This window comes from Dendrobates tinctorius, unplaced genomic scaffold (genome assembly GCF_039654945.1).
Source record: "Dendrobates tinctorius isolate UK_male_01 unplaced genomic scaffold, ASM3965494v1 ptg000102l, whole genome shotgun sequence".
In the NCBI taxonomy this organism is placed as follows: domain Eukaryota; kingdom Metazoa; phylum Chordata; class Amphibia; order Anura; family Dendrobatidae; genus Dendrobates; species Dendrobates tinctorius.
This window is the reverse complement of record NW_027361770.1, coordinates 23,894,552-24,038,730: the sequence shown is the minus strand read 5'-3', so window position 1 is coordinate 24,038,730 and position 144,179 is coordinate 23,894,552.

The following is a 144,179-nucleotide window of genomic DNA, read 5'->3' as shown; positions in this document are numbered from 1 at the left end:
GGTGCCACCCACAGAGAGGGAAATGTCAGATTTAGGGAGGTTAGTAGATGGTGGGAGCAGAAGAAGTTCAGTTTTGGAGAGGTTGAGTTTCAGATAGAGAGCAGACATGATGTTGGAGACTGCAGACAGACAGTCAGTGGCGTTCTGTAGTACAGCGGAGGTAAGGTCAGGGGATGATGTGTACAGTTGTGTGTCATCAGCATAAAGATGGTACTGAAAGCCAAATCTGCTGATGGTCTGTCCAATTGGGGCTGTATAGAGAGAGAAGAGAAGGGGGCCAAGGACTGAGCCCTGAGGTACCCCAACAGTGAGAGGAAGAGGAAGAGGAGATGAAGTGGAGCCAGAAAACAGAACACTGAAGGAGCGGTCGGAAAGATAGGAGGAGAACCAGGAAAGAGCAGTGTCCTTAATGCCTAGTGACTGGAGCCTAGAGAGTAGGAGAGGATGGTCAACAGTGTCGAAAGCTGCAGAAAGGTCGAGAAGAATGAGCAGAGAATGGTCACCATTACGTTTTGCTGTCAGAAGGTCATTGGTCACTTTGATGAGTGCAGTTTCTGTCGAATGTAGGGGGCGGAAACCGGACTGTGAAGGGTCTAGGAGGGAGTGAGTGGAGAGGTAACGGGTAAGGCGTGAGTATATCAGGCGCTCCAAGAGTTTAGAGATGAAGGGGAGATTGGAGACTGGTCTGTAGTTGTTTGTGCAGGATGGGTCAAGGGTGGGTTTCTTTAGTAATGGAGTAATGATAGAGTGTTTGAAGGAGGAGGGGAAAATGCCAGAGGAGAGGGAGAGATTAAAGATTGTAGTTAGGTGAGTTGTGACGACTGGGGAGAGAGACTGGAGGAGATGTGAGGGAATGGGGTCGGTTGTGCATGTAGTTGGACGAGAAGAGGAGAGGAGCCTGGAGACTTCTTCTTCTGTGATGGGAGCAAATGTGGAGAGTGAGCCAGGGGAAATGCAGGGAGGGATGGGAGTCACTGAACTTGGTGATTGGGAGCGGATTTCCTGACGGATATTGTCTATTTTCTCTATAAAGTGGGAGGCCAGGTCATCAGCGCAAATGTCTGTGATAGGGGCTTGTGCTTTTGGCCTGAGGAGGGAGTGAAAGGTGTCAAAAAGTTTCTTGGGGTTGTTGGATAGTGAGGAGATCAGGGTGGTGTAGTAGGTCTGTTTGGCGAGGTGAAGGGCAGAGTTATATGTCCTTAACATAAATTTGAAGTGTATGAAGTCTTCTGGTGTGTGTGTTTTCCTCCATAAGCGTTCAGCACACCTAGAGCATCGCTGGAGAAATCGGGTTTGCGATGTGAGCCAGGGCTGTTTCACTCTGTGTTTGGAGGTTCTGAGGGTGAGGGGAGCTACTTGGTCAAGGGTGCTTCTAAGAGTGTCATTGAAGTGATGTACAGCCAGATCAGGACAGGACAAAGAAGAGATTGGGGACAATGATGAGTGTAGGGAGTCTGAAAGTGTATGAGGGTTAATGGCTTGTAGATTTCTGACTGAATGGTAGGTAGGAGGGTGCTGGGGTGAGCGAGGATTTGTGAGTGTAAAGGAGAGAATGTTGTGGTCAGAGAGGGGAAGCGGTGAGTTATCTAGGTAGGAGATTGAGCAGAGCCGGGCGAAAACCAGGTCCAGGGTGTTACCGTCTTTGTGTGTTTCAGAGGTTGAGAGCTGAGAGAAGCCTAGAGAAGTGGTTAGTGATAGAAGCTGGGATGCAGATGTGGAAGTGGGGCTGTTAATGGGGATGTTGAAGTCTCCCAGGATAAGGGTTGGTAGTTCTGAGGACATGAAGTGCGGCAGCCAGGCAGAGAAATGGTCCAGGAAGTGGGTGGGTGAGCCTGGGGGCCGGTATATGACCGCTACTCTGAGGGAGAGGGGACGAAAGAGCCTGATGGTGTGGATTTCAAAAGAAGGGAATGAGAGTGATGGAACTGAGGGGATGACCTGGAAAGTGCATTGTGGGGACAGGAGTATGCCGACTCCACCACCAGGTCTATTTGTCGGTCTCGGGGAATGGGAGAATTGTAAGCCACCATGGGAAATGGCAGCAGGAGAGACAGTGTCAGAATCCTGAATCCAGGTTTCCGTGAGGGCCAACAAATTCAGAGAGTTTGCGACTAGTTTATCCATAAAGGAAGTGTCTTGAAGCTATCATTACCAACAAAGGCTTTTGTATGAAGTATTAAAAAATTTTCAGTAAGCATATTCAATATTTTTTACTGTGTCATTTCTCATTAATACACATAATTTATGAACATCTATTGACTTCTCTGTGTGGATTAAATTAATTTTTTATTAACATCTGGTGAGAATTTCATGTCAATAGCACCTTTAGGAATATATTTACTTTGAAAATTAGTGAAATATTCAATATTTATTTAAATTGCTGTATATATAGCATCGGGACAGAAAGATAGTGTCATCTACATATTATTGATGTACACAGTGGGTTCGGAAAGTACTCAGACCCCTTTAAATTTTTTACTCTTTGTTTCATTGCAGCCATTTGGTAAATTCAAAAAAGTTAATTTTTTTCTCATTAATGTACACTCTGCACCCCATCTTGACTGAAAAAAACAGAAATGTAGAAATTTTTGCAAATTTATTAAAAAAAGAAAAGCTGAAATATCACATGGTCAAATGTATTCAGACCCTTTGCTCAGACACTCATATTTAAAGGGAATCTGTCACCTCATTTTGGCACAGTATTTAAATGACCTGGGTCCGGTACGATGGGCGGTGTTTCAGGTCCTTTCCTCCATCCTGCTGTCCACAATATTTCTGGGAATTTCCATACTTGGCCTCTATATTACACGCGTGTGCATTGCAATCTGAACTCGCGCACGTGCAGTATGTTTTGCCCAACTGCGGGCAAAACCAAAAAGCATTAATGCCCATGCACCAGTGAACTATGTCCTGGAACACAGCTAAATACTTCTGGGACATAGTTCATTGGCGCATGCGCACTAATGCTTTTCGGCTTTGCCCACAGTTTTGGCTTTCTGCAGTACTCAAGGTTCCTAAGAACAAAGGTGCCTCCAAAATCCTTAAATGGAAGAAGTTTGGGTCCACCAGAAGTCTTCCTAGACCAGGCCATCCAGCCAAACTAAGCAATCTTGGGAGAAGAGCCTTGGTGAGAGAGGTAAAGAAAAACCCCAAGATCACTGTGGCTGAGCTCCACAGATGCAGTAGGGAGATGGGAGAAAGTTCCACAAAGTCAACTCTCACTGCAGCCCTCCATCAGTCGGGCCTTTATGGCAGAGTGGCTGGACAGAAGCCTCTCGTCAGTGCAAGACATATGAAAGCCCGCATAGAGTTTACATGAAGGACTCCCAGAATATTAGAAATAAGATTCTCTGGTGTGATGAGATGAAGATAGAACTTTGTGGTGATAATTCTAGGCGGTATGTGTGGAGAAAACAAGGCACTGCTCATCACCTGCCCAATACAATCCCGACAGTGAATCATGGTGGTGGCAGCATCATGCTATGGGGTTGTTTTTCAGCTGCAGGAACAGTATTACTGGTTGCAATTGAAGGAAACATTATGTGGCCAGGTACAGAGATATCCTGGATGAAAACCTCTTCCAGAGTGCTCTGGACCTCAGACTTGGCTGAAGGTTCACCTTCCAACAAGACAATGACCCTAAGCACAGCAAAAATAACAAAGGGGTGGTTTCAGAACAACTATGTGACCATTCTTGACTGGCCCAGCTAGAGCCCTGACGTAAACCCAATTGAGCATCTCTGGATAGACCAGAAAATGGCTGTCCACCAACGTTCACCATCCAACCTGATGGAACTGGAGAGGATCTGCAAGGAAGAATAGCAGAGGATCCCCATATCCAGGTGTGAAAAACTTGTTGCATCATTCCCAAGAAGACTCATAGCTGTACTAGCTCAAAAGGGGGCTTCTCCTCAATACTGAGCAAACCATGTGATATTTCAGTTTTTCTTTTTTAATAAATTTGCAAACATTTCTACGTTTCTGTTTTTTTCAGTCAAGAAGGGGTTCAGAGTGTACATTAATGAGAAAAAAAGAACTTTTTTGAATTTATCAAATCACTGCAATGCCTTCAAAAATAAAAGGTTGAACAAGGAAATGACATAACATTTTTTTAAAAATAATATATCTTTATTTAGCTTACAAATTCGCATTTAAAAACCACATGGAAATCTGTGTCAAATCCTCATCAAAAACACATCAAATCTGCACGAATTTTCAACTGTTTTCTGCCCAGAAAGGCAGAAATCGCACAGAAATGTCCACAAGCAAATCCACAACATGTGCACATAGCCTTAGCGAAGTTATTGACACCAGTTTGCTGTTAAGGGTATGTTCACACTGGGTGTTTTGTCTGCGTTTTTTTCTGCAGCAATACCTGACTTCTTGGCATGAAAGAAGCTGCAGCAAAAACTCAGGTTTAGGTGCATTTTTGGTGCGTTTTTTCTGCTAAGTTGTGTCTCTTTGTGCATGCTAATAAAGGTGAGTTGCTGTCCATGACTTTTCTTCAACAAAATGCAGCAAATATTGATACCCGCATTTTTGCTGCTTTTTTAATGTTAATTTTCAGCTGCTTTTAACAGTACCAGCAAAGCCTATGAGATTTCAGAAATCTCATGAACACACATTGATTTTTTTTGTCATCAGGATTATGTACATTGCTGCTTTTTTTGTACATAGAACATGTCACTTCTTTCAGCAATTTTGCAGCATTTTTGCAGTGTTTTTTTACCCAATGGATTGAATGGGTGTTGAAAAAATGTTGCAAAAACGCAGAATAAAGGTTCTCAGGCTACTAATATCAACTCACAGATGTTTGCTTAGCCTTTACTGGCTATTTTACAGGGGAACCCCAGAAAAAAATTGACTTTAGGTGCCCTTTAAAATCAAACCAGCAAAGGCTAGGCAGACAGCTGAGGTCTGATTTTAATAGCCTGGGAAGGGACCATGGATATTGGCCCCCCAGGCTGAAAACCAGCTCTCAGACACCCCAGAAATTGCACATCTTATAGATTTGCCATTTATAGCACTTAGCCTCACTCTTCCCACTTGCCCTGTAGCCGTGTCAAGTGGGTAATATTTGTGGGGTTGATGTCACCTTTGTTTTGTCTAGTGACATCAAGCCCACGGATTACATAATAACATTGTAACATAGTTAGCAAGGCAAAAAAAGACATTTGTCCATCCAGTTCAGCATGTATTCCGTCAGAATAAATCCCCAGATAAACTTCCTTCTAAAGAACCTAATAACTGTAAGATACAATTTTGTTATGCTCCAGGAAGACAACCAGGCCTCTCTTGAATGCCTCAACTGAGTTTGTCATCACCACCTCCTCAGGCAAGGAATTCCAGATTATCACTTCCCTAACAGTAAAGAAGCCTCTTCTATGTTGTAGGAAAAACCTTCTCTCCTCCAGACTCAGAGAATTCCCCCTTGTGACCATCACCTTTCTTGGTATAAATAGATCCTTGGAGAGATATTTGTATTGTCCTCTTATATACTTTTACATGGTTATTAGATCGCCCCTCAGTCGTCTTTTTACTAGAGTAAATAATCCTTATTTTGCTAATCTGTCTGGTTATTGTAGTTTCCCCATCCCCTTTATTAATTTTGTTGCCCTCTTTTGTACTCGCTCCAGTTCGATTATATTCTTATTGAGTAATGGAGCCCAAAACTGTACACAGTACTCCATGTGCGGCCTAACCAGGGATTTGTACAGAGGCAGTATAATGCTCTCATCATGTGTATCCAGACCTCTTTTAATGCACCCCATGATCCTGTTTGCCTTGGCAGCCGCTGCCTGGCACTAGTTGCTCCAGGTAATTTTATCATTAACTTGGATCCCCAAGTCCTTATTCATGTCAGATTTACCCAGTGGTTTTCCATTCAGTGTGTAATGGTGATATTGATTCCTTCTTCCTATGTGTATAACCTTACATTTGTCATTGTTAAACCACATCTGCCACCTTTTGGCACAAGTTTCCAACTTATCCAGATCCATCTGTAGCAGAATACTATCTTCTCTTGTATTGACTGCTTTGCATAGTTTTGTATCATCTGCAAATATCAATATTTTACTGTGTCTACCTTCTACCAGACCATTAATAAATATGTTGAAGAGAAGAGGTCCCAAAACCGACCCCTGCTGTACCCCACTGGTTACAGCGACCCAGTTAGAGAATATACCATTTATAGCTACCCTCTGCTTTCTATCACCAAGCCATTTACTTACCCAATTACACACATTTTCCCCCAGACCCAGCATTCTCATTTTCTGCACCAAACTCTTGCGTGGCACGGTATCAAACACTTTGTAAAAATCAAGATATACCACGTCCAATGACTCACTTTGGTCCAGTTTATAGTTTACCTCTTAATAAAAACTGATTAGATTGGTTTGACAAGAGCGATTCCTCATAAACCCATGCTGGCATGGAGTTAAACAGTTATTCTCATTGAGATAATTCAGAATAACATCTCTCAGAAACCCTTCAAATATTTTACCAACAATAGATGTTAGACTTACTTCACTTTTAGAGCCCTTTTTGAATATTGGTACCACATTTGCTATGCACCAGTCCTGTGGAGCAAACCCCATTGCTATAGAGTCCCTAAATATAAGAAATAATGGATTGTCTATTACATTACTTCGTTCTCTTAGCACTCGTGGGTGTAAGCCATCTGGACGCAGAGATTTATCTATTTTAATCTTTAATCCTGGTCTTGGGTTAGATTGGTGACCCATAATATAGGCTTTTCTTTGGCTCTCGGCATTTCACCTACCATTTCATTTTCCACCATGAATACCGTGGAGAATAAGGTGTTTAATAAATTAGCTTTTTCCTCGTCATTTACAACCATTCTTTCATCACAATTTTTTAAGGGGCCTACACTTTCACTTTTGATTCTGTTACTATTGATATAGTTGAAGAACAGTTTGAGATTAGTGCTAATATCCTTAGCAATGTGCTTCTCTGTTTCTTTTTTGGCAGCTTTAACTAGTTTTTTACATAAAGTTTTTTTCTCCCTATAGTTTTTTAGGTTGGTTTCACACTTGCCTTTTTTAGTGTTGCGCCTCTTGCGCTATCGTGCGCATGCGCATGGCTCCCCTATATTTAACAAATGCGCGCATGGTCTAGCGCATGCACGCATTCGTATGTATTTTCGTGCACATGCATTTTTTGTAGTGTGCGCCTAGGCGCGCCGGACGCAACCTGTTGCATTTTTGGTCCGTCCGACCTGTCTCAAAAAAATGCATGCGCACGTTAGCGCACGGAATGCGCAAAAAACAGCATTACTGTCTATGGGAATATTTTGTTAACATGGGGATAAACTGGTTAAATCGCATGCGCAAAAAAACAGCAAACGCATGCAAAACGCATGATGCGTTTTTTGCATGCGTTTGGTATGCGCACGAGGCGCAGCGCAAAAAAGCGCGGAGCTTCAATGGTGCCATCCTACTTTAGTAGTTTAAATGCTTTCTTTTTACTGTTAATTGCCCCTCTTACTTCTTTGTTTAGCCACATTGGGTTTTTCCTATTTCTTGTCCTTTTATTCCCACAAGGTATAAACTGCTTACAATGCCTATTTAGGACATTCTTCAACATTTACCATTTATATTATCTGTATGCTTATTTCTGATGACATTGTCCCAGTCAACCAGCTTAAGGGCATCTCTAAACTGGTCAAACTTTGCCTTCCTAAAGTTCAGTATTTTTGGGACTCCCTGACAAGTCCCCTTAGCAAAAGACAATTGAAACTGTACAATATTGTGGTTGCTATTTCCTAGATGCCCAATGACCTGCAGATTTGTTATTCTGTCAGGTCTATAAGACTCCTAACCATTACTAATCCTGTAGCTATATGGTAATTAAAGACACAGCAAGAATAAAGTCCTTTATTTGAAATAATCACACAGATTCCTTTAATAATCTTAATTAAACCAAAATCCCTAACTCCCTCGATCTCCTGCAACAAAAATAAAATAATAAACCAACATAGAATGCTCCCTGTCCGCTGTAGTCCATTTACTGAGTGTCCCACGATGATCTCATGTGTAGAACAGTCACATCAGGACTCCCATAGTGTATGACTGCACTGCCATGAGAGTTCGCCAGAGTTCATGAGTTCTCACTTAGAGCAGTTCCACTGTGTGAGAACTTACCCATGCAGTGGTGCCGTAAGTGACAGCACCTGAGCTGATCAGCTGATACACTGCAGGGGGCAATTATCTCCTGTCACTGTATCGCCGGAGACCAGGGTTGAGCGGTCACACCTCCTAAAGTGACTGTTATACATGTGAGTTTGCCATGCGACAATCTGCATTACCTTGGACTATGTTGGACAGGGACTATATGTTGGTTTATTATTTTATGTTATTTCTAGGAGACGAGGGCATTGGGGATTTGGTTTGCGGTGAGTGTAATGTTTTTTTATTTTTATGTGACTATGTATGTATTATAGTAAATCAACATGAAATCCAACTAATAATTTCTAGTGCCACAATATATATCTAAACCCGTCTGTTCCACCAGTAGTGCAAATTACCCAGAAACAGAAAAAGCACTATACATATGAAAATTAAAACACATATTTTATTAAGACAATTTAAAATAACAAACTGATGAAAACCTCTGTTGTCAGACACAAAACGCTGAATTCATCCAAATTTATAGACAGTTTTAAAGAGTCAAGATAATGCTAAGAGAATAATTAAATAAGTGATATCGAGCATAAGGTAACCATCAAATAAGCCAACCTAACTATTTTATACATATAGCCTGAAAAAATCATGGCAAAAAAATAAAAAGAAGAAAGGCTTCTCTTGAAACTATTGCATGAATAGCTCTCACTTACTCACTATGCAATTATCAGTGACCACTGGGTAGTGATCATTGCAACCAAATTTGTGGTGAATGCCCTGTCTAAATCCATAATCTATAAGCACTGCTTAATTAAAGCATACTGTATATGTGCCATAAGTATGAAAACCAGCGATCAAACAACCAATCACTCTTATGACTCACATGGATGTGTACAGCTACGTGTCTCACTCCCCGACGCGCGTTTTGTCTTCTTCCTCAGGGGGATCAGCATCAAGGGATGATCATGAGGGAGATTATATGTGTATGGTCATAATCAATATTATCCAGCATTTTTAAGGTGCTGTGCCTGGCTTCTCTCCCTGGGACAAAACCAACCTGATTTGAGTAGATCAGGTTGGGGAAATGAGTTTTTTTCTGTTGCAAAAAAATGTTGTCATAAATTTTTAGATCCACATTCAGAAGGGAAATTGGGTGAAAACTCTTTCAAGATGGAGGGTCTTTTCCTAACTTAGATATAACCACTAAATGAGCAATTGAGGACTGTCTATGAAAAGGGGAATCGTTAGATACAGAATTGAAGGCTTTTTGTTTTATGGGAGATAGTTGTTCAGCAAAGGATTTTTTAGAATTTAGTTGTAAGGCTATCTGGGCCAGGGCATTTATTGCTTGGAAGACAACCTATTGTTTCTAAAATCTCTGTTTGAGAGAAGGGGGCTTCCAGGTTGGCTATTATGTCCGAGCTCAACTTTTTAAAAAGGGAGGGTATTGATGAGGATTTTTCTGCTGGAGTCAGGAAGTTATACAATTTAGAGTAATAATATCTTAAAAATATCAGCTATTTCTGGGGTGGTGTTCACCAAAATTTTACAAGGGCCTTTAATACAAAGGATTTGATTTTGAGACAGCTTGGATTTTCAAGCCCTAGCAATAGTGATGAGTGAACATGTTCGCCACCACTTGATACTCGCCCGAGTATCACTGTACTCAGCGAGCACCGAGCATTTCTGGGATTACTCAGTGGGAATTCGGGCCTCCACCCAGCCTTTTTGGCAGACTTTACAGAACCAATCACGATGCAGGGATTGTCTGCCAGGCAATGAAACACCACAGCCATATTTATTGTGGCTGTGCAGTGATTGGCTTGTCCGTGCAGCATCATCAGGGGTATAAGAGACTGGATGCCACCCTGCTTGCTGCATTCAGCTGTGGATTAATATAGTGTAGGTAGAGCTGAGGGTAGGGTCAGAATTGGGGATTTATTAGTGAGTATGGGGTCTACCATCCTAAACAACTCAAATCCTGCTAAACCAACAGTCCTTCTAAGGATTAATTCTGGAGTATATAGGTTCCAGTGTTAGGCAGGCAGGGTAGTGTACGTCGCTGTATACACATCAGTGCAAGGCCTGCAGGCAATCTATGTGTGTATATACATATCATTGCATATATCAAGCGAATCTTGTGTTCTGGTGCTGCTGCGACCTGTGGGATATATTGGCTGTATATACCTAGCCCCAAGTGTAATTGGCTTTGAAAATTTTTTTTGGGCCAGGGCTAATAGAGCTTTTTTATTGCAAAGCAATCCAGAGTCATTTTTTTTCCTCCATTTGCTTTTTGACAGTGCACAATACAGCCAGATCCTTTTCCTAGCACAGCGTGAAAATCCAGGATTTTAAAGGGGTCCCAAACATCCCGTTTGAGTGTGCACAGAAATATTTATTTTTTATGTGGTATGGTTGAGTATTTTTTTTGAGTGTCTTACACAATTTCTTAACACTATTTTTTTGAAACCCCCCAAAAATACAGACAGGCCACATATTTTACAGTGTGGTGTATCTGTGACATGCCTCATCCATCCGTCTGCTAAAAATTTTGGTCTTTTTAGCCCTAAATTTCTTTTTTTTGCTGTCTGGCACTGTACTTATATACAGCACTATTTAGCCAAAAATTTTTTAAAAAACAGGCCACACATTTTTTGGTGTGGTATCTGCGTGCCAGCTCATATCGGTGTGTGCTCAAAGTTTGGCCAGTTTACGGCTGTTTTCTTTTTTTGTCTGGGGTGTCACTAGAGTTATATACAGCAGTATTTACCCCAAAAACAATGTAAAAAATAAAAAATTGTCATAGTGGTCTCAGAGCCAGCTCATATCTGTGCATGCTCAAAGTTTGGCCAGTTTTACAACTGATTTCTTTTTTGGTCCTGAGTGTCACTGGACTTATATAGATACAGCAGTATTTAGCCAAAAAAATTATGAAAATACAGGCCACACACGTTTCAGTGTGGCATCTGCATGCCAGCTCATATCTGTGTGTGCTCAAAGTTTGGCCAGTTTACGTCTCTTTTCTTTTTTCGTCCTGGATGTCACTGGACTTATATACAGCAGTATTTAGCCCAAAAAGTTTATAAAAAATACAGGCTAGCAATTTTTAGTTGTGGTATCTCCCTAACAGGCCTCATTTATCCTTGCCAAAAATTTGGCCATTTTAGGCCCATACATTGTATTTTATTTGCAGTCTGTTATAGTACTTGTTAAATCCGATAAGGCAAAACACATTTTAACCTAAAGTGCAGATAGGTAAAATTGAGGTTTTCCAGCACACCTATCACATACAAGTTTCCTCCCAAATCACCCTTTTGTATTGAACGTGTCTAATATTCTAGTCCAGTGTTTCTCAACTCCAGTCCTCAAGACCCACCAACAGGTCATGTTTTCAGGATTTCCTTAGTATTGCACAGGTGATGGAATTAATGCTTGAGCAGGTGTTGAAATCACCTGTGCAATGCTAAGGATATCCTGAAAACTTGACCTGTTGGTGGGTCTTGAGGGCTGGAGTTGAGAAACACTGTTCTAGTCCATTTACAATGGGCAAGGTTTGCGGCAAGGGATGGTGAAGTGGACGTGATGGTGCAGGCCAAGGCCAAGGACGTGGGCAAGCTGAAATTGGGCCACCAAAAACACCCACATCTTCAAGCTGGACCTTAGTGTCCGAAGTCCTAGGGGACCGTGGCAAGACAGCACTATTGAAGCCAGAGCAGTGTGAAAATGTTGTTAGTTGGATAGCGGATAATGCTTCCAGTTACTTATCCACCACCACCAGCAACCTGTCTTCAACACGGTCAAGTCACAGTTGCTGTGAATCAGGACCGCATATTCCTTACCCTGATCCTCTTTCCTCCCACCATGCTGAGCGCTCTGAGACAACTGATCACACACTCGGACACTCCAAAGAGCTGTTCAGGTTTCCATTTGGAGATTCTTGTCTCTCGCCCAGTCCACTTGAAGTGGGGCAAGGTGATATTCCATGTAGCGATGCACAAATCTTTGAGCAGCCACGGTAACAAGAAGTGGATGATGATGAGACACAATTGCCGGAAAGTCAGGAGGAGGCCCAGGGTGGGGAAGTGGAAGATGAAGTGGTGGATGATGTAGTAACAGACCCAACCTGGCAGGAGTACATGCACAGCAAGGACAGCAGCAAACAGGGGGAGGTAGGCATCACACCACTTCAGGCAGGAAGAAGCAGTGTGGTGGCTGCAGACAGAAGCCGTACAACCGTTCCCCGTAACACCAACCTGATAGAAGTTTCCAGTTCAACTGTTAGGTCTTCCCGAGTCTGGTTATTTTTTAAAGACTCTACCGATAACACCAAATAGACCATTTGTAACACCTGTCATGCCAGCATCAGCAGGGGTAGCAAAACTACCAGCCTTACCACCACCAGCATCATCAGGCACATGGCAGCAAAGCACTCAACTTTGTGAGCCCAACCACAGGCTCCCGGAACAGTGTCTGCAGGTGACACCATTGCTTCTTCCACTGTTGTGTGTGCAAGCCAATCCCCTGTCCACAGTGCATACGAAGATTCCTCCTGCCCTGCACCTGCTGTTGCTCACAGTCAAATACCAGCATCATCTAGCACGTCCACGTCCTTGTCCCAGTGCAGCCTTCAGTTTTCCATGCCCCAGTCATTGGAAAGTAAGCGTAAAAATGCAGCCAACGCCCCACAGGCTACAGTACTCAATTCTCATCTGCTTGCTGTTAAAATCTTGCCTTTTAGGCTTGTGGAGATGGAAGCTTTCTGCAACCTGATGGCAGCGGCCATCCCAAGGTACTCAGTCCCCAGCCGCCACTATTTCTCCCGCTGTGCCGTCCCGGCATTACCCAAGCTAGTGTTCCACATTACCCGTGCCCTCAACAATGCAGTTACTGGGAAAGTACACCTGACCACGGACACGTGGACAAGTGCTTGTGGCCAGTGATGTTACATCTCGCTGATGGCACATTGGGTTAACATAGTGGAAGCCAGGACCCAGCCGGTCCTTTGATGGAACACGTCCTCCCAACGCCAAGGATTACGGCCCTATGTCAATCAGGGTTGCCCCCCACTTTGTACCACTCCTGCACCTCCTCCTCCTCCCCTCTTCAGCCTCCATATCTGAAAGGAGCACATCAGTCACAAGCTGGAAGCACTGCAGCACTGCCAAAGCAAAGCATCAACAGGCTGTGCTGAAGCTAATTTGCTTAGGTGACAAACCGCACAATGCTAAAGAGTTGTTGACAGCTCTGAAAGAGCAGGCAGATGTGTGGCTGACACCGCTGAATCTCCAGCCAGGCATGGTTGTGTGTGACAATGGCAGGAACCTGGTGGCGGCTCTGAGGCGAGGCACACTGACACACGTACCATGCCTGGTCCATATGCTGAACCTCGTTCATTAATGTTTTCTAAAAAGCTATCCAGAGCTGCCGGATCTGCTGGTTAAAGTACGCCGCCTGTGTGCACATTTTAGAAAGTCAGCTACAGCTTCAGCTGCCCTTGCCGTGCTTCAGCAGCGATTGCAGATTCTGGCTCACTGACTGGTTTGTGATGTCCCCACATGTTGGAACTCTAGACTCCATATTTTGGAAAGGATTTGTGAGCAGAAGCGGGCAGTTGTTGAATACCAGCATCAACAAGGACGTCGTGTTTCAGGTTTGACACCACACATAAGACGTCAGGAGTGGACATGGATGTCATACATATGTAGCATCCTCCAAAACTTTGAGGAGTCCACCAAGATGTGAACAGCGATGACGCCATAATTAGCGTCACTATCCAGCTCTGCATTCTGAAAAACTCTCTGCCCACAATGAAAGATGCATTGCAGTTGGAGCGCGAGGACATAGATCAAGGAACCATACAGGGTGATTATACACAGCCCAGCCTCATGTCATCCCAACATGATTGGTTGACAATGAGGAAGAGGAGGAGGAAGAAATGGAGCAACTTTCATGCGCTATAGATGGGACTACAACCACAACTGTCATACCGTCTGTTCAATGTGGATGGCCTGAGGACAGAGAAGAAGAGGAAGAGGAGGAAAACACCTTGGTCAGTCATCCTGTTGGTGAGGACACCGAAGGCTTGCCTGTTACCAGTCTGGCACGCATGGCTGACTTTATGTTGCGCTGCCTTTCCCGTGACCCTCGTATTGTCAAAATATTTGGTAACAGTCATTACTGGCTAGTGACACTTTTAGACCAAAGCTACAAGGATAACTTTGTATCTCTTGTTTCGGAGGCAGACAGGTGTACCAAAATGGTGCAGTGCCACAGGGCCACCGTTGCAGAGTTATTAAAAAAACTCCCTTCTCAAAACGTTGGCGGCAGAGATAACATTTCGTTGGCCAACCAAGCAGGACAGGTGACGCAGACACAAGTCCACTCCAGCAGAGGCAGAGGAACACTGGCAAAGTTCTGGGACAGTTTTCTAATACCCTCCCATTGCCCATACACTGAGGCACGGGGTAATCTCACAAGGAATGCAATCTTTTCTAAGATGCTGAGGGAGTACCTTTCTGACTGTACCAACATCCTCCATGATTCCTCTGTGCCTTTTAATTATTGGGTATCCAAGCTGGACACGTGGCATGAGCTGGCTCTCTACGCCTTGGAGGTCCTGGCCTGCCCTGCCACTAGTGTTTTGTCCGAGCAGGTTTTTTGTGCTGCTGGTGGCATTATCGCAGGTAAGCGCATTCGCCTTTCTGCGGAAAATGCAGACAGGCTGACTCTCATAAAAATCAACAAGGGATGGATTGGGCCTGACTTCGCAACACCACCAAATGATGACAGCGAAGCATAAATTCCAATGTAGTGTTTTTTTGTGAGGTGTGTTCACATGCACCTCTTCACAACCAAACATGGATATGCGCTTTGTGTTTTTTGCTATTTGGTGTCCTCCTCCTCCTTCTCCTCATCCTCACCGTCCACCACCACTTGAACTCCAGGGTGAACGTATTCAATCATGCTCTGGCCACTCTATGTTTTTGCAAGGGTGTTATGATGGCTGTCACCAAAATGTATAAAATATTTATATCCCCATGGGGAAATGTTTGCCAGCCCATACACTAAGTGTATGGGCATTGCAAGTCTAGGAGACCCGCTCCTAGAAATTTGGCCTATTTTTTAATCAGGCCTTCCTCTAGGTCTCATCATCCACCGCCACTAGATCAAAAGGGTTTACGTTTTCCGTGCAGCTACAGCCAGTGTCGAAATTTGTAACAAGGGTGGGTGTTTAGGCTGTGCGTCAAATACTTGTTCTGCCAAAGGTTGAGGTGTACCCCACAGGGGAAATGTTTGTCAGGCCATACACTAAGTGTATGGGCATTCCAAGTGTGGGAGACTGGCTACTTTAAGTTGGGCCTATTTTTTAATCAGGCCTTCCTCCAAGTCTCATCATCCACCACCACTAGATCAAAAGGGTTTATGTGTTTCGTGCTGCTCCAGCCAGTGTTGAATTTGTAACAAGGATGGGTGTTTAGGCTGTGCTTGAAATACTTGTTCTGCCAAAGGTTGAGGTGTACCCCACAGGGGAAATGTTTGTAAGTGTATGGGCATTCCAAGTGTAGGAGACCCACTCATTTAATTTGGGCATAGTTTTAAATAAGCCCTTCCTCCACGTCTCATCATCCGCCATCACTAGATCACCAGCGTTAACGTGTTCCTTGCTACTACAGCCAGGGTCGAATTCCAAACAAGGGTGGGTGGTTTTGCAGGGCGTAAAATACTTGTTATGGAAAAGGTTGTGGTGTACCCACAGGGGAAAATGTTTGACAGCCAACAAACATTCCAAGTCTAAAGCGGGAGTCACACATAGCAATCTCACTAGCGATATCGCTGCTGAGTCACAACTTTTGTGAAGTAACAGCGATCTCACCAGCGAGATCGCTGTGTGTAACAGCGATCAACAAGCGGCCCCCCAGCCGGTATCGCTGATCGCTGTAAGAAACCTCTGGACATTTTTTTGGTCGCTCGTCTCCCACTGGCCAGCACGCATCGCTGCGTGTGACAGGCGGAAGACCAGCGATCAGCTGTAAAAAATAGAATTAAAATAAAAAATATTGTTATTCTCACCTTCCGACGTCCCACGCAGCCTTCCTCTCTCCACGCTCCGGTCCCAGTGATCCTTTGCACGAATGACTGCGAGACTTTGCGCTCCCGTGAGACCATGACGTCTCGTGGTCATTCTCGCAAAGGATTACTGGGACCGGAGTGTGGAGAGAGGCAGGATGGCTGCGCGGGACGTCGGAAGGTGAGAATAACAATATTTTTTGTTTTAATTCTATTTTTTACAGGGATGGCAAGCGATGCTGGGCGCTCGGCATCGCTGTGGTGATCGCTGGTGAAGCTGTCTGTGTGACAGCTCACCAGCGATCACATAGCGACTTACCAGCGATCCTGACACCTTGATATCGGTGTCGGTATCACTGGTAAGTCGCTATGTGTGACTCCAGCTTAAGAGACACACTCCTTTTTAATGGGACATTTTTTTGTTAATAGGCCCTCCAACATGTTTCTTCCAAGGTGGATTGGGGCTATTGGGGTGCATATGACTTGGTAGCAGGGCAGGCCTTGCAGTCTATGCATAGGAAAACAGAATTGGAGTACAAAATGAATAATGTGAAGTGGGTATTCCTGTGCCATCCAGTATGTGGCTTCCAATGCATATTGGGGTGCAGATAACTTTGCAGCATGGTAGGCCTTGCAGACAATGCATAATAGTTTGGGATTACGAAATGAATGTGAGGTGGATTTTCCGGTGGACATCTAGCACGTGGCTTGAAAAGCTTTTTGGGGTGCATGTAACTTTGGGGCAGGCCAGGCGTTGCATTCAATGCAACGTTTTTTCAGTTAGCCCTCCTGTACCTCTCATGAAAGGGGTATTGTGGTGCATCATAATTCTTGGCAGCCCATCCTCTCACTGCATAGGCAATAACAGTTTAGGAGACCCACTGATTAATAATAGCACTTTAAGATGATTAATGCCACCTGATGCCCCTGTAAAAATAGGCTATATGACTTTAAGAGTCCCTCCTTCATAAATGAAACAAGATGTGTCTGATCATGTGCCACACGCCACATGGCCAGCTAGGGTTGGTAAATGTTACAATGACATTTCCCAGTGAATGCATTTGCATTGGTTGAAAGCAATGTTAAAGATGAAAAACGCTTCAATAACGCTGCATCTGAACATAGCTCAAGTGGGGGAGGAAAATTTTGGTCTGGTGTTAATTATTTTGCTTTATATGCAAGTCATTAACCTGAAAAGGATGTACCTTAACATATTTCCCAGCAAAATCCGTTTTGGTATGCTTTTTGGTGCACCGGTAAAAATGGCATGAAACTCTGAAAAAATTATTTAAAGCTGTGAACTAGGAGTCAGGAATACTTCCAGGGTCGATCCCCATGATGTCCCCATGTCACTTGAGCCGTGTTTCCATCATTTTCAGATGTTTTTAGACCTTTAAAGGACCCCCGGGGGGATTGCGGCAAAAACGCTGGGGTCTCCCATAGACTTACATTGGGTTTGTTGTTCTGTCTGAGTACTCGAGCATTCCAATTTGCTCGACCCGAGCAACGAGTACCCGAGCATTTCAATGCTCTCTCATCACTACCTAGCAAGTATCTTCCCCGGCATATTCCTGAATTCATAAAACTTACTGAGACTGATTTGGAATATCCTGCTATGGAAGGTATCCAACATACATTTAACTTCCAGTCTAGCTTTGAGAAGGTTTCTGAGAGTTTCTGTAGAGAGGACTTGTTAATGAGCTAGTTCAAGCTAAGACATTGTATGGAGAGCATCTTTAATAGCCTGGGCCTTATACTTTTTAATTCTAGTACCATGTCTAATAAACACAGCCCTAAGGACATACTAGGGGGCTTCCCATTTAAGTGAGATGGCAGTCTTATCAGACACATGGTCCAAAATTAAATTGGTTCTAGAAGTACATATCTCAAATGATCAAAGTGTGTCTAATAATAAAGATTTGTTAAGCTGCCAGAACCATCTTTTTAATAAATGGGGGTGTTTTAAGGGAGCAACCTACAGGAGCATGGTCCTATCATAGAATATTACCCACATTGGACAAGACCAGCCACGGCAGTGCACTATGCTGGATAAGGATGTAGTCGAGTCTTCTGTTTGAGTCATAGGGAATATAATATAGAAGCTATCATCTCTATTTGCAGGGTGTTGGATTTTTCAGGAGACACAAAGTTGTAGACTATGAAGAACTCTTTTGTTGCATTTGATTACTGTATATGAGAGATGAGATTTCTTTTTAGAATTATCAAGCACTGAGTTCACAGTAGCATTAAGAACACCACAAAGTATCACAATACCTATGTCAAGAGGAATAGCTGTGTCAATAAGATTGGTAATAAGGGATGGTTGATCGTGATTAGGGGAATAAGCATTAATGATTGGGAAAAGTTTCTCATCTACTGACAAGGAGAGAATAATGTACCTGGCATCACTATCTATAGCCGATTCTATGATTTTTTTGATTGAGAGATTTATGTATGGCTATTGTTACACCTTTAAAGCAGGCAAATGGGTTGTGAGCAAAATGCCATGTAATTTAATTTTTCTGGTTGATCAAAGGTGGGTTACTGGCTTTGAAGTGTATTTCTTGAAAACAATCTGTACCTTAGGTCAATGGAAGTGTTGGAGAATACGAGCTCACTTTTATGGAGTATTGAGTCCTTTTGCATTAAAGGAGGGAATGTTTAGATCTGCCATTTATGTTTGTTTGGATGTTCATTACAGAGAGATGGCGTCAAGTCCCTAGGTCCGGGAGTTGCGAAAAAAGGAAGTAGAGTTAGAAAGAGAGTAAAACACATAGAACTAGGAAAAAATAATAGAAGGTGGAGAGCCCCTGCAGGAGGAACTACAATATTACTATCCAGTAGTAATAGGAGCATACATAACCACACAAGGAAAGGTAGAGGCTCCCAGCCTAAAGGGGAGAAAGTAAGGTAGGCATGCTATGAGTTGCCTCCTAATTAAATTAGAGGAGTAAGATGCATTAAACTATCGGGAATTAGACAATAATGACATAGGGTATACAGGGCATGTTATAAAACAATAATTAGTTCCAAGATCAGATACATAAATGACATAATATTACATAATGTGAGCAAACTATTGGTATAATTCTGCAAGTCCTACAAAAGTGTAAAGCAACATGTGAAAAAAATGGATGACCCTGGAATGCAATCTTCTGGGGCTTTCAAGGAGCTGGACTGATACAAAACGGATAATGACATTATTCTGTATAAAGAGAATGAACATACAGATTGACAGGCCTAGAGTCAAGGGTGATCCTTCCTATGTATGTGTCTAGTTTGGTGGCTTCTTTTGTCATTCTGTTGAATCTCTCTAGGTGGAGATCCTTATGGTGTACGGTTGAGATGGTAGCAGGAGAGCATCTGTTTTGGTCCCTTGAGCTTGTGGCTCTGGATGACATTGCAGTCCAATCAGGAAAAGACAAATCAGTCCAGTCCAGATTGGAAAGTTTGCAAATTTTCAAGTGATTGTAGGATAAATATTCTAGTGCCCCTTAGGGAAAAGGGAAAGCCCCAGAGGAAGAGAATCTTCTTATCATGTAGGATATCCAGCAGAGGCTTGAGAGCAGATTTTTGAACCAGGGTAAAATGAGAGAGATCTAGCATAACGCAAATTGAATGGTTATTATAGGTCAGGTTTTGTTTCTTCTGTGCTGCTTTCAATATGGATTCTTTCAACATGAAAAAATTAACAAGACCGATTATATCTCTAGGACTGAGGTCATCTGAATGCGTTGGGCGTAGAGCCCTGTGAGCTCTGTTCAGTTCCATGTGTGCCCTAGGTGGACATCCCAGGGGACCATTAAAAACAGATGTAAGGACAAAGGATATATCCATTGCACTGATTGATTACAGTAATCCGTGGATACGGAGATTGTTCCTCCTGTTTCTATTTTCAAGATTGCCCAGTTTTTGTTGAAGAGCACAAAGTTCGACTTAGTAATGAGCTACTGTGTCCTGTAAGGTCAATAGGGCAGAGGAGCAGGATTTTTGTGTTTTCCACTTGTTCATAATTAATGAGATGCTTTCACCTGATGTTTGGTGGGTGGGACAAGGGCAATGGTTGCTTTTAAATATGTTGTGAGCTTTGTCCTACATATGACATGTTGAAGCACAATGTAAGTGCGAAACAATCGTCGTCTGTATTTTCCCCATCATTTTATCTGCCTGCTGTTAGTAATATGATGCCACAATAAAGGATATTTTTTGCACGGGACGGATTGTGCCTATCCGCTTTCTTCTCTATGGGTATACAGATTTTTTTTCCTTGGAAGTGGCACCCATATTCCCTGATGTGTGTGGAGCTTTATTAACCCGAGGTCATACAGCTATGCCTTTGTCCTGCTTTTCTTCTATGGTATGTGATTAAGCTTATGATTAGCCGGGCTGGTGTGCCGGCACATGTGCGCCGCACAGATGATTTTATGCCATTCTGGTAAATCAAATGCCATGCTGGGAAACCCAGAAGCTCAGGAAATTCCAGCTCCTGTCCACGTCTAGAGACCATTGATCCTGATGATGGACTGGTTACGCCAAGCCATCCACTCATCTATAGTTCAAATTAAATTAGCCTCTCGTTTACAGTCGATTATCATTTTTATCTTGACACTTTTCCCTCCCCTTCTTCCAAAAGCCATACCTTTTGATTTGCGTCAGCATTGCCATATGAGAGCTTGTTTTTGGCAGGGTGAGGTGTAGTGTTGAATGACTCTATTCATTTTATCATACAAATAACTGAAAATATGAAAAACAAATCACGCAAAATGAAATGGTTAAAAAATGAAAATCCGCCTGGAAACATGACTACAGTAATAATACACTTGCAATTTTATAAGCAAGTAGATTCTGCAGTTTTTTATTTTTATTTAGGCTCGTTATTTTCCGAGACACATAACATTTTTACTTATACATCAGTAGATCGTATTAACTGCTTCATTTAGCATTCACTGTTTGTGCTATTTAATTTATTAATATGATACACTAGACTTTTGTGAACACAGTGACACCAAATATGCTTTTTTATTTCCTTATTTTTAATTTGGGAATAGGGTTGTGATGTGAATTTTTATATATATTTTTAATAAATATATATTTAAAACCTTTATTTTAAGTATTTTTCTTTTTTGGTCTCTTTAAGGGAATTGAACTTGTAATAGTCTGATCACTTTTAGTATATGGCTATGTGCACACGTTGCGGATTTTGCTGCGGATCCGCAGCGTTTCTGGCCCTGCGGGTTCGCAGCAGAATATGCTGCGTTGTACAGTATCATTTTACCCTATATAAAATGGAAACCTCTGTGCACACGCTGTGGAATTTTCCGTGCGGTTTTGCTGCGGTTTCAAATCCGCAGAAAGAAATGATATGTCACTTCTTTTCTGCGGATTCTGCTGCGGTTTACCATCTCCTCCATTGTAGAGGTGATAAACCGCAGGGCAAAACTGCAGCCTAATCCACAGGTAAACCGCAGGTCTTTTGACCTGAAATTTACCTGCGGATTTCTACAAATCCGCAGGGGGAAAATCCGCAGCACCAAAAAATATGTGTGCACATAGCCTTAGTACATAGCCTTAGTATTACAATATGTAGTGTAAATCATGGTCGTCTTTAAATCTCATCCTGTGTCTGTGTGTGGTAGGAGTATCAAAAAACCACTAGCTGCCATGCTAAACCATTTCAACGTACTAGATTCTTGCTGCCCCTGGTGACACAAGCACTCCATTTAAATGCCATTGTCATGGTTTAAGGCTATGAACCCACATATGCAGAAAAAAACGGACTCCTTCCCAGGAAAAACGCACATTTTTTGCCCTGTTTTTTATGCGTTTTTTTACAGGAACATCCTCCTGCTCATAGAATACAGTTAGAAATGCGGATTTTTCTGCGAAATTAATGAGCATGCAGCGTTTTTTACCGCAATGCGTTTTTTTCATGGAAAAAAAAACACATCAATATGCACAAAAAGTGCGGAATTCATTAAAATGAATGGGATGCTTCTTGTAAGCGTTTTTTAAGCATTTTTACTGGTAAAAAAGCTTAAAAATGCTTACGTGGGTACACAGCCTGACAGTGGAATCTAAATGGTTAGCTCAGTTCCATCCCATCTTCTGATATTAGAGACAGATGGCAGTTATGTGGCTTAGCTGTCATCTTACACATGTGGAGGTACCTGTGACCCTAGTTTTTGCCCATCAAGATTAATAATATCAGAGTATAACTGTTTAACATATGAAGATGATTGCAACACGTAGCAATAAAACATGAATAGCCCTCAGTACAGCTCGTTTATAAGCAGAGATTTGCTTTAATGAAAAGAAAATATATATCCAGTATGTTCATCCACACCTATATACATTCCTAGATAGATACAAAGGTATGATTGTTTCACGTGAAGTATTGTTCTTTATGGAAAGTATGTATGCTGGCTGAAAGAGAGATGACATAGTTTGCTTTAACAACTAAGAAATACAAATGAGTGTCTAACTTTACCAACACCTGGATTAGTATGGGGAAAATCCCTGCCACAGGGAATAGTGCCCACTCACTTTAATTACAGATCTATGTTTTGCTGTAAAGTGAAGCCATTCAACTTACATGCCTTAAGAGAATGTTCAGTTAAATGGCATCAAAAACTGTTTCTGAGGGCATTCGGGCTTGGTTGTCTCAATTTATGTTGGAGTATTTTATTGTTTAAAATGATTCCACACGTTACTTCTCAGACAGTACAACATTGGAATGGACTTGTTGTTAGTTATCTTTGATAGCTGTTGCACAACTTAAACAATATAACTACTGTGCACATTCGTTCATAATTATCCCTGCAATGTTTTGGGCGCCCAGGAAACAAAACATCATCTGAACAGAATAAAATATTTGTTTCCTTTGTTAATGACATCAAAGATTAATAGAAATTAGACATAGAACTAAAAAAAAGGGTTTGACATTGTTTAGATTATACACAACAATATTTCTATTGGTAAATGATATTTATATTGTGCACATTGGAAAGTCAGCTGGTATTAAAGTAGCTGTCCTTTTCTTAGATGGATCCCCTGTCCTCGAAAGATCACTGCATTTCTCACTAAGATCCAAGTGAGAAATTATTAATGGGGATCACAACAGTCAATGCTCACATATGTATGTTGCTACAAAAAATCTTATGTCTAACATAAGAAAAACCATTATTAATTCTTAAATTACTCATTTAGAACTAGACTGAACATCTAGACCAAACAAAAGATATAGACATAAGTCAATTTTTCCTGAGACCAGTTCTTAAAAACTGGATCCCATAGTAGAATATGTGATATTGCTGAGACTGATTTCTATTAATACTGGTGGGAAACTTTTCAATAAAGAATGCTTGCCAGCTAGAGCCATGGCTTCACTTTCATCCTTTAGAAGCAACGTGCACTGAAAACCTGAGACCCTGTAAGTTAGTCTGGAACTAGTGCATACATGTTGCAAGGTCGTGGTGCCCCTTTCTGACATCACAATGTCATAGCCTTATGATGAGTCTCAGATGTCCTGGCCCTGGTCATGGATGGAAGTCCTGACTTGGAGTTCCAGCGCTTGGTGGTGGTAATGAGAGGTGCAAAGGACCGTTTGTGGGACAGTGAGCAGTGGAGGTGACCGGAGAGATGAGCTTGAGGTGTGCATTTATTTATTTTATATGTTTTTAACATTTTGCTGGCCCCTATGGTTCAACAAATGGTAACCAGCTAGTTGCAATTTTGCTGAATTTACTGTAAAAAAAATCTGTATTCAAGATAATATGGATTTTTGTCCAGCTCAAGTAGAATACCATTAGAAAAAATTGACCAATCTCTAACAGCCAACACTAAAATCTGGGTAAATTTGAATAAATGCTATGTACTGATAAAAGGGCATTGCAGTCTGTACCATAAGGCATTAAGTTATTAGGCTTTTGTGTCTGAAAAAATGTTTAGGCCAGCCATACAGTTTGTCTCAGTGTTAAAATGTTCATAATTATGATGATCTGCTTGGCCATAGAAGGTTGTTGCAACTCGCAGCCGTGACATCATTATGAAAAATGCAATCCATGAGGGGCTGATATAATACCTTCCATATGAACAATTGGTAAAGTGGAATCTCTAGCTGGTTGGGTGTTCCCTTTCCCTGACTTAAGATAAATCTAATTGTAGCATGAATTTTGTTTACATCTACCCCACTATTATCTGATGTTTGAAAAGAAAGAATAGCATCGCCAATGAATTTCTAGAGCTAATAATCTTAGGAAATCAAGCAAATTACATATTTCACAAAACAACCAGTTAAATTATTGAGGTAAAGTTACTATAGCCAAGGATTTAATTTTGTATTACTGCTATTGAATTATCAACAGAAATAAATATATAATTCAATAGAGTCGAGAAAAACATTTTACATTGCTTTGTTTATTAAAAATGACTCTTAAAAGTTTATACAAGGTTTTGACTATACGGTTGATCACTAACCAATCTGTTTTTTGTACATGTCTAAATAAATCAGATTTCATATAATTCTGCAAAAATATACATAGTATGAAAAAATTGGATTTAATTTGAAAATTGTTTAGTTAGGGTTTTAAAAGTTGATTTAACCCAGGATTCACTCAATAGTGAAAAATGATAAATCTGATTAGATTGCAATAGTATATGTTTTAATATGGTTTTAAATGGACATGGCTGTTGCTCTTAAGTATCATAGTAAATAGCAAAATGAGAATGAGTTTATTACGTAAAAAAATGGCAAAGTTAATGGAACATTATGTTCTTGATGATTGAGATAAAACAGAGGCCCTTGTGTTATAGCCATGCTGAAATGCTGTAAAGCTCAAAAGCTTTTTTGAGAATGTGGAAAAAAATAATTCTTTTAGTGACTACTATCATTATTGGCCAAAATGGAGGATACAATGCTTGTTTTCTCTGTGGATGCCTCAGCTGAATCATACTGAAAGATGTAAAGAGAGTTTTACATTTGGCAGGGGAACAAGATTAGGAAATTAACTGAGTATCATCAATCATATTATGTCATTGAAATGGAATTTTTTTTCTTTGCTTCTTTACATATATTGAATACTTAGTCAACTCAGTGTACAATGCCTAATGTACTTTAAGGTAAATTGACACTGAATGTGTAATTTTCGCAGAAAGTATCATAAGTGAAGTTTTTTACATAGTATTTTATAAACAAAAATTCAATTTATAAAGCCACTCCCTAGTCATTACATGTATTGTAATTGGAGGAAATGTTACAAAGGCCCGTACTGGAAGATGAATAGTGGAACAGACAGATAGAGGATATTAAATATCAAATTATTTCATAAGTAGAGAAATATTTACTAGACAGTAGATTATCATAAATGTCTATTTTAGATGTGGGTGCATGATGTCTTAAGGGAAAACAATTCTTTGGGGAAAAAGTTACTTCAGCAATTATTGCATTAAATTTTATATTTCTATGAAAACATCACAGACATAAACTCAAAACATTAAATGCATTCATAAACTATAACTTATTGTTGAAAACTGTGGATGAGAATGAAGATAAGAAGGGTTTCCTGACGAGATGTATCATTTTTCTGCTAAGAGATTCTAAGCAGATTTTCCTTGCCTCTTTATTGTAGGGATCAAAGGAAATATCAGAGGATGGACTCCTAGCATCATGAACTGGCATATCTTAGCAAAATTTCATCGCTTCTTAAGATTGGATTATCTCTTGCAGAACTGGATCCTAGGGAACAAATATAATATGAAAGCATATTACCTTTTAATTTATTATGGATCAAGTAAAAAATCATAATTTAAATATTAAAACAGATTTTGTTCGGTTGTCATCTTTGGCTGGTATTTGTAATGCTGTGGTGAGTTTTCTAGAGGACTTGAGTGCATTCTTTTGAAGAGTTTTTGTTGTAACATATTCATGTGTACTGCTCTCTAGCTTCTTTGTGTCAAACACATTTTGCTGAACACATCAGATAGTGATTTGGCCTGCAGGAAACTGTAAAACCCAATAAATGTAGCTCTCATTTATGTTGTGTTAATAGAGTACTACAATCAAAACCAATAAGGGGAAAAATACAAATTACTTTGTAAAGTGAATAATACGTAATGTTTAATGATCTTCTATTGACCACCATTCTTCAAGTACTGAAGATATAGATTTATAAAGTCTTTATATATCTGCTATAGAACAATGACCTGTATTGTCAATGACAATGAAATGAAGAGATGTTGACAAACCCTACAGTATCTGTAGGGTTAAAGAATGAATCAATTGCACTCTTAACCTGCTGAATTAGGCAATAAATCTTCATGTTATTTCCAAATTAATTTACAACAGCATATGTACAATAAATGCAAAACCAATGACCAATTTATTAGTGAATATTTTATAGTAAAATAATATTGTTCACATGTATAGCATTTCAACCACTTAGTGATGGAGCTAATTTTACGTTAATGAACAGGCTAAATTTTATAATTCTGACCAGTGTTAGTTTATAAGTAATAACTCTAGAACACTTCAACTGATCCCACTGGTTCTGAGACTGTTTATTCCTGACATATTGTACTTAATATTAGTGGTTAATTTTGATTGATATGATTTACATATATTTATGAAAATGTCAAAAATTTTACATAAAATTCGAAAATTTTCAAACTTTAATTTCTTTTGCCCTTAAATCAAATAGTTACACCACATACAATAGTCAATAAATAACATTTTCCACATGTCTACTTTATGTCATCACAATTTTTGAAACATAATTTTTTTGGGTTAAAAGTTGACCAGCAAGTTTTGAATTTTGCAACAAAATTTACAAAACCATTTTTTGAGGGATCACATCTAGTGTTGAGCATTCCGATACCGCAAGTATCGGGTATCGGCCGATACTTGCTGTATCGGAATTCCGATACCGACTTCCGATATTTTTTCAATATCGGAATTCGGCATCGGAATCGGAAGTTCAGTTGATTGACGGCCTGACGTCATCATGATGCGCGGTGTGTGCGCATCATGATGCGCCGTCATTTCGGGCCTTCCGGGGGTCTCTGCCGGCCTGCCGGGGGGCTGTGCCGGCCTGCCGGGGGGCTGTGTGGACTGCCCGGGGTCTCTGCCGGCCTGCCGGGGGGCTGTGCCGGCCTGCCGGTGGTCTGTGCACCCTGTGGGGGTCTGTACCGGCCTGCCGGGGGGCTGTGCCGGCCTGCCGGGGGGCTGTGCTGATGTCCGGGGGTCTGTGCAAGCATCGTCCGATGGGACTACAAGTCCCATCGGTCGATGCCTGCTACCATGACAGTGATTGACACATTAGCCAATGATGGGACAGTAGTAGTCCCATCATCCGGCTAATGTGTTAAATGTTAAAAAAAAAAAAAAAAAAAAAAATACTACATACATACTACATGCATGCTACATACATACTACATGCTACATACATACTACATATATACTACATACATACTACATACATGCTACATACATACTACATGCATGCTACATACATACTACATGCTACATACATACTACATGCATGCTACATACATACTACATATATACTACATACATGCTACATACATACTACATACATACTACATGCATGCTACATGCATACTACATATATACTACATGCATGCTACATACATACTACATGCTACATACATACTACATGCTACATACATACTACATATATACTACATACATACTACATACATGCTACATACATACTGCATGCTACATACATACTACATACATACTACATGCATGCTACATACATACTACATACATACTACATGCATGCTACATGCATGCTACATACATACTACATGCATGCTACATGCATGCTACATACATACTACATGCTACATACATACCACATACATACTACATACATGCTACATATATACTACATGCATGCTACATACATACTACATATATACTACATGCATGCTACATACATACTACTTACATACCACATATATACTACATACATACAATACATACATAGACATACAGTACATATAACATAGAGTAACATACTTACCAATACTTGTCACATTGTTCCCCGAAGCCATTGTCTTTCCGGAATAAATATTAACATAACAAACCACAAAAATACTCACCCACGATCCGAAGCAGTCCACGAGTGTGTCCCACGACGATCTTGGGTAGAGAACGGCAGCATCAGATGATGCTGCCGTTCTCTACGGGCTGCAGGAATCCAATGACGGAAGGTAGGTATCCTTCCGCACTGAATTCCTCCGCCACTTAAAAAAAAAAAAGTCCCTAGTCTCACTTTATGCCATTGCTGCGTGGGAATTTCCCACACAGCAATGGCATAAAGTGAGACTAGGGACTTTTTTTTTTTTTAAGTGGCGGAGGAATACAGTGCGGAAGGATACCTACCTTCCGTCATTGGATTCCTGCAGCCCGTAGAGAACGGCAGCATCATCTGATGCTGCCGTTCTCTACCCAAGATCGTCGTGGGACACACTCATGGACTGCTTCGGATCGTGGGTGAGTATTTTTGTGGTTTGTTATGTTAATATTTATTCCGGAAAGACAATGGCTTCGGGGAACAATGTGACAAGTATTGGTAAGTATGTTACTCTATGTTATATGTACTGTATGTCTATGTATGTATTGTATGAATGTATTGTATGTATGTAGTATATATGTGGTATGTATGTAGCATGTAGTAATAATAATAATAATAATTTTTTATTTATATAGCGCCAACATATTCCGCAGCACTTTACAATTAAGCGGGGACATGTACAGACAATAAATTCAATACAAGTTAAGACAATTCAAACAATGACATTAGGAGTGAGGTCCCTGCTCGCAAGCTTACAATCTACAAGGAAATGGGGGGACACAGTAGGTGAGAAATGCTTGTTAATTCAGGTCTGGCAATTATAATAGGGATTTTCATATAAAGCTGCATGATCCGGTCATCAGCCCGTGTGTTTAAGTGCAATAGACAAGTATCAAGTGCAGTTATGTGCATGAAGGGTGTGGAGACAGATGAATAGTAGGGTGCAGATTCAGAATAATATTTGGAAGGAGGGAACAGGGCAAAGTTAGCTTGCTGAGTAGTTGATGTGATAGGCTTCTTTGAAGAGATGGGTTTTCAAAGCGCGCTTGAATAGGTCAGGGCTAGGTATCAGTCTGATCGTCTGGGGAAGTGCATTCCAGAGAGCTGGAGCAGCACGAGAGAAGTCTTGGAGACGGAGGTGCGAGGTTCGGATTACGGGGGATGTTAGTCTTAGGTCATTTGTAGAACGGAGGGCACGTGTAGGGCGATAGACAGAGATGAGAGAGGAGATATAAGGCGGTGCAGAACAGTGGAGAGCTTTATGGGTGAGAGAGATGAGTTTATACTGGACCCTGTAGCGAATAGGTAGCCAGTGTAATGACTGACATAAGATGGAGGCATCGGTGAAGCGGCTGGACAGAAATATGACCCTGGCTGCCGCATTCAAGATGGATTGGAGAGGAGAAAGTTTGGTAAGAGGGAGACCAATCAGAAGAGAGTTGCAGTAGTCCAGACGAGAATGAATAAGAGCGACAGTAAGAGTCTTAGCAGTTTCAAAGGTGAGAAAAGGTCGGATTCTGGAGATGTTTTTAAGATGCAGGTGACAAGAGCGACTGAGTGATCGGATGTACGGAGTAAAGGAAAGTTCAGTGTCGAATATGACCCCAAGACAGCGGGCATGCTGCTTGGGAGTTATGGTTGAACCCTCCAGGGTTATTTCGATGTTAGGTAGAGTGAGGTTAGTAGAGGGGAGAAACACAAGAAGTTCAGTTTTAGAGAGATTTAGTTTCAGATAGAGGGAGGACATGATGCTAGAGACAGCAGACAGACAATCCTTGGTATTTTGAATTAGGGTAGGGGTGATGTCAGGGGAAGAAGTGTATAATTGGGTGTCATCAGCATAGAGATGATACTGGAACCCAAATCTGTTGATTGTTTGTCCAATAGGGGCAGTGTATAAAGAGAAGAGGAGAGGGCCTAGGACTGAGCCCTGCGGGACCCCGATAGTAAGGGGACGAGAAGAGGAAGAGGAGCCGGAAAAAGATACAGTGAAGGAGCGGTCAGAGAGGTAGGAGGAGAACCAGGAGAGGGCTGTGTCCTTGAGGCCTATAGAGCGGAGCATAGTGAGGAGGAGCTGGTGATCCACAGTGTCAAATGCGGCAGAGAGATCCAGGAGAATCAGCAGGGAGCAATGACCTTTCGATTTAGCTGTTATTAAATCATTAGAGACTTTAGTGAGGGCAGTTTCAGTAGAGTGTAAAGAGCGGAAACCAGATTGTAAGAGGTCGAGAAGAGAGTTATCTGAGAGATAGCGGATTAGACGGGAGTGGACCAGGCGTTCCAGGAGTTTAGAGATGAAGGGAAGGTTAGAGACAGGTCTGTAGTTAGCAGTGCAGTTCTGGTCCAGGGATGGCTTTTTAAGTAAAGGGGTTATGATGGCATGTTTAAATGAGGAGGGAAATATACCTGAAGAAAGAGAGAGGTTAAATATTTTAGTCAGGTGAGTGGTGACCACTGGTGAGAGAGACTGCAGGAGCTGTGAAGGAATAGGGTCACTGTTGCAGGTTGTAGGCCGAGCAGAAGCGAGGAGCTTGGAAACTTCTTCTTCTGAAACAGGCTCAAAGATGTCTAGTGAGCTTGAGGTGCGGCAGAGAAGGGGATCCAGGCACTGAGGAGATAGGGCTGAGATATCCTGATGGATGTGGTTGATTTTTTCTAGGAAATAAGTGGCCAGATCCTCACCGCTGAGGTTGGTGATGGGGGCCTGTACTTTAGGTTTCAGGAGGGAGTTTAAGGTTTCAAAAAGTCGTCTTGGGTTGTTGGATAGTGAGGTGATGAGGGTGGTGAAGTAGGATTGTTTGGCCAGATGAAGGGCAAAGTTATAGGTTTTGAGCATGAACTTATAGTGGATGAAGTCTTCTGCTAAGAGAGATTTTCTCCACTGCCGCTCTGCACACCTCGAGCAGCGCTGAAGAGAGCGTGTTTGCGTTGTGTGCCAGGGCTGCCTTTGTCTGTGTCGGGTCTTTCTGCGTATAGAAGGTGCTGCTTCATCTAGGGCATTCTTCAGTGTATTATTGAAGTGTGACAATGCTATGTCTGGACAGGAGAGGGTGGAGATGGGGGCTAAAGATGTGTGGAGATTGTCCCTAAGCTGTTGGGTATTAATGGTACGTGTATTCCGATAAGTGTGGTAAGTGGGGGTGTCCCGGGTGAGGAGACAATTCTTGACAGAGAAGGAAAGAAGGTTGTGGTCCGAGAGCGGGAGAGGTGAATTAGTAAAGTCGTGCAGCGAGCCGGGGCGGGAGAAAACCAGGTCCAGAGTATTCCCGTCCTCATGTGTAGGAGAATAAGTAAACTGTGAGAGGCCGAATGAAGAAGTTAGAGAAAGAAGATGAGAGGCAGACTGGGAGAGCGGATCATTGATGGGGATGTTAAAGTCTCCCATGATGAGGGTGGGGATGTCACAGGACAGAAAGTGAGTAAGCCAGGTGGTGAAGTGGTCTAGAAACTGGCGGGAGGAGCCTGGAGGGCGATAAACGACCGCCACTCGTAAGGAGAAGGGCTTAAAGAGTCTGATGGCGTGGACTTCAAAGGAAGGAAATGTAAGTGATGGAACCGGGGGGATGACCTGGAAAGCACATTGTGATGAAAGGAGCAAACCAACACCTCCACCCTGTCTGTTCTCAGGTCTGGGGGTATGTGAAAATTTCAGCCCACCAAACGAGAGAGAGGCAGCAGCGGTGGTGTCTGAATGCTGGATCCAGGTTTCTGTAATAGCCAGAAGGTTAAGGGAATTAGAGAGAAAAAGATCGTGAATGTAAGTCAGTTTGTTACACACAGACCGTGCATTCCAGAGAGCACATTGGAAAGTGAGAGGAGAAGGCATGCACTGAATGTTAATAAGATTAGCAGGGTTTCTATATGCAGCTGGAGGAGAGTAATGTATGCTGGTGGAGGGAGGCCCAGGGTTGGGGGAGATGTCACCTGCAACTATTAAAAGGAGAAAAAACAGAAAAAGCAGGTGGTGGGATGATTTGTATGAACGTTTTGAGTGCTGCATGGAGGTTTTGGATGGTTTGGTGTGGGTAAGAAATGTCAATAGAGCCTCAGAGTTAAACATGGGAGAGGGGAAAAGGGAGGGGTGGATATGCAGAGAGTGCTCAGAATGTGTAAAAGGGCAGGCGAGTTGTTAAAAAGCAGAAGTGAAGACAAATAAGCAGCAGGTTAATATGATCAATGCATACGTAGTACGACTGACCAAGAAGCAAGCGTGCATGAAAAACTTATGCACCTAACCTGTCTCCTGCCCTGTCCAACTGCATTGTCTAACTGCAAAACACTTTATCCTGTTGCACTTAATCTGTTGCACGCGTAAGCCCGCACGCGTGCTATCCCAGCCAGAGCTAAATATATATGAAATGAAATGTCTGCTAGCTTCAGCCACCAAAAGGCCACAATCAGTAATTAACCAATTAGCACAAGGCCAGAGCAGGCATTACTATGCAGGGTAAATAACTAACGCTGGACAAGGCCATCAAACTGAGAAAGGGAGAAAAAAAAAAAAAAAAAAAAAACCTTTCTACACTTCAAAGCAGAAACCAAATAGATAAAAAATAAAGACCCACCACAGGAGTGATGGAATGAAATACCATAAAAATATCTGGCACTATATGATGCAGTTCACACTTGTCAGACAGCATACATGGATGATGGAATGAAATACCATAAAAATATCTGGCACTATATGATGCAGTTCACACTTGTCAGACAGCATACATGGATGATGGAATGAAATACCATAAAAATATCTGGCACTATATGATGCAGTTCACACTTGTCAGACAGCATACATGGATGATGGAATGAAATACCATAAAAATATCTGGCACTATATGATGCAGTTCACACTTGTCAGACAGCATACATGGATGATGGAATGAAATACCATAAAAATATCTGGCACTATATGATGCAGTTCACACTTGTCAGACAGCATACATGGATGATGGAATGAAATACCATAAAAATATCTGGCACTATATGATGCAGTTCACACTTGTCAGACAGCATACATGGATGATGGAATGAAATACCATAAAAATATCTGGCACTATATGATGCAGTTCACACTTGTCAGACAGCATACATGGATGATGGAATGAAATACCTGTGTGAAGAAGAGAAGAGAGGAACATCAGCTTCAATGCATTGTCTAACTGCAAAACACTTTATCCTGTTGCACTTAATCTGTTGCACGCGTAAGCCCGCAGAGTATGTATGTAGTATGTATGTAGCATGCATGTAGCATGCAGTATGTATGTAGCATGCATGTAGTATATATGTAGTATGTATGTAGCATGTAGTATGTATGTAGCATGCATGTAGTATATATGTAGTATGTATGTAGCATGTAGTATGTATGTAGCATGCATGTAGTATATATGTAGCATGCATGTAGTATGTATGTAGCATGCATGTAGTATGTATATGGTATGTATGTAGCATGTAGTATGTATGTAGCATGCATGTAGTATATATGTGTTATGTATGTGGTATGTATGTAGCATGCATGTAGCATGCATGTAGTATGTATGTAGTATATATGTAGTATGTATGTAGCATGTAGTATGTATGTAGTATGTATGTAGCATGCATGTAGCATGCAGTATGTATGTAGCATGCATGTAGTATATATGTAGTATGTATGTAGCATGTAGTATGTAGCATGCATGTAGTATATATGTAGTATGTAGCATGTAGTATGTATGTAGCATGCATGTAGTATATATGTGTTATGTATGTAGCATGTAGCATGCATGTAGCATGCATGTAGTATGTATGTAGTATATATGTGGTATGTATGTAGCATGCAGTATGTATGTAGCATGCATGTAGTATATATGTAGTATGTATGTTGCATGTAGTATGAATGTAGCATGTATGTAGTATGCATGTTGTATGTATGTAGCATGTAATTTTTTTTTTTTTTTTTTTTTTTACATTTAACACATTAGCCGGATGATGGGACTACTACTGTCCCATCATTGGCTAATGTGTCAATCACTGTCATGGTAGCAGTCATCGCCCGATGGGACTTGTAGTCCCATCGGACGATGCCTGCACAGACCCCCGGAGCCTGCACAGACCACCGGCAGGCCGGCACAGACCCCCGGCAGGCCGGCACAGCCCCCCGGCAGGCCGGCACAGCCCCCCGGAGCCTGCACAGCCCCCCGGCAGGCCGGCACAGCCCCCCGGCAGGCCGGCACAGCCCCCCGGCAGGCCGGCACAGCCCCCCGGAGCCTGCACAGACCACAGGCAGGCCGGCACAGACCACCAGAGCCTGCACAGACCCCCTGGCAGGCCGGCACAGCCCCCCGAAAGGCCCGTACAGACCCCAGAGAGGCTGTACAAGGGCAGGAAAGGGTTTTTCTTATTCCGATACCGGAAGTCCCATAGACTTGAATGGGACTTCCGGTATCGGAATCGGCGATACCGATACTTTTTTTAAAGATCGGCCGATACCATCCGATACGATACTTTGAAGTATCGGACGGTATCGCTCAACTCTAATCACATCACATTTGAAATTACTTTCAGGGGTTTATATGACAAACAATACCCCAAAGTGACAACATTCTAAAAACTGTACCCTTCAAGGTGCTTAAAGCAATATTCAAGAAATTAACCCTTCAGGAACTTCACAGGAAGTAATGGAATGTGGAAGGAATAAAAAGAATATTTAACTTTTTCCACATAAATTTTGCTTTAGCCCCATTTTTTAGCTTTCACAAGGATAACAGGAGAAAATAGACCTCAAAGTTTGTTGTGCAATTTCTCCTATGTGGGAGAAAACTACTTTTTAGGCACACGGCAAAAAACGGAAAGGAAGCATGAAAAATGTCTGGAATCAATAGCGAATGCCATTTAGTACTTGGGGAACCTCTGATGTTCCTAAGTAAGCGAAACACCCCACAATTGAACCCGTTTTGGAAATTATACCCTTCAAGTATTTTATCCTGGGGTATAGTGAGGATTTTTAACAAAAAAAGTACTAAGAATCTAATAATATTAGGTCGTCATATTGAATATGTTCTCATTAGTGTTGAGCACAAGTGCTCACTACTCAAGTTTGCATCTGGGTGCTACAGTATGCAAGGTTTGGAAAAAACTTAACCTCAATGCTAACCCTAACTCTAGCCCACCCCTAGTCCAGCCCTAACCCTAGCACAACCCTAACCATAAGCCCAATCTTACCCCTAGGCCCAACCCTAACCCTAAGATTAACCCTAACCCCAGCCTGACCACAATGGCAATCCTAAATCAACCATAATGGCAAAGAAAGAAAGAAATAAAAATTATAAAATAAAAAAAGTATTCTGATTAAGGGGATGACACAAGGTGTGGATGACATACTAATTATTGGATTTTGATCACTGTCATAGGGTCTATCACAATGATCAAAATGAACTAATAGAAAAAATCCCTGCTGTTGCCAGGTGCCAGCCGGCAGATTATTTTTCAGGAAAAGGAGGCAGAGCACCAGAGAATGAACTTAGAAGGACTGGTGAATGGCAGAAATACCAGGGGGAGTGGAAAAACCAATCCTGATCATGTTCTCCAGGGTCTCAGCTACCACCTGTTGATGAAGCACTGGAGATTTTCTGAAGCTGGAGGAGCTATAACCTTATTCACAATAACCATTTAAAAATGGCAATGAGGGAATAGGGTCCATTAACAGCCGCCGTTTTAATGTATATTGCAAGTCTTTAAGGTGTTAAGTATCTTAGTATCTCAATCCTACATTGACACTTTTGCCAACTTTTTTCTTGGCAATGTCTTCAATGTGTGTACCTTTGAGCTTCCATGCAGCTTGTAGAGAAGATTAAGAACAAGTAGCAGTCATCTACAGTGGATATAAAAAGTGTACACACACCAAATAAAATGCCAGGTTTTTGTCATGTAAAAAAATCATACCAAGAAAAATAATTTCAGAACTTTTTCTACCTTTAAATTCACCCATAATCTGTAGTAATGCAAGAAACATTGGATTCCAATAGGGACAATTTTACATGTATGGAACTAGGAGTAGATGAGAGAGAGGAAACCAGATTAAAGTCAAAGAAAAGCTTTGGTGGACACAAAAAAATTGCAGTTTCTCACTCTCCAACTGTCAACAAACTTTCACAAAGCCACAAGAGTATGGGAAGTACCTGTATGCATAATGTGCAAATTCTGACAAAACAGTAATCATTAGGTTTGGCTATTACCTTTTATATTTTAATTATTTTTTAACACTGGGGGCAATATAGCCAGCTAAATGGGCCATGATGTAGCACAATTTGAACAAAAAAAGTGTCTTTCGTGATGTCTTGGTCTAATGGAGTTGTGCTCAAAAGTTTACATACCCCGGCAGAATTTTTGCTTTCATGGTCTTTTTTCGGCGAGTATGAATAATAACACTAAGACTTTTCTCCACTCAAGGTTAGTGGTTGGTGAAGCCATTTATTGTCAAACTACTGTGTTTTCTCTTTTTAAATCATAATAACAAATCAAAAAACATCCTAATGACCCTGATCAAAAGTTTACATGCCCTGGGGATTTTGACCTGATAACATGCATAGAAGTTGACAAAAATAGGTTTGAATGGCTACTAAAGGTAACATTCTCTCCTGTGACCTGTGACAAATGACAGGAAAATTGTTCAGGATGTAAAGAAAAACCCACAAATAACATCAGCTGAAATATTGGACTCTCTGAAAACTAGTGCTGTGGCTGCTTCAAGATGCACAATAAGGAGACACTTGAAGAAAAATATGCTGCATGGTCAAATCGGCAGAAGAAAGCCATTACTGCTCAAAAATGCCACAAAATATCTGGCCTAAAATATGCAAAACAGCACAGACACAAGCCTCAAAACCTCTGGAACAAGATAATTTGGAGTGATTAGATCAAAATGTAACTTTTTAGCCAGAACCATAAAAGTTACATTTGGATAGAGGTAAACAAGGCCTATGATTAAAGGAACACCATTCCTACTGAAAAGCATGGAGATGGTTTGCTGATGTTTTGGGATGCGTAAACTACGAAAGCACATGAAACTTGGTCAAAGTTGAAGGAAAGATGAATGCAGCACATTATTTGCATATACTGGAGGCAAATTTGCAATCATCAGCCTGGAAGCTGCGCATTTGACGTACTTGGATGTTCCAACATGACAACGATCCAAAACACAAGGCCAAGTTGACCTGTCATTGGCTACAGCAGAACACAGTGAAGGTTCTGGAGTGGCCATCTCAGTCTCCTGACCTCAATATCATTGAGCCACTCTGGGGAGAGTTTATGCTAGACAACCCAGGAATTTACAGGGACTTGAGGCGTTTTGCCAAGGAAAGTGGGCAGCTTTACCATCTGAGAAAATAAAAAACTTAATCCACAACTACCACAAAAGACTTCAAGCTGTCACTGATGTTAGAGGGGGCAATAAATAGTATTAAGAAATGGGGTATGTGAACTTTTGATCAGGGTCATTTGGCTTTTTTCTGGCGACTCGACCATGCAGCCCATTTTTCATCAAGTGCCTCCTTATTGTGCATCTTGAAACAGCCACACCACTAGTTTTCAGAGAGTCCAGTATTTTAGCTGATGTTATTTGTGGGTTTTTCATTGCGTCTCAAACAATTTTCCTGACAATTGTCACAGGGTACAGTTGAGGATGTTACCTTTAGTAGCCATTCAAACCCATTTTTGTCAACTTCTGTGCACGTTATCAGGCCAAAATCACCAAGGTATGTAAACTTTTGATCAGGGTCATTTGGATGTTTTGGATTGTCATTGATTTAAATTGAGAAAACACAGTAGTTTGACAATAAATGGTTTCACCCAACCACTAACCATGAGTGCATAAAATGATTTGGTGCTATCATTCATATTCTCTGAAAAAGGCCAAGAAAGCAAAAGTTTTGGCAGGGTATATAAACTTTTGAGCATAACTGTATATGTGACATTATGTGCCAATAAATGCTCCAATATTTTGGGGCAGAATGCAGATATATGACAAAGTATTCTAAATAGTGCTGGTTATATAGACAAAATAGTGTAAAGAGAGATAGATTTATGAAACAGCATGAATCTGTATCATCTGTCAGATGACGCAGGCTTAAGGCTACCTCAGACATACTTGGGGTGAGGCACTCCATCTGACAGATCCCAGAGGAACCCTGACCTCCACGGTTTATCCCCTGTACAGGGATCTGATCTTAAAACAGGGTCTACTGGATTGTTTCCACAGAAAGGCTACTTACTGGAGAAGCATACCTAAGGCAAGAGAAGTCTACATAGCCAGGTGAGAATGAAGAGGGAAGTCAAGGTGCAAAATCAGAAGACAGAGAGTGGTCAGCAAACAGACCAAGGTCTGACAACAGAAATACAACAATCAAGTAGAGGCAGATAGCCCAATAGTGAATCACAGAAGATAAACTTTAATTGGAAATGAGAGTCTGAGGCTCAATTGTTTACATTGATGAAAGCTCCACCCAAGGATCACAAAGGAACCCAGAATTAAACCCATAGCTTCATAACTAAGCAGCACCAACAGATCCAGGAATGAAACCAGATCACTGCACGGCCATCCCTCGTTGCCTGCCAAAAAGGCACAGTACTTTAAAAGTTACCAAAATGGAAACAAAGGGGATAGCCACCGACATGTAATAGAACCACTACGATCTGTCACATCTAGTCTAAGTTTGCACTGTCTATTAAAAAAGCATTGATAAATATGCCAAAACCAGATGTCAGCTCCACCAAAGGGAGATATCCAGTAAAGACTGGATATCTGCATACAGAGACTGGCTGGCAAATTTTAGCCAGTGGAAAAAAACACAACACTGACTGTTGTAAATGAGGCACCGAGGAGGAAAAACAAAAACAAGTTAAGCCCCAGAAAACCAGAGAGGTTGGTAACTAAGCGGATTGCAGACCCCTGATCCTATCCACACAACTAGCAGTAGCCGTGCAGCGTACCTACGATGATCCTAGATGCCTCATCACAGCCGGAGAATTAAATATGCCTAAAGCAAGAAAAGGGGAAATCTAAAGTGCCCCAGAGCAGACCCCAAAGCAATAGACAGCCCCTAAACATGTATTGTCGGTGAGACAAGATGAAAACACAAACACAGATAGAAAAATAGGCTGAGCAAACGATGGAGCCCACACTAACTAGAAAGGACAAGAAAGGAAAGATGCTGTCTGCAATCACGCACAAAACCCTGGCAAAAAGTGTCCAACACTTTCTGATAACAAAAACCATGAAGTTGCTAGACTTCAATTCCCTATCTCAGCACTCTGGTATATTCTGAAGACAGAGCAAAAAGAAACCAATCTGATCAGGGACAAAAAGCAAACTGGCATAAACAGAGACATAAGAATGGAAACTCAGCACAGCCCCAGAAGGGCCTGGCTGACCACACATAACTGAGTAAACCAGACCAAATCTCATGTGAAAAAATAGCAGAGCACACTTAGCTTGAGAAGGCAGGAACAGAACTGGAAACCAGAACCTCATGGCAGGAAAAAATCACCAGCACAAAATTAGGGAGACGGCTGTCTTAAATCCAGTTAGAGACTCCTGATGTCCAATCACAGTCCTCCTCCTCAGGTGGCAGGTCTCTGCCATTTAGATCAGCTTCATTACCTGCTGTCACCACCAGAGGGAGCCCAAATGGAGAACTCACGACTCCTCTGTCAACACAGCCAGCTCCACCGCCCTCACCAGAAGCCAGAGATAAACCAGAAAATGAGTTCACAACAGTACCCCCCTTTGAGGAGGGGTCACCGAACCCTCATCCACACCACCAGGCCGATCAGGATGGGCCCGGTGAAAAAAAACGAACCAATCTATCGGCATGAATGTCAGAGGCAGAGACCCAAGAATTGTCCTCCTGGCCATAACCCTTCCACTTGACCAAATACTGGAGTCTCCATCTAGCCAGACGAGAATCAAGTATTTTCTCTGCCTCATATTCCACATTACCTTCAACCAACACAGGGTCAGGAGGTGCTGCCATAGGAATCACTGGCTCAACAAACCTCTTCAACAGAGACTTATGAAACACGTTATGGATCTTAAACGCAACTGGAAGAGCCAATCGAAAAGAAACCGGGTTAAGAATCTCCAAAATCCTATAATGCCGAATAAATCTTGGCTTGAACTTTGGAGACGCAACCTTCACAGAGATATTTTTTGACGACAACCAAACCATATCACCCACTTTAAACCGGGGACCAATGGTCCTATGCCGGTTGGAAAACCACTGGGCCTTTTCTTGAGAGAGGGACAACTTATCCACCACTTGGTCCCAAATCTGCTGCATTCTCTCTATCACAGTGTCAACGCCTGGGCAGGCTGAAGATTACACTTGCCCTGAAGAAAATCGAAGATGAAACCCAAAGTTACAGAAAAAGGGCGGCATCAATGTGGCAGAACTAGCTCTATTATTTAGGGCGAATTCGTCCAAGGGCAAAAATGAGACCCAATCATCCTGATCAGCAGATATAAAACATCTCAAATAGGACTCCAAAGTCTGGTTTGTTCTGCCCATTGGTCTGTGGGTGAAATGCAGAGGAGAAGGATAACTGAATTCCCAGATTGGAACAAAAGGCTTTAAAAAATCTGGAGACAAACTGGACTCCTCTGTCCGACACAATGTTCTCAGGAATCCCATGCAACTGAACCACCTGTTGTAAAAACAAGGGCACCAACTCTGAGGAAGATGGCAGCTTTGGGAGTGGTACAAGATGGACCATCTTAGAAAATCTATCACAAATCACCCAGATAACAGTCATTCTCTGAGAGACAGGAAGATCAGAAATAAAATCCATTGAGATATGGGTCCATGGCCTCTTGGGCACCGGCAAGGGCATCAACAACCCACTAGAACGAGAACAGGGTTTAGACCGGGAACAAGTCCCACAAGACTGCACAAAATTCCTGACATCACGAGATAAGGCGGGCCACCAAAAAGACTGACTCACCAAATCTCTGGCACCAAAAATACCTGGATGACCAGCCAACGCGGAGCAATGAACTTCAGACATCACTCTCTTCCTCCACTGGTCAGGAACATACAATTTTCCCATAGGACAACGCTCAGGTTTGTCCTCCTGAAATTCTTCCAGGGCACATCTCAAATCAGGCGAGATGGCAGAAAGAACTACCCCCTCACCTAGGATGGTAGTAGGTTTGGTCACAATAGGAGAATCAGCAAAGAAACTCCTAGAAAGGGCATCTGCCTTAACATTCTTAGTGCCCCGGAAAAAAGGAGACCACAAAATCAAAACGTGTGAAAAACAAGTCCCACCTAGCCTGTCTAGGATTCAAGCGTTTGGACGACTTCAGATAAATCAAATTCTTGTGGTCAGTGAGGACCACAACTTGATGTCTAGCTCCCTCCAACCAATGTCTCCACTCCTCGAATGCCCACTTCATGGCCAACAATTCCCGATTCCCCACATCATAGCTGCGTTCAGATGGGGAGAACTTTCGGGAAAAGAAGGCACAGGGATTCATTTTAGAAGTCACCGCATCTTTTTGGGACAAAACAGCTCCTGCACCAATCTCCGAAGCATCTACCTCTACCTGAAATGGAAGTGAGACATCAGGTTGCCGTAAAACCGGAGCAGAAGTGAACCTCGGCTTCAGCTCCTGAAATGCCAAAACAGCCTCTGGAGACCAATTCAGCACATCAGCCCCCTTCATGGTCAGTTCAGTCAGTGGTTTGGCAATACCAGAAAAATTAGCTATAAACTTGCGATAAAAATTAGCAAAACCCAAAAACTTCTGGAGAGCCTTCAAAGAAGTGGGCTGAACCAATCATAATTGGCCTGTTCCTTGGCCGGGTCCATTTCAATAGTTGACGGAGACAAAATAAATCCCATAAATGAAATCCTCTGTACACCAAAAAGGCATTTCAATCCCTTAACATACAGGGAGTTCTCCCTCAAAATCCAGAACACAGTCCGAACATGGGTGAGCTGGACTGGAGAGCTGCATATGGGGGAAGTAGCGGTGGACCGGATGGAGTGAGAGGGGGTTGGTGATGGCCTAGATTCAGTGTTGTGTTGCAAAACCATTGCGATTCCCTGAGCGCTTTGGCCATGCGACGACACCTCCAAATTTAGTGCTGGTGGTGTGCTTAATGGTGGCGGTGGTCTTACAGTGGGGGTAGCGATGGTGCGTTGTTGGCTACCTTCAGTCGGAGCAGGTGCACATGAAGTGTGGGCTGCCACATCCGTAACTTTTGGTGGGGTTGAAGGACACAAGGAAAGGGTTTTTTAAGACCAGAAACCTGCACTGATGACTCCGTGCTTGGCTGGTGGCTGTTTCGGCAATGTACGCCAAAACCTGTTCCTGGTGCTCCGGCTTTAAAAGCGATTTTTTCGACTCCAAGAAAAGGCAACCTTACAGGCCTTCTTGGCCCAGAGGATTACGCAGGCTCAACACCTCCTGCCTTAGCTGCTATTGTGCTTTTGCCAGAACCAGCCGATGCACCACCACCATCAGGACCAGCTGCTCCCCCCTGCTCACGTCCGCGGACTCTTCCACCATACTTCCTCATGTTTGGGAAAATGTACCAAACATACCAGCAGAGAGATGGTACTGTATGAGGAGTGTCCAGCTGTGTAAGGTGTATTAAACAAATTAAATCAATGTATATATTATGTTAGTCACAGACGCTCTCACAGTATGTATTGGACTGTAATCCAACAAGCAGATATACGGAAATGTTTGAAAAACGGACATGACTCTAAGGTGTAGGTCTGGAAAACCGGAAAAAATCCTCATTTTTTTTTTCCAGACTCACACACAGGTAGCTTCTGTTTTTCCATGCTAGAAGGCGGTACACAGTAGTGTGTGAGGAGCGTACACCGTTGTACGGTGCGTGTATGTAAAATTGTCAAGCTCCGTATATTTGTATAGGGAGTGACACACGCTGTCTCTGTCTAGTTTTGACTGTAATCAAACAGCAGATATACGAAACTGTTTGAAAAATGGACACGTCTCTAAGGTGTAGGTGTGGAAAAACGGACAAACTCCTCATTTCTTTTTTCCAGAGTCACACACAGGTAGCTTCTATTTGTCCGTGACACCAGCCAGAATACACGGTAGTGTGTGAGGAGTGTACACTGCTGTACGGTGTGTGTATGTAAAATTGTCAAGCTCTGTGTATTTGTATACGGACTGACACACGCTGTCTCTGTCTAGTTTTGACTGTAATCAAACAGCAGATATACGAAACTGTTTGAAAAACGGACACGACTCTAAGGCGTAGGTCTGGAAAACGGACAAACTCCTCGGTTTTTCTTTCCAGACTCACACACAGGTAGCTTCTATTTGTCAGCTAGAGATAGCAATTTTCCAAATCATATTGTGCTTTACCCAGGCTACATAATCAACCACTGTAGCTTTCTTTTGCCTTGCAGCAGTGTTCACAGCTGTCTGCAAGGTCTGTATGAGTGCAGCTCACTCTGTGTAGTGTGTCCTGCAGCCACGTCTGGTTGTAGGCCGCTCAGCGTGCGTCACTGCCTCATACATATTTTTCTTTTATTGCTGCTCATTTTTCATTCTCCTATTAGTGTGCATCCATCCGTATCCATCTACATTGGTTGGTTGCAAACACTATATAGGAGTAGATAGAGCCTTTTTTCTGGTTTGTGCACTTCAGACACAGCCAGATTAGTATTACCCTATTTTTTGGAGCCTCATCTTTTGCATTGTAGGTTACCTTCCTGCATTGTAATAGCTCCAAAAAGTTTGTGATACTATCGCTTTCAAATCTTTGGTCACATCCTTTCTGTTTTTTTGAAAAAAAAAAAACCCAAAATAAAGTTCACCAAACACTCCATTTGACAGTTGTGTAGGCCACATTAGCTCATAATAAAGTGTAGTCCACACACTTTATAAAATTAGTGTTTCTTATACCTGTTAGCAGCTGTTCAGGAATAAGCACACTAAGCCCCCCTATGTACTTTTCTGCCTATCTTTATCAGTCTACCAAGATGAAGAAGGCAGGGAGTAAGGCACGTGGGCGTGGGCGTGGAGTTTCAGCAGGGAGAAGATGTGGGGATTCTGCAGGGAGACGATGTGGGGATTCTGTGCCTGCTGCGGGCACCAGTGAGTCAGCATCCCCCAGTTTTACCAGGCAACAGTCATTTATGCGCAGATTTGTATGACCTCGCCATACCCCACTGCTGCGGAAGGAACAAATTGAAGCCATTGTCGGATGGATGGCAGCTAACGCATCGACTTCAATGACTTCCACGTCCTCTCAGGGCCAGAGCACTGAAGAGCAACCATCTGTCTCTACACCACCTGCCAAATTGCCCAGGCAGTCAGAGAGCCCTGTACAGGAGCCATTGCAGTCTCTACTTCTGTTCTCTGAATCTGTTGGCTTGGAAAGAGGGGGCCAGCCAAGCAGCATTCAAGAATGTGAAGAAGAGGGAGTATGCAGTGATGCGCAACTGCTTTGTCCCTCTCAATCTGAAGAGGCGGGTGGGCCAGTGCCTATGGTCAGCACACCTCAGTACGCATCAGATGATGACGAGACTCAGGTGCCACTTTCTGGTGCGTACGGTGCTGGCGAGACTACCCAGGAGAAGCAAGTGTTTGAAGAGGGGAGTGTAGATGATGAGGTCCTTGACCCATCATAGTGTGAGGAACAGGAAGGTGGTGGGAGCAGCTCTGAGGAAGAGATTCCCTGAACGACCAAAACAGGAGGGAGAGGGAGGGGGCAGACTTGGTTGCCTGTAGCCTCCACTTCGGCACCCGTTAGGAGTATTCCTCTTCCAAAAGCCAAAACGGGCGCTCCCAAGACTTGCAGTGCGTGGTCCTTTTTTGACACAGTTGCAGATGACATTTGCTTTGTCAAATGCAAGCTGTGTCATCAGAAAGTCAAAAGAGGGAAAAGTGTCAGCAACCTCAATACCACAAATATGTGGAAACATGTGCGGACCAAGTACGTGGTGGAGTTACAAAGACACACTGAAGATGTAGGCCAACCTACAGCACCACCTACCACCTCTTCAGCTCGTGTTGTAGCTTCTTCCTCCAGCTCACACACAGCTGGTTCGGCTTCATCACAGGATTGCCATGGAAGAACCTCTGGCACTGTTGTCCAGAGACCCAGTGACATTCCACCCACAGCACCACGTTCCCATTCATCCTCTGGAATGCCATCAAGCAGGAGAGCGATGTGTGGTTTCCGCCAGCGAATCTCCAGCCAGGCTTGGTAGTGTGTGACAATGGCCGAAATCTGGTGGCAGCTCTGGGCCTAGGCAACCTCACTCACATCCCATGTCTGGCACATGTGCTCAACTTGGTCATGCAGAGCTTTCTGAGGGACTATCCGGATCTTGATGCACTGCTGCACAAGGTCCGCATATAGTGCGCTCACTTGCGGCGTTCCAGCATGGCAAGATCGCGCATTGCAGCTCTGCAGCACCAATTACACCTTCCGGAACATCGCATCATATGTGACCTACCCACCAGGTGGAATTCAACGTTACATATGTTGGAGCGGTTGTGTGAGCAGCAGGCAGCAGTCATGGAGTACCAGCTGCATCAGGCGCAAACAAGTCGCACTGTGTGCCGGTCACACTTCAGCACCACTGAGTGGGCCTCTATGAAGGACATCTGCCTCGTTTTGCATGCCTTCGATGATTCCATGCGGATGGCGAGTGCAGATGATGCACTAGTCAGCATGACTGTCCCCTTTATCTGCCTGCTTCAAAAAACACTGCAAGCACTAAGGGAGGGGGTTTTGGAAGAGGTGGAGGATGAGTCACAAATGCCATCTGCTTCTGGACAGTCTGCGCTACGTGGTTCCTCACAAGGCCTAGGCAGGGGACACTTTGTGAGGAGGATGAGGAGTCAATGGAGGAGGAAGACATCTCTCCAGAGGAGGGAGGTACACAATGCTCTAGTCAGTATGTACAGCGAGGGTGGGGTGATACAGAGCAGGCAGAGATGACGCCTCAAGCAGGGGACAACGTTTCTTGGGTAGTTGGGAGTCTGCAGCACATGGTTGATTTCATGCTGCAGTGCCTGAGAAACGACCGCCGCATTGCTCACATTTTCAACACGGCTGATTATTAGGTTGTACACCCTCCTAGATCCTCGCTACCGGGACAACTTACAAAGCCTCATAACACCGTTGAACTGGGAGCTTAAAATGCGGGAGTACCAAGACACACTGGTGCAGTCCATCATGTTCTCCATTCCACCCGAGAGTAGTGCTGCTAGTGCTTTACAAAGCAGCTCTGTGTGTCGAGGCAGTGGAGGAAGCTCTGCACAAAGAGGGAACAGAGGCAGCGCCTCAGCACAAGGCAAGACCAGTATGGCCCAAATGTGGCAAAGTTTTGTGTGCCCGCCACAAATGTCTACACCATCACAGACAGCTCCAGTCAGCAGGAGGCAACGTTTCCATCAGATGGTGACAGACTACATGTCTTGCCCTGTCAGTGTACTCCCAGACGGCTCTTCCCCCTTCAAGTTTTGGGTCTCTAAGCTGGATACATGGCCAGAGCTTAGCCAGTATGCATTGGAGGTGCTGGCTTGCACTGCTGCCAGTGTATTATTGGAATGCGTCTTTAGTGCCGCAAGTGGTGTATTAATAGACCGTTGCATGCGACTATCCTCCGATAACGTTGACCGGCTTACTTTTCTGAAAATGAACAAGGCCTGGATATTGCCAGAATTTGCCATTCCTCTTCCAGAATAAATAATTGGTTGGCAACAGTATCCAGATCTCCTTTTGTGTTCATGTTTCTACCACCTGAACTGTAATCCCTGGGCTTCAACACAGCCAGTTGTTGCTCAGAAGTGCCGTCTGCACAGAGAAAAACACTATCTCCTGTGTTAGTGGGGTTCAGTAACGCCAACTGCTCCCCTGCTGTGTGGACGGCAATGTCTTCTGCTGCCTCCACATTCACACTACTACTGATTTCAAACTTGCTCCAACAAGGCCTCTGGCTCCACTCTGTTTCTAGTATTTCCCATGGCCTCAAACCTCGCCAGTTGCTGCTCAGAAGTGGCGTCTGCACAATCAACACTTGTTCCTGTGTTACTGGGGTTCAGTAACGTCAGCTGATCCCCTGATGTGTGTTTGGCAATGTCTCCTGCTCTGTCCACATTCCCACTACTAGTAGTGGGAATGTGGACATAGCAGGAAACATTGCCGGATACACATCAGGGGATCAGCAGACGTTACTGAACCCCAGTAACACATAAACAAGTGTTGATTGTGCAGACGCCACTTCTGAGCAGCAACTGGCGGTGTTGGATGCCACGGTAAATACTAGAGACAGAGTGGAGCCAGAGGCCTAGTTGGAGCACGTTTAAAATCAGTAGTAGTCTACTAGTCTACAACAGATATTAAACTTGATGAAATTAGGCCTCAGCCGACACCCTGAATGACCCTGGGCTCCAACATCGCCAGTTGCTGCTCAGAAGTGTCTTTGGCACGGGTAGTCCCTCCTGCCCAGCCTGGTTCCAGCACGCCAGCTGTTTCCGGGAAGTGTCAACATCACTTTGCCACCAATAAGTTATCCTGTCGTGTTGCGGTCGGGTTAGCCGAGTCTATGGTGCCTGCAGTTTCGGTGCTTCCTATGTGGGCTGTGGGTTCTGGTAATAAAGGCTGGTTCCGTAGTGCCAATAGGAAAAGCACCCCCTGTAAGGACTGTGGGTTTCGGTAACTGCGGCCGGCTCGCAGCCTTGCAACTTTGTTTTTCATGGGTACCTTCTGCTACCCATCCGGGTTCCAGTACCGTCAGCTGGTTCTCGGCAGTGCCTTTGGCTGAGGTGCCTCCTTCTCGGTATCCGAGTTCCAGCAACGTCTGCTGGTCTTTGGTAGTGCTTTCTAGCACAGGTACCTCCTGCTTAGTAACCGGGTTCCAGCATCGTCAGCTGGTCCTCGGTAGTGCCATAGGCTCTTGTTCCTTCTGCTGCCCCTCTGGGTTCCAGCACCATCAGCTGGTCCTCGCTAGTTCCATTTGCTCTTGCAGCTTCTGCTACCCATCCGGGTTCCAGCACCATCAGCTGGTTCTTGGCAGTGCCTTTGGCTTAGGTGCCTCCTTCTCGGTATCCGAGTTCCAGCAACGTCTGCTGGTCCTTGGTAGTGCTTTGTAGCACAGGTACCTCCTGCTTAGTAACCGTGTTCCAGCACCGTCAGCTGGTCCACGGTTGTGCCATTGGCTCTTGTTCCTTCTGCTGCCCCTCCGGGTTCCAGCACCGTCAGCTGGTTCTCCGCAGTGTCTTTGACACGGGTACTCCCTCCTGCCCAGCCTGGTTCCAGCACGCCTGCTGTTTCCGGGTAGTGTCACTTTGCCACCAATACGTTGTCCTGTCGTGTTGCGGTCGGGTTAGCCGAGTCTATGGTGCCTGCAGTTTCGGTGCTTCCTATGTGGGCTGTGGGTTCTGGTGATAAAGGCTGGTTCCGTAGTGCCAATAGGAAAAGCACCCCCTGTAAGGACTGTGGGTTTCGGTAACTGTGGCCGGCTCGCGGCCTTGCAACTTTGTTTTTCATGGGTACCTTCTGCTACCCATCCGGGTTCCAGTACCGTCAGCTGGTTCTCGGCAGTGCCTTTGGCTGAGGTGCTTCCTTCTCGGTATCCGAGTTCCAGCAACGTCTGCTGGTCCTTGGTAGTGCTTTGTAGCACAGGTACCTCCTGCTTAGTAACCGTGTTCCAGCACCGTCAGCTGGTCTACGGTTGTGCCATTGGCTCTTGTTCCTTCAGCTGCCACTCTGGGTTCCAGCACCATCAGCCTGTTCTCGGTTGTTCCATTGACTCTTGTAGCTTCTGCCACCCATCCGGGTTCCAGCACTGTCAGCTGGTTCTCGGCAGTGCCATTGGCCTAGGTGCCACCTTCTTGGTATCCGAGTTCCAGCAACGTCTGCTGGTCCTTCGTAGTGCTTTCTAGCACAGGTACCTCCTGCTTGGTAACCATGTTCCAGCACCGTCAGCTGGTCCACGGTTGTGCCATTGGCTCTTGTTCCTTCTGCTGCCCCTCCGGGTTCCAGCACCGTCAGCTGGTCCTCGCTAGTTCCATTTGCTCTTGCAGCTTCTGCTACCCATCTGGGTTCCAGCACCATCAGCTGGTTCTCGGCAGTTTCTTTAGCCTAGGTGCCTCCTTCTTGGTATCCAAGTTCCAGCAACGTCTGCTGGTCCTTGGTAGTGCTTTGTAGCACAGGTACCTCCTGCTTAGTAACCGTGTTCCAGCACCGTCAGCTGGTCCACGGTTGTGCTATTGGCTCTTGTTCCTTCTGCTACCCATCCGGGTTCCAGTACCGTCAACTGGTTGTCGGCAGTTCCTCAGCCTTCTTGTAACTTCTGCTACTTTTCCAAGTCCAAGCTTGTGGAAATGGTTTTTTGCTCTCACTAGATCTCCCTTATGATGACCCTGAAGACAACGACCCTGAAGACCACACCGAAGAAGACCAAAAAATTGACTCTGAAGAAGATGACCAAGAGGACAAAGAACATGAAGACAACCACCAAGATGCAGAACAACAAGAGACAGAAGACCAAGAAGCAGAAGAACAAAAAGCAGAAGAACCAAAAGCAAAAGAACATTAAGCATAAGACTAAAAATCAGAGCAAAAGATATTATCTAAATTATAAGCAGAAGAAGACTAAGCAGTGTATGGGGGTGAGTCCGTTCCTCCTCGTGGTGCCCCTGGAAAATGCCTGCTGCTGCAGGCCAAACTGAACGCGGACAAATCCTGTTGTAAATCTTTTGTGACAGGCAGAACGGAAGGTGTAATCTTCAAACTTTTATAGATAACAACTACAGGAATGCCTGTCACAAATAAGAATATGATGAAGAAGTAGAATATGAAGAAGAATAATTGTTGAATAAGAAGAATATGAATAATGTACAAAAAAAGAAGAATAGGAAGAAGGTGAAGAAGAAGAAGATGAATAAGGTGAAGAAGTTGATGAAAAAGATGCTGCTGCTGCTGAGTATCATGAAGGAGAAAGTGTGGGAGAAGTAAAAAAGAAGGTGAAGAGCATGGAAGTAGTGAAACATACATATCTGACAAAATATAAAAAAGGTTAACATAGTCAATATCTTTGTAACTCCAAACGTCTTTAAAAAAAAAAAATGATTCCTGCTATTCCATTTGATTGGGCTAACCCTCTATGCCTTTAATGTCTCCTCCACCTCCCCAATACATTCTACATTATTCTTAGTTGTTTTTCTTCATGTCGAATTAACCTACAAGGAAAGAAAGGGTTTTTTTTAATTCCGATATTTCTGTCCCTTTGACTTGAATGGAACTTCTGGTATCGGAATCGGAGATACCCGATACCTTTTGGGTATCGGCTGATCCAATCCGATCCGATATTTCTCATTATCGGCTGGTATCGCTCAACACTAGTCCTGGCCATTCCAGGACGATCAGCGAAACCCGGCAGAGGGGCCGGTCGCTGGTAAAGTTCAAATTCATTGGCTATACAGAATTTAAAAAAAAATGTAATTTCTAGCAAATAAATTTATGTGAAAATTCTAATTAAAAACCTCTAATTGCATGTAAAATTGAGCACCTTGTAAGATCTGGTTAGAAAACTGTGCCTTTTTAATGTCCAAATTACTTCAACGTATTTGGCTAGAGCAAAATGGATGTACTACCAGAGGTAATTAACAGCATATTTAACAGCAAACTACAGTGTTAGGTTACCGTCACACTAAGCAATGATCCAGCAATCCCGACAACGATACGACCTGGTAAGGATCGCTGGTACATCACTACATGGTCAATAGTAAGCTGCCAAACAGGCAAATCTACTCAGTGACGCAACAAAGATCCGGCGATCCGTATAACGACCTCGGCGGTTGTTGGGGCGTTGTCACACAGCAGCTTTTCTGACAACTCACGCCTGCATCCCTGAGTTCTGCGTCACCAATGAGGTTGCTCATTGGCATCAAACACAAAAATGCATGCTGGCCAGCGGCACACCAGCGATCAAAATATGGCCCAGGACATTCGAGCACGATCAGCGGGATTGCAGCGGGGGCCCGGTGGCCGCTATGTGTCACATGTAGCGAGATCGCTGGCGAGATCGCTGTTGCGTCACAAAATCTGTGACGTTTCAGTGATCTCGCTAACGATCTCGCTATGTGAGACGGGGCCTTTAGACTTTTTAAAGGGAATCTGTCACCTATTTTTTTGCATATAAGCTGCCGGCACCACCGTCCGGCGCCTCCTATCTTCTAGCGATGACGTCCTCCTCCTTGCTTCTGTCGTGGCTCCTGCGCAGGTGTAATTCTCTGCCCTCTTGAGGGCAGAGCAGAGTACTGCAGTACGCAGATGCCGGGAAATGTCAGAGAGGTCCGGCGCCTGCGCACTGCAGTACTCTGCTCTGCCCTCAACAGGTCAGAGAATTACGCCTGCGCAGAAGCCGCATTACAGAATGCTGTAGATAAGCCCCTGATGGCAGTGTCGGCAGCTTATATGCGAAAAAATAGGTGACAGATTCCCTTTAAGCTACTTGAATTGTATAATCAGTCTAAAAATCATCCCTCTTGAGGGGGTAGATATATGCAATGCTGTTGTTTATAGACAGGCAGAGCAAAGGAAAAAGCCATTGCATTTTTACATGGTTGACTGCAACAAATATACATGTTTGGGAAACATGAAGAGTTTTGCACTTTGCTAAATGAATAAGTGATTGCTTTTCATAAGTCTTGCATAAATTTTCGCTTCAATTAGATAGCAAAAAACAGGTGTAACATGGCGTTTTTAATGTGAATAAGTACTAGTCTTCCACTAAAAATTGAAAAACTATCCCTGTTTCAGGGGAACCAGAACTGGTTTGAGAATCATAAAATATTAATGGAAATACAAAGGCTTTTTATTATGATTTAAAAAAGTATCTCCTTTTTCTGGAGACAGAATAGGAGGTGTATTTTGAATGTAAAGAAGTTGTGGCTTCTTTTCACTAAGCCCTTTTAAAAATTAGCCCTATTTTGAGAGCTATTTCTTGAATAGTACCATGTGAATATGTTTACCAGCATCACTAGTACTGTCTAGCTCAGTAAAGTGGATAGTCAGAAGTTGTGTTACAGGTTTGGCTGTGCAGTGGCAGCGTGGTAGAGAGTTAGGGTATCGTTACACCTAGCAATGCACCAGTGATCCCGACTAGCGATATGACACGGTCAGGATCGCTGGTGCATCGCTAGGTGGTCGCTAGAGTGGAGCGAAACGGGTCGAAAAATTTCAAAAGTCGCCGACTTTTGGTAAAGTCGGGTTTCATGAAACGAAACCCGACCCTAGGGTGAGGTCGGCCACGAGCTCGGCAACTTTAGCGCCAAAGTCGCGTTTCAAAAGTTTGTTTTCCACCCTTTTTCAGCCAATCAGGATCCACGGACACTGTGGGCAACATGATGACATAGGCAGGGGTCACCACCATCTTTGAGAAGGGCATGCAAGTGATTGGCTTGCTTTGGGAGCATCACAGGGGGTATAAAAGGGCATGCACGCCGACCGCCATGTTACTCATGCTGATCTCAGAATAGGGAGAGCTGCTGCTGCTGCTGATTCTGTAGGGAGAGCGTTAGGCAGGGAAGAAGATACCAAAAACTACTTCTGCTGCTAGCGATTTAGCCTGTACAACACACTAGTTACTGTGCAGTGCAAGGGGAGGCTATATTTTGGTGCATCAGCTCTGTTGGTTATTAGGCTGCCTTTGAAGGCTTCCTGACAGCTGCATTGCTGTTTTCCCACTGCTCTGCATACTGCTTTTTTAAAAGCAATCCAAAATTTTTTTTTGTTCTGGTGAGGTACTGAGCGTGCATTTTTTCACACCATACAGCGGTGTACGCTCCTCACACAGTACGGTGTAATGGCTGTTATCACGGCCACAGTGAAGCTATCTGTGTGTGACTCTATAAGAATAAGTTTTGTCTGCTTTTCAAACAGTTAAGTATATTTGCTGTTTGATCACATTCAAAACTATAGAGAGACAGCGTGTGTCAGTCCGTATACTTAAAAAACACGGAGCTTGACAATTTTACGGACACCGGACAGTGGTGTAAGTGCACGCTCCTCTCTCAGTACCGTGTAATAGCTGTTATCACGGCCACAGCGAAGCTATCTGTGTGTCACTCTGTAAGAATAAGTCAAGGACATGTTCCGTTCTTACAGACCTACACCTTCTAGTTTTGTCTGCTTTTCAAACAGTTAAGTATATTTGCTGTTTGATCACATTCAAAACTATAGAGAGACAGCGTGTGTCAGTCCGTATACTTAAAAAACACGGAGCTTGACAATTTTACGGACACCGGACAGCGGTGTACGTGCACGCTCCTCTCTCAGTACCGTGTAACGGCTGTTATCACGGCCACAGCGAAGCTATCTGTGTATCACTCTGTAAGAATAAGTCAAGGACATGTTTCGTTCTTATAGACCTACACCTTCTAGTTTTGTCTGCTTTTCAAACAGTTAAGTATATTTGCTGTTTGATCACATTCAAAACTATAGAGAGACAGCGTGTGTCAGTCCGTATACTTAAAAAACACGGAGCTTGACAATTTTACGGACACCGGACAGCGGTGTACGTGCACGCTCCTCTCTCAGTACCGTGAAACGGCTGTTATCACGGCCACAGTGAAGCTATCTGTGTGTCACTCTGTAAGAATAAGTCGAGGACTTGTTCCGTTCTTACAGACCTACACTCTAGGGAGATTCCTATTCTGCCCAATTCTATATACGCCTTGTAGTTTGTCATACACTAGCCAATTTCTGCCTGTGACATAGTGGTGTGATATTCACTGGGCCTCACACAATCCGACAGTGTCCACAAGTGTGTTCAGAAATTCTACATCTCCCCTGTCCTACAGTGACAATTTTTCACACCTGCGACATTGAGCCTGTGACATAGCAGTGTGATATTAACTGGGCGTCACACAACAGTGTCCACAAGTGTGTTCAGAAATTCTACATCTCCCCTGTCCTATAGTGACATTTTTCACACCTGCGACATTGAGCCTGTGACATAGCGGTGTGATATTAACTGGGCCTCACACAATCCAACAGTGTCCACAAGGGTGTTCAGAAATTCTACATCTCCCCTGTCCTATAGTGACATTTTTCCCACCTACGACATTGAGCCTGTGACATAGCGTGTGATATTAACTGGGCCTCACACAACAGTGTCCACAAGTGTGTTCAGAAATTCTACATCTCCCCTATCCTATAGTGACATTTTTCACATCTGCGACATTGAGCCTGTGACATAGCGGTGTGATATTAACTAGGCCTCACACAACAGTGTTCACAAGTGTGTTCAGAAATTCTACATCTCCCCTGTCCTATAGTGACATTTTTCACACCTGCGACATTGAGCCTGTGACATAGCGGTGTGATATTAACTGGGCCTCACACAACAGTGTCCACAAGTGTGTTCAGAAATTCTACATCTCCCCTGTCCTATAGTGACATTTTTCACACCTGCGACATTGAGCCTTTGACATAGAGGTGTGATATTAACTGGGCCTCACACAACAGTGTCCACAAGTGTGTTCAGAAATTCTACATCTCCCCTGTCCTATAGTGACATTTTTCATACCTGCAACATTGAGCCTGTGACATAGTGGTGTGATATTAACTGGGTCTCACACAATCCAACAGTGTTCACAAGTGTGTTCAGAAATTCAACGTCTCCCCTGTCCTATATACACCTTGTACCTTGTTTTACATTACTATATAGTTTGTGGGATTTTGTGTACATTTTTACCAAAAATGAGGAAGGCTGGTGGAAGAGGCCGTGGAATTGGGCGGGGATTGCCAGCTGGTAATGATGGTGTTGGTGGTGGATCTGATGGTAGTGGCAAAAGCAAAATAGGACCGAATGCAGGAGGTGTTGAGCCTGCGTCATCGTCTGGCTCCACAAGGCCTCGAAGGCTTAGTTTTCTAGGAGTTGGCAAACCACTTTTAAAGCCAGAGCATCAGGAAAAAGTTTTGGCTTACATTGCTGACTCAGCCTCCAGCTCTATCGCCTCCTCTTCTGAAGTTGTAAAAAATAAAAGTACTGAGTCATCATTGGAGGGTCATGTTCATGAACCACACCTTTCCTTGTGTCCTTCACCCCAACCAAGATTGAAGGATGACGCAGGCCATACAACTGATTACTCCATGGAGCTGTTTTCACATACCATGCCTGGGTTATCAAGTGAAATGGTGAATTACCCAGGCCAAGATGAATCTGACATGGAGTGGAGTGCACTGATGCAAAGCCACTGATAGATGATTCTGCTGGTACATTCAGTCAGAGCACTACATTGTCCTCGCAGTGTAATGAGCCAGATTTTGACCCTGATGAGACTCAGGTGCCCCTTCCCGCATACTATACCACCATACACGGTGACACAGAGGAAGGTGCACATGACATTGAAGAGGAGGTGATGGATGACCCAGTTGTTGACCCAGATTGGCATCCATTGGGGGAAGAGGGTGCTGCTTCCAATAGCTCAGATGAGGAGGAGGAGCAGACATCGACATCGCAACAGCTGTTATCTGGCAGGCCCGGAGCACTCCAAAGACAGGTTCCAAAAATCAAAAGCGTTGCTGGACAGCTTGTCCAGACTGTCAAAATAGCACAGCGTGCTAGGCCGCAAAATGTCTTCCAAAGAAGGAAGAGTGCAGTGTGGCACTTTTTTGAACAAAATCCTCATGATCAGGCCAAGGTTATCTGTAAGAAGTGCGCAAACACCTTTAGCCGAGGGAAAAATCTGAAAAATTTAAATACCAGTTGCATGCTTAGACATTTAACCAGCATGCACTTGCAAGCGTGGACACAACGCCAAACCTCAAGTACCACATGTGCAACTGATCACAAAGAAGGTAGTCAGCAACGCTACATTGTTTCCCCCACTGTAAGCCCACCGGTTAGTACAGCGGCAAATGTTGAGGTGCCGTTGCAAGGCCAAAGCAGTCAGGGAATCCCACTGTTATATCAACAAAAGACTGAATCTAGGCCATCAGAAAGAACACCAACCCCATCACCATCATCAACTCTCTCTCAGTCCACTCTGTCCACCGCTAGTTCCACCATATGCAGCTCTCAAGTCCAGCTCACCCTCCCAGAGACTATGAGTAGGTCAAGAAAGTACTCAGTCTCTCATCCGCGTACACTGGGTTTGAACGCCCACATTGCCAAACTAATCTCGTTAGAGATGATGCCCTATCAGTTGGTGGAAAGCGCAGCTTTCCGCGAACTCATGGCCTATGCAGTACCACGCTATGACCTACCCAGTCGCCACTTCTTTTCTCGCAAAGCCATCCCAGCCCTCCACCATCATGTGAAAGACCGCATTGTCCATGCACTCAAGCAGTCAGTGAGTGGAAAGGTGCACCTCACAACAGATGCATGGTCCAGTCGGCATGGCCAGGGCCGTTACGTGTCCATCACTGCGCACTGGGTTAATGTGGTGGATGCAGGGTCCACAGGGGACAGCGGTGGTGGGACAGTGCTGCCTAGCCCAGGGTATAGGAAACAGTTGGCTGTAGGCGTTCGACCCTCCTCCTCCTCCTCCTCCTCCTCCTCCAGAAGCGAAAGCTTGTCCACAGAGTGCAGTCCTACAAGCACTCCATCTGCAGCTGCCACTGTTGCACACGAGGTGTCCCCCTATCAAGCAGCTAGTGGAAAGCGTCAGCAAGCTGTGTTGCAGATGATGTGTTTGGGCGACAGACACACCGCGGAGGTGCTGGCCGAGCACTTTCAGCGACAAACTGAGTCATGGCAGGGCAGTATACATCTTTAAGCAGGCAAGGTAGTTAGTGATAACGGCCGTAATTTTGTGGCAGCCATAGCCCTTTCAAAACTCAGTCACATACCTTGCTTGGCTCACACCTTGAACCTTGTGGTGCAGTGCTCCCTCAACAATTATCCGGAGTTAACAGCCCTGCTCCAGAAGGTGCGAAGACTGTGCGCGCACATCTGCCGGTCGCCTGTACACTCCATTAGTATGCAGAAGCTGCAGCGATTGCTCCACCTTCCCAATCACTGCCTCATTATTGACATTGCAACAAGGTGGAACTCCACCCTGCACATGGTTGAGCGGCTGTGCGAACAGAGGCAGGCCATAATGCATTTGTGGGAGGATACACGGCCAGGTACTTTGAGAGCAGACATGGAGTTGATAGGTGTGCAGTGGTCGAAGCTGAAAGACCTCTGTAAAGTCCTTCAGTGTTTTGAGGAATGCACACGGCTGGTAAGCGCAGACGACGCCATCCTAAGCATGAGCATCCCACTTATGCGTGTGCTCATGCAAACTTTGACGCACCTTAAGGAGCAGGCGTCTGCAGCCAATGTTGACGAGGAGGAAGAGGAGGAGGGAATCCTTGATGACATTCAGCCATTGTCTGCTCAGGGACCACTCCTGGACGAGGTGGAGGAAGAAGAGGAGGAGGATGATGATGGGGATGATTACTTAGGGGAGGAGGATGCATCTCGTGGGGCAAGTGAAAATGTTGACATGGCAAGGTCTGGTACAGGGTTTGTGCGTGACTGGAGGGATGTGGATTTGCCAGAAAGTGCTCCTCCAACCAGCACTCGCAGTGCATCATTGACACTGGGAACATTGGCCCACATGTCAGATTATGCCTTGCAGATCCTAAAAAGGGACCCCCGCATTGCCAAAATGATGAACGATGATGACTAGTGTTGAGCATTCCGATACCGCAAGTATCGGGTATCGGCCGATACTTGCTGTATCGGAATTCCGATACCGACTTCCAATATTTTTTCAATATCGGAATTCGGCATCGGAATCGGAAGTTCAAAGTTGATTGACGGCCTGACGTCATCATGATGCGCGGTGTGTGCGCATCATGATGCGCCGTCATTTCGGGCCTTCCGAGGGTCTCTGCCGGCCTGCCGGGGGGCTGTGTGGACTGCCCGGGGTCGGTACCGGCCTGCCGGGGGGCTGTGCCGGCCTGCCGGTGGTCTGTGCACCCTGTGGGGGTCTGTACCGGCCTGCCGGGGGGCTGTGCCGGCCTGCCGGTGGTCTGTGCACCCTGTGGGGGTCTGTACCGGCCTGCCGGTGGTCTGTGCACCCTGTGGGGGTCTGTACCGGCCTGCCGGGGGGCTGTGCCGGCCTGCCGGGGGGCTGTGCTGATGTCCGGGGGTCTGTGCAAGCATCGTCCGATGGGACTACAAGTCCCATCTGGCGATGCCTGCTACCATGACAGTGATTGACACATTAGCCAATGATGGGACAGTAGTAGTCCCATCATCCGGCTAATGTGTTAAATGTTAAAAAAAAACAAAAAAAAAAAAACTACTACATACATACTACATGCTACATACATACTACATATATACTACATGCATGCTACATACATACTACATGCTACATACATGCTACATATATACTACATGCATGCTACATACATACTACATGCTACATACATACTACATATATACTACATGCATGCTACATACATACTACATGCTACATACATACTACATATATACTACATACATGCTACATACATGCTGCATACATACTGCATGCTACATACATACTACATACATACTACATACATACTACATACATACTACATGCTACATACATACATACTACATGCATGCTACATACATACTACATGCATGCTACATGCATGCTACATACATACTACATGCTACATACATACCACATACATACTACATACATACTACATGCTACATACATACTACATATATACTACATGCATGCTACATACATACTACATGCATGCTACATGCATGCTACATACATACTACATGCTACATACATACCACATACATACTACATACATACTACATACATACTACATATATACTACATGCATGCTACATACATACTACATGCTACATACATACCACATACATACTACATACATGCTACATGCTACATACATACTACATACATACTACATACATACTACATACATACTACATACATACTACATGCATGCTACATACATACTACATGCATGCTACATACATACTACATGCATGCTACATGCATGCTACATACATACTACATGCTACATACATACCACATACATACTACATACATACTACATACATACTACATGCTACATACATACTACATATATACTACATGCATGCTACATACATACTACATGCTACATACATACCACATACATACTACATACATGCTACATGCTACATACATACTACATACATACTACATACATACTACATGCATGCTACATACATACTACATACATACTACATGCATGCTACATACATACTACATGCATGCTACATACATACTACATGCATGCTACATACATACTACATGCATGCTACATGCATGCTACATACATACTACATGCATGCTACATACATACTACATGCTACATACATACCACATACATACTACATACATACTACATACATGCTACATGCTACATACATACTACATATATACTACATGCATGCTACATACATACTACATATATACTACATGCATGCTACATACATACTGCATGCTACATGCATGCTACATACATACTACATGCTACATACATACCACATATATACTACATACATACAATACATTCATACAATACATACATAGACATACAGTACATATAACATAGAGTAACATACTTACCAATACTTGTCACATTGTTCCCCGAAGCCATTGTCTTTTCCGGAATAAATATTAACATAACAAACCACAAAAATACTCACCCACGATCCGAAGCAGTCCACGAGTGTGTCCCACGACGATCTTGGGTAGAGAACTGCAGCATCAGATGATGCTGCCATTCTCTACGGGCTGCAGGAATCCAATGACGGAAGGTAGGTATCCTTCCGCACTGTATTCCTCCGCCACTTAAAAAAAAAAAAGTCCCTAGTCTCACTTTATGCCATTGCTGTGTGGGAATTGCCCTGGACAGGTGGGTAGGCCGACTCTTGGGCGCGTTCACTGGCACAGGGTCCCTCATAGTGTAATCAAGTGTCTCTGACGGTGGTGGTGCACACCCGCCGTCAGACACACCGCTGTACTATGAGGGGCCCAGTGCCAGTACCGACGCCCACGAGTGGGCCCCCCTTGCTTAGGCAGGGCCCCAGCATTTGCAATCTTTACCTCTCCCTGCTCCTCTGCTGTGTAGTCTGGGCCATCAAATCCATACTGGGCCTGACACCGTCTGAGCCTGCCTCCTGATCTATAGACATATATTTTGAATGTGTACACTATGCTATCCATACATGTTATCCGGGGATACGGTACCCTTTCTCACCTTTGTGCAATCACGTGTAATCCATACTGGGCCTGACACCGTTTGAGCCTGCCTCCTGATCTATAGACATATATTTTGAATGTGTACACTATGCTACCCATACATGTTATCCGGTGATACGGTACCCTTTCTCACCTTTGTGCAATCACGTGTAATCCATACTGGGCCTGACACCATCTGAGCCTGCCTCCTGATCTATAGACATATATTTTGAATGTGTACACTATGCTATCCATACATGTTATCCGGGGATACGGTACCCTTTCTCACCTTTGTGCAATCACGTGTAATCCATACTGGGCCTGACACCATCTGAGCCTGCCTCCTGATCTATAGACATATATTTTGAATGTGTACACTATGCTATCCATACATGTTATCTGGGGATACGGTACCCTTTCTCACCTTTGTGCAATCACGTGTAATCCATACTGGGCCTGACACCATCTGAGCCTGCCTCCTGATCTATAGACATATATTTTGAATGTGTACACTATGCTGGCCATACATGTTATCCGGGGATACGGTACCTTTTCTCACCTTTGTGCAATCACGTGTAATCCATACTGGGCCTGACACCGTTTGAGCCTGCCTCCTGATCTATAGACATATATTTTGAATGTGTACACTATGCTATCCATACATGTTATCCGGGGATACGGTACCCTTTCTCACCTTTGTGCAATCACGTGTAATCCATACTGGGCCTGAGAACGGCTGGCGAGCTGTTAAGCAAGCTACAGCACCTGTGGTTTGCACACGTAAGTTTTTCATTTTTTCAGGAATGACGGTTAGGCCTAATTCCGGAACTGCGGTTGACCTGCACTTACTGGGAAATCATCGTTCGCGGGTAATAATTGTAATCCCAGATCCCCATCACTAACGTTGTTCAGCGGGTTATCTGCACCTGTAAGCGACAAACGCTGGCCTTTTCAGTGTAGCGCACATGCAGCCACGGACATGTAAGGGCATGACACACCAGTTATTGGCCAATCACACGTGCCAGAGCCTCGCGGATCCCTCTAGTAAGCCGGACTCGGACCGCGGGGCATGAAGGAGTCTCGTTCTTTAACGGAATTAAGCTTGCAATGTGTGCATCTTTTTTGTGGCTGGATGGTTGAGGTTGCCCATGTTGAGTCAAATTACGCCATAGGCTCCACTCCTGGTGGTGCCCTTCTGGACATTCCTTTAAGGTTCAGCTTTGCAACCATACTGCCCACGTAAAACAAACACTTTGCCTTCATGAACGCTGTTTGGGGGGTCGTGACTCGTGGGAGTAACGCCGCCCAATAAGTTAACCTGCTAGAGAGATCCTTTGTTGCTCCCAAGCATGACATCACACTCCCTAAGAGGAAGGTAATGCCACAGTGGCGACCGTACTCCTGGGGGCGACACAAGTGCACTGATGCCCAGCCACTGCTCGATGAATCTGCTGGTACATTGACCCAGACCACTACATTCCCCTCGCACGCTACACGGCCTGAATCTGACCCTGATGAAATTCAGGTTACCGTTCCCATATACAGTTCCATCTTACACGGTGACAAAGAGGAAGCTGCAGATGAAAGTGCAGGTTTGGCACACCCGCCATCAGACACACCACCGTACTATCAGGGGCCCTGTGCCAGTGCCGTCGCCAATGAGTGGGCCACCCCTGCTTGCTCAGGATCACAGCACTTGCAAGGTTGAAATACTGTGCAGTGAGATGGAAGATGGGGACGACGAGGAGTCTAGACTAGTACAGGGATTCCCTAGCGAGGAGATTAATTCATTGTTTTCAATGTTGGGACAGCAATTTTTGGGGAGCACTATACTCTTGAGAATGATAGATGGGGCCCACCATATACTGGAACATTCCAAAGGTGGACATCAGACACTGGAGCAGCATTTACAGGGCCCATTATACACTAGAGCATTAGAAATGGGGCCCATTATGTTTGAGGCATTATTTGGGCACATAAGACAGTGGAGCTTCATCCATGTGGACCAACATATACTGTAGCATTATGTTGAGCTCATCATATACTGTTTCAAACATTATATGGGACCAATGATTCTGTATGGAGAAATAGATGGGCCTCGTCATGAGATGTAAAAAGTGAAGTATTTTTCATTGTACTATTACGCTATTTCTCTGCCGTATCGGAGCGTCATGAGTTGTGGTATGTGTTAAAGGGGCGCTCTTTTGCCCAGGCCACATGAAAACCTGGAGCCAGCCCCACCCCCCCACAACTTTAGCCAAATAACCCCCATTTTTCAGTGCGTAACTTGTATTATGAAGTTAATTAAGGTTGACAAGCTTAAGTAAGAAGAATTGATGCTTTTGGCATTCAAATGGGCACTGTGGGTGTGTTTCCTGTCCTCCTCTCACTGCCGACTTTAATTCCCCATTGACTTACATTGGGTTTCGTGTTTCGGTCGGACCCCTGACTTTTCCCTATAGTCGGCCGATTTTGCTCGACCCGACTTTTGGAAAAGTCGGGTTTCATGAAACGAAACTCGACCCTAAAAAAGCAAAAGTCGCTCAACTCTAGTGGTCGCTAGTGAGCTGCCACACAGACAGATCTCACCAGCGACATAGCAGGGGTCAGGGATCGCTACTTACCTGTCAGATGGGGCGATCCTGTGTCCTCCCGCCCTGCTCCACGCGTCACTTGTCGGTGCCACAGGAAGCGCCGCAGGAAGTGACCGACGAGGAATGGTCCAGGAGCTTCTTGCGCGATCAGCGATAACCAGTGGGGGAGCCGGTCGGAGGTAAGTATCACATGCAGCGATATCGCTAGCAATATCGCTGCTACGTCACAAAATCGGTGACTTTACAGCGATATTGCTAGCAATATCGCAGTGTGTAACGGGGGCTTTAGGATGGTTCCAGCAATTGGATGTTTGGTAGTATGGGGCAAGAAATAGCAGCTATGGCAACAGAAGGATAGTCTAGCACTATGAAACACGGTGTGCAGACAGGAGGTGTATGGCTAGCATGACTGTGAAGTGGCTGTGGCCAAAATCGCATCGTAGAAAATGTTGCTAGGGCAGGAAGTAAAATGTGTAGCAGGGCATGGCCAGCAATGGCAGCCTCCAAAAGCAGGGGTACTACAGTATAAATGACTTGATGGAAGGAAATAAATTCCTATCTGTGTATGGGCCACTGACATTGGCAACAGCAAAAAGTTGTAGAAGATAGCCAACAGACAGTCAGGAAGGTAGATGGTAGGGCCCATGTAATTACTCGCCTCAGTCATAGGTGTAGGAATGTTAGCATTGAATAATGTCTGGTTTATTTTCACTTCTCTCCATGGGTCCAAACTGCTGAGCCAGAAGACTTGCAGAGTGAAGGAATGACTAAACCTGGCTTTTCAAGCTGTGCAACTCTGTTTAGTGACATGCATTCATTTGTTGCACAGGCAGCTAAACCAATTGGTTAATCATGTCATATGTAACATTGGTGTTGCTGCTGCCTTTGTTGATTTTACTATTTTTTTTTTAATTGTGTGAAAGAAAATTGCACTTAGCAACCACTGAGACTGTAATCATTGAAATTTACTGTTTGCATTATACAACAATGAAAATGTGTGCATTGCTGTGTTTGACACCGACGAGCAACCTCGTTGGTGACGCAGAACTCAGGGATGCAGGTGGGAATCATTTGAAAATCTGCTGTGTGACAAGGTACCAACGACCGGCGAGGTCGTAACACGGATCGCCGGATCATTGCTGCGTCGCTGAAGAGATCTGCCTGTTTGGCAGCTTACTAGCGACCATTTAGTGACACACCAGCGATCCTTTCCAGGTCGTATCGTTGTCAGGATTGCTGGTGCATCGCTAAGTGAAACGGGACCCTAAGGCTCTCAGCTGTTCACTGTTAACCACTTTCATCTCCAAAATAATCTGGGAGCTGGCAAGCACACATTGCCAAAGCAACTCATGCTGCATTTTTAATACATGGTGGTTGTATGTTGCTTGAAAAGGCATTTGGTGAATTTATCTGAGACTGTTGATAGGTTTTGGGTGTGTGATAATTCCCCTCCTCCTCCTACTTTGGTTTGATCCCATCCTCCACTCCATTGTGTATACCTCTGTTATTTGTGTGAGTATATTTGTATGATTAGTATTTTCCTTTATCCCTGTTTGTATTACCTTGTTAGTCAGTCTGGTTGGTGTATTATGGTACACTACTACACTCCTTTTACAGGAGCTAAGGCAAGGTATGTGGCCCTGGCATTTTCTCCATCGGTACAGGACAAGATAGGGTGCCTCTAGCATTAGGGACAGGGAAGGAGCCCCCGATACCAGGATTCCCTACAAGGGAGTCATGACATAGACCCACTAAAATGAAGGGAAAACTTGAATCTATTTCCAGGGGGCATAATTTTGAAATGAAATAGCACAGATAAAAAAGAAAAATGGTTCTAGAATCAGTGTAAAGGCCCCGTCACACACAGCGAGATAGCTAGCGAGATCACTGATTTTGTGACGCAACAGCGATCTTGCCAGCGATATCGCTGTGTGTGACATGTATCAGCGACCGGCCCCCCGCCGGGTATCGCTGATCGTGCAGGAATGTCCTTGGGCCATTTTTTGATCGTTGGTCTCTCACTGGCCAGCGTGCATCGCTGGGTGTGGCAGCGGGAGACCAACGATCAGCGAGTACCCAGCTCTGTAAGCAGATGCTGGGAGCTGGTATCCAAGGTAAATATCGGGTGACTAGGTGCGCATGTTGGTTAGTTACGCACTGTGTACCTGCCTGTTTGACAGCTCACCAGCGATCATGTAGAGAGGCACCAGCGATCCTGACAAGGTCATATCGTTGTTGGGATCACTGGTGCATCGTTTTTTGTGACGGCACCCTAAGGCCAGGATCACACTACCGTGTGTGATGCGATAAACTCGCACGAGTCTCTCGCATCAACAATTGGCAATACCACCGGCACTCAGGACCGGAGCTGGGCTGCATAGAAATACGTGCAGCTGCAGCTCCAGTACTGAGTGCCGTCGGCAGTGTCAGGTGTTGATGCGAGAGACTCGTGTGAGTTTCTCGCATCACACACGGTAGTGTGATCCCAGCCTACCAGTGGTAATTGGAGGAGGCAGTCAAGTTAAATGAAAACATCCAGTGAAAGGTATTAATGTTTTCTGTTAGATTACTCAACACATAACAATTTTTCATAAGGAAAAATTTTAATTTTTTATGTGGACATTATAAAAAAATTACAAAAATTACATCAGGGGACATCAAGCCATGCACCTGAATGCAATATATGCATTCTATTTGAGTTATTTCCTCAAAGAATAAGATGTAGTGTATGGCAGTTATATGCAGTATGTTCATTTCCCCCTTTTTAAGCATCCATAGTATAATATATTATGGGCTCACCAAATGCCTTTAATGAAGTATGAGAGGCTATAAGTGAGTTCATACTATGCAGTTTAACACCGACATTCTGTATACGTACCGTATTTTGCGGTTTATAAGACGCACCGGATTCTAAGACGTACACCAAATTTTGAGGAGAAACATAGGGAAAAAAAACTTTTTTAATAAAATGGTGGTGATTCTTACAATCCATAAATCTTATTGCTTACCGGGGTGATGGCTGCAGAAAGCGAGGCCAAGGATCGCTGCTAGTGGAGGCAGGATTAGGACGATGATGTGGACCCCAGACTGGAAGAAAGGAGTGTTCGGATGTGCAAGGGCTCCTCTGACATTTTGTAAAAGACCAGAGCCCCTGTATTTCATTGCGGTGGACTCTGGGTAAATGATCAATGCGCAGATGGAGATCTTGGCTCTGAGATCTCATCTCCCGTGATCTTGGTGTGGAGATCTCCATCTGTGCATGCATTGCCCCCGGCTGCCATTTTCCCGGAGTCCACCAATGTGTAAACTATGGAAGTACAGGGGTTGCGGGCTTTCACAAAATGTCTGCGGAGCCCCCACACCACCAATCACCAGCTCCGTGGCACCTCCAAACACTCCCTCATACCAGCCTGCAGCCTGCAGCAATGCACCACTCTTGCCTCCTCCAGCAGTGACCCTGGGACCCTGCTCCACCGAGGCGGGTAAGGTATATTTGAATTATAAGACACATCCCCATTTCCCCCAACATTTCTGGGGAAAAAGAGTGCGTCTTATAATCAGAAAAATGCAGTACATTGTTTAGCTATAATAAATGGTTTGAAGCTCTAAAGGGCTAAAATTAAGATTTACAACCACTTTTTTTAAAGTGTTAAATGCATCGTTCATTGTACCTTTATCCAGAGGTATTTTAGATTACCATTAATGATTGATCGGTTGTGGGTATTTAGATCTGAAATTATCTGATCACTCATCATGCAATAGAAGAAGCTGATATTGTGGTTAAAACCTTTACTCGAGTTTAGTGACCAGCATGACCATAAGGTGATTGTATATGGATCTTATCCGTGATTCCACTGAAATTTTTTTTTACTGTATTTTTACTGTGTTTTTATGGGTATAAAAATATAGAAAACTTTTTTAGCTTTTCAATTTGCAGTTTAGAGTATGTTTTGTACCACCCATGAAGGAAATATGGTATGCTGCTGCCTCATGTGAAAAGCATGGTTTGGCTTGGATCTGATATCCTGGCTGCACCCATGTGTTAATCGTAGTTGAAAATGAATGAAAGACTTGTGGAGTCCAGTTCAGTTCACTTTAAACTGGCTCTTTCCTGAATAGTAATATAGTGGTGTGTGATTTTAAAAAAGTCCTAGGTTCATCAAGTTCAACCTTTCTCCACACATCATACATTTTGTTGCTAAATTAACAATAAATCACAATATTATGTGTGCTAAGGAAATCATCCATCCCTTTTTTAAAATCTGTTGTAGTGTCTGCCATTGTTACCTCTTATGGTAGGGCATTCCAAAGTCTGACTTCTCTAACTGTAAAGAATCCCATCTTTCTTCCACATGCAATGAGTGCCCCCTTAGTATGGTCTTTGGAAGGAATAAGTCATGTCTCATGTGCTGATCCTTTGCATTGACCATACATGTATTTTTCCATATAAATGAGATGCCCTTTGAGGTGTCTTTTTTCTAAGCAATACATGCCCCAAGTTTTCCAACCTTTCTTCATATGAGAGGCCTTCCAACCCTTATAATAATCTATTTGTGCACCTTTGAACATACTCTATCTTCTGAATATTCTTTTTAAAATGCAGACCCCAAAACTGAATCCCATATTCTAGATGTTTCTTAACAAGTTATTTATAGATGGGAAACAATAGTTGGGATAACGGGATTTTATCTCTTTTTATACACTCTATAATCTTGTTTGCTTTTGTCTCTGCCGCTTAACATTGAGTAATGCTGCTCAGTTTACTTGTAACCAGAATACCCAAGTCCTTCTCCTGTTCTGTAGTCCTGAGTAAACTCCCACTTCATGTACATCCAGCTAAAGGTTTACTCTGTTCCAGGTGCATTACTCTACATTTAACAACTTAAAAACTCATTTGACAAGGGTTTGCCCATTCAGACATCTTCTCCAGATCATTTCTATAATATTGTACTGTGAAAGTCAGTTTTTAATATCCTACACGGTTTGGTTTTGTCAGCAAGTACTGTCACTTTACTCTCAATCCCATTCACAAGGTCATTAATAAAGAGATTAAAAAGAATCAATCCTAGCATAGATCCCTACAGTTCTCACTGCTGACTTAATGCCATTTAAAGAATGTTCCATTTATGACAACTCTTTGTTTCCTATCTTTTAGCCAATTCCTAACCCATTTGCATATAGTGTCCCCTGTGGAGACACAGTGGGTCGGAGGGCGCCCAGGTCCGCTAGCAGAAACTGCATAGACCAGGGATCGTCCCACCGAATGCCCGCTCTCCCTTTAAAGTGAGTGTAACGCGACTCATAACACAGGGTGAGGGTAAAACAGTGTGGCAATGCTTTATTGAGCCACAAAACATGCAGATAACACATAGATCAGTCTCAGCAAAATGCACTTCTCATAGAAACCCATCATTTTGGTTAGACATGACATCTTCCATGAATCTGGACTGGATGACAGTTACTATATTATTCTCTACAACATATTTTTGCAGATCATCTCTTGTAACCAACTCAAAAACTTTGTACACTACTGATCTCAGACTTACCCGATGGTTATTGCCTGGAACCATATTCTTACCTTTCTTAAATATTGGAACCGCGCCAGCCATCTTTGAATCCTGTGGAACCAACCCTGTTACAAGAGAGTCTAGGAATATGTGATACATCAGTATGTCAATTACTGAGCTCAATTCCCTTATGAATGCCATCTGGGCCTGAGGATTTGTTAATGTTTAATTTGCTCACACGTAGGTGTACTTCTTGTTGTGTTAAACTAGCTATATCAGGTGGTGAACTTTGATTTTTGCTGAATGATCCCTGGAACAGTCAGTTCAATTGTGAACACGGATAAAAAGTGCCGTTTAATATCTCCGCTTTTTATTTGTCGCTATAATTACTTTATCATCTTTTATGGGGCTGATAACCATCCATTTTGTTCTTTTTGGCATTGATGTATTTATAATATTTTTGGGGATTTATTTTAATGTCGCTGTCAATTTGTGTTTTAATAGCTAACTTTGCTAGCTTTATTTCTTTTTACATTTCATTTTTAGATCTTTATACTCCTGAAGTGCTATTTCCGTATTCTTAGCCTTTAAGATTTTGAATGCCCTATGTTTTTGCCTTATTAAACTTTGTATATCCTTAAACATGCCCTATTTATGTTCGGCATCCCCAGGTACCATGATATGTTCCTAGTAAATATGATTAAGCTCTTCCATTATTGGTTGAAATTAGCTTTCCTAGCATTCCAGGTTCTTGCATTTCCCATTTGAAATGTTTTATTGACTACTACATTGAAACTTACCATATTATGGTCACTGCATCCCAAATTGCATCTGGTCTATTTGACAGGACCAGAACCAGCAGATTGTCTATCCTGGTTTGTTCATATACCAGCTGGGAGAGGTAATTTAACCCCTTTACCCTCAAGGGTAGTTTGCACGTTCATGACCGGGCCAATTTTTACAATTCTGACCACTGTCCCTTTATGAGGTAATAACTCTGAAACGCTTCCATGGATCCCACTGATTCTGACAAAGTTTTCTCGTGACATATTGTACTTCATGTAAATGGTAAAATTTCATTTAAATAACTTGCGTTTGTTTGTGAAAAAAAATGGAAATTTGGCAAAGATTTTGAAAATTTTGCAATTTTCCAACTTTGAATTTTTATGCCCTTAAATCACAGAGATATGGCACACAAAAAACTTAATAAATAACATTTCACATATGTTTACTTTACATCAGCATAATTTTGGAAACAAATTTTTTTTTTGTTAGGAAGTTTTAAGGGTTAAAAGTTGACAAACGATTTCTCATTTTTGCAACACCATTTTATTTTTACGGACCACATCACATTTGAAGTCACTTTGAGGGGTCTATATGATGGAAAATACCCAAAACTGACACCATTCTAAAAACTGCACCCCTCAAGGTGCTCAAAACCACATTCAAAAAATTTATTAACCCTTCAGGTGCTTCAGGAATTTTTTGAATGTTTAAAAAAAACTGAACATTTAACTTTTTTTCGCAAAAAATTACTTCAGGTCCAATTTTTTTTATTTTACCAAGGGTAACAGGAGAACTTGGACTGCAAAATGTATTGTGCAATTTCTCCTGAGTACACTGATACCTGATATGGGGGAACCCCTGTTTCGGCGCATGGCAGAGCTCAGAAGGGAAGGAGCGCCGTTTGACTTTTTCAATGCAAAATTGGCTGGAATTCAGATCAGACGCTATGTCACGTTTGGAGAGCCCCTGATGTGCCTAAACAGTGGAAACCCCCCACAAGTAACCCCATTTTGGAAACTAGACCCCCCAAGGAACTTATCTAGATATGTGGTGAGAACTTTTAACCCACGAGGCCTTCACAGAAGTTTATGACGTACAGCTGTACAATTAAAAAATCATATGTTTTCCACAAAAATGATATTTTCACCCCCAATTTTTAGGTTCCAAGGGTAGCAGGACCATAATAGTTATTGTGCAATTTGTCCTGAGTACGCTGACACCCCATATGTGGGTGTAAACTACTATTTGGGCACATGGCAGAGCTCAGAAGGGAAGCAGCGCCATTTGACTTATTTGGCTGGAATGGAGATCGGACACCATGTCTCATATGGAAAGCCCCTGATGTGCCAAAACAGTGGAAACCCCCCACAAATGACACCATTTTGGAAACTAGACTCCCCATGTAACTTATCTAGATGTGTGGTGAGAACATTGAACCTCCCAGGGCTTCACAGAAGTTTATAACGTACAGTCGTAAAATAAAAAAAAAATCACATTTTTTCCACAAAAATGATCTTTTCACCCTCAATTTTTATTTTCCCAAGGGTAACAAGACCTAAAAGTTATTGTGCAATTTGTTCTGAGTACGCTGATACCCCACATGTTGGGGCAAGCCACTATTTGGGCGCGTGGCAGACCTCGGAAGGGAAGCAGCAGCATTTGACTTTTTTGGCTGGAATTGGGATTGGATGCCATGCCGCGTTTGGAAAGTCCCTGATGTGCCTAAACAGTGAAAATCCCCCACAAATGACTTCATTTTGGAAACTAGACCCCCCAAGGAACTTATGTAGATGTGTGGTGAGCACTTTGAACCAACAAGAGCTTCACAGAAGTTTATAATGCCCGGGCGTGAAAATAAAAAAAATCATATTTTTTCCACAAACATGATCATTTAATCCCCAATTTTTTTAATTTCCCAAGGGTAACAGGGGAAAATGGACCCCAAAAGTTGTTGTCCAATTTGTCTTGAGTATGCTGATACCCCTTATGTGGGAGAAAACTACTGTATGGGCACACATCGGGGCTCGGAAGGGAAGTAGTGATGCTTTGGAATGCTGACTTTGATGGAATGGTCTGCGTGTGTCATGTTGCCTTTGGATAGCCCCTGATGTTCCTAAACAGTGGAAATCTTCCACAAGTGACCCCATTTTGGAAACTAGACCCCCTAAGGAACTTATCTAGATGTGTGGTGAGCACTTTGAACCCCCCAGTGCTTCACAGAAGTTTATAATGCCCGGGCGTGAAAATAAAAAATCATATTTTTTCCACAAACATGATCTTTTAGTCCCCAATTTTTTTATTTTCCCAAGGGTAACGAGAGAAATTGGACACCAAACCTTGTTTTCCAATTTGTCCTGAGTGTGCTGATACCCCATACATGGGAGAAAACTACTTTATGGGCACTCGTCGGGCCTTGGAAGGGAAGTAGTGACGTTTTGGAATGCAGACTTTGATGGAATGGTCTGAGGGTGTCATGTGCGTTTGGAGAGCCTCTGATGTGCCTAAACTGTTGAAACTCACCACAAGTGACCTCATTTTGGAAACTAGACCCCCCATGGAACTTATCTAGATGTGTGGTGAGCACTTTGAACTCCCAAGTGCTTCACAGAAGTTTATAACGCCCGGGCGTGAAAATAAAAAAAATCATATTTTTTTCCACAAAAATGATATTTTTGCCCCCAATTTTTTTTATTTTCCTAAGGGTAACATGAGAAATTGGACCCCAAAAGTTGCTTTGCAATTTGTCCTGAGTAGGCTTATACCCCATATGTGGGGGTAAAACACTGTTTGGGAGCATGGCACAGCTTGGAAGGGAAGGAGCACCATTTGACTTTGTCAACGCAAAATCGGTTGGAATTGAGATCAGACGCCATGTTGCTTTTGGAGAGCACCTGATGTGCCCAAACAGTGGAAACCCCCCAATTCTAACTTCAACCCTAACCCCAACACACCCCTAACCCTAGTCTCAGCCCTAACCCTAGCCCTAACCCTAGCCCTAGCGGGTAAATGGAAATAAATACATTTTTTAAAATTTTATTATTTTTCCCTAAATAAGGGGGTGGTAACGGGGGGTTTGATTTACTATTTATGGTGGGTTTTTATATTTGAAAGCTGTCGCATGCTAAAAGACGCTTTTTATTGCAAAAATAGTTTTTGCATCCCCACATTTTGAGAGCTATAATTTTTCCATATTTTGACCCACCGATTCATGTGAGGTCTTTTTTTTTGCGGTACGAGTTGACGTTTCTATCCGTACTATCTTTGGGCACATGACATTTTTGATCGCTTTTTATTCCAATTTTTGGGACGTAGACTGAACAAAAACCAGCATTTCAAGAAATTCTTTTGGGGAGTGCGTTTACACCATTCTGCATGCGGTAAAATTGATAAAGCAGTTTTATTCTTCGGGTCAGTAGGATTACAGCGATACCTCATTTATGTCTTTTTTTATGTTTTGGCGCTTTTATGCACTGAAAACAATTTTATTTAAAAAATAATTATTTTTGTATCGCTTTATTCTGCGAGCTATTACTTTTTTATTTTTTTGCTGATGATGATGATGTGTTGTAGCTCTTTTTTTGCGGGACAAGATGATGTTTTCAGCGGTACCATGGTTATTTATATCTGTCTTTTTGATTGCTCGTTATTGCACTTTTTGTTCGGCAGTATGATATTAAAGCATTATTTTTTGCTTTTTTTATTTTTATTTTTTAAGGGTTTGCTAAAGGGGTTAACTAACGGGACAGTTTTATAGGGTGGGTCGTTACGGACGCGGCAATACTAAATATCTGTACTTATATTGTTTTGGGGGTTTTTTATTTAAAAAAATGAATTTATTAGGGAATATTTTTTATTTTTTTAAATTTATTTAGCGATTTTTTATAAATTATATTTACACTTTTTTTTTTAACTTCATTACATTGTCCCAGGGGGGACATCACTGTCATGTGACAGATCGATGATCTGTCACATCACAGATCGCTGTGACAGATCAGCGATCTGTCACAGGCACTGCTGGAGGCTTCTTCATGCCGGCGCTTTGTAGGCATGAGGAAGCCGGCTCCCTGCAGGCCCCCGCCGCCATATTGGATCCTGCAGGGAAGGAGGCCCCCGGAGCAGCGCTGCACATCGCGCTGCTCCAGGGGGCTCAGGGAAGCATGGAGGGAGCCCCCTCCCTGCCGATGCTTCCCTAAACCCCCAGTACACTGCGATCGTGTTTGATCGCAGTGTGCCAGGGGTTAACATGTCAGGGGCGGTTCGTGACAGCCTCTGACACATAGTGCCAGGTGTCAGCTGTGATAATCAGCTGACACCCGGCCGCGATCAGCGCTAAACGTACTATCCCGTCCATGGGCATAGGGGCCTGGGTCCCATGGACGGGATAGTACATCTCATTTCAGAAAGGGGTTAACAGGCTGGCTGGTGGTACCACTGTACCAAGGCTCAAGGAAAGCCTGTAGGGGTGTAACTAGGTGCCTCACCAAATCCGATCTCAGATACGCAGCGGCTGATAATATCGCCATCCGAGGAGAGACTAAGGAGGTGGGACCAGGTGCTACACCAGGACTGACCTTGGGTAGATAGCAGCTGACCCCTTAGGGACAAGAAGCAGGGACGGCCAGAAGGAAAGAACATTAGATGCTGGCAAGCACTGTAGGAACACAGGAATCATGGATATACACGGGGACCGGTTGACATACAGATGAGCACTGGCAGATGCAGACTGGAGTGACTTCTGTGCAGAAGAGCACTGGCAGGTCCCGACTGGAGTGGCTGATGTACAAATGAGTACTGGCAGTTGTGGACTGGACTGGTTTATGTACAGATGAGCCCTGGCAGGTGCAGACTAGACATACTGATGTACAGATGAGCACTGGAAGGTGCAGACTGGACCAGCTGACCAGCTGATGCACAGATGAATCCTGTCTGGTGCGAACTGGACCTGCTGATATACAGATGAGCACTGGCAGGTGTGGACTGGACCAGCTGATGTACAGATGAGCACTAGCAGATGCGGACTGAACCGACTGATGTACAGATAAGCACTGGCAGGTGTGGACTGGACCGGCTGAAGCTGAGATAGACAAGCAAGGATGAGCAGACAGGTACAGGGCATGTAGACTGGCTGACGGATGCTGGGGACCTGAAAACTGGCATGCGTACATAAGGCTAACTAACAATGTTGCTATGTTGCTCAGGCACCTCCATACTGGAGGAGGTGCATTAAATAGAAGATGTCACTCAGCTGTTGGATGGGAACACTTTAGGATGGTGCATGCAGCCCCTCCAAGTAGGAGGGAGCACGTGTGCACGTCCTTAGCATACGGCCCAGGGATCTGAGTGCTATGTGAGCACACCGGGCTTCAGATCCAGGAAGGAGGAAGTGCAGGTGTGGGATGGGGTAGAGGTGATGAGTAATCAGATTTCGGCACTACAGGTAATTGTCATGAATTGCAGACAAGATCTTACAGATTTTAGCACAACCAAAAGATTCTATGTCCTATTGAATGTCAAGATGGTTAAAATCCCCCATAATAAATGACTCTACTAGCTGCCTTTTCAATTTATTGCAGGATTTCATCCTCTATCTGTTTGACTATATTAGGAGACTTGTCGCAAACTGCAATTAGCAGCTTTCCATTATTGCTATCCCCATGTACACTTACCCTTACTGACTCTACATTGTGGCAGCTCCCCCCAATGTAATTATTGAGCACAAGTCTTAAGATGGATTTAAAAAAATACACACCCCTTCACCTGTTCTGTCCTGTCCATTCTAAATGTAGTGTAACCATCTACGTTTATCACCCAGTCATGACTTTCACCCAGCCAATTTTCTGTTATGCCCTGTAATAATTTTTAAGAACCTTCCACCTCCCTCTAACTTTGTCATTAGAACTGATTTGTACCATGACCACTGTATTTTTCTCAGCCCCATCCAGAAATCTGTCTATCAGATCAGCAATATGCCCGGCAAACAGCACAGTGTTCGGCATTCATGGTCACAGTAGCAGGTGAACCTTACTGTCCAACTTATTGTAGAATCCACTATCACCAACACTTATCTGGCCTTTATTTTACTGCTATTTCCCTCCTCCCTACAACAGTCATTTTCCTGGTTGCCAGGAGCAACGTTCTGTTGTGGTAATCCTAGTCTTGGACTTGCTTTCCTAATATCAGCCAAACAGGCATATTTACTAGGTTATGCTAGATCAGGACTGGGCTCCCTGGTACTTTTCCCCCCTACACCTTATTCTACCTGTTACCCAGCTACCTACTTCTGGGTCCTGATGTTCCCCACATCCACCGTCCTACGTATCACTGGCCCCAGCCAAAGCATGCTCAGTGAGCTCTAAACTGTTCTCCAGGTTTCCAATTCTCCTGTGTGTTGCAAGCTGCATATTTAAATCCATTACCTGGGCTGACACGGAGTGCAGATATATTCACTCTCAGTCATGTTCAAGGTATGCACGCATATCACAAGATGCACACCTGGGAGCATTGTCCACATGGGATAAACAATACAGATAAAAGCAGAAAAACAATGGTAATCTATGCTCTTGTGTTAAACTATGCACTTATATGCAGCACCGCAATTAAAATGCACTCCCTGCTCTGCTCAGTAACCTAGCTTAAATTTTCTGTAACATGTAGTTCTCCAACCAGCATAACCTATTTTGATAAAATATCCTATACATTGATGTTGTATCTGCCTTTTTGCCACTTTGACTATAGATAATTTATTCATAGCAGCTCCACTAATTGTAATTGACTGATTTGACATCACATTTAGTTAAGCATTTATATATTATTTAATCAATCATGATTATTTCCCTCTAATATAAGGCAATTGGCAATTACTTCATAAGGGTGGATGGGGTGCCTTTCTCTGGATCAATACTGGAGGACTTTGTTTCTCTTATTAACCTGATTTAATTTGTAATGTAGATGAGTTGATCTATTGAAAGCATAATTTACTTGCTTCCTCAAAATTTCCCAAAAATTTGATTTGGGGTGAATACATCTGTGCAAAGAAAGAGCAAGATAGATAGAACCCCACTGACGATAAAAGCTTACACTTTAAAGGAAAGAAAGAAAGAGGACCCTAGTGACCATAAGAACTTAAGGCCCCGTCTCACATAGCGAGAGATTGCTAATGCGTCACAAACAGCGATCTCGTCTGCGATCTCACTACATGTTGCACGCAGCAGTGACGGTCCCCCTTCTGGATATCACTGATCGTGCAGGAATGTCCTGGGCCATTTTTTAGGGTCCTGTCTCACTTAGAGGCCCACCAACGATCCCGACAACGATGCAACCTGGTCAGGATCGCTGGTGCATCATTACATGATCGCCGGTGAGCTGTCAAACAGGCAGACTCAAACCAACGATCAGCAAGCTCCCAGCGCTGTAAGCAGATGCTGGGAGCTGGTATCCAGGAAAAAAACACATTTGAAAGGTAACTCACCAAACACCCTGACTGATGCACTGGCAGGATGCAGCAGAACCCCATTGATAAAGGCTGGGACAGCACAGGTGCATTCCACTGATGAGAGCAGCCAGTAACCCATCATGGTCTGGCTGCCTCGTGGAAATAATGCACACAAATAAGGCTTGCATAAGACATAATTCACACAGATACAGTCATATGTTAAAGTTTGGGCACCCCTATTAATGTTAACCTTTTTTCTTTATAACAATTTTGTTTTTTGCAACAGCTATTTCAGTTTCATATATCTAATAACTGATGGACTCAGTTATATTTCTGGATTCAAATGATGTTTATTGTACTAACAGAAAATGTGCAATCTGCATTTAAACAAAATTTGACCGGTGCAAAAGTATGGGCACCTCAACATAAAAGTGACATTAATATTTTGTAGATCCTCCTTTTGCAAAAATAACAGCCTCTAGTCGCTTCCTGTAGATATTAATGAGTTCCTGGATCCTGGATGAAGGTATTTGTGACCCTTCCTGTTTACAAAACAATTCCAGTTCAGTTAAGTTTGATGGTCGCCGAGCATGGACAGCCCGCTTCAAATCATCCCACAGATGTTCAATGATATTCAGGTCTGGGGACTGGGATGGCCATTCCAGAACATTGTAATTGTTCCTCTGCATGAATGCCTGAGTAGATTTGGAGCGGTGTTTTGGATCATTGTCTTGCTGAAATATCCATCCCCTGCGTAACTTCAATTTCGTCACTGATTCTTGCACATTATTGTCAAGAATCTGCTGATACTGAGTTGAATCCATGCAACCCTCAACTTTAACAAGATTCCCGGTGACGGCATTGGCCACACAGCCCCAAAGCATGATGGAACCTCCACCAAATTTTACTGTGGGTAGCAAGTGTTTTTCTTGGAATGCTGTGTTTTTTTAGCCTCCATGCATAACGCCTTTTTGTATGACCAAACAGCTCAATCTTTGTTTCATCAGTCCACAGGACCTTCTTTCAAAATGTAACCGGCTTGTCCAAATGTGCTTTTGCATACCTCAGGCGACTCTGTTTGTGGCGTGCTTGCAGAAACGGCTTCTTTCGCATCACTCTCCCATACAGCTTCTCCTTGTGCAAAGTGCGCTGTATTGTTGACCGATGCACAGTGACACCATCTGCAGCAAGATGATGCTGCAGGTCTTTGGAGGTGGTCTGTGGATTGTCCTTGACTGTTCTTACCATTCTTCTTCTCTGCCTTTCTGATATTTTTCTTGGCCTGCCACTTCTGGGCTTAACAAGAACTGTACCTGTGTTCTTCCATTTCCTTACTATGTTCCTCACAGTGGAAACTGACAGGTTAAATCTCTGAGACAACTTTTTGTATCCTTCCCCTGAAAAGCTATGTTGAATAATCTTTAATTTCAGATCATTTGAGAGTTGTTTTGAGGAGCCCATGATGCCACTCTTCATAGGAGAATCAAATAGGAGAACTACTTGCAAGTGGCCACCTTAAATACCTTTTCTCATGATTTGATACACCTGGCTATGAAGTTCAAAGCTCAATGAGGTTACAAAACCAATTTAGTGCTTCAGGAAGTCAGTAAAAAGTAGTTAAGAGTGTTCAAATCAAGAAAATAATAAGCGTGCCCATACTTTTGCACCGGTCAAATTTTGTTTAAATGCAGATTGCACATTTTCTGTTAGTACAATAAACCTCATATGAATCCAGAAATATAACTGAGTCCATCAGTCATTAGATATATGAAACTGAAATAGCTGTTGCAAAAGACAAAATTGTTATAAAGAAAAAAGGTTAAAATTAATAGGGGTGCCCAAACTTTAACATATGACTGTAAGTGCGATGCAAGGTGTCCGAGCAGCCTATTGATGACGCCCATAGTGTTAGCAGGCGGGCCGCTCTGCACCATACATATGCATCACACAGAAAAAAACCAAGCCAACATGAAAGGCTCTAGCTGCATCCTGCAATAATGATAAAAAGTGCAAAAAGATAAATAGATATGGGGTATTAGTTACTATTTTGGCCAAAGCAGATAAGCTCACAACTAATGTTGAGCGATACCATCCGATACCCTAAAATATCGGATCGGATGGTATCGGCCCGATACGAAAAAAGTATCGGGTATCGTCGATTCCGATACCGGAAGTCCCATTCAAGTCTATGGGACTTCCGGTATCGGAATAAGAAAAACCCTTTTCTCTCCTTGTACAGCCTCTCGGGGGGGTGTACGGACCTTCCGGGGGTCTGTGCCGACTACCCGGGGGTCTGTGCGGACTGCCGGTGGTCTGTACCGGCCTGCCGGGGGGCTGTGCCGGCCTGCGGGTGGTCTGTACCGACTGCCGTGGGGCTGTGCCGGCCTGCGGGTGGTCTGTACCGACTGCCGGGGGGCTGTGCCGGCCTGCGGGTGGTCTGTACCGACTGCTGGGGGGCTGTGCCGGCCTGCGGGTGGTCTGTACCGACTGCCGGGGGGATGTGCCGGCCTGCGGGTGGTCTGTACCGACTGCTGGGGGGCTGTGCCGGCCTGCGGGTGGTCTGTACCGACTGCCGTGGGGCTGTGCCGGCCTGCGGGTGGTCTGTACCGACTGCCGGGGGGCTGTGCCGGCCTGCGGGTGGTCTGTACCGACTGCTGGGGGGCTGTGCCGGCCTGCGGGTGGTCTGTACCGACTGCCGGGGGGCTGTGCCGGCCTGCCGGTGGTCTGTACCGACTGTCCGGGGGTCTGAGCAGGCTGCGGGGGTCTGTGCAGGATCGTCCGATGGGACTACAAGTCCCATCGGGCGATGCCTGCTACCATGACGGTGATTGACACATTAGCCAATGATGGGACAGTAGTAGTCCCATCATCCGGCTAATGTGTTGAATGAACAAAAAAAAAAAAAAAACCCTACTACATACATGCTACATACATACTACATGCTACATACATACTACATACATGCTACATACATACTACATGCTACATACATGCTACATACATACTACATACAAGCTACATACATGCAACATATATACTACATACATACTACATGCTACATACATGCTACATACATACATACATACTGCATATATACCACATGCATGCAACATACATACATACTGCATATATACCACATGCATGCAACATACATACATACTGCATATATACCACATGCATGCAACATGCATACTACATATATACCACATATATACTACATGCATGCAACATGCATACTACATATATACCGGGGGTCTGTGACGACTGTCTGATGGTCTGTACCGGCCTGCCTGTGGTCTGTACCGACTGTCCGTGGGTGTGTGCAGGCTGTGGGGTTCTGTACCGGCCTGCCGGGGGGCTGTGCCTGCCTGCCGGTGGTCTGTACCGACTGTACGGGGGTCTGAGCGGACTGCCGGGGGTCTGTACTGGCCTGCCGGGGGGCTGTGCCGACTGCCCGGGGGTTTGTGCGGACTGCCGTGGGTCTGTACCGGCCTGCCGGGGGGCTGTGCTGACTGTCCGGGGGTCTGTGCAGGCTGCGGGGGTCTGTACCGGCCTGCCGGAGGGCTGTGCCGGCCTGCTGGTGGTCTGTACCGGCCTGCCGGGGGGCTGTGCCGGCCTGCCGGGGGGGCTGTGCTGGCCTGCCGGTGGTCTGTGCCGACTGCCCGGGGTTTGTGCCGACTGCCCGGGGGTCTGTGCGGACTGCCGTGGGTCTGTACCGGCCTGCCGGTGGTCTGAACCGACTGTCCGTGGGCCTGAGCGGCCTGCCGGGGGTCTGTACCGGCCCGCTGGTGGTCTGTACCAGCCTGCCGGGGGGCTGTGCAGGTTACGGGGGTCTGTGCAGGCATCGTCCCATCGGGCGATGCCTGCTACCATGACGGTGATTGACACATTAGCCAATGATGGGACAGTAGTAGTCCCATCATCCGGCCTATGTGTTGAATGTAAAAAAAAAAAAAAATACATACTACATACATACTACATGCTACATACATACTACATACATACCACATGCTACATACAACATATATACTACATGCATGCAACATACATACATACTGCATATATACCACATGCATGCAACATGCATACTACATATATACCACATATATACTACATGCATGCATACTACATATATACCACATATACAGGTGGGCTGTGCCGACTGTCCGGGGGTCTGTGCCGACTGCCCGGGGGTCTGTACCAGCCTGCCGGGGGGCTGTGCCGGCCTGCTGGTGGTCTGTACCGACTGTCCGAGGGTATGTGCAGGCTGCGGGGGTCTGTACCGGCCTGCCGGAGGGCTGTGCCGGCCTGCCGGTGGTCTGTGCCGACTGCCCGGGGGTTTGCGCCGACTGCCCGGGGGTCTGTGCGGACTGCCCGGGGGTCTGTACCGGCCTGCCGGGGGTCTGTACCGGCCTGCCGGGGGGCTGTACCGGCCTGCCGGGGGGCAGTGCCGGCCTGCCGGTGGTCTGTGCCGACTGCCCGGGGGTCTGTGCGGACTGCCGTGGGTCTGTACCGGCCTGCCGGGGTGCTGTTCTGGCCTGCCGGGGGGCTGTGCTGGCCTGCCGGGGGCTGTGCCGACTGCCCGGGGGTTTGTACCGGCCTTCCGGGGGGCTGTGCCGGCCTGCCGGTGGTCTGTGCCAACTGCCCGGGGGTCTGTGCGGACTGCCGTGGGTCTGTACCGGCCTGCCGGGGTGCTGTGTTGGCCTGCCGGGGGGCTGTGCTGGCCTGCCGGGGGGCTGTGCCGACTGCCCGGGGGTCTGTACCGGCCTTCCGGGGGGCTGTGCCGGCCTGCCGGTGGTCTGTGCCGACTGCCCGGGGGTCTGTGCCGACTGCCCGGGGGTCTGTGCCGACTGCCCGGGGGTCTGTGCTGGCCTGCCGGTGGTCTGTACCGACTGTCCGGGGGTCTGAGCGGCCTGCCGGGGGTCTGTACTGGCCTGCCGGGGGTCTGTACCGGCCTGCCGGGGGGCTGTGCTGGCCTGCCGGTGGTCTATACCGACTGTCCGGGGGTCTGAGCAGGCTGCGGGGGTCTGTGCAGGATCGTCCGATGGGACTACAAGTCCCATCGGGCGATGCCTGCTACCATGACGGTGATTGGCACATTAGCCAATGATGGGACAGTAGTAGTCCCATCATCCGGCCAATGTGTTGAATGTAAAAAAAAAAAAATACATACTACATGCTACATACATACTACATACATGCTACATACATACTACATGCAACATACATACATACCACATGCAACATGCATACTACATGCATGCAACATACATATATACTACATATATACTACATGCATGCAACATGCATACTACATATATACCACATATATACTACATGCATGCAACATACATACATACATACAACATATATACTTCATGCATGCAACATACATACTACATATATACCACATATATACTACATGCATGCAACATACATATATACTACATGCAACATGCATACTACATGCATGCAACATACATATATACCACATGCATGCAACATGGATACTATATATATACCACATATATACTACATGCATGCAACATACATATATACTACATATATACCACATATATACAACATGCATGCAACATATATATAATACATATATACTACATGCAAAATACATACTACATACATACTACATATATACCACATGCATGCAACATGCATACTACATATATACTACATGCATGCAACATATATATATAATACATATATGCTAAATGCAACATACATACTACATACATACTACATATATACTACATGCATGCAACATACATACTACATATATACCACATGCATGCAACATACATACTAAATATATACCACATGCATGCAACATGCATGCTACATATATACCACATATATACTATATGCATGCAACATACATATATACTACATGCATGCAACATGCATACTACATATATACCACATATATACTTCATGCATGCAACATACATATATATCACATGCAACATGCATACTACATGCATGCAACATACATACTACATATACCACATGCATGCAACATGCATACTATATAAATACCACACATATACTACATGCATGCAACATACATATATACTACATATATACCACATGCACGCAACATGCATACTATATATATACCACATACATACTACATGCATGCAACATATATATAATACATATATACTACATGCAACATACATACTACATACATACTACATATATACCACATGCATGCAACATGCATACTACATATATACTACATGCATGCAACATATATATAATACATATACAGTATACTACATGCAACATACATACATACTACATATATACCACATGCATGCAACATGCATACTATATATATACCACATATATACTACAAGCATGCAACATACATATATATTACATATATACCACATGCATACAACATGCTTTCTATATATATACCACATATATACTACATGCATGCAACATACATATATACTACATATATACCACATATACACTACATGCATGCAACATATATATAATACATATATACTACATGCAACATACATACTACATACATACTACATATATACCACATGCATGCAACATGCATACTACATATATACTACATATATACTACATGCATGCAACATACATACATGCTACATATATACCACATGCATGCAACATGCATACTACATATATACTACATGCATGCAACATACATATATACTACATACAATACATTCATACAATACATACATATAGACATACAGTACATATAACATAGAGTACATACTCACCATCACTTGTCACTTTGATCCCCGAAGCCATTGTCGTCTATGGAATAAAGATTAAAATAACAAAGCACAAATATACTCACCCCTGATCCGCAGAAGTCCACGGGTGTCCCACAACGATCTTGCGTGGAGAACTGCAGCATCAGCTGATGCTACCGTTCTCTACGGGGCCCAGGAAACCAGTGTCGGGGGTAGGTATCCTTCCGCCCTGTATTCCTCCGCCAGTGTAAAAAAAAAAAAAGTCCCTAGTCTCAATTCATGGCATTGCTGTGTGAAAAATTTCCCATGCAGCTTTTGCCATGAAGTGAGACTAGGGACTTTTTTTTTCTTTTTTACACTGGCGGAGGAATACAGGGCGGAAGGATACCTACCCCCGACACTGGTTTCCTGGGCCCCGTAGAGAACGGTAGCATCAGCTGATGCTGCAGTTCTCCATGCAAGATCGTTGTGGGACACCCGTGGACTTCTGTAGATCAGGGGTGAGTATATTTGTGCCTTGTTATTTTAATCTTTATTCCATAGATGACAATGGCTTCGGGGATCAAAGTGACAAGTGATGGTGAGTATGTACTCTATGTTATATGTACTGTATGTCTATATGTATGTATTGTATGAATGTATTGTATGTAGTATATATGTATGTTGCATGCATGTAGTATATATGTAGTATATATGTAGTATGCATGTTGCATGCATGTGGTATATATGTAGTATGTTGCATGCATGTAGTATATATGTAGTATGCATGTTGCATGCATGTGGTATATATGTAGTATGTATGTATGTATGTTGCATGCATGTAGTGTATATGTGGTATATATGTAGTACATATGTATGTTGCATGCATGTAGTATATATGTGGTATATATATATATAGTATGCATGTTGCATGCATGTGGTATATATGTAGTATGTTGCATGTAGTATATATGTATTATATATATGTTGCATGCATGTAGTATATATGTAGTATGCATGTTGCATGCATGTTGTATATATGTAGTATGTATGGTGCATGTAGTATATATGTATTATATATATGTTGCATGCATGTAGTATATATGTGGTATATATAGTATGCATGTTGCATGCATGTGGTATATATGTAGTATATATGTATGTTGCATGCATGTAGTATATATATAGTATGCATGTTGCATGCATGTGGTATATATGTAGTATGTATGTTGCATGCATGTAGTATGCATGTTGCATGTAGTATATATGTTATGTTGCATGCATGAAGTATATATGTGGTATATATGTAGTATGCATGTTGCATGCATGTAGTATATATGTATGTTGCATGCATGTAGTATATATGTAGTATGCATGTTGCATGTAGTATATATGTATGTTGCATGCATGTAGTATATATGTGGTATATATGTAGCATGCATGTGGTATATATGTAGTATGTATGTATGTTGCATGAATGTGGTATATATGTAGTATGTATGTATGTTGCATGCATGTAGTATATACAGTGGGGAAAAAAAGTATTTAGTCAGTCAGCAATAGTGCAAGTTCCACCACTTAAAAAGATGAGAGGCGTCTGTAATTTACATCATAGGTAGACCTCAACTATGGGAGACAAACTGAGAAAAAAAAATCCAGAAAATCACATTGTCTGTTTTTTTTTCATTTTATTTGCATATTATGGTGGAAAATAAGTATTTGGTCAGAAACAAAATTTCATCTCAATACTTTGTGATATATCCTTTGTTGGCAATGACAGAGGTCAAACATTTTCTGTAAGTCTTCACAAGGTTGCCACACACTGTTGTTGGTATGTTGGCCCATTCCTCCATGCAGATCTCCTCTAGAGCAGTGATGTTTTTGGCTTTTCGCTTGGCAACACGGACTTTCAACTCCCTCCAAAGCTTTTCTATAGGGTTGAGATCTGGAGACTGGCTAGGCCACTCCAGGACCTTGAAATGCTTCTTACGAAGCCACTCCTTCGTTGCCCTGGCGGTGTGCTTTGGATCATTGTCATGTTGAAAGACCCAGCCACGTTTCATCTTCAATGCCCTTGCTGATGGAAGGAGGTTTGCACTCAAAATCTCACGATACATGGCCCCATTCATTCTTTCATGTACCCGGATCAGTCGTCCTGGCCCCTTTGCAGAGAAACAGCCCCAAAGCATGATGTTTCCACCACCATGCTTTACAGTAGGTATGGTGTTTGATGGATGCAACTCAGTATTCTTTTTCCTCCAAACACGACAAGTTGTGTTTCTACCAAACAGTTCCAGTTTGGTTTCATCAGACCATAGGACATTCTCCCAAAACTCCTCTGGATCATCCAAATGCTCTCTAGCAAACTTCAGACGGGCCCGGACATGTACAGGCTTAAGCAGTGGGACACGTCTGGCACTGCAGGATCTGAGTCCATGGTGGCGTAGTGTGTTACTTATGGTAGGCCTTGTTACATTGGTCCCAGCTCTCTGCAGTTCATTCACTAGGTCCCCCCGCGTGGTTCTGGGATTTTTGCTCACCGTTCTTGTGATCATTCTGACCCCACGAGGTGGGATTTTGCGTGGAGCACCAGATCGAGGGAGATTATCAGTGGTCTTGTATGTCTTCCATTTTCTAATTATTGCTCCCACATTTGATTTCTTCACTCCAAGCTGGTTGGTTATTGCAGATTCAGTCTTCCCAGCCTGGTGCAGGGCTACAATTTTGTTTCTGGTGTCCTTTGACAGCTCTTTGGTCTTCACCATAGTGGAGTTTGGAGTCAGACTGTTTGAGGTTGTGCACAGGTGTCTTTTTATACTGATAACAAGTTTAAACAGGTGCCATTACTACAGGTAATGAGTGGAGGAAAGAGGAGACTCTTAAAGAAGAAGTTACAGGTCTGTGAGAGCCAGAAATCTTGATTGCTTGTTTCTGACCAAATATTTATTTTCCACCATAATATGCAAATAAAATGAAAAAAAAACAGACAATGTGATTTTCTGGATTTTTTTTTCTCAGTTTGTCTCCCATAGTTGAGGTCTACCTATGATGTAAATTACAGACGCCTCTCATCTTTTTAAGTGGTGGAACTTGCATTATTGCTGACTAAATACTTTTTTTCCCCACTGTATGTATATGTATGTAGTATGTATGTTGCATGTAGTATATATGTATTATATATATGTTGCATGCATGTAGTATATATGTAGTATATATGTAGTATGCATGTTGCATGCATGTGGTATATATGTAGTATGTATGTAGTATGTATGTTACATGTAGTATATATGTATTATATATATGTTGCATGCATGTTGTATATATGTGGTATATATGTAGTATATATGTATGTTGCATGCATGTAGTATATATATATATATATATAGTATGCATGTTGCATGCATGTGGTATATATGTAGTATGCATGTTGCATGCATGTTGTATATATGTATGTTGCATGCATGTAGTATACATGTGGTATATATGTAGCATGCATGTTGCATGCATATGGTATATGTAGTATGTATGTTGCATGCATGTGGTATATATGTAGTATGTATGTATGTTGCATGCATGTAGTATGCATGTTGCATGTAGTATATATGTATGTTGCATGCATGTAGTATATATGTGGTATATATGTAGTATGCATGTTGCTTGCATGTAGTATATATGTTGTATGTATGTTGCATGCATGTAGTATATATGTGGTATATATGTAGTATGCATGTTGCATGCATGTAGTATATATGTAGTATATATGTATGTTGCATGCATGTAGTATGCATATTGCATGTAGTATGCATGTATGTTGCATGCATGTAGTATGTATGTAGCATGTATGTAGTATGTATTTTTATTTTTTTTTACATTCAACACATAGGCCGGATGATGGGACTACTACTGTCCCATCATTGGCTAATGTGTCAATCACCGTCATTGTAGCAGGCATCGCCCGATGGGACTTGTAGTCCCATCGGATGATCCTGCACAGACCCCCGCAGCCTGCTCAGACCCCCAGACAGTCGGTATAGACCACCGGCAGGCCAGCACAGCCCCCCGGCAGGCTGGTACAGACCCTCGGCAGGCCAGTACAGACCCCCGGCAGGCTGCTCAGACCCCCGGACAGTCGGTACAGACCACCGGCAGGCCAGCACAGCCCCCCGGCAGGCCGGTACAGACCCACGGCAGTCCGCAAAGACCTCCGGGCAGTCGGCACAGACCCCCGGGCAGTCGGCACAGACCCCCGGGCAGTCGGCACAGACCACCGGCAGGCCGGCACAGCCCCCCGGAAGGCCGGTACAGACCCCTGGGCAGTCGGCACAGCCCCCCGGCAGGCCAGCACAGCCCCCCGGCAGGCCGGTACAGACCCGCGGCAGTCCGCACAGACCCCCGGGAAGTCGGCACAGACCACCGGCAGGACGGCACAGCCCCCCGGAAGGCCGGTACAGACCCCGGGCAGTTGGCACAGCCCCCCGGCAGGCCGGTACAGCCCCCCAGCAGGCCGGTACAGACCCACGGCAGTCCGCACAGACCCCCGGGCAGTTGGCACAAACCCCCGGGCAGTCGGCACAGACCACCGGCAGGCCGGCACAGCCCCCCGGCAGGCCGGTACAGACCCCCGCAGCCTGCACAGAGCCCCGGACAGTCGGTACAGACCACCGGCAGGCCGGCACAGCCCCCCGGCAGGCCGGTACAGACCCCCAGGCAGTCGGCACAGACCCCCGGACAGTCGGCACAGACCCCCGGTATATGTGGTATATATGTAGTATGCATGTTGCATGCATGTGGTATATACAGTATGCAGTATGTATGTATGTTGCATGCATGTAGTATATATGTTGTATGTAGCATGTAGTATGTATGTAGTATGTATGTAGCATGTAGTATGTATGTAGTATGTATGTAGCATGTAGTATGTATTTTTTTTTTTTTTACATTCAACACATAGGCCGGATGATGGGACTACTACTGTCCCATCATTGGCTAATGTATCAATCACCGTCATGGTAGCAGGCATCGCCCGATGGGACGATGCCTGCACAGACCCCCGCAACCTGCACAGCCCCCGGCAGGCAGGTACAGACCACCAGCGGGCCGGTACAGACCCCCGGCAGGCCGCTCAGGCCCACGGACAGTCGGTACAGACCACCGGCAGGCCGGTACAGACCCACGGCAGTCCGCACAGACCCCCGGGCAGTCGGCACAAACCCCCGGGCAGTCGGCACAGACCACCGGCAGGCCAGCACAGCCCCCCGGAAGGCCGGTACAGCCCCCCGGACAGTCGGCACAGCCCCCCGGCAGGCCAGCACAGCCCCCCGGCAGGCTGGTACAGACACCCGGCAGTCGGCTCAGACCCCCGGACAGTCGGTACAGACCATCGGCAGGCCGGCACAGCCCCCCGGCAGGCCGGTACAGACCCCCGCAGCCTGCACAGACCCCCGGACAGTTGGCACAGCCCCCCGGCAGGCCGGTACAGACCCACGGCAGTCCGCACAAACCCCCGGGCAGTCAGCACAGACCACCGGCAGGCCGGCACAGCCCCCCGACAGGCCGGTACAGACCCCCGGCAGGCCGCTCAGACCACCGGACAGTCGGTACAGACCACCGGCATGCCGGCACAACCCCCCGGCAGGCCGGTACAGACCCCCGCAGCCTGCACAGACCCCCGGACAGTCGGTACAGACCACCGTCAGGCCGGCACAGCCCCCCGGCAGGCCGGTACAGACCCTCGGACAGTCGGCACAGACCCTCGGTATATATGTAGTATGCATGTTGCATGCATGTAGTATATATGTGGTATATATGTAGTATGCATGTTGCATGCATGTGGTATATATGCAGTATGTATGTATGTTGCATGCATGTGGTATATATGCAGTATGTATGTATGTTGCATGTATGTAGCATGTATGTAGCATGTAGTATGTATGTAGTATATATGTTGCATGTATGTAGCATGTATGTAGCATGTATGTATCATGTATGTAGTAGGGTTTTTTTTTTTTGTACATTCAACACATTACCCGGATGATGGGACTACTACTGTCCCATCATTGGCTAATGTGTCAATCACCGTCATGGTAGCAGGCATCGCCCGATGGGACTTGTAGTCCCATCAGACGATCCTGCACAGACCCCCGCAGCCTGCTCAGACCCCCGGACAGTCGGCACAGCCCCCCGGCAGGCCAGCACAGCCCCCCGGTAGGCCGGTACAGACCCCCGGCAGTCCGAACAGACCCCCGGGCAGTCGGCACAGACCCCAGGACAGTCAGCACAGCCCCCCGGCAGGCCAGCACAGCTCCCCGGTAGGCCGGTACAGACCCCCGGTAGGCCGGTACAGACCCCCGGCAGTCCGCACAGACCCCCGGGCAGTCGGCACAGACCCCCGGCAGGCCAGCACAGCCCCCCGGTAGGCCGGTACAGACCCCCGGCAGGCCGGTACAGACCCCCGGGCAGTCGGCACAGACCCCCGGACAGTCGGCACAGCCCCCCGGCAGGCCGGCACAGCTCCCCGGTAGGCCGATACAGACCCCCGGCAGTCCACACAGACCCCCGGGCAGTCGGCACAGACCCCCGGGCAGTCGGCACAGCCCCGCGGCAGGCCGGTACAGACCCCCGGCAGTCCGCTCAGACCCCCGGACAGTCGGTACAGACCACCGGCAGGCCGGCACAGCCCCCCGGCAGGCAGGTACAGACCCCCGGCAGTCCGCTCAGACCCCCGGACAGTCGGTACAGACCACCGGCAGGCCGGCACAGCCCCCCGGCAGGCCGGTACAGACCCCCGCAGCCTGCACAGACCCCCGGACAGTTGATATAGACCACCGGCAGGCCGGCACAGCCCCCCGGCAGGCCGGTACAGACCCTAGTACAGTCGTCACAGACCCCCGGTATATATGTAGTATGCATGTTGCATGCATGTAGTATATATGTGGTATATATGTAGTATGCATGTTGCATGCATGTGGTATATATGCAGTATGTATGTTGCATGCATGTGGTATATATGCAGTATGTATGTTGCATGTATGTAGCATGTATGTAGCATGTAGTATGTATGTAGTATGTATGTTGCATGTATGTAGCTTGTATGTTGTATGTATGTAGCATGTATGTAGTATGTATGTAGCATGTATGTAGCATGTATGTAGCATGTAGTATGTATGTAGCATGTATGTAGTAGGGATTTTTTTTTTGTACATTCAACACATTAGCCGGATGATGGGACTACTACTGTCCCATCATTGGCTAATGTGTCAATCACCGTCATGGTAGCAGGCATCGCCCGATAGGACTTGTAGTCCCATCGGACGATCCTGCACAGCCCCCCGCAGCCTGCTCAGACCCCCGGACAGTCGGCACAGCCCCCCGGCAGGCCAGCACAGCCCCCCGGTAGGCCGGTACAGACCCCCGGCAGTCCGAACAGACCCCCGGGCAGTCGGCACAGACACCCGGACAGTCGGCACAGACCCCTGGCAGGCCGGTACAGACCCCCGGCAGTCCGCTCAGACCCCCGGACAGTCGGTACAGACCACCGGCAGGCCAGCACAGCCCCCCGGCAGGCCGGTACAGACCCCCGGCAGTCCGCTCAGACCCCCGGACAGTCGGTACAGACCACCGGCAGGCCGGCACAGCCCCCCGGCAGGCCGGTACAGACCCCCGCAGCCTGCACAGACCCCCGGACAGTCGGTACAGACCACCGGCAGGCCGGTACAGACCCTCGGACAGTCGGCACAGACCCCCGGTATATATGTAGTATGCATGTTGCATGCATGTAGTATATATGTGGTATATATGTAGTATGCATGTTGCATGCATGTGGTATATATGCAGTATGTATGTTGCATGCATGTGGTATATATGCAGTATGTATGTTGCATGTATGTAGCATGTATGTAGCATGTAGTATGTATGTAGTATGTATGTTGCATGTATGTAGCTTGTATGTTGTATGTATGTAGCATGTATGTAGTATGTATGTAGCATGTATGTAGCATGTATGTAGCATGTAGTATGTATGTAGCATGTATGTAGTAGGGATTTTTTTTTTGTACATTCAACACATTAGCCGGATGATGGGACTACTACTGTCCCATCATTGGCTAATGTGTCAATCACCGTCATGGTAGCAGGCATCGCCCGATAGGACTTGTAGTCCCATCGGACGATCCTGCACAGCCCCCCGCAGCCTGCTCAGACCCCCGGACAGTCGGCACAGCCCCCCGGCAGGCCAGCACAGCCCCCCGGTAGGCCGTACAGACCCCCGGCAGTCCGAACAGACCCCCGGGCAGTCGGCACAGACCCCCGGACAGTCGGCACAGACCCCTGGCAGGCCGGTACAGACCCCCGGCAGTCCGCTCAGACCCCCGGACAGTCGGTACAGACCACCGGCAGGCCAGCACAGCCCCCCGGCAGGCCAGTACAGACCCCCGGCAGTCCGCTCAGACCCCCGGACAGTCGGTACAGACCACCGGCAGGCCGGCACAGCCCCCCGGCAGGCCGGTACAGACCCCCGCAGCCTGCACAGACCCCCGGACAGTCGGTACAGACCACCGGCAGGCCGGTACAGACCCTCGGACAGTCGGCACAGACCCCCGGTATATATGTAGTATGCATGTTGCATGCATGTAGTATATATGTGGTATATATGTAGTATGCATGTTGCATGCATGTGGTATATATGCAGTATGTATGTATGTTGCATGCATGTGGTATATATGCAGTATGTATGTATGTTGCATGTATGTAGCATGTAGTATGTATGTAGTATATATGTTGCATGTATGTAGCTTGTATGTAGTATGTATGTAACATGTATGTACCATGTAGTATGTATGTAGCATGTATGTAGCATGTAGTATGTATGTAGCATGTATGTAGTAGGGATTTTTTTTTTTTTTTGTACATTCAACACATTAGCCGGATGATGGGACTACTACTGTCCCATCATTGGCTAATGTGTCAATCACCGTCATGGTAGCAGGCATCGCCCGATGGGACTTGTAGTCCCATCGGACGATCCTGCACAGACCCCCGCAGTCTGCTCAGACCCCCGGACAGTCGGTACAGACCACCGGCAAGCCGGCACAGCCCCCCGGCAGTCTGCACAGACACCCGGGCAGTCAGAACAGACCACCCGCAGGCCGGGACAGCCCCCCGGCAGTCGGTACAGACCACCCGCAGGCCGGCACAGCCCCCCGGCAGGCCGTTACAGACCCCCGGGCAGTCGGCACAGACCACCGGGAGGCCGGCACGGACCACCGGGAGGCCGGTACGGACCCCCGGCAGTCCGCTCAGACCCCCGGGCAGTCGGCACAGACCCCCGGCAGGCCGGTACAGAACCCCGGGCAGTCGGCATAGACCCCCCTCCGGAAGGCCCGAACTGACGGCGCATCATGATGCGCACAGACTGCGCATCATGATGACGTCATTTCGGCAGCCAATCAGAGCCACAGCAGTGGCTCTTTGCATTATGGGAACTTCCGATTCCGATATCCGATGTAAAAATATCGGTACTCGATATCGGAATTCCGATACAGCGAATATCGGCCGATACCCGATATTTGCAGTATCGGAATGCTCAACACTACTCACAACCCAACGTCCAGGGTCCCCAGATATTGTGAGTCCCTAACACTAAATCTAATCGGCTCACATAAGGAATAAAAATTCCAAAATTCAAAAATTAAAAAAAACACATTTGAAAGGTAACTCACCAAACACCCTGACTGATGCACTGGCAGGATGCAGCAGAGCCCCATTGATAAAGGCTGGGGCAGCACAGGTGCATTCCACTGATGAGAGCAGCCAGTAACCCATCATGGTCTGGCTGCCTCGTGGAAAAAATGCACACAAATAAGGCTTGCATAAGACATAATTCACACAGATAAGTGCGATGCAAGCTGTCCGTGCAGCCTATTGATGACGCCCATAGTGTTAGCAGGCGGGCCGCTTTGCACCATACATATGCATCACACAGAAAAAAACCAAGCCAACATGAAAGTCTCTAGCTGCATCCTGCAATAATGATAAAAAGTGCAAAAAGATAAATAGATATGGGGTATTAGTTACTATTTTGGCCAAAGCAGATAAGCTCACAACCCAACGTCAAGGGTCCCCAGATATTGTGAGTCCCTAACACTAAATCTAATCGGCTCACATAAGGAATAAAAATTCCAAAATTCAAAAAAACACATTTGAAAGGTAACTCACCAAACACCCTGACTGATGCACTGGCAGGATGCAGCAGAGCCCCATTGATAAAGGCTGGGGCAGCACAGGTGCATTCCACTGATGAGAGCAGCCAGTAACCCATCATGGTCTGGCTGCCTCGTGGAAAAAATGCACACAACTAAGGCTTGCATAAGACATAATTCACACAGATAAGTGCGATGCAAGGTGTCCGAGCAGCCTATTGATGACGCCAATAGTGTTAGCAGGCGGGCCGCTCTGCACCATACATATGCATCACACAGAAAAAAACCAAGCCAACATGAAAGGTTCTAGCTGCATCCTACAATAATGATAAAAAGTGCCAAAAGATGAATAGATCAGACCATGATGGGTTACTGAGCACCAGTGAGCACTAAAAAAAAGCATGTGACACCAATGTAAAGATTTCAATAAAAGAAGATATGTTTTGCTTAATAGGTTGTACTTGATTAAATTATTTCTACCTTCAAACTTAAAAAACTATGAAACTATGAAAACAAATAATAATAATCTTTATTTTTATATAGTGCTAACATATTCCGCAGCTCTTTACAGTTTGCATACATTATCATCGCTGTCCCCGATGTGGCTCACAATATAAATTCCCTATCAGTATGTCTTTGGAATATGGGAGGAAACCGGAGTACCCGGAGGAAACCCATGCAAACACGGTTAGAACATACAAACTCCTTGCAGATGTTGTCCTTGATGGTCCTTAGAAATATAATATTAATTCTTTGGGCACATCCTTAGAATATGGTTGAAAAGTGTATTTTTTATACTTTAGAAGTTAAAAATCTCTTGTAGATATTTTAAAGATACAATTTCAACATTTTGTTTGTAGGCATTGCGAAAATCCCCGATAAAGATTCTTATCTGTCACAAGACACATGAACATTATAATTTAAGCAAACCAAACATAGTAATGTCTGTTGTCTTCATGTAAACATGTAATTTTAACATTTTTTTAATTAATCAACTGTCATTTTGTGTGGCTGTTTGTGTCAAATTTTTTGATCTGAGAGCATTATTCTCTTTGTTCCAAATTGCTTGAAGACAAACAGAAACACTTTCGTGAGAACAGGAACTATCCCCACTAATTAAAACAATGGCACTATTATTAACACATTTGTAAACATTCCATTTTTGCAGACAGAAAGTACGTAGATGTTCATTCCGTTAGTGGCAAAAAAATGTAATATATTTTTAGAAATACATTTTGCTTTATCATTAAGAATTTTCAAATTTCTGAAAATATTATTACATTTATACTTTTATATTGATGAGCATTAAACACATAACGGGCAAGTGCATGAGACATTGTATAAGGCTGACAAATCCACCAAATTATTCAAGAACAAAAATGCTTTAAAACACTTTAAAAGTTAAAAAAAAATGTATTTTGTACCTGAAGCATCTTTTTTGCCTTTTTTTTTAAATGTTTTCTGAGTGCTCTTTTTGTCACCTTTGTCTGGCTGCATTTTTGGAGCTGTCTTAATTGCCTTGTATTTTAAAGTATAGATTGTCCTCAGAGTGTGGAAGACAACTGAAAAATCATTAGCTCACTTTTTTTACACATGTGGTCAAAATTGTTGATACCCTCGTTTAATGACAGACCCACAATGGTGGCAGAAATAACTTGAATCTTACAAAATAAATAAAAAATCTATGAAAATGAACAAATGAAAGTCAGACATTGCTTTTCAACCATGCTTCCACAGAATTTAAAAAAAAAATAAAACTCATGAAATAGGCCTGGACAGAATTGATGGCACCCCTGAAATTAACATGATGAAAGGGACATGTTAAATCAAGGTGTGCCCACTAATTAGCATCACAGGTGTCTACAATTTTGGAATCAGTGAGTGGGCCTGGTTAGAGGCCTACAGATTCTCTCTGTGCTGTTTGGCGACATGGTGTGTGTCACACTCAACATGGACCAGAGGAAGCGAAGGAAAGAGTTGTCTCAGGAGATTAGGAATAAAATTATAGACAAACATGTTAATTGTAAACGTTTTTAAGATTATCTCCAAGCAGCTTGATGTTCCTGTGACTAAAGTTGCACAGATTATTGAGAAATGTGAGCTCCATGGTACTGTAGCCAACCTTCCTGGACATGGTTGCAGGAGGAAAATTGATGACAAATCAAAGAGATGGACAATACGAATGGTAACAAAAGAGCCCAGAAAAATTTCTAAACAGATTAAAAGTGAACTTCAAGCTCAAGAACATCAGTGTCAGATCACACCATCAGTCATTGTATAAGCCAAAGTGGACTTCATGGGAGACGACCAAGGAGGACACCATTGTTGAAAAAAAATCATAAAAAAGCCAGACTGGAATGTGCCAAACTACATGCTGACAAGCCACAAAGCTTCGGGGACAATGTCCTATGGACAAATTGTCATGGTTTAGACAGGGTGTATGCAGCTACATTTCTTTCCCCCATTTGGCTAACCATATATATGTCTGTGGCATATTTCTTTGCACAGCATCATGCCCTTATGTAACCCATTGTGGTAAATATATCTGCACAACACTATGCACTTTTGCAGTCTACATCTAATATAGCCATTTTTAATGGGAAACTGGCTGGCATCATATTCTATGGGCACTTTTTCCTAGAACATTTGTTAAGCAGGACTTAATTTAAGGAAGTCTTTATCCGAAGCTTTCTGCTCTATCCATTTATTTTTGAGACATTCCTGTTATACTGTACTGTAACTGCTCTATTATTGCATTTGTATAGGGATGCATTACAATAAGACTCAGATATATGCGCCTTTTTGAATAGCTTGTAGTACCTTTGTCAAAGCCCTTTTTTTGCATTTGTTGCCCTCATTTTTTGTACTATATCATTATAGCATTTGTGTAATGTTTTTAGCACATATTAAAACAAAAATATGATTTATTTTAAGGCATTGAACTTCCTATTTTTGGTTAGATATTTATGTAATTGGAAGTGCCTTCTTTTAGGCGATGTATCATTTGTGATATTTATGTTTTTATAAAGTCAGAAAGTAAAAGTGATTTTGTTGTTATTTTACTTTATTTTGCTTCATATTAATTTAACTTTAGTTTTATAATGAATTTACTTTGTGGACCATGAAATTGCTAGTTATGGAATAAATTGCTGACATGTAGGTTGGCTATGTTGCACGATGTATTAATAACTAGCAATGGGCGAACCCGAATGGTAAAGTTCGGGGTCAATACCGAACACCTAGTGCCCGTGCACGAACCCCTAACATGGACTTCTCCAGGAAGTTGATGACACAGCTCCGGTTAAGCAGCCCAAACGTCGGGTGTTTCCCACATTATCATCTGTGTGACAGCACCAGAAGCATTGGATCTGATTGTCGGTACGTTCATTCCCACACTGTCAGACAGATGACAGCATGTGAGCCAGCAGCTCTGACTGGCCATAAAAAGGTTACCGTCAGTCACAGGCGTCGGATAATAAGAATATTTCTTTTATCATCATACACCCGGTCCACTTATAGCAGCAAGAGTATTCATCTGCTGGCATCTGTGCAATAAATAATTTTTAAAAGATGGCCTAAGGACCCCTCTATTTTTGATAACCAGGGCAGGCAAAATGGACTGATGCAATCTGCAGTTCTCAGCTGTCAGCATTATCTTGGCTGGTTATCAAAAATAGAGGGGTCCCCATGCCATTTTGTTTAACCTTTTAAATAAATTATTTAAAAAGCTGACATAGAGATCCCCACCATTTTTGACAACCAGCCAAGCTAAAGCGACAACTGGCGGCTGATATTCTCAGACTGGTAAGGGGGCATAGATATTGGCCTCTCTCAGCCTAAAAATAGCAGCTGCCTCAGAAATGGCACATCTATTCAATGCTCCAAAACTGGCACTTTGCCTGGTTCTTCCCACTTGCCCTGGTGCAGTGGCAGTTGGGGAAATATTTGTGGGGTTGATGTCAGCTTTGTAATGTCAGGTGCTATCAAGCCCTCAGGGCAGTAATGAAAAGGTGTCTATAAGATGCCTCTATTACTAACCCCATAGTCATATTGCAATAAAGAAACAGCAAAAATGAAGTTCTTTATTTGAAATAAACGTACAGACTCCTTTATTTGAAATAAAATCTCCCCAACCTCTTGTACCCATTCATTATTGTAAAATAAAAAGTAATAAAAAGAAAGCCCAGATGAACGGCACCAAGGCTCTAATCCACCAGCAAAAAGTCGAGGATCAATCACAGGCACACAGTGTGTAAAACACTGCTGGGAATAACCGTGCTCAGCATCAGAAAAAACATGCTAAATTTGTAAAAGAAGGAAAAAGATGCGGCACTCACCCAGATTTGCAGTGCAGTGTTTCTTTATTCAACCATTAAAGGTCACACAATAAAGGACGGGCAGATAACATGAGGCATGCGGGGAAAAAGACGGATGACAGCCATTTCACGTACACAGAAGCTTCAACATGTCCAGGTGACACCAGGTGATAAAGAAACACTGCACTGCAAATCTAGGTGAGTGCCGCATCTTTTTCCTTCTTTTACAAATAAAAAATAATAAAACTTCATATTCATAACCTGTTCAACTATAATCCATTAGTTGCTATGCCCCACAACAAACCAGATGCTTTGGAGAGCATATTACAAAGCTGACATCAACTCCACAACTGCCATCCCACTTGCCACTGCACCAGAACAAGTGAGAAGAGCAGAGGCTAAGTTCCAGAATCGGCGCATCTAATGGATGAGCCATTTCTGGGGCGACTTTGAGAGGATAGTTTTAGTCTGGGAGAGGCCAATATACAGGCTGTGAGCTGATATTAATAGCCTTGGATTCTTTATGGCTATTGGCCCGTTTCCAGAATATTAACATGTTGACTTTCCCTTAGCTGTTTATGAAAATTACAGGGGACCACATGCCATTTTTTTCCATGTATTTCTTTATTTATTCAATAAATACACAGATTTGCACATCAGAACGCTAGTATTCACATACCCAGTGGTCTGTGTGGTACCGAACCCCGATCACTGACTTTAAACCGAAAGTGCATTGGCTGTGCCTATTAAAGCTTGGTGAAAGGCTGCATTGCAGCCAATCACATGCTTTATGAGTGTTGTGGTAGATCAGCTCACTTGGCTGCACATAAAGGTACACACAGAAACACCATCTCCTTAAATCTTCCACTGGTTTACTAAAAGTACTGCATAAACCACTGCGACATTAGCAAAAACAATCCCGGTCTTCCTGGCCTAATCGGAAAACAAAAACATCATGTACGGCACAGTCCTTGTTGCTAAAGGAAACAACCCACTTCATGAACAAACAACAAAAGGTTCAGTTTTTGTGATGCTAGTTACTTCTCATGGACAAGTCAGAGTGGTCAAGGAGTCCAAGGTCAGAAGCCAGGAGGGTATGTCATAAACAGAAGGAAGAGACAAAAGCATATTCAGGTAATGTTCTGAGTTCAGAGTACCGGGAGGATAATGGATCAGAGCTGAAGGGGTTAAACAGGTGGTTAGTCAGAACAATGTCCAAGGTCAGGAAATAGATCAAGCATATAGAACTTAAGGAACAGGGAGCACAAAGCACAAACCTCACAAGATAAATGTACATCTGGCAGTGATCTGGGAGAAGCTGCTCAGTTAAGTAGGCATGGCAATTTCCCAGGCTACTGCCAAAGTATTGACAGCTTCAGCACACCCCTGTACCAGGGTGTAATAGAGATTTATGGAATATGTTAGGGATGCGAAGGGATGGAGGAAGATTTCAATTAAATGCCGCAAGATTGACCACCTTTAGGATTTCATATGGACCAATACACTTTGGACCCAACTTCACCGACAGCACTTTACGTTTAATGTTGCTAGACAACAACCAAACCTTATCCCCAATCTTAAAAGCAGGACCCACCGACCGTCTTCAATAGGCCTTTGGTTTTTGGTGAAACTGAGCAGTCCCAATATTCTTTTGAATCTTCCTCCAGACATCCACAAGTCTCTGCATGGTGACCTCCACCCTAGGGCATTCAGAACTAGTCCTAGAAAATTCACAAAAATGGGGATGAAAACCATAATTACAGAAGAATGGTGAGGTTCCGGTAGATTGGATTTACACGACTGTTGAAAGCAAACTCAGCAAGAGGTAAAAACGAAGACCTGTCCTCCTGTCAGGCTGCCACAAAGCACCTTAAAATCTATTCCAGAGATTCATATGTCCTCTCAGTCTGACAATTGTCTTCAGGGTGATAAGCAGAAGAAAATGACAAGTCATTCCCTAGTTTATTGCAAAAAGCTCTCCAAAAATTTAGACACAAATTGTACTCTCCTATCAGACACAATGTTCAGATGGATCCCATGTAATCATACAATAAGATAAATAAACAACCTGAAGAGTGTCTCTGCATTAGGTCATCCTGACAAAGGAACAAAATGAACTTGTTTGCTGAATTTGTAAGGGGAGGCCAGGACTATAGTCGTGACCAGAGACACTGAAGCATCTGTGTCCCGACCTTCCCTGACAAAAAACTGTATTCCACTTCTCAGCATACCTGCGTCTCCAGTTTCAGGTCCCCCTGGGCACTTCCCAGGCGGCGACGGTCCCTCTTTCAGGCAACTCCCAGTAATGGAGACACAGTCCAGGATAACTTGAACATTCTCTTTACTTAGTACTTCCCACGTTACATCCACAGTTGGCACATCATGGAATTCACATGTTTCCTCATCTTTCCCTGCTTTGCTGATGCTTCTGTGCGGCACATGTCCAGACCTGCCCGTCTTAGACTGCTCTCCAGATCCCTCCTGGCCTAACCTTGCCATGATGACAATTCCTTCTGCCTGTATCGCCCCAGACTTGAAATCATCAGCCACCCAGTTTGGTTGCCTCTGGAAAAGCATCCGGCCCATCTGTACCGTTCCTGTCGAAGCTCCAACTTCATTCAGTTCCTCACTCCAACTGACTCCCTCCCTAAAGGCATCTGCCCAGGCTATGAGTCACCACATCTTTAAAAGGTAATGAAGAAATTCCTGTAACACCCGCAATCTTAGGTATACAGGCAAAAATAATTTGGACCCTGGGGAAGTAGAAGGAGCTAACGACTGGGCTTTATGAATCTCCTCTTCCAGTTCCGAGGTTGCCATAGACACCACAATACCCTGAGGAATAATGGCGGATGAAGGTTTTGGAGGAGAAATGGAATCTAGACTACGAGATAAAGTATCAGCTTTCACATTCTTAGATCCTGACCTGAATGTAATAGAAAAATTAAAATTGAGAGAAAACAAGGACTATCTGGCCTGTCTAAGAGTTAACCTTTTAGTCGATTCAATGTAAGGTAATATTTTTTTGATTCATGATCATCGTAACTGGATGAACTGTCACCTCCAAAAAATGCCTCCTTTCCTCAAAGGCCAATTTGACAGCAAGTAACTCATGATTCCCAACATCATAATTTCTCTCCTCCTGTGAAAATTTTTTAGAAAGAAAAGCACATGGATGCAGATTAGTCAGAGTTTTGGGCCACTGAGATATGACTGCCCCCACTCCAATCTCTGAAGCATCCACCTCCACAATGAACCGTTCTTGGAGATCAGGTTGGATCAGAATGGGTGCAGACATAAAAACTGATTGAAAGGAAGATTAGATTTCAAATGCTGTACCCAGCTAATTTGAAAATTCAGGATGGAGACCGTGTATCCATCTATCCTCGAAGATCCTGAAATGGGGTCCCGAATATTCCAAAGCCCTGGAGATGTTGCAGTGGGATGATCTATGAAACCTGCTATATATGTTATTTTTTTACTCTAGAAGGACTGTTGTTTCTGTTATAGAGTTTTCTCTTTGCTGATGTCAGGGCTCTTCTGGTATATTCCTGGTGAGCTTCCACCACAGATTTGTAAAGTTAACCTTGTGGTTTTTGATTTTTTATCATCCTCTGTTACCTCTATCCTCTTTTGTTTACCCTCCTCTTAGATCAGACACCATTGCATACCGGACTCACCTCTAATGACACCTTTAATACCTGTTTATGCCTGCGGCTCGCTGGGACTGAAAGGGATGGACACACCGTACTACTACAAACTGTGCTGTCCTTGCCCTGGGACTCAGGATGAGTATACCTCAGACATCAGATTCCTACACCATTTACACCTCACCACACTTATGATTCTTGTCATGGAACGTGGCGGGCCTTAACACCGCCCTTAAATGCAAAAAAAGTTCTAACACATATAAAACGATTCCGACCAGATGTGATCTTTCTTCAGGAGATGCACTGGAGGGCTGACAAGCCTAATAAATTATCAGCAACCTGGATAGGGAATTGTCATACTGCTTCGCACACTTCATCATCACGCGGAGTGGACATTCTTTTTAAAAATGGCCTGCCATGCTCCATTCATGACTCTATCAGCGATAACCAGAATAGATATCTGATTTTGAAAGTAGTCATAGCTGGTAAAATATATTTTTTATTCAATCTTTACTCCCCCAACTGTGATTAACACCACTTCTATACATCACTTCTTCAGATTATTCTGGGGCTTAGGCTGAACCATCTAATAATAGGGGGAGACTTTAACTTAGTGTAGTGTTCTGCAATGTACCGTTCCCTGCCTAACCTACAATCATCAATGGCCACCACCTCTCATCTATACTTTATGGAACAGCTCTCGCTTTGTAATCTGTGGAGAGTGATGGACTCCACAGGTAGAGAATATACATGCCACTCCCTCACTCACCAATCCTTCTCTCATATTGATTACTTCCTCATCTCCACACAACTATTTCCCCAACACCATGACTCTCGCAACCACCCAATTTTAATCTCAGACCATGCTCCCATTTCACTATCTTTAGCTCTGATAGACTCAACCCCTCAGACACGGCACTGGAAGATTCAGATGATTTTAAAGCCTTTCTCAAGTCTCACTGGAAAGATTTTCTAGATGACAACGCCACCCATGATGATGATGTCCCTTTGCTCTGGAACACTCCTAAGGCTGTCATGAGAGGTCATATCATCAGTTATCTGTCGTGTAGGAGGAAACTGCATAAAAATAAATTTGACGACTTGCATGCCTCCCTCCTTCAAACTTAGACAACACTCATCCTATACCCTTACTCTGTTGCACAACAAGCTCATTCTATGGCCAAACATCATCTTGACTCTTTTATACATTCTCAGTCACATTGGAAAATTCAATTAACCTGAAATAAATTTTACCCCTGGGGAAACAGGAAGAGCAAAATACTAGCTACCCTAGCCAAAAATAAACAATCTTGCAAACCAGTTATTGAATTAAAGAACCCTGCAACAGGCTTACAGGCTACTGGCCGTGGAAAGACTACACAAATTTTTAGTGACTATTATGAGGACCTATATAGAGCCTTCCCTGCTAGTCTCCCTGCAATTGATGCCTTCCTGAACCTTATTAACCTACCATCACTGACTACTGATCAACAAATGATATTGAATTCGGAGATCACTGAGGATGAGGTGAGACAGGCTATATCAGGTGCATCTAATGGCAAGACCCCATACCCTGATGGTTTCTCTACAGAAAATTATAAGATTCTCTCTCCTGAATTGGTACCCATTTTGACTAGTCTCTTTAATGAAGCCTTTCTCCAGGGAGCTTCTATTGATCAATTTACAGACTAACGCACAATAGTTACCCCCAAGTCTAACAGAGACCCACTATTGCCACAATCTTATCGCCCAATCTCACTCCTTAACCACGACTACAAACTCTTGGTGAACCGACTGCAGATGCTTCTGCCTGGCCTCCTATGTGAGGCTCAGACGGGATTTACCCAGGGATGGAACAGTGTGGCAAATATTCGCATGGTGGTCGTGGCCATGGTCCTGGCTCAAGATGCATCGAGGCCACCTGCAATGCTGATGAGTCTCGATGCCAAAAAGGCCTTTGACAAAGTGGCATGGCCTTTTCTATACGAAGTCCTGGGTAGGGAATATTTCTGCCCAAAGTTTCTACAATATATTCAATGCCTCAATGCAAATGGATACGATGCACTAGCAATTCATCTTTTTCGGAGAATTAACAGGGATGCCCTCTGTCACCCCTCTTATTCAACCTCTCTGTATACCCCCTATTGTGCCATCTACTGCAGACCTCTACCTTTGAAGGGCTTACGACAGGTTCTAGAAAACTGAAAGTTGTGGCATTTGCAGATGATATTCTGCTAGGGGTATCCAACCCCAGAAGGGTCTTACACCCTCTTATACATGAGTTGGCGGACATGGGGTGGTCTGTTGGGCTATGATATCAACTGGGATAAGATGGAGGTAGTGATGCTGTGGGGCACTTTCAAACCTTTGTGGGCATCAAGATTCCCATGTCAATTTACTAATAGCTCACTGAAATACTTGGGAATACAGGTGTCAAAATACCCAGCTAAACCATACAAAACTAATATTAAATCATATCTTAAAAACCTAGAATCTACCTTAGTCAAATAGAAAGATTTTTTTTTTTTTTTTAATTTTTTTTTTTCTCATAGAGTACATCATGTCTAGGTTACAGTCATATCAAATAGCATTGATCAAAGCAAGTGACATGAGGGATACAGTGAGGGAGGGGTGATGGGAAGAAAGTCATGAGCACGAAGAAGGCCCAAAAGGGGGGGAGGGCGACATGGGAAAAGATACAAGGGTTCATAACAATTGGGGTTAACAAAAAAAACAAGATGGGTACACAGGTCTAATCATTTACATCAATGCTAACCAAGTGCTCGGGTATTATATAATCTAGCAAGGGTGAACTCACATCAGAAGATTCAATTTCTACCTTTGCTTTGTAATTCCTTCCATGGAGCCCAGACACCTACATATGAGTCATGGTTCTGGATCTCCCAGCTAGAGAGTTCCTCAAGGCGAGAAATCTGGTTCACTTTAAGTTTCCACTCAGATATAGATGGGGGGACTCGTCCTTCCAATGTAAGGTTATTAAATGTTTTGCTGCACTGACCAATAACGGGAGAAGTCCATGCTTTCTTGGTTTAAATTTTTTTGATGGGCACGAAAGTAAAGCTTCAGAAGCTTGTAAGTCAAATTAAGAAGAATCCCAGAAATTTGCGTATCAGAGAAATTAGTTTGAAGCTCAGACTACCAAGAACACAAAAATGATGGCTTAAATTCTAAAGGGGGGACATTAAGCCAGGAATACAGATGAGACATAAGTTTTAGTCATGGGGGTTGGAGTTTATTCATGATATCTAACCATGACCAGGTTGACTTATGGGGATATGTTTGTTTGAATTGTTTAAGGATACCTTTTATATGTTGCAATTGGAGAAAAATTTTTGGCTGGTTCAGCGTATTGACAGGCCAGTCTCCATTTTTGAGGGTTTTTCCATCATAAAAGTTATTTCATGTTTCCCTGGGTAATTTAGACCAGAGATTATAAGGGTCTCGGAAACCGGGGTCTATCAAGAACAGTATAGCAGAAATAGGTGTCTGTGTGGATGGATAAGAATCAGGGGAGAGGTCATTGATTATCATACGTTTTACCTGTAATGTGGATAAAGTATCTTCATCCAACTGAAAAGCATCAGGCGGCTTTGCCCTGGTCAACAGACAATGCACATTTTCCAGGCCTAATAGTATCAAGTCCACACTGTCCTGGTCTCCTTTTTCATAGCTATATACCATTTTTAACCATCTTCTCAAATATATAGCTTTGTAGTAGAGGAGTGGGTCTGGAACCCCCAACCCCCCCAAAGAACCTGGGTATGAAAGAAGTTTATAGGGCAGCCTTGCAGGTTTTTTCTTCCAAAGAAAACTAGAAATTATGGCTTTTAGATTCTTAAAGAAAGTTTGCGGTACACCTACAGGGACCATAGTCATGGTATATAGAATCACTGGCATTACGTAAGTTTTAAACACATTAACACGTCGCAACCAGGACAAAGTAGGTAGATTGTATGATTTCATCAAATCCTCTACTTTCTTCGATAAGGGGGTGTAGTTAGCTCTGAACAAATCTGTACGGTCTCTAGTGATCAATACTCCTAGATATTTTAAGGACTTTGTGGACCAGGAAAAAAGTGTTTGTCTGCGGAGTTCGGCTAGCTGATTGTCTGTAAGGGTTATATTAAGCGCTTCCGATTTTGCGGTATTGATCTTAAAATTAGATAGTTGTCCGAATTGATAAAGTATATTAAGAATATTAGGGAGTGCCTTTGAAGGGTTGGTTATGAGAAAGAGTAGATCATCTGCAAATGGCAACGTTTTTATCTCTAGTGTATATTTACCTTCAGCCCCTCAATCTGGTCTTCCTGCCTAATCTTCTGAACTAATGTTTCAATGACCAAAATAAATAGAGATGTGGAGAAAGGGCACCCTTGCCTGGTACCATTATTAATGCTAAAGCTGTTTGACAGGTTGCCGTTTATCCTCACTATGGCCGTTGGTTGAGAGTATAACGAGAATATAGCTGAGATGTATTGGGGAGGGAAACCAAATTTAGACCGTACCATATCCATATACCTCCAGCTCACCCTGTCAAATGCCTTCTCGGCAACGGTAGACAGAAGGATCAATGGGATGTCGTGACTTTTAGCGTACGTTATTGATTGGATGATTTTAGCCGTATTGTCTTTACCTTCTCGTCCCCTCACAAATCCCGCCTGGTCTTTATGAATTAATTTAGGGAGTATGTTACCGAGATGTCCTGCGAGTACTTTAGCCCTTAGTTTGGTATCAGCATTGAGTAGTGATATAGGTCTATAGCACAGAGGGTAGGGTCTTTTCCTTCTTTTGGGAGGACAGTGATGATAGCCTTCAAAGATTGTTTTGGTAAAGGGAGCCCGCTTAAATAGGAATTAAACAGGGTCACTAAATGTGATAGAAGGAATTTGATTAGTTTTTTATAATATATAATGGGTAAGCCATTCAGACCTGGCGCCTTCCCCTTAGGAATGGATGATAAGGTATCTAAGACTTCTTTAGGCGTAACAGGGGCTGTCAGCAACGAAAGGTCTTCTGGAGGAAGTTTAGGAAGCTTAAGGGGGTCTAGAAAGTCTTTTATTTTATCTACAGCTGTCCCAGGGTCCTTAATGTCTTCAGGTATATCTAGATTATATAATTTTTCATAAAAGGCGCTAAACTCCCCTGCAATGTCGGCAGTTTCCTTGAACAGCAATCCATCCGGAGCTGTGAGCTGTTTAATGAAGGATTTCTCTTTACGTTTTTTTAGCAAAGATGTCATAAGCTTACTGCCTTTATTACCGTGAAGGTAGAACCTTTGCTTACTTCTCATGTATATTTTAGCTGATTGAATATTTAAAAGGTCTTTCAGGTTTTATCTAAGCCCTACCAACTCCTTTTGAATCTTACTCGCTTGCGACCTCTTGTGCAGCTTTTCGAAAGAATTTATTTGGTGTAAGATTGAGTCAATCTTTTTTGATCTTTCTTTTTTCAAGTGCGATCCTAATGATATGAATTCCCCTCTCATGATGGCTTTATGTGCTTCCCATCCATAGGTGTCAGCAGGCCAGAGGAGGAATTTTCTTGAAAAAAGAGTTCAAGAGTGTCGGACAACCTAGAAACATGTAGATCTGAGTCTAATGTCTCATTAAGTGTCCTGGTCCTGGCGGGTAGAGGCAAGGAGAAAATATTAACTTCCAGAAAAATCGAAGCATGGTCCGAGAGGGAGATCACATCAATTTTTGCAGATTTTACCAACTGGATGCGTGATCACTGCATGAAAAGATAATCTATTCTATGATAGCTATTATGGGGAGGTGAGAAGAAGGTATAATCTTTAGTCGCCGGGTTCAAGACTCTCCATGTATCTACCAAGATTTAAGATTGCATATTGAGATGTAGTTTGCTCAAGACTTTTTGTGAAAAAGAAGATTTACCTGATGAAGTGTCAATTAATGGGTTCAGGGAAATATTAAGATCACCTCCCACAATCAAAAGACCTTCAGTGAAAAGGCGGAGGGTGTTCAAAATCCTGCCCAACCAACTAATCTGATTAGTATTCGGGGCATATATGTTACATAGTGTAACCTTTGTATTTGCCAAGAGGCCTTTGATCATTATGCTTCTCCCCTCCTAGTCTGACAGAGTATCGTGTAATGTAAAGGGCGGATCCTTTCGGAAAGCTATACTCACACCCTTTTTTGCTGAAGTACCTGTGCTGTGATACCATGTTGGGAATCTAGTCCTCGCCACATCAGGTACTCGACCCTTCTTAAAATGTGTTTCTTGTAGAAATAAAACATTAGAGTCTTTGGAATGTAAAAACCTCAGTATTTGCCCCCCGTGTACATGGTGAGCCCATACCCTTAACATTATAAGAAGTCACAACTATCGTGGCTGACCCTATGTTGTTAATCATACCTCGAACTTGGGTGAATAAGGAACATCTTTGCATGTATACCACATCAACTTATCAACTAAAACAGTGAGAATAACTAAGTAACATATATAAACAACAAAAAACCCATCTGCACCAGAGGGGGGGAGATACAATAGCCTCCCATAGCAGACAGGTCAAAACATTCCATGACTAGGAGGCGGCCCATGTTGAAGAAAAGTATTAGTGAAGCAAACATTTAAAACAAAGTAAATTTAACTATAAAGTTGCCTCCAGCTAAGACAACTTGCAGAAAAACAAATTCTGAAATATCAGAGAAAAATATAAAGGACAAGACAACAGGCCAGCGTTTCAGGGTGGTTGTCTCTTCTTGGTAGCAGATCTTCCTTGTTTAGGTGATGAATTCCTTTTTACTGGTGTCCATTCCTCCTGCCCTACCGGTAGAGGCGGCAGAGACGGTGGAGACTGAAGATCCATGTCCAGCGGCAGCCAGGAAGGAACCACCACCTCAGGAATATTGAAGGACTCCCACACCTTCGGTAGGTCATCTGTGTGTTTAACAATCACTTGTTTTCGTCCATTGTGTATCGCCAGACCAAATGGAAACAGCCACCTGTATAAAATTTTGTTGGTGCGAAGGGCATCCAGCAGTGGCTTCATGATCCTACGTTTAGTCAAGGTCGAGGGAGCCAAATCCGGAAACAACTGAGTAGCTGCTCCTTCATAATAGATGGCTCCACCGTCCCGGGAAGCAGACAGAACATGAGTATCAATATGGCTCAGTAAGCCACAAATAACATCCCTCGGGGGATCTGAAGGCTTTGGTTTTGGCCTGAGCGATCGATGAACTCTCTCAATGACCATTTGTTCGCATGTGTCCTGCGGCAATAATAATGCAAAAATTTCTCTGGTTGCTTTTTCTAGTATTTCATTAGAGACACTTTCCAGAATCCCTTTGATCCTAATGTTCTTTCTGCGGCTCCGATTTTCTTCATCTTCCAGAGCGAGAAATGCATTGTTTAGTTGGGCTCTGCAGAAATCCATGTGATCTCTGGTACTCCTAGAATGAACTATGAGTGATGATTGAGTAGATTCCAGGGATTCAACTCTACTGCCAATTTGTTTAATGTCTGCTCTCATGCCAGATATTTTGCTAATTAGAGGTTTCATTGCTTGTGCCAGAGATTTTTTTTAAGACATGACCTTGAGATCCTGCCAGAGTCTGGTTGAGGAAGATCACTACCTGAGACATCATCACTCCAGTCCGAATCGTCCATCTGGTCATCTGTGGCAATACTAGTAAGAGACATTTTCAGTGTAGCCCAGGTAGATGAGGATTTATTCTTTAAAAATTTTTCCATTTCACTTTGTTTGGCTTGATGTACAGCTGGGGCCACGATTTTTCCTTGCTCTTTATGAGAATTAACCATTATTTCTGTATATAGCACGCTTTGTATGGGTCACCCCAAGTGCATGGAAGTCATAATTAAAACCACATTGTAAGAGCAGCCGCTTTCATCTTAGCAGTGGGGAGGGACAGAGCAGAACTCTGCGTTGTTCTCTCTTTTCCCAGCACTCTCCTCACAGCAAGCTGACTACCGCAATGGAATCCAGGGCCCAGTCTCTCTGCCCTGCATCCGGATGCAGCCTACCTTCCAACTAGTCCCGGGACCAGCATCCCCCCGCAAGCAGCACTGTGCGGCTCTCCAGCTTCAGGCCAGGCCGTCGCTTCAGGTGAGTACCGCTCTCTTTGTACCGGCAGGCAGTCCGCGCATCTCCGTCTCCAGATACTAGGGCAGGCCCCCCACGCTGCAAGATGGCGCGCAGTCAGGGTCCTGTGTCTCCTTCACCGCTGGTTTTGTTGCTGGTTGCCACCAAACTCCCCTCCTCTGCGCCCGTGTCTTGTCTCTAGTGTTTTAGATACCCACTGAAAGCAAAGTATATCGTCCAGATTGTAAGAAACGTCTCTATAGCAGCCTGGAAGCGGGAGCTGAGCCGACATGCATCCTCCCTGTTGGTGAACCAGGCCACGCCCCCAAATAGAAAGATTTTATCTTGTCATATCTAGGCAGAGCCAACTTCATTAAGATGATTGAATTCCCACGTCTTCTCTAACTCTTCCATACTCTCCAAATTTATCTAGCCCCTAACGAGAAGAAGCGGATTAACTCTCTGTGCCACTCATTCATCTGGGAAGGAAAAAAGCCCCGTATAGCATTTTAAATACTCCCAACAATCGAGGGGAAATGGGAGGATAAATTTCCCTGACATTAGACACTATAACCTGGCTTCCCTGTATCGGTTGGTGATGGACTGACTGGGAAGAACATCTTATTATGCCCAATATGACCTGGAGTGCTGTATTACCCAAGGACTGTCTCTCTCTCTGCCATTCTACATCTCCTTATACTGAATTGCCGATTAATATGCAAGCTAACCTACTTTTAATGTCTACATGGAGGGCTTGGCAGAAAATGCGTTGACCTTTCCAGCTCTCTCCCTGGATATCCTTTCTTATTCCACTTATTGGTAACCCCCATTTCCAGGATGGGCACTCTCACCCTGTCTTCAACCAGTGGTACTCCCAAGGTATAGCAGCATCAATTAAACACTTAGTCTACCCTGAGGAGCGATGTATATACTCAATAGAGGAGTTGAAATGTAAATATCCCACTGCCATATTCCCTCCCTTCCAATACTTGCAAGGTAAAAGTTATGTAACAAAAGTATAAACACATCTCTCTGAATATGAATGGAAACCATCCCTGCTCAGATGGTTCACTAAATCTAATTAGTCATCTATCCAAATAGTCACTAACTACAAATTCATCTATGCCTTAGACTATGAACAATTCCAATTTCCACTAACAAAATGGCAGATTTAAGATCGCAACCTGTCCTTCAACACTATTCTGAAAGCTCTAGACCAAGCCTACAAATTCCTCCCTTCAGCCCATTTTCGAGAAATGAGATTGAAAATCTGTCATGGCTCTTACCTGACTCCACAAAAGGGTTATAGAATGGGGCCATACACAACTTCTAAATGTTTTAAATGTCATTCCCCAGAAGCCAACCTGTTTTATTGCTTGTGGGCATACCCAATCATTAGGTTATTTTGGGAAAAAGTACGTCAATACACCGCCACACATCTAACAAACTTTGCTCCCGACTAACCCTTATGGGCCATATTTGGATACTTAAAACCAGATAGCTACACCTGTTCTCCAGGGGCCCATAAACTACTGCATTTGGTGGCAGCAGCCAGTGCTAAGGCCATTTTACAGACATGGATCCACGACCATGCCCCTTCTTTCAAAATCCTTCTAGAGAAGCTGTCGTTCTTGCTCCAAATGGACTGGGTTGAGGCCTCTTTACATAAAGAGGAAAGGGTGCAGGCCTTTTTCGAAACTTGAAACTGCACCCTAAAAAATAAAGTGCAAAAAACACATATAAAAAATATGTGAGGTATTGGGTATGTGGTTATGAGTTTACGTATTTTGGCCAAAGTATTAACTAATACCTCACATTTTTTTATATGTGTTTTTTTTGCACTTTATTTTTCAGGGTGCAATTGGCCCCATTTGGTCTTGTAAACCGTGGTGTCTATTCACATGGGATGCATTTGGATAGCCCTAGGCAGCCCGCCTGATCTAATAGTATGGGTGTAACTAATAGGCTGTTAACCTGGATGTTGTGCATTACCATTGTGTGAACAGCGCCACATACAAGTCCTCATTGTGCATTAATATACCAAGCAACCACCCCCTCCATCCATTGGTAGGTTGTGAGTGGTTGTCTCGTCGGTATTCTTGCACCTGTGTTGCTGCCATCTTAACTATATGGGTCCACTACACCCTGATCATGCATTTGTTTGGAGGCCTGGGCAGGTAAGCATCTCTGCCTCATTGCTGTGTTTTTGAATTTTTGGTGGATTTTCAAGTCCTCTTTTTGTGCTATTGCTGTTTAGTGTTAGGAATCATAAGCGTGGGGACCCATGACATGGGTTATGAGCTTACATATTTTGGCCAAAATATGAACTAATACCTCACATATTTTTTATATGTGTTTTTTGCACTTTATTTTTCAGGTTGCAGTTGGGCCCATTCAGTCTTGTAAACTGTGGTTTCTGTTCACATAGGATGCATTTGGATAGCGCTAGGCAGCCCGCTTGATCTAATAGTATGGGCATAACAAATAGGATGTTAACCTGGATGCTATGCATTATCATTGTGTGAACACCGCCACATACAAGTCTTCATTGTGCATTAATATACCAAGCAACCGTCCCCTCCATGCATTGTTAGGTTGTGAGTGGTTGTCTCATCGGTATTCTTGCACCTGTGTTGCCACCATCTTAACTATATGGGTCCACTGCATTTCTTTGGAGAACCATGAAAATCCCAGTACCAATTCAGCAGGTAAATTAACCAACACAAAACAGGAGATGGATTAAGAGTGGCGTGCTCCCACTTGGAGAGTGAAATCCATCGTTGCTCTCTTGACCAAATTGTGAGTTAACGGTGTCTTGTCAAGGCGATGATTTGAATGGGTCTCTAACCCTAAATTCAGCCCGAATCAATAAAGTTAGCAGCAGACCCACAGTCAATGATTGTCAGTGTTGATAACACCTGGTTCCTGAAGGAAATCATCATATTTATCAGTACATCAGAGGAATAAAAAGATACCTGGGAGTCTGGTTGACCTCCTCGGTCATCACCCAGACTCAGACATTCTCCTTATGGTTGGGAGGCTTGAGGATGAGTTGGGCAATTGTTAAGAAAATGTCCAGAGAAACCACAGTATAGACAGAGTCTGAGATCTTGTCTCCGTTTTCTCTCTGCAACACGAAGACTGGCAACTCTAACCTTGAGTAAATGGACCTGCTACGGGGAAGTATAACATGCGGCCTGCTGTTCTGCATGTCTCTCACGGATTCTGCGGTCCATTCGTATGGCCTGAGTCATGGCCTCAATCAGAGAACAAGGGGTGTCATGGAGGACCAGAGCATCCCTGAGTGTCTCAGAAAGGCCTCTTTGGAACTGGCACCTAAAAAAGGAATCAACGGAAAATCGTTCTGGGGCTTGAGGGGACAAAGAAAATGCCCAGGTCTGAGTACTCCCTCGCAGTAGGAACATGATTATTCCCACCACCCGCTGGAACTCCTCCCCTGGCGACTAGCGATGCAGAGTAAAAAATAATTTACAGCTCTCCCTGAATACCCTAAACTGGTCATTCTCTACCGAAAATTTATCAGGGATGGATATGACAGGTTCAGGAGAGACCAACTGTACATAAGAGGGTACTGACGTCACAGCCACTGCCAGCAGAGCGGCTCTATGGGAGGACTTCATCAAGTTATTTATCTGACACTGCAACTGATATTGCAATGACTCCAGACTCTGGCAAATCTTTGCCAGATCCTGAGTCATCTGCTTCAAATTTGCCATCTGGTCACAAAGCGTGTAAACAGGATCCATACTGGCGAAAAACAAAAACATAGCGGCCAGAAGTAATGTGACACTAGTCACTTCTCACGGACAAGCCATAAGTCAGAGTGGTCAAGGAGTACATGGTCAGAAGCCAAGAGGGTACATCATAAACAGAATTAAGAGACAAAAGCATAGTCAGGTAACGTTCCGACGTCAAAGTACCGGGAGGATAATGGATCAGAGCTGAAGAAGTTAAACAGTCGGCTAGTCAAAACAAAGTCCAAGGTCAGGCAACAGATCAGGCATATAGCATTCAAGGCACAGGGAGCACAAAGCACAAACCTCACATGTTGAATGTACGTCTGGCAGTGGTCTGGGAGAAGATGCTTAGTTAAGTAAGCATGACATTTAACTGGGATAGTGAACACCTGGAGACTGCTGACGCCTCACAGTCACAGATTGGTTAGTCGAGCTGTCTATAAACACACTGACAGCTCAGCACACCTCTGAACCAGACTGGATGGCCATGCTGTCAAAGTATTGACTTCAGCATGCCCCTGTAATGGATTGGATGGTTGAGTTGTCAGTAACTTCATCCCAGTCACCCTGAGGGGTGGAACCTTGACAGCTTTCCTTAACATGAAACCATAGTTCCAGAGATTGCACCTGCAGGACCACCACACCCTGAATGCTCTAGAAGGCTGCATATTTATCCTCTTGACTCTTCCCACTCTACAGTTGTTCAATCAGCCTAGCACTAAACATGGCTAATTAGCCACTTTCAGCACTTTGTGTGCTGGAGCATTTTCCTAGGTCGATATCACTGAAACTAATACACTTAGTGAAGCATACCTCCCCTGCAGTACTTTGCCAGTGACCTTGTCACTTTTCCCCCTCTGCCCAAAGCCAGGAGTTTTGGCACCCTCACTCACCAAACAGTAAAGTCTAGAGAGGGCATCTGCACTACCGGGCAGCTTCCCAGACCTGTGTTCCACATGAAAGTTGAAGTGATGTAGCTCTGAGTTTCAACAGTTGGAATGCCATCTCTGCTTCAAAAGACGTTTTGGCAATCAATGTTTTTGTGCCATTAAGAAGGCCGGTCAAGAATGTGGCTATCATGGCAAAATAATTCTGGATAAACTGCAGATAGTATCCCACATTCCCAGAAATGAACAAACCTATTTCTTGGTGACTGGTTGCGGTCAATTTTGGATTGCCTTTTCCTTATTTGCTTGTGGCTTTATGTCGCCTTTATAGCGATGAAGCCCAAGTATTATTCCTTTTCTTTACTCATGGCACATTTCTTTGGGTTTATGGTAACCTCCCCTTCTCCACGCATCCAAACATAGCCTGGACATTCTGCATATGACTTCCCCCAATCCGGGATTAATATTTCAATATTGTTTGTGAAGGTCTAAGATCCAGTCCATGGCCATCCAGAAGGTAGCTGGTGATCCTTGCACTCCACATGGAATTATAGTATACTGGAACCAAGCATCAGGTGTACAAAAGGCTACCTTCTCCTTTGCACTTTGGGAGAGAAGGATTTGCCAGTAAGCTCTCATTACATCCAGAGTGGTAATGTATCTGGCTGAACCTGACTTCTCCATGAGATCATCGATGTGGTTCATCGGATACATGTCACATTTAGACACCACTAGTGTTGAGCGATACCATCCGATATCCAGAAATATCGGATCGGATTGGATCGGCCCGATACACAAAAAGTATCAGGTATCGCCAATTCCGATACCGGAAGTCCCATTCAAGTCAATGGGACAGAAATATCGGATTTAAAAAAACCCCTTTCTTTCCTTGTACATCCAGTTCGGGAGGGGAGAAGAGTGTGGGCGGACACTGTGCGTGTCTGTGTGCGGGTGGGCTCTCTGCGGGCCTCTCGGGAGTCTGTACGGGCATAATAGGGGTCTGTGCTGGCTGCCGGCAGTCTGTATGGGCCTGCTGGGGGTCTGTGCCGGCTGCCGGCGGTCTGTACGGGCCTGCCGGGGGTCTGTGCCGGCTGCAGGCGGTCTGTACGGGCCTGCCGGGGGTCTGTGCCGGCTGCCGGGGGTCTGTGCCGGCTGCCAGCGGTCTGTACGGGCCTGCCAGGGGTCTGTGTGTGTGTGCAGGCATCGTCCGATGGGACTACAAGTTCCATCGGGCGATGCCTGCTACAATGACAGTGATTGACACATTAGCCAATGATGGGACAGTTGTAGTCCCATCATCCGGCTAATGTGTTGAATGTAAAAAAAACAACAACATACATACTACATACATACTACATACATACAACATTCATACAACATACATACTACATACATACTTCATATATACTACATTCATATAACAAACATACATACTAAATATATACAGTACTACATTCATACAGCATACATACATACTACATACTACATATATACAACATTCATACAACATACATACATACTACATACTACACACATTCTACATATATACTACATTTGTACAGCATACATACATACTACATACATACTACATATATACTACATTCATACAGCATACATACATACTACATACATACTGCATATATACAACATTCATACAACATACATACATACTACATACATACTACATGCATACTTAATATATACTACATTCATACAACATACATACTACATACATACTACATGCATACTTAATATATACTACATTCATACAACATACATACTACATACATACTACATATATACTACATTCATACAATATACACACATACTACATACATACATGCAACATACATAAAACATGCTACAGATATACTACATATGTACTACATACATACTACACACAATACATTCATACATTCATACAATACATACATATAGATATACAGTACATATAACATAGAGTACATACTCACCATTATTTGTCACATTGTTCCCCGAAGCCAGTGTCATCTGTGAAAAAATATGAAAAAAAAAACCACCAAATACTTCCTGTTCCGCAGAAATCCACGAGTGTCCCACGCCGATCTCCCATGGAGAACAGCAGCATCAGCTGATGCGACCACTCTCTAGGGGGCTCCAGGAATCCAATGACGGGAGGTAGGTATCCTTCTGCACTGTATTCCTCCGCCACTGTAAAAAAAATAGTCCCTAGTCTCACTTTTGGCATTGCTGTGTGGGAAAGGATACCTACCTCCTGTCGTTGGATTCTTGGAGCCCCCTAGAGAGCGATTGCATCAGCTGATGCTACTGTTCTCCATGGGAGATCATCGTGGGACACTTGTGGATTTCTGCGGAACAGGGAGTATTTGGTGGTTTGTTTTTTTCATATTTTTTCACAGATGACACTGGCTTCGGGGAACAATGTGACAAGTAATGGTGAGTATGTACTCTATGTTATATGTACTGTATGTCTATATGTATGTATTGTATGAATGTATAAATGTATTGTATGTAGTATGTAGTATGTATGTAGTATATCTGTAGCATGTTTTATGTATGTATGCTGTATGAATGTAGTATATACAGTATGTAGTATATATGTAGTATGTATGTATGCTGTATGAATGTAGTATATATGTAGTATATATGTAGTATGTATGTTGTATGAATGTAGTATATATGTAGTATATATGTATGTATGAATGTTGTATATATGTAGTATATATGTAGTATGTATGTAGTATGTTTGTATGTTGTATGAATGTAGTATATATGTAGTATGTATGTATGTTGTATATAAGTAGTATGTATGTATGCTGTATGAATGTGGTATATATGTAGTATGTATGTATGCTGTATGAATGTAGTATATATGTAGTATGTATGTATGCTGTATGAATGTAGTATATATGAAGTATGTATGTAGTATGTATGTGTGCTGTATGAATGTAGTATATATGTAGTATATATGTAGTATGTATGTTGTATGCATGTAGTATATATGTAGTATATATGTAGTATGTATGTATGCTGAATGGATGTAGTATATATGAAGTATGTATGTAGTATGTATGTATGCTGTATGAATGTAGTATATATGTAGTATATATGTATGTTGTATGAATGTAGTATATATGTAGTATGTATGTAGTATGTATGTATGCTGTATGAATGTAGTATATATGAAATATGTATGTACGCTGTATGAATGTAGTATATATGTAGTATGTATGTAGTATGTATGTATGTTGTATGAATGTAGTCTATATGAAGTATGTATGTAGTATGTATGTTGTATGTATGTAGTATGTATGTTTTTTTTGTTTTTTTTTACATTCAACACATTATCCGGATGATGGGACTACTATTGTCCCATAATTGGCTAATGTGTCAATCACTAATCACTGTCATTGTAGCAGGCATCAGCCGATGGGACTTGTAGTCCCATCAGACGATGCCTGCACACATACACAGACCCCCAGCAGGCCCATACAGACCACTGGCAGCCGGCACAGACCCCCGGCTGCCGGCACAGACCCCCGGCAGGCTTGTGCAGACCACCGGTAGCCGGCACAGACCCCCGGCAGGCTCGCACTGACCGAGCATCATGATGCTCACAGACCGCGCATCATGATGACATCATTTCAGCAGCCAATCACAGCCACAACAGTGGCTCATTGCATTATGGGAACTTCCGATTCCGGTATTCGATATTGAAAAAATATCGGCACTCGGTATCGGAATTCCGATACAGTGAATATCGGCCGATACCCGTTATTTGCAGTATCGGAATGCTCAACACTAGACACCACACTTAGCTTTCTGCAGTTGTTGCAGACACGCCACTCTCTATCAGTCTTCCGGCCAAGAACAGTGGGACTGGATCCACCACTCTCCGACTCCTTGACGACACCAAGGCTCACCATTTTCCTCACCTCCTTCAAAATCAACTTGCTTCGGGAATTCCATACGGCTTTTGGTTCACCCGCAAATGTTGTTCTGTCAAGGTTTCAATATCCTCCATCCCATAGTTCCGTGCCCATATACCCATCACACATCCTCCATCCCATAGTTCTGTGCCAATATACCCATTATGACATCATCTTCGCCATGGTAACCTATTATGACATTATCATCACCATGGCAACCATTATGACATAACGTCATCATTGCAACCCTTTATGACATCAGCGTTGCCATGGCAACCATTATGACATCATAATGCAGGGTGGGGCTTGATACACACACACATACACACACATACACACACACATTCTCTCAGCTTTATATATATAGACTAGCTGAAGAGCCCGGCATTGCCCGGGCATAGTAACTAACTGTGGTTAGTTATAACAAATTATAAAGATGATCTTCCATCCCATAGTCCTGTGCCCATTTACCCATCATACATATCCTCCATCCCATAGTCCCTTGCCAATATACCCATCAAACATATCATCATCCCACAGTCCAGTGCAAATATACCCATCATACATATCCGCCTTCCCATAGTCCCTTGCCAATAAACCCATCAAACATAACCTCATCCCACAGTCCAGTGCAAATATACCCATCATACATATCCGCTATCCCATAGTTCCGTGCCCATATACCCATCATACATGTCCACCATCCCATAGTCCAGTGCCCATATACCCATCATACATATCTGCCATCCCATAGTCCAGTGCCCATATACCCATCACACATCCTCCATCCCATAGTCCCATGCCCATATATCCATCATACATATCCTTCATCCCAATAGTCCCATGCCCATATACCCATCAAACATCCTCCATCCCATAGTTCCGTGCCCATGTACCCATTATGACATCATCTTTGCCATGGCAACCAGTATGTCATAACCATCACCATGGCAACCATTATGACATCATAATGCGGGGCTATATAGATCATCTTGGCTATTTCTTACGTAAGATTGACTTGCAACTATTTGGCATGTGGTTACTTATGCAGATTATTTTCATGTCACTTCATTGTTACTGTTTTTCTCCTGGTGGTAGAAAAATCTTTTTCTTCCCGTATTCTACAAATTACAACCTGCTGTCACATTCCGTCATAGATCAGTGTGTTATTAGGTTGATTACCAGTTGAAATGTCACTTGCTTAAATCGAAGACCAGTCATGAACAATATTTCGCAAAAAAAGAGAAACATCACCTTTCAGCTCATTGATAGTTGTATCTAGGCCAAAAAAATGGCCAAATTGCATCATTTAAGTGCCACGACAGTTGGAAGAATATGAAATAAAGTCCACCTGTTACAGGGCATTACACCATACACTAATTATTAATGTCCAGCTTGTCTATCAATAATCAATAATTGGCTAAAACCTCACCTGTTACGTACTATGATTCCTTTGCAATATATTATACTTACTATACTGAACGACTTCTGTGACAAAACCGTGTATCAATGAAAGGTATTTATTACACAGAAGTCTACAGTTATTATACTACATTATAATCACACTAAAGGCTCCGTCTCAAATAGCGAGATCGTTAGCGAGATCGCTGAAGTGCCACTGATTTTGTGACGCAACAGCGACCTTGCCAGCGATCTCGCTACGTGTGACACGTAGCGGCGACCAGGCCCCCGCTGCGATGTCGCTGATCATGCTCGATTGTCCTGGGCCATTTTTTGATCGCTGGTGTCCCGCTGGCCAGCGCTCATCGCTGTGCTTGACACTGACGAGTAGAGTTGAGCGATACCGTCCGATACTTCAAAGTATCGTATCGGATGGTATCGGCCGATCTTTAAAAAAAGTATCGGTATCGCCGATTCCGATACCGGAAGTCCCATTCAAGTCTATGGGACTTCCGGTATCGGAATAAGAAAAACCCTTTCCTGCCCTTGTACAGCCTCTCTGGGGTCTGTACGGGCCTTTCGGGGGGCTGTGCCGGCCTGCCAGGGGGTCTGTGCAGGCTCCGGTGGTCTGTGCCGGCCTGCCGGTGGTCTGTGCAGGCTCCGGGGGGCTGTGCCGGCCTGCCGGGGGGCTGTGCCGGCCTGCCGGGGGGCTGTGCCGGCCTGCCGGGGGGCTGTGCAGGCTCCGGGGGGCTGTGCCGGCCTGCCGGGGGGCTGTGCCGGCCTGCCGGGGGGCTGTGCCGGCCTGCCGGTGGTCTGTGCAGGCTCCGGGGGTCTGTGCAGGCATCGTCCGATGGGACTACAAGTCCCATCGGGCGATGCCTGCTACCATGACAGTGATTGACACATTAGCCAATGATGGGACAGTAGTAGTCCCATCATCCGGCTAATGTGTTAAATGTAAAAAAAAAAAAAAAAAAAAAAAAAAAATTACATGCTACATACATACAACATGCATACTACATACATGCTACATTCATACTACATACTACATACATGCTACATTCATACTACATAAATACTACATGCAACATACATACTACATATATACTACATGCATGCTACATACATACTGCATGCTACATACATACCACATATATACTACATACATACTACATGCATGCTACATGCATGCTACATGCTACATACATAACACATATATACTACATGCATGCTACATACATACTACATATATACTACATGCATGCTACATACATACTGCATGCTACATGCATGCTACATACATACTACATACATACTACATGCTACATACATACTACATATATACTACATACATACTACATACATACTACATGCATGCTACATGCATGCTACATACATACCACATACATAACACATATATACTACATGCATGCTACATACATACTACATGCTACATACATACTACATATATGCTACATGCATGCTACATACATACTACATGCTACATACATACCACATACATACTACATATATACTACATGCATGCTACATACATACTGCATGCTACATGCATGCTACATACATACTACATACATACTACATGCTACATACATACCACATATATACTACATACATACAATACATTCATACAATACATACATAGACATACAGTACATATAACATAGAGTAACATACTTACCAATACTTGTCACATTGTTCCCCGAAGCCATTGTCTTTTCCGGAATAAATATTAACATAACAAACCACAAAAATACTCACCCACGATCCGAAGCAGTCCACGAGTGTGTCCCACGACGATCTTGGGTAGAGAACTGCAGCATCAGCTGTTGCTGCCGTTCTCTATGGGCTGCAGGAATCCAATGACGGAAGGTAGGTATCCTTCCGCACTGTATTCCTCCGCCACTTAAAAAAAAAAAAGTCCCTAGTCTCACTTTATGCCATTGCTGTGTGGGAAATTCCCACGCAGCAATGGCATAAAGTGAGACTAGGGACTTTTTTTTTTTAAGTGGCGGAGGAATACAGTGCGGAAGGATACCTACCTTCCGTCATTGGATTCCTGCAGCCCGTAGAGAATGGCAGCATCATCTGATGCTGCAGTTCTCTACCCAAGATCGTCGTGGGACACACTCGTGGACTGCTTCGGATCGTGGGTGAGTATTTTTGTGGTTTGTTATGTTAATATTTATTCCGGAAAAGACAATGGCTTCGGGGAACAATGTGACAAGTATTGGTAAGTATGTTACTCTATCTTATATGTACTGTATGTCTATGTATGTATTGTATGAATGTATTGTATGTATGTAGTATATATGTGGTATGTATGTAGCATGTAGTATGTATGTAGTATGTATGTAGCATGCATGTAGCATGTAGTATGTATGTAGCATGCATGTAGTATATATGTAGTATGTATGTAGCATGCATGTAGTATATATGTAGCATGTATGTAGTATGTATGTGGTATGTATGTAGCATGTAGTATGTATGTAGCATGCATGTAGTATATATGTAGTATGTATGTAGCATGTAGTATGTATGTAGTATGTATGTAGTATGTATGTGGTATGTATGTAGCATGTAGTATGTATGTAGCATGCATGTAGTATATATGTAGTATGTATGTAGCATGTAGTATGTATGTAGTATGTATGTGGTATGTATGTAGCATGTAGTATGTATGTAGCATGCATGTAGTATATATGTAGTATGTATGTAGCATGTAGTATGTATGTAGTATGTATGTAGTATGTATGTGGTATGTATGTAGCATGTAGTATGTATGTAGCATGCATGTAGTATATATGTAGTATGTATGTAGCATGTAGTATGTATGTAGTATGTATGTAGTATGTATGTGGTATGTATGTAGCATGTAGTATGTATGTAGCATGCATGTAGTATATATGTAGTATGTAGTATGTATGTAGTATGTATGTGGTATGTATGTAGCATGTAGTATGTATGTAGCATGCATGTAGCATGCATGTAGTATGTATGTAGCATGCATGTAGTATGTATGTAGCATGCATGTAGTATGTATGTAGTATGTATGTAGTATGTATGTAGCATGCAGTATGTATGTAGCATGTATGTAGTATGTATGTAGTATATATGTAGTATGTATGTAGCATGTAGTATGTATGTAGCATGCATGTAGTATATATGTAGTATGTATGTAGCATGCATGTAGTATGTATGTAGTATGTATGTAGTATGTATGTAGCATGCAGTATGTATGTAGCATGTATGTAGTATGTATGTAGTATATATGTAGTATGTATGTAGCATGCATGTAGTATGTATGTAGCATGTAGTATGTATGTAGCATGCATGTAGTATGTATGTAGCATGTATGTAGTATGTATGTAGTATATATGTAGTATGTATGTAGCATGTAGTATGTATGTAGCATGCATGTAGTATGTATGTAGCATGTATGTAGTATGTATGTAGTATATATGTAGTATGTATGTAGCATGCATGTAGTATGTATGTAGCATGCATGTAGTATGTATGTAGTATATTTTTATTTTTTTTTTTTTTTTTTTTTTTTAACATTTAACACATTAGCCGGATGATGGGACTACTACTGTCCCATCATTGGCTAATGTGTCAATCACTGTCATGGTAGCAGGCATCGCCCGATGGGACTTGTAGTCCCATCGGACGATGCTTGCACAGACCCCCGGACATCAGCACAGCCCCCCGGCAGGCCGGCACAGCCCCCCGGCAGGCCAGTACAGACCCCCACAGGGTGCACAGACCACCGGCAGGCCGGCACAGCCCCCCGGCAGGCCGGTACAGACCCCGGGCAGTCCACACAGCCCCCCCGGCAGGCCGGCACAGCCCCCCGGCAGGCCGGCAGAGACCCCCGGAAGGCCCGAAATGACGGCGCATCATGATGCGCACACACCGCGCATCATGATGACGTCAGGCCGTCAATCAACTGAACTTCCGATTCCGATGCCGAATTCCGATATTGAAAAAATATCGGAAGTCGGTATCGGAATTCCGATACAGCAAGTATCGGCCGATACCCGATACTTGCGGTATCGGAATGCTCAACACTACTGACGAGCGAACTTGTTAGCGACTCAGAAATCAAAGATGCAAGCGGGAGTCATTAGAATCGCTGCTGTGTGACAAAGTCCCAATGACCGCCGAGGTCATTATACAGATTGCTGGATCGTTGCTGCATTGTTGGGTAATACTGCCTGTTTGATGGCCATGTAGTGATCATGTAGCGATGCACCAGCGATCCTTACCAGGTCATATCGTTGTCAGGATCGCTGGTGCATTGCTTAGTGTAACGGTACCCTTACACAGTATATAATAATAGCACACAATACTAATATATAATTACACCCACAAAAACATAATTATACTCCCCATCTTCTTACTTCAAGACATACATACATTAATACTTATATCCTACCCGCCTATCAGTAATTATCCCTACAGACAACAAGGCATTTATGCTACTGATACTTAGCAGAGTACAGGTACGTTGAGGCTGAAGATCCTGCTTGAGAGAGACCTCAGCTGCTAGTTGGTGTAAGATGGGGTGCTGCAGCCAAAGGGGAAGCAGGAGCCATGTGGCTTATGGAGGTGAGCAGCAGAGGGTTACAGGCTTTTGCACACAGGGAGGATGTGGAGAGAGAAGGAGGGGATGCTAGAGAGGAGATGAAGGGGCTTTGGGCAGAGGACTGAGGAAGGCGACTCAGAGGCACTATAGACACTGGAAAGGGGCTGAAAAAAGTGGCAGGTCTGGTGGGGGCAGACAGGGAAGAAGCATGAGAGGAAACGAGCGCTGCCGCCAGTTATTTAAATCCGGTGGGGCGCCTTCCTGTTTGGCCAAGCCCCCCATCTGCTTCTTGCACACACTCATGTACATCCTGGCAGTAGGATGCTTTGATGTGCATAGTAATCGCCCTGAAATGATTATATCAGCTCTGGTGTCTAGACTCCTGCAGGCAGCGGCTGCTGCCAGGACAAGGTATATCTTCAATCCTTTTGTCCTAGTGTAGGGAGGTTGGACTGACGGATAGATCTGCCTGTAGTAAGAGGCAGAGGGGGAGCGCAGTGTAGGTACAAAAGCGCTGAGATTAAGAGAAAAAGATGCCGTGTTGTAGTTTGACCGTTAGAGGGCAGTGGGGAGTGTAGGAGTGTGACTGTATAACTGCCATTGATCAAATTAACTGTCAGGTGATAGTGGGCGGAGCCACCAGAACTGGGAGTATAGGAGGCTGAGGGAAGGTTCTGGAAAGTCCAGTCAGCCAGGGGAGCTCACTAGTAAGGAGGTTCTGTACAGAGAGAGACGGTAGAAAGGCTCCACAGAGGAACTGACAGTTGAGACGGTAACGGGGGGTGGCCCAAAGGACAGTAGCCGCAGACGTAGACGGACTGAGGGTACCAAGCGGACGGCGTACTTGGAAAGGTGAAGCGTTGTGGTGGATTGGCCTAGGGCAGCCACAGTGAGAAGAGCCACAAAGGATGCCATGACAATGTAAATAAGAAGTGAAGGTACCCGTGTCTGTGAATAAAAGAAGTGTGAAATTCATGTGGTTAATTACGGTGGTCGTCAGTGAGGCGGCCAATAAAGATGGACCTGTTGAATACAACCCTTGTCTCAGTCTCGTGTCTGTCGGCGGCAAGAAGTGGGTCACCCCCCATCCCTGTTGGTTACACTCTCTCACCTACCCTACACTAGCAGTATCAGTAACTCCTGACATGATAATTAACCATGTCAGCATATAGCCATAGAAAACAAATGGACATCTGTCCATCTAATTTTGATTTGCAAAGACTTTTCTGTCCTGGAGGCATGTGGGGGCACTATTTTAAGGGTGACAATATTTGGAATAGGACATAATATGTGGGAACATAGTGAATTTTATTTATTAGCATGCAAATACATGGCTGGCATGCAAATACATATATACCAGTACAACCAGGGATACTTCCCTTTATACCATTCATCCATTCAAAAGCCAAGAGGTGGATTTCAGTCAACAAATCGGAGTCATCAAATTGGCTATTTGCAAGGTCTGTCAGTTCTGGTGTGAAAAAAAAGGCAGTGTAGGTGGCTCGTATACTTCATAATAGTGAAATCACAGACATCCATGCAAGCACTGTGAAATGCATGTTACATAAGTTTGGAATTGTGGCATGAGAAAAAGAAAAAGAATCCTTGACTTCAATATTATTACAAGGAGCGTGGGCTTGAGCGAGTTATATATACAGTACTTTTATTCTAATAATGCTGATTATATCACTCTTTTATTACCTTTTATCCGCCTTTTGCAATATATATAATTTTATATGATTTAACTGAATATAATTGTCCTGATATGCACTATTTCTTTTAGTACCACTTTAGTACCACTTTTTGTCATTTTTGGAATAAAGATATATGTTTTATTATACTGTACATTCTTTGCCTGTATGTTCCTTGGTTGTCCATATTTTGGGTTTCGGTTGGTTCTTCTTTGCTGAGTGGTTTCCACTTTTTTCTCACAGCACCTTGGTTATGTAGAGCTCTGGCAAAAATTAAGAGACCACTGCAAAATTTTCAATTTGTCTGATTTTTCTCTTTATAGGTATATTTTTGAGTAAAATGTGAATTGCTGTTTTATTCTATAAACTACTGACAAGATGTCTTCAAATTTCTAAGCACTATAGTTTTTATTTATTTTCAGAAAATGAGAAATGGTCAAAATAACAAAAAAATGCAGTGCTTGCAGAACTCAATTAATGCTAAGAAAACAAGTTCATAATCACTTAGAAACAACAATACTAATGTTTTAACTCAGGAAGAGTTCAGCAATCAGTATTTTGTGGAATAACCATGATTTGTATTCACATCATTCATGCGTTTTGGCATGCTTTCCACCAGTCTTTCATGCTGCTTTTGGGTAACCTTATGCCACTCCTGGTACAAGAATTTGAGCAGTTCTTTGTTTGATGGCTTGTGACTATCCATCTTCCTCTTGATTACATTCCAGAGGTTTTCAATGAGGTTCAGGTCTGGAGATTGGGCTGGCAATGACAGACATTTGATACGGTGGTCCTTCATCTACACATTGATTGACCTAACTGTGTGGTATGGCGCATTGTCCTGCTGGAAAATCCAGTCCTCAGAGTTGGGGAACGTTGCCTGAGCAGAAGGGATCAACTATTTTTCCAGGATAACCTTCTATTCGGCTTGATTCCTACATGCATAGCAAAGATTAACCTGCCCAATTCCAGCCTTGCTGAAGCATCACCAGATCATCACCGATCCTCCACCAAATTTCACAGTGGGTGCAAGACACTGTGGCTTGTATGCCTCTCCAGGTCTCCGTCTAACCATTAGATAACCAGGTGTTGAGCAAAGCTGAAAATTAGACTCATCAGAGAAGATTACCTTACTCCAGTCCTCTATGGTCCAATCCTTTTGACTCCGCAAAAACTCTTACAGTTTCTCTTATTTATTCTCGTCTGGACTATTGTAACTCTCTTCTAATTGCTCTTCCTCTTACCAAACTCTCCCCCCTCCAATCTGTCTTGAATGATGCAGCCAGGATCATATTCCTCTCCAATCGTTACACCGATGCCACTACCTTGTGCCAGTCATTACACTGGCTACCCATCCACTCCAGAATCCAGTACAAACTTATTACCCTCACCCACAAAGCACTCCACGGCTCACAACCACCCTAAATCTCCTCCCTCGTCTCAGTCTACCACTCTACCCGTGCCCTCCTTTCTGCTGTTGACCTGAGGTTAGCACCCTCAATAATCAGAACATCCCACTCCCATCTCCAAGACTATACAAGTGCTGTGCCAATTCTTTGGAATGCACTTCCCAGGTCAATACGATTAGTCCCCAAACCCAACAATTTTAAGAGTGCCTTAAAAATGCATTTATTCAGACAGGTCTACCGCCTCAACGCATTAACCTAACGACAGTTGTGGCCAAAAGTATTGACACCCCTGCAATTTTGTCAGATAATACTCAGTTTCTTCCTGAAAATGATTGCAAACACAAATTCTTTGGTATTATTATCTTCATTTAATTTGTGCTAAATGAAAAAACACAAAAGAGAATGAAGCAAAAAGCAAAACATTGATCATTTCACACAAAACTCCAAAAATGGGCCAGACAAAAGTATTGGCACCCTCAGCCTAATACTTGGTTGCACAACCTTTAGCCAAAATAACTGCGACCAACCGCTTCCGGTTACCATCAATGAGTTTCTTACAATGCTCTGTTGGAATTTTAGACCATTCTTCTTTGGCAAACTGCTCCAGGTCCCTGATATTTGAAGGGTGCATTCTCCAAACTGCCATTTTTAGATCTCTCCACAGGTGTTCTATGGGATTCAGGTCTGGACTCATTGCTGGCCACCTTAGAAGTGTCCAGTGCTTTCTCTCAAACCGTTTACTAGTGCTTTTTGAAGTGTGTTTTGGGTCATTGTCCTGCTGGAAGACCCATGACCTCTGAGGGAGACCCAGCTTTCTCACACTAGGCCCTACATTATGCTGCAAAATTTGTTGCTAGTCTTCAGACTTCATAATGCCATGCACAATGTCAAGCAGTCCAGTGCCAGAGGCAGCAAAGCAACCCCAAAACATCAGGGAACCTCTGCCATGTTTAACTGTAGGGACCGTGTTCTTTTCTTTGAATGCCTCTTTTTTTCTCCTGTAAACTCTATGTTGAAGCCTTTGTCCAAAAAGCTCTACTTTTGTCTCATCTGACCAGAGAACATTCTTCCCAAACGTTTTAGGCTTTTTCAGGTAAGTTTTGGCAAACTCCAGCCTGGTTTTTTTATGTCTCGGGGTAAGAAGTGGGGTCTTCCTGGGTCTCCTACCATACAGTCCCTTTTCATTCAGGCGCCGACGGATAGTACGGGTTGACACTGTTGTACCCTCGGACTGCAGGGCAGCTTGAACTTGTTTGGATATTAGTCGAGGTTCTTTATCCAACATCCGCACAATCTTGCGTTGAAATCTCTTGTCAATTTTTCTTTTCCGTCCACATCTAGAGAGGTTAGCCACAGTGCCATGGGCTTTAAACTTCTTGATGACACTGCGCACGGTAGACACAGGAACATTCAGGTCTTTGGAGATGGACTTGTAGCCTTGAGATTGCTCATGCTTCCTCACAATTTGGTTTCTCAAGTCCTCAGACAGTTCTTTGGTCTTCTTTCTTTTCTCAATGCTCAATGTAGTACACGCAAGGACACAGGACAGAGGTTGAGTCAACTTTAATCCATGTCAACTGGCTGCAAGTGTGATTTAGTTATTGCCAACACCTGTTAGGTGCCGCAGGTAAGTTACAGGTGCTGTTAATTACACAAATTTGAGAAGCATCACATGATTTTTCGAACAGTGCCAATACTTTTGTCCACCCTCTTTTTTATGTTTGGTGTGGAATTATATCCAATTTGGCTTTAGGACAATTCTTTTTGTGTTTTTTCATTTAAGACAAATTAAATGAAGATAATAATACCAAAGAATTTGTGTTTGCAATCATTTTCAGGAAGAAACTGAGTATTATCTGACAAAATTGCAGGGGTGTCAATACTTTTGGCCACAACTGTATCTCTGTGTGGCACAGTCAAAAGTTTTGCCATAACCAGGTTCCCAGCATCATGTTCCCACATGCTTTATGCATCTATTAGCACTCTGTGTCTGTACTGTTACACACTTAACATTATGGCTGGTCTGAACAATGAAGGCAACTGTTACCACCCACCTTTCTTGTCTACCTTTTTTCCTCATGGATTGTAAGCTTGAGAGCAGGGCCCTCATTCCTCTTGGTATCTATTATGATCCCTGTGATTATTGTTATGCTGTAATGTCTATCATCTGTACAAGTCCCCTCTGAAATGTAAAGTGCTACGGAATATGTCGGCGCTATAGAAATAAAATTATTATTATTATTATTATTATTATTATTATTATTATTATTATCCTTATGGTCTTTGGCCAACTTCAGCCTGGCTCTCCTTTGCTTCTCATTGATGAAATACTTTTTTCTAGCTTTACATGACTTGATCCCTGCCTCTAGGAGCCTGTTATGAACTGTTCTTGCTGTGCACTTCACCCAAGCTGCAATTTGCCATTCCTTTTGTAGGTCACTTGATGTCATCCTGTGGTTGCTAAGTGACATTCAATTAAGATAACGGTGATCCCGGTCAGCGGAGAGTCGTTTTCGCCCTCTAACGGTCTGTAGCTTTGTTGTCCCCAATGACTGCTGCTTGACCTTGTTGTAATGGACTGGCCTCTTAGAAATTTTAAGGATGGAGTCAACATGACCCTCACTGTATCCCTCTGCTAGTAAAGCCAGAATTGAGCCCTTCTCCTCACTCAAGACTTTTCTTTTCAACTCCTTTGGCATGGTTAAATGTTATTTTTTCATTCCTATTACTTTTGGGATATTATTAACACTTATTTTGCCATCCAACTTGTCCTATTGCAAGTGGATTGTGAACACCACAGCAGGGTTTTTTTATACTTTCTTTCGTTAAATAAGATTTGGTTCAGGTGATCACCTAATCAGAAGCACATTAAGTAGAATGAGGTGTACTCTGGTTGGAATTCAACTGACACTGGAATGGAATGGCTGTCAGACATGAAGAGAAGCTAATTTTTATAAAACTGCAGTGGTTATTTTTGCCAGAGCTGTATATTATACATTATAGATAATATATTGGATATATAGGCGTATAGCAAAGTGAGGTGTTACTGTTGTGTTTACCAGAAGAATCCAGGCAGTGTTGAAAGCCAAAGATGGATTTACAAAATAACAAAAATTAAAATTAAATTTTTAGGAGCTAAACCGTAACAATGCAGTGACATCACACGAATCTGCATAACTAATCACATGCAAAATAGTTGCATGTCAAATTTATGAATCAAATAGCCAAGATGATTGTCTATAAAATGATTGTAGTCTCACTTCAAATGAGCAGTGGATAGTAAGATATGGAGCCTGAAAGTCAAAAGTTTAAAACATTGCTGGTGTTACCCTTTTGCTCGCTAGTGTGTATGGCTGTTTTAAGTAAATTAAACTGATTTTTATGCATTCTGCCTCCAAACTTAGAATCTTGGAAGCTTTATTAGTCTGCAGCCTGATACTTATTTATCTTTATCACAACATTTTCATGATGCTCTTTAACATTTTAATGTGCACAAGTATCCTTGAAATACAAACATCACTGATTGGAAAAACAGAAACACTAACTTTAAAAATAATAAATTTTTTCCATACACAGCTTGTTGCTCTCTTTTGAAGGAGTTAAATGGCTAATTCCCTGGTGGTCTCACTAGTGCCACACAAGAGCCAGAAACAATACAAACATTTATCTTCTGGCCTTAGAGTCAGTTTGTCTTCTTAGTGCAAATCATAATTGCTTTAGGAGTTTCTGAATCCACTTCTGAATTCTAAGCTTGAGACAAATAATTGGATTTCCCACAAACACGCTGAGCTATGTTACTCTTTCTGTTTTGCTGTGTATCCTCAGGGCTTCACTTTCTGTTTTATATCAAACTCTACCTTGCAGGCTGGATGGGAAAAGGACAGATCAGTCTTCATTAAGCTGTCCATTGCTTTAAAAAAGTCCCCAGAACAATTTTTACCATCTTCAAATGAATTATAACTAGCGAAGTTAAGAAATAGGAAACTCTGCACAATGACTTAGTAAATTACTAACTGAAGGATTTTCTTCACCCCATGGAGCTACAATCCAAACCAATTACATTTTACCTTCTGTATTTTTACAACACTTTGACATCATATATAACCAATTCATGTGTGTCATTGACTACAGGGCAGCCCTAAATTTGCTTTAGGCTATGTGACTAGACAATTCTAGCTGCAGGTAAAATACTGTTTAAAACAGTGAAACACAATGTGTGATCTTGGAAGTCATACACAACAACAATATCAAAGATTATGTTCTTGCTCCACTTTAACTTACAAAATTGATTTATTAATCAAACAAACAGATGTATGGTTGGATTCTAATCTATTGTAGGCATTATAACACAATATTTTATTGTATTAAAGACTTACTAAATTACAAAACTAAAATGCAAGAAGTTTAAAATAAAAATAAATACACACCTTCAGTACCCATCTTAAAGTGTACCATAGTACATAATGTTTCTAACATAGGTAAAGAATAGTGAAAAATGGTAAAAGTGCCATTGCATCAAATAAAAGGGCAAGTACATTAAATCACAACTCCATGCTATTTCTTTTATGTACACAACATTTCCTTTGATGCCTCTGGCTTTACCTTGGGCCAGTGTCTCATCATTGCTTCTCATCACTTCTCTAAATTCTATCATTAGCAGCAGTGATGGATCAATGACAGAAATTCTGTCCCTTGATTTATACGGCAGTCTGTGAAAGCTATGTGATGCATCGTCAGCCTGTCATGACAAAATATTGCGTAAGAAATGTTTCTTCATGTCAGCTCCTACAAGCAGGAGGCAAAAAGAATGATTGGGACATTGCATCTCTTAGGCTACGGTCACAGTATCAGTATTTTGGTCAGCATTTTACATCAGTATTTTTAAGCCAAAACTAGGACTAGGTGTCCAGATAACCTAGTATTATTATTATCTAATTTTCTAACCAATATTCACCTCACTGTTAGATGTTCTTTATTGTTGGATGTGCAATTTCTCTGGCCTCTTTACTATAAGTCAGGGCCTCCTACAGCTTACTGTGCATCATAAAGTAGCATTAGAGATGGGCAACCTGAACAGTAAAGTTCGGCGTCTGTACCGAACACCTAATATTTTGCTGCCAAACACTGGGTGTTTGTAGTGCTGTCATGTGCATGGCAGCGCGGAAAAGACCACTTCTGATCGGCCCTGAAATCATCCCTGCTGGTCAGAGAGCCACTGTTCCCGCTGTCAAAAGACAGTGTGAGTGCTCAGCTGTGATCGGAGGTATAAAGTTTTACCTCCGGTCACTGGTGTCAGCTAATGGAACTACTGCTCCCATGATCCGACATCTGCAGCCACTAATAACAGTGAGAGCAGGAACCGCGGATCCCATGCTGTCAAAAGACAGCGTGAGTGGTCAACTGTGGTCGGAGGTATAAAATTTACCTCCGTTCGCAGGTGTCAGCTGATGAGTAGTGTTAAGCGAGTATACTCATTGCTCGGGTTTTCCCGAGCATGCTCGGGTGATCTCCGAGAATTTTGGCATGCTCGGAGATTTAGCGTTTGTCAACACAGATGCATGATATGCGGCTGCTAGACAACCTGAATACATGTGTGGAATTCCTAACAAACAGGCAATCCTCACATGTATTCAGCCTGTCTAGCAGCCGCAAATCATGCAGCTGCGTTGACAAACACTAAATCTCCGCGCACGTCAAAATACTCGGAGATCACCTGAGCATGCTCGCGAAAACCCGAGCAACGAGTATACTCGCTCATCACTACTGAAGAGCAGAAGTGGTGGATGAGAGTATTCATCTGCCACTCCTGCACAGTAAATAAATAATTTTTTTTAAAAATGGCATGAATTCCCCTGTGTTTTGCTAACCAGCCAGGCAAAACTCACATCTGGGGGTTGCAACCCTCAGCTGTTAGCTTCAGTAAGGCTAGTTATCGAGAACAGATGGATCCCCAGGGTGTTTTTTTGAATTATTTAAATAAATAATTTAACAAAACAGTGTGGGGTCCCCCATTTTTGACAACCACCCTTGCTAAAGCAGACAGATGTGGACTGGTATTCTCAGGCTGGTAAGGGGCCATGGATATTGCCCCCCCAGCCTAAAAATAGCAGCCCACAGCTGTCCAGAAAAGGCACATCAATTAGATGCACCAATTCTGGTGCTTTTCCCGGCTCTTCCCACTTGCCCTGTAGTGGTGGCTAGTGGAGTGATAGTCAGGGGGTTCATGTCACCTTTGTATTGTCATGTGCAATCAAGCCCCAAGGTTAGTAATGGAGAGGCGTCATTAAGACACCTCACTACTAACCCCATAGTCACATTGTAAGAAAACATAGACACCCAGGAAAAAGTCCTTTATTTGAAAGAATGACACAGATTCATTTAATAGTCTTAACTAAACCATACTTACAACCTAGCCTAATTCCAACATAGCCATTGATCTCCTGTAATAAAAAGAAAATACAAAAACAACAATATACCATACCTGCCACCGTTTTGTCCAACGCTGTAATCCATGTCTGGGGGATAAACAGTTTTCAACCTGGACGGTGCCAAGATGTGACCATCCAGGCTTAGAACCACTGGTGACTGAGCAGCTGCAAGCGGTGACCTCTGTGAGATCCATGCTAGCTGTGTGAGTTTTTCTCATGGTGCTAGTGGGGATCTCACCGAGTTTAATCTTGCTGGGAACGCAGCCTCAGTGACATCACCGCTAGTCACTGACAGTGGTTTTTAGCCTGGACGGTCGCATCTTGGAATCTTTAGCAAGGCTTGTTGTCAAAAATGGGGGGCCCCATGCTGTTTTTTTAATTATTTATTTACATTATTTTTTAAAACAGTGTGGGCACCCCTCTATTCTTGATAACTAGCCTTGCTGAAGCTGACAACTGAGGGATGCTGCTAGAATCTATTTCGCTTTGACCATCCGCCATCTTGTTGTGGTTTTCTGGCTGCTGGTCTTTTTTTCCTCTGGTGCTGGGTTTGTCTTAGGTCAGGTGATTGTATCATCCTTCTTTTACCCAGCACCTGCCTCCCAGTCCTCACTGGACAACAGTGCTAATCCGCTAGTGGTCTGGCTAGGTGCCTTGTTTGCTTTCTGTGCATGATTTTGTGCAGTTCTGGGTTCTCTAGTTCTGCCAGTTTTGTTTTTGGTTTTCCGCTTGTTTCTGCAGCTTGCTCTGTTTTCCTAATAGGAGGTTACCTGTTTTTTGTTCCCAGTCCCTAGATCGTTCAGGGATACCCTTTCCCCTACCTATAGGTCTTCATTTGAGATTGAGTTTAGTCTAGGAAACATCTGTGGGTCTATTCACAAGGAAAAGGTCGCCCACTCCATCGTAGGGTTACATCCTAGTCCTAGTGCAGGGTCAGCTTCTCCCCTATCTACCCTAGTCCTGAGTTGCAGATTCGTAACTGTTTGTCCAGCCACAGCAACAAAAAAACCCTCCTGGATTCCTGCAATATGAATAGCGTCCAAGAACTTGCTCAACACTTGTCCTCGCTGGACAACAGTGCTAATCTGCTAGTGGTCTGGCTAGGTGCCTTGTTTTCTTTCTGTGCATGATTTTGTGCAGTTATGGGTTCTCTAGTTCTGCCAGTTTTGTTTTTGGTTTTCCGTTTGTTTCTGCAGCATGCTCTGTTTTCCTACTAGGAGGTTACCTGTTTTTTGTTCCCTGTCCCTAGATCGTTCAGGGATACCCTTTCCCCTACCTATAGGTCTTCATTTGAGATTGAGTTTAGCCTAGGAAACGTCTGTGGGTCTATTCACAAGGAAAAGGTCGCCCACTCCATCGTAGGGTTACAGCCTAGTCCTAGTACAGGGTCAGCTTCTCCCCTATCTACCCTAGTCCTGAGTTGCAGATTCGTAACTGTTTGTCCAGCCACAACAACAAAAAAAAACCCTCCTGGATTCCTGCAATATGAATAGCGTCCAATAACTTGCTCAACACTTGCAAGGGTTAACTTTGGAAGTAGCCAGCTGCAACAGCACGTGTGTAATTGCCTTGGAGCACACTTTGATGAACCTAAGGTAGGACTACCTGAGTTTTTTTCTGGTAAACGGCAGGAATTTTTTACGTTTAAAAATGCATGTTTGCAATATTTTTGGCTTAGACCTAGATCCTCATATGATGAATTTCAGCGGGTGGGGATTATCATGTCTTTATGTCGAAATTAACCCCAAATCTGGGCATTTTCATTACCTCCTGATGATCCTTGCTTGACGTCAGTGGAAGCATTCTTTACTGCTATGGGGTTGTTACATGATGATACTAATTGGGTCACAGCAGCTGAGGCAGAGCTCAGATGGCTTAAACAGGGTGCTGCTGAAAGGTACTGCACCCTGTTCAGACAATGGTCCGCAGAGGTCAGGTGGAATGACCCAGCGCTCAAGAGTCAGTTTTTAGCAGGTTTGTGTGAAAGGGTTAAAGATTTATTTATTGCATACCCTGCACCTGTTACTTTGGAAACTGCTATGCAGTTAGCTATCCAGGTGGATAGAAAGTTGAGAGACAGGCAGAGTGAAGACAGGGCTCTTGCAGTGCTGGACCAAGTCTCTCAGGATGGCCCCGAAGACAGCGGGGAAACTATGCACCTTGGGCGATGTCCTCCCATTCACAGGAGAGGGAGAGGAGGTTCTCTGAAGGGCTATGCTTGTATTGTGTTAAGGCTGACCATTTTATTAAGCCATGCGAGAGTCGCATAAGGAAAGAGAAAAAAAAGGGGGGCAGTAGGAGCAACACTCCCATTCGTATTGCGTTTATTCGGTCAGGAGTCGTTTTTTCTGGTAATACTACCAATTGTGGTCAGTCCATTGATTTTCAGGTAGTGGTGGATTGTGGTTCTGCACTTAATTTGATTGATCAACAATTTCTAGACAAATATATTTGATCCTGAACCATTGTCTTCTCCTTTTCCTGTTGTGGCAATTGATAACACTCCCCTGGAGCATGGATGCGCTTCCCAAAAGGTCACTGGGTTCCCACTTATTAGGAATAGGGAACATCAGGAATGTATAGACTTGTTTTTACTTACTAAGTTGCCTTTTCCAGTCGTCCTGGGTTTACCCTGGTTAAAGGTGCACAATCTTTTGCTGGACTGGTCGTCTGGTACTATAAGGTCCTGGGATCAGGGGTGTTATGGTAAATGTTGTAATATGTGCATTGCTGCTGTTGTGAAGAGGGAGAACCTGAACCCATTCAGGAGTTCTGGAAGGTATTTTCGGCAGTTGAGTTGCAAACTCTACCACCCCATAGAGATTACGATTACACTATTGAGTATGTCCCAGGTGCTACACTCCCTAAGAGTCATTTATTTAATCTGACGATTCCCAAGAGGGAGGCCTTAAAGGAATACCTACAGACTAGTCTAGCTGCAGGTCGTATAAGACCCTCTAAGTCCCCTGTGGCTGTAGGATTTTTTTTTGTAAAAAAAAAACAATGGGTGTCTTAAACCATATCTGGATTTTCAGGAGATTAATAAGATTTCTGTGCGCAATCCCTATCCATTACTGCTAATTCTGGATTTGTTTAACCAACTAGCCGGAGCCAAGTTGTTCTCTAAAATTGCCCTTCGTTGGGCATATAATTTGCTGCTGGTGAAGGAGGGTGATGAATGGAAGACAGCTGTAATGAATAGAAGCGGAGGCAGAGATGGTGAAGTTCACATTCGTTTTTTATTTTTAAAGTGGAACCTCGGGACCACGGTCCAGGGTGCTCCGAAGGGGGCGTGAGCCCCGGGTACCCGTAGTAAAACCCCTCAGACAGGACCAGAATGGAATACCCAGAGGACACAGGTGCTACTTCCAGTTAGACCCCAGACACGTGGCAGCTGTCCCAGCGGGTCCAAAAGGAATAACAGAAGTGACAACAGAGTCCATAGTGAGATGGGTCCTGGATCCGGGTAGTTGGTAAGTAGCTGGTTCCAGTGACCTAGACACAGTCCTCGGACTCGGATGGCTGTTGGCGGAACGGGATGGCTTTCGCCCAGATGGTTGCAGATATAACCAGGATGATCAGGATACTGATATTCTGTGGAGACAGATAGCATTAGAGAATGTACAGAGACTGCAGACAGGGTGCAGACAGGTTAGCAAGAGAACTGGATGTAGCAATGATTGATACTCATTGCTCTGGTGCTTTCCCTAAGGAGGAGAGGCCAGAAATAGCAGCCAGTGCGCTGCCATTGGTTAATTGCCCATTATAAAAAATGCACGCTGTCCCTTTAAGAAGGCAGGAGAGCACGCGGGCGTGCCCTAATAGCTTTAGTTGCAGATCCGCCGACAGGACACCAGGAGGTGGGGGAAGGGGAGAGACCTGAATGCTGAGCAGCTGCTTGAGACACAGAGGAAGCCGGCTGCTGCCTAAGGACAGCGTGCAAGGCACGAGGTGAGTGACCAGAACGGGAGGCAGCGGCAGACCTGGATGCAGCGCTAGGATGGGGACAAGGTGTAACAGTGGCAGACCTGGGAGCCGCACCAGGACAGGGACCGGGTGTAACAATAGCCTTTAATACCCTGGAAGGTCATTTTGAGTGTCTAGTTATGCCTTTTGGCTTTACTAATGCACCTGCATTTTTCAAAATTTCATTAAAGACATTCTGAGGCCGTTGATCGGTAGGAGTGTTATTGTTTATTTGGATGATACTTTGATCTACACACCTGATTTGAAATCACATTGGCAGAGTCCGCGAAGTTCTACAGATTTTGAGCGAAAATACACTCTTTGCTAAATTAGAGAAGTGCGAGTTTGCGGTACAGAAAATTCATTTTTTGGGGTACTTTGTCTCCATTGTTGGATTTGAAATGGACCTGGTGAAGGTTCAGGCAGTACTGAAGTGACCTAGGCCTGAAGGTTTAACGCCGGTTCAAAGATTTTTAGAGTTTGATAACTATTATAGAAAATTCATAAAGAATTTTTCTGCTATCGCTAAATGGTCCACTGAGGCTAAGGCTTTTGAGCATCTCAAGGAGAGGTTTTTCTCTTCTCCTGTTTTGATCTAGACAGATGAGACTAAGCCATTTCTGGTAGAGGTTGATGCCTCATCAGTAGGGGTGGGGGCAGTTCTGTCCCAGGAGGGAGAGGATGGGGTGCATCCCTGTGCTTTCTTTTCTAAAAAATTTTCGGAGACTGAGCTCAACTATGATGTTGGGAACCGAGAGTTGCTGGCTATTAAACTCGCGTTTGAGCATTGGCGACATTTTATGGAGGGGGCTAGACATCCGATACAGATTTCTACTGATCATAAGAATCTGATATATCTGGATGCTGCTAAACGTTTGAATGCCTGTCAAGCTAGATGGGCACTGTTTTTTACCTGGTTCCAATTCTCCACAACATTTTCGTCAGGTTATCATCCAGAGTCCAATGGACAAACCGAAAGGAAGAAGCAGTTTTTGAGATTACTCCATGCTAATTCTCTAGGATCTCTCTGCAGCATTCGACACTGTGGATCATCAGCTCCTCCTCATTATGCTCCGTTCCATTGGCCTCAAGGACACCGTTCTCTCCTGGTTCTCCTCCTATCTCTCTGACCGCTCCTTTACTGTATCTTTTGCCGGTTCCTCCTCCTCTCACCTTCCCCTTACTGTTGGGGTTCCTCATGGATGGGTTCTAGGCCCCCTTCTCTTCTCCTTGTATACTGCCCCTATTGGTCAAACAATCAGTAGATTTGGTTTCCAGTACCATCTCTATGCTGATGACACCCAATTATATGCTTCTTCTCCTGACATCACGCCAGCCTTTCTAGAAATCACCGGCGATTGTCTAAACGCAGTGTCTAACATCATGTCCTCATTATATCTGAAACTGAACCTGTCAAAGACTGAACTCCTTGTGTTTCATCCCTCTACTAATGTACCTATACCCGACATTGCCATTTCTGTGTGTGGTTCCACTATTACTCCCCAGCAACATGCCCGCTGTCTTGCGGTCATACTTGACTCCAAGCTTTCCTTTGCCCCCCACATTCGATCATGGCTTGCTCTTGTCATCTGCACCTCAAAAACATTTCTAGAATTTGACCTTTTCATACTTTTGATTCTGCAAAAACTCTTACTGTTTCTCTTATTCATTCTCGTCTCGATTATTGTAAGTCTCTTCTAATCGGTCTCCCTCTTACCAAACTCTCCCCTCTCCAATCTGTCTTGAATGCTGCAGCCAGGATCATATTCCTCACCAATCATTACACCGATGCCTCTACCTTGTGCCAGTCATTACAGTGGCTACCCATCCACTCCAGAATTCAGTAAAAACTTATTACCCTCACCCACAAAGCCCTCCATGGCTCAGCACCACCCTACATCTCCTCCCTTGTTTCAGTATACCACCCTACCCGCCCCCTCCGTTCTGCTGATGACCTGAGGTTAGCATCCTCAATAATCAGAACCTCCCACTCCCGTCTCCAAGACTTTACACGTGCTGCGCCAATTCTTTGGAATGCACTTCCCAGGTCAATACGATTAGTCCCCAATCCCCACAATTTTAAGCGTGCCCTGAAAACGCATTTATTCAGACTGGCCTATCGCCTCAACACATTAGCCTAATCTATCCCTGTGTGGCACAGCCAAAAGTTTTACCATAACCAGGTTCTCCGCATCATGTTCCCACATGCTTTCTGCATCAATTAGCCCTCTGTGTCTGTACTGTTACACACTTAATATTATGGCTGGTACATGCAATCAGGGAAACTGTTACCACCCACCTTTCGTGTCTACCTCTTTCCTCATAGACTGTAAGCTTGCGAGCAGGGCCCTCATTCCTCTTGGTATTTGTTATAATCTATGTGACTATTGTTATGCTGTAATGTCTATGGTCTGTACAAATCCCCTCTGAAATGTAAAGTGCTGCGGAATATGTCAGCGCTATAGAAATAAAATTTATTATTATTATTATAGATGTTTTCTGGCAGACAATCAGGAGATGTGGTTGGAATATCTACCACTAGCTGAATTTGCTCTTAACAATCATATGTCTTCCTCGGCTGGGTGTTCTCCTTTTTATTGCTGTACAGGGAGACATCCATCTTTCGGTCCATTTTCCCATTTTCAAAGATTGGGACGGCGGTACCTGAGGAGTAGAGTTTTTCTGGAAATTTGGAAAGGGTTTGGACCAGTGTACGCCGTAATCTGAAAGAGGTGAATAGAAGGTCAAAGAAATATTTTGACAAGAAAAGAAGGGATGCGTTTTTTGCAGTTGGGGACATGGTCTCGTTGTCCTCTAGGAATCTGCGTTTGAAGATCCCTTCTAAAAAACTGGGGCCTAAGTTTGTAGGAACCTTCAAAGTGGTTCAGATTGTCAACTCGGCAGCAGTGAGATTAGACATCCCCTCGTCCTGGAGAATTAATCCAGTTTTTCATGTAACTTTACTGAAGAGAGTTGACATGTCAGACAAGAAGGAGATGCCGACTTTTCCTCCAATTGATGAGGATGGCGAGTTTGAGATTTCATGCATTTTAGATTTCAGGTGGCACAGAGGAAGGTTGCAGTATTTCGTTTCCTGGAAAGGTTTCTGTCCTGAGGACAATTCCTGGGTGAAAGCTGAGGACATCTCAGCCTCAAGGCTGATTAAGGCTTTTCACAGGAGATTTCCGAATAAGACTCTGCCAAGAGGATCCGGAGGATCCTCGTAAAAGGGGAGGTACTGTTAGAATCTATTTTGCTTTGACCATCCGCCATCTTGTTGTGGTTTTCTAGCTGCTGGTCTTTTCCTCTGGTGCTGTGTTTGTCTTAGGTCAGGTGATTGTATCATCCTTTATTACCTAGCACCTGCCTCCCAGTCCTCGCTGGACAACAGTGTTAATCTGCTAGTGTTCTGGCTAGGTGCCTTGTTTGATTTCTGTGTGTGATTTTGTGCAGTTCTGGGTTCTCTAGTTCTGCCAGTTTTGTTTTTGGTTTTCCGTTTGTTTCTGCAGATTGCTCTATTTTCCTAGTAGGAGTTTACCTGTTTTTTGTTCCCAGTCCCTAGATCGTTCAGGGATACCCTTCCCCCGACCTATAGGTCTTCGTTTGAGTTTAGCCTAGGAAACGTCTGTGGGTCTATTAACAAGGAATAGGTCGCCCACTCCATCGTAGGATTACAGCCTAGTCCTAGTGCAGTGTCAGCTTCTCCCCTATCTACCCTAGTTGCAGATTCATAACAGATGCAGCCCAAAGCTGTTCGGCCCCTCCATTCAAGTGAATTGGGTCCAGGTTCGGGTCTGGGTACTGTTCTCGTACCCAAACCCAAACTTTTGTAACTGACTGAACCCGCCGGACCTGAATATCCAGGTGTCCGCCCATCTCTAATGAAGATGCGTCCTATGACATGCAGTGAGCTCTGGGCTGGGAGTCCTGGTCTATTCAGAAGAAACTGGGGATTTGATTTCCAATTATGGAAAGACATAAACCAAAAAGGTGGAGAAGTCAGCTATGAGAGAAGTATATTAGCATTTTTTTTTTTACATTTGACGTTCGTAACTAGGGGTCATATCTATGATGAATGTCTAAGTCAGGAACTGCATGGATTAAAAAAATCACAAAGTACATTAAGTTACTTTCAAACACTGATTTAACAACTATCTGCAGAATATTTGCAACATATTTTGTTATGCAGTCAAGTATTAAAACACAAAAAACTAATCTTCACTATAGTTTAACTCAATAAACCTTTGCTACCTCATAAGACATGGCTTGTAATTTTTGAAGGCTTATGTACAATGGAAGGTGATGTAGGCCTTATGCTCTGATGTTGCCAAAAGTTTTAGTAATAAATAGGATAGATAATAATTTTCCTTTACAAAAATTGCAAAGCTGACAGTCATTATAAATTTAACTAAATATCTACTTTTAGAAGATATGTATTGGTTATGGGGATATGAATTTGTCCTGTATCAAAAGGGCCTTAAGGGCATGTCACACTAAGAGATATCGCTAGCTATATCGCTATAACTTGTGACGTTATAGCGATATTGCTAGCGATATCGCTGTGTCTGATACTTACCTACAACCCGCTCCCCCGCTGGTTATCGCTGATCGCGCGAGAACGTCCAGGACTGTTTCTCGTCGTCAGCTTCCTGCGGCGCTTCCTGCTGTGACGATGAGCGACGCGTGGAGCGGGGCGGGAGGACGCAGGATCGCTTGGTGTGACAGGTAAGTAGCGACCCCCGTCCCCAGTGATGTCGCTGGTGAGATCTGCCTGTGTGGCAGCTCACTACCGACCACTTAGCGATGTACCAGTGATCCTGACCGCGTCATATCGCTGGTCGGGATCGCTGGTACATCGCTAAGTGTGACAGTACCTTTATAGATTCGGCATAGTTGTTTATAAGACCCATGATAGTTTGTTTGAGTCATTAAGGTGATTAATAGAAAGCTAAGCCAAACAGGTTATCAGAGTTTGAAACTGTGAATAAAAGTAAAGATTTAAATTACAACATGTCCTTATCACAAGACAATACAATTACTAGAGGCTATTGAAGAACTCGAGATATGTAGCTCAGTATGTTAAAGGGAAAACTCATTTAGCTTCACATCAAAACAATCTGTCACTTGTGATGAGCAGACCCATGAATGTTCGGGGTCGCCAGGTTAGATGAATATACAGTTAAAAGTTCGATTCAGGTCCGAACTTGACGCCGAGCCCACTATAAGTCAATAGGGACCCAAAACATTGGTGCTGTAAAATGGCTGTAAAATGGTCATAGTAAGGGTTAGGGGGCTGCAAAAGGAAGCAAAATGGGGATAAGAGAAGGACATTTGCCCTACAAACAAATGTGGATAGAAAATTTCTTAAATCCCTTAAGGGGGCTTCACACATAGCGATATCGCTAGCAATATCGTTAAAGCGTCACCGATTTTGTGACGCAGTAGTGATATTGCTAGCGATACCGCTATTTGTGACACTTAAATCCGACCAGCTCCCCTGCTGGCTATCGCTGATCGCGCGAGAATGTCCTGGGCCATTTCTCGTTGGTGGCTTCCTGCTGGGCTTCCTGCTGGCGCCAACGAGCGACGCGTGGACGCGGGCTGGAGGACGTCTTCATCGCCGCGTATGACAGGTAAGTAACGACCACCGACCGCTGCTATGTCGCTGGTGAGATCTGCCTGTTTGGCAGCTCACTAGCAACCATTTAGCCATGCACCAGCGATCCTGACAGGGTCGTATCGTTGTTGGGATCACTGGTGCATCGCTAAATGTAACGGGACCCTTAATTTAGTCAGTAAACTTTGAGTTAATTAGCTTACCCAACGGGTTGGATAGAATAAATAGAATGGTATGAGGCTAGACAACACACAGTCCAAAAACAATGTGAGTCAATGTAGACTTTTCTTATCAATGTCATGTGTAAATATCCATCCATTCATTGAAACCAACCCAGATTTAAATCACTTTAGTAAGAAAAGCAGACATCTGTGAGATGTGGTTATTATTCTGGGAAGGGCCCAATGTCCTTCAAAATTCCCAGCTTAGCAATATTAACTCATATCAGTCTGTGTAGCCTTCACCAGTTATTAAAATGGGGACCTAAAACAAAATGATATGGGGTCCCCCTATATTTGATAACCAGCAAAGACTATGCAGACAGCCGCAGGCTGATATTAGTAGGCTTGGAAGGGTCCATGGATATTGTTCATCTCTCAGTCTGAAAACACCAGTTCTCAGCTGCCCCAGAAATGGTA